Source organism: Agelaius phoeniceus, chromosome 26, assembly GCF_051311805.1.
Source record: "Agelaius phoeniceus isolate bAgePho1 chromosome 26, bAgePho1.hap1, whole genome shotgun sequence".
Classification (NCBI taxonomy): domain Eukaryota; kingdom Metazoa; phylum Chordata; class Aves; order Passeriformes; family Icteridae; genus Agelaius; species Agelaius phoeniceus.
This window is the reverse complement of record NC_135290.1, coordinates 4,852,871-4,989,066: the sequence shown is the minus strand read 5'-3', so window position 1 is coordinate 4,989,066 and position 136,196 is coordinate 4,852,871. Positions and strand designations below refer to the sequence as shown.

The 136,196-nt window shown below is 56.1% G+C and overlaps 7 protein-coding genes across 21 annotated transcripts; 4 read left to right on the top strand and 3 right to left on the bottom strand.

Moving 5' to 3' along the window:
- The first annotated feature begins 10,166 nt into the window (after positions 1-10,166).
- PLEKHM1 (pleckstrin homology and RUN domain containing M1) lies at positions 10,167-32,232 on the top strand. Of its 3 annotated transcripts, XM_077190833.1 has the most exons (15): positions 10,167-10,239; positions 11,029-11,282; positions 11,378-11,448; positions 11,941-12,098; positions 15,272-15,353; positions 16,847-17,094; positions 18,437-19,066; positions 20,247-20,571; positions 23,427-23,661; positions 24,061-24,963; positions 26,509-26,654; positions 26,789-26,982; positions 27,415-27,478; positions 27,883-28,040; positions 31,465-32,232. In XM_077190833.1, exons 5-15 carry the CDS (start codon positions 15,312-15,314, stop codon positions 31,658-31,660), a joined length of 3,141 nt encoding a protein of 1,046 aa, XP_077046948.1. In that variant the 5' UTR covers positions 10,167-10,239; positions 11,029-11,282; positions 11,378-11,448; positions 11,941-12,098; positions 15,272-15,311; the 3' UTR covers positions 31,661-32,232. The 3 variants fall into 3 exon arrangements, 2 of the variants coding, with proteins under 2 accessions (XP_077046948.1, XP_077046949.1); XM_077190834.1 differs by having other exon boundaries at positions 11,029-11,448; positions 23,430-23,661; XR_013185279.1 differs by lacking the exon at positions 31,465-32,232 and having other exon boundaries at positions 11,029-11,448; positions 27,114-27,478; positions 27,883-27,967.
- Positions 32,233-32,685: 453 nt separating this feature from the next.
- ARHGAP27 (Rho GTPase activating protein 27) lies at positions 32,686-44,312 on the top strand. Of its 2 annotated transcripts, XM_054649709.2 has the most exons (16): positions 32,686-32,941; positions 33,185-33,923; positions 37,020-37,445; positions 38,515-38,730; positions 39,061-39,171; positions 39,264-39,331; positions 39,427-39,514; positions 40,934-41,038; positions 41,426-41,524; positions 41,597-41,687; positions 41,801-41,920; positions 42,383-42,481; positions 42,762-42,839; positions 42,981-43,115; positions 43,476-43,581; positions 43,690-44,312. In XM_054649709.2, exons 2-16 carry the CDS (start codon positions 33,204-33,206, stop codon positions 43,865-43,867), a joined length of 2,640 nt encoding a protein of 879 aa, XP_054505684.2. In that variant the 5' UTR covers positions 32,686-32,941; positions 33,185-33,203; the 3' UTR covers positions 43,868-44,312. The 2 variants fall into 2 exon arrangements, with proteins under 2 accessions (XP_054505684.2, XP_077046997.1); XM_077190882.1 differs by lacking the exons at positions 32,686-32,941; positions 33,185-33,923 and adding an exon at positions 35,381-35,554.
- A 1,060-nt stretch (positions 44,313-45,372) lies between these two features.
- On the top strand, positions 45,373-50,254 carry TMEM98 (transmembrane protein 98). 2 transcript variants are annotated; one of them, XM_054649452.2, is made up of 7 exons: positions 45,373-45,491; positions 47,382-47,568; positions 48,137-48,268; positions 48,517-48,550; positions 48,827-48,942; positions 49,395-49,454; positions 49,958-50,254. In XM_054649452.2, the coding sequence occupies exons 2-7, from the start codon at positions 47,438-47,440 to the stop codon at positions 50,163-50,165; spliced, it is 681 nt and encodes a 226-aa protein (XP_054505427.1). In that variant the 5' UTR covers positions 45,373-45,491; positions 47,382-47,437; the 3' UTR covers positions 50,166-50,254. The 2 variants fall into 2 exon arrangements, with proteins under 2 accessions (XP_054505427.1, XP_054505428.1); XM_054649453.2 differs by lacking the exon at positions 45,373-45,491 and adding an exon at positions 46,366-46,390.
- Positions 50,255-52,574: 2,320 nt separating this feature from the next.
- Positions 52,575-58,548, top strand: GRN (granulin precursor). Of its 4 annotated transcripts, none has more exons than XM_054649463.2 (13): positions 52,575-52,643; positions 53,841-53,944; positions 54,080-54,151; positions 54,250-54,334; positions 54,419-54,522; positions 54,605-54,752; positions 54,881-54,987; positions 55,582-55,696; positions 55,788-55,885; positions 56,444-56,686; positions 57,437-57,679; positions 58,016-58,300; positions 58,371-58,548. In XM_054649463.2, exons 2-13 carry the CDS (start codon positions 53,855-53,857, stop codon positions 58,467-58,469), a joined length of 1,689 nt encoding a protein of 562 aa, XP_054505438.2. In that variant the 5' UTR covers positions 52,575-52,643; positions 53,841-53,854; the 3' UTR covers positions 58,470-58,548. The 4 variants fall into 4 exon arrangements, with proteins under 4 accessions (XP_054505438.2, XP_054505439.2, XP_077046853.1 ...); XM_054649464.2 differs by having other exon boundaries at positions 52,603-52,689; XM_077190738.1 differs by lacking the exon at positions 52,575-52,643 and adding an exon at positions 52,663-52,686 and having other exon boundaries at positions 53,842-53,944.
- A 44-nt stretch (positions 58,549-58,592) lies between these two features.
- On the bottom strand, positions 58,593-67,677 carry FAM171A2 (family with sequence similarity 171 member A2). Its single transcript, XM_077190735.1, has 9 exons — positions 67,452-67,677; positions 64,046-64,273; positions 62,909-63,001; positions 62,644-62,802; positions 62,376-62,552; positions 61,719-61,835; positions 61,356-61,482; positions 59,568-60,839; positions 58,593-58,885 (listed from the first exon to the last, which is right to left on the bottom strand). Exons 1-9 carry the CDS (start codon positions 67,558-67,560, stop codon positions 58,831-58,833), a joined length of 2,337 nt encoding a protein of 778 aa, XP_077046850.1. The 5' UTR covers positions 67,561-67,677; the 3' UTR covers positions 58,593-58,830.
- An 823-nt stretch (positions 67,678-68,500) lies between these two features.
- On the bottom strand, positions 68,501-76,850 carry ITGA2B (integrin subunit alpha 2b). The gene is made up of 30 exons (XM_054649461.2): positions 76,648-76,850; positions 76,443-76,573; positions 76,268-76,365; positions 76,029-76,188; positions 75,898-75,947; positions 75,487-75,532; positions 75,207-75,332; positions 75,077-75,124; positions 74,787-74,830; positions 74,631-74,690; positions 74,464-74,516; positions 74,128-74,330; positions 73,833-74,015; positions 73,700-73,745; positions 73,518-73,622; positions 73,304-73,359; positions 73,055-73,206; positions 72,712-72,825; positions 71,956-72,026; positions 71,723-71,870; positions 70,847-70,939; positions 70,684-70,763; positions 70,485-70,565; positions 70,314-70,416; positions 70,082-70,234; positions 69,877-70,002; positions 69,587-69,700; positions 69,281-69,385; positions 69,083-69,205; positions 68,501-68,787 (listed from the first exon to the last, which is right to left on the bottom strand). The coding sequence occupies exons 1-30, from the start codon at positions 76,791-76,793 to the stop codon at positions 68,680-68,682; spliced, it is 3,126 nt and encodes a 1,041-aa protein (XP_054505436.2). The 5' UTR covers positions 76,794-76,850; the 3' UTR covers positions 68,501-68,679.
- Positions 76,851-78,227: 1,377 nt separating this feature from the next.
- On the bottom strand, positions 78,228-133,871 carry GPATCH8 (G-patch domain containing 8). 8 transcript variants are annotated; one of them, XM_077190907.1, is made up of 10 exons: positions 133,537-133,602; positions 118,275-118,349; positions 117,264-117,298; positions 110,353-110,425; positions 100,617-100,661; positions 98,563-98,630; positions 98,038-98,124; positions 93,792-93,935; positions 84,477-84,607; positions 78,228-84,130 (listed from the first exon to the last, which is right to left on the bottom strand). In XM_077190907.1, exons 6-10 carry the CDS (start codon positions 98,587-98,589, stop codon positions 80,311-80,313), a joined length of 4,209 nt encoding a protein of 1,402 aa, XP_077047022.1. In that variant the 5' UTR covers positions 98,590-98,630; positions 100,617-100,661; positions 110,353-110,425; positions 117,264-117,298; positions 118,275-118,349; positions 133,537-133,602; the 3' UTR covers positions 78,228-80,310. The 8 variants fall into 8 exon arrangements, with proteins under 8 accessions (XP_077047022.1, XP_077047020.1, XP_077047019.1 ...); XM_077190905.1 differs by lacking the exon at positions 117,264-117,298 and adding an exon at positions 112,564-112,581 and having other exon boundaries at positions 133,537-133,591; XM_077190904.1 differs by lacking the exon at positions 100,617-100,661.
- Positions 133,872-136,196: the final 2,325 nt, after the last annotated feature.

Here is a 136,196-nt window from a genome sequence, read left to right as displayed (position 1 = left end):
CAACGGCCGGAACTTGGGGATATTAATTGCATTTATTGTCAAGAAAATCAGAGCAGGATAATGAGAAGCAAAAGAAATTTCAACAGCACCTGTAGCCCCAAAGCCATGCCAAAACCTGGCCACGCAAACCTAATACAGCTGGGAATGGCTTCACAGTGACACAGGGCAGGCTTAGATCTTGTGTTCAGGAGAAATCCTTCCCTGGGAGGGTGGCAGGCCCTGGCACAGGGTGCCCAGAGCAGCTGGGGCTGCCCCTGGATCCCTGGCAGTGTCCAAGGCCAGGTGGGACGGGGCTTGGAGCAGCCTGGGCTAGTGGAAGGTGTCCCTGCCATGGCAGGGGTGAAACCGGATGGGCTTTAAGGCCCCTTCCAAGCCATGATTGTGCAGATTGATGGCTCTGAGGCAGAGTCATTTGGTGACAGCATGGCCTGAACTGCGGTTTGCTGCGAGCTGTGATGCCAAGCACCATGACGGTGACAAGAGCATTGCTACAGTGTCATAAGAAGGACCACTGTGACATTGGCAGCAGCACTGTGACACAGGAGCTGCCACAGGTGCAGCTCAGGTCTGCGTCCCAGGCGACTGCAGCCAGTCCTGCCTCGCCATGGACCTGGTGATGCGTCTGGTGCACGCTCTGCTCCTGCTGGCCCTGCTGCTGGCAGTGGCCCCCTCCCCAGCAGTGGGCAAGGAGCTCTGCCCAGAGCCCTGCCACTGCCCAGGCCGCGGGCGGCTGAACTGCGGCCACGCCGGCCTGGCCACCGTGCCCCCGGCCAGCCACCGCCAAGCCCTGGCCTTCCTGTGAGTCCCAGGGCCCCTCAGAGCCCTGCAGCTGCCCCTCCTCGGCTCCCTGGCTCTGCAAACCCCACCTGGGACACCCGGGGGACTCCCTGGCCAGAGACAGGGGGGGTTTGGGGGCCTGAGCACAGCATGAGGGTGAAGCCAGCTGGGCACTCTGCGCCTTCTCCAGGCAAAGCCCAATTCCAGCTCTGCAGCCGAAAGGCAGCGAAATGGGCTTTCCTGAGGGGGGACCGGCTCTTTGTCGCTTTGCAGAGATTTCACTGGCAACTCCATTGCTGCTGTTGGAAAACAAACCTGGAAGGACTACCCATGGACTGAGACCTTGTAAGTGCCCTGCAGCATTTCAAATGTCAGCAGTCTGGGGAGATGCCATCCTTTGGTCTGGGGTTGGAGCAGCAGCCCTCACACCACACGCTTCCATTGGAATTCAAAGCTCGGCTGCTCTGCCAGGAGGGGTGTGAATCACCACAGCTTCCCAGCATGGCAAGAATTGCCTCGAGTCTCTTGCAGCCAGGGCACCATCCCTGTGTCTTTCTGCCCAGGGATCAAGCTGTGGTCAGCTTCAGCCGGCCAGGAGCAAGGGCCTGCTCTGGCCAGGAGTGGGGACGATCCCTGCAGCGGTGGCCCAGAGAGATGCGTCAGTCAAGCTGCTGCAGGAGATTTTCCCATGACAATCCCAGTTGCTGCTGGGCTGTGGCCGCTGTCACAATGTCCCTGTGTCCCCTTGCAGAGTGCTCAGGGACAATGAGCTGCGGGCAGTGAAGAGGCATTCCCTGGAGGGGCTGTTCCTGCTGAAGCACCTGTAAGCACCGTGCCCTGCCCAGGGCAGGGGAGGCTCCTGCCTGCCCCTCCCTGGGGCCCTGCTGCTCAGCCCAGCCATGGGCACGTGGCCTTTGGCCCTGCTGGCATCCAGGCTGCAGAGGCAGGTAAAGCAACAGGGCAAAAGGAAGTGACATTTGTTGTTCTGCCTGGAACAGGGATTTGTCCTGCAATGAGATCCTGTCCATTGAGGAACGGGCATTTGAGTCACTGCCTTTCCTGAAGTTTCTGTGAGTGATCAAGTTTCTTTCTGGTGGTTTTAGCTCAGTCTTTGCATGGGCACCCTTCCTGTGTAGGAAAATGCTCCTGCTGTTTTCCCCACAGTCCCTAAATCTGCCCTGCCCAGAGCCCAGCTGAGCTGCAGAGGTCAATGCCCATGGCTGGGCGGCCACGCCAGGGGACAGAGCCCAGCGGGGTTGTCCACACACAGCCATCAGAGCAGCCAGTTCTGGCAGCCTTGGCTGCATCCTGGAACAGAAACAGAGTCAGCACGTGTGCCCTTCACTTGCCCTCCTGGGCAGGCTACAAACGCTGAGAAAGCAGCAGTTTCCTCCCTCTTCCACCTTGGATTGGCACCTTTCCTGCAAAGGGCTCCTTCTTTGCCCCCTCTCTCTGTAGGGCAGGCATGATTCCTTTGTGTGACCTCCTCTTTCCCCAGGAATCTCTCCTGGAATGGCCTCACACAGATCCGCAGCGACACTTTCCAGGCCTGGCATGGGATGCAGTTCCTCCAGGAGCTGTAAGTGGCCCCAGGGCTAAAGGCACGGCAGGGTCTCTGCAGGGTCAGTGGGCAAGAGCAGATTTGCCCTTGGGAAAGTCCTGATTGCAACTGTGGATGTCAGGCAGGGAGCACCAGGAGCGTGCAGCTGCAAAGGCCCTTTCCCCTGCCCTGCTCCTCTCCTGCAAGGCTTCCTTGAATGCGGCCGGGCCGTGCCCACGTGCCCGGCACAGCCAGCTCACATCCTTGCCATCAGCCCTGAGAGAGCTCTGTTGTTTCTCAGGATCCTCAGCCACAACCCGCTGGCTGTCATTGATGATGCTGCCTTCTTCAAGCTGCCCTCAGTGAGCTTTCTGTAAGTATTGGCTCATTTGGAGCAGATCCCCAGAGAGCTGTGTCTCTCTGGAGTGCCCTGTTGTCAGGAAAGCTGCACAAATGGTGCAGGAGCAAATCTCCCTCTTGGCCTGCCTGAGTCTGCCGGAGTCACAACTCCCCTGGCTTCTCTGGGAGCTGGCAGAAGTGGATGCCTCTGCATACAGCACCACCATCATCAGGGCCCTGGGCTTGCTCTGAGAGCAGAGTTGTGGCAATGTCACCAGAGAGTTTCATGAGCTCTTTCCAATGTTTGCAGAGACCTGAGTGCCACCCAAGTGAACTCGCAGGCGCTGCTGCAGCTGCTGCAGAGCACAGTGAGCTTGGAAACCCTGTGAGTGTGTGGGACTGAGCCCCAGCCGCCAGCAGGCCCCGAGTGCTGGGACAGGGGCCCTGCTTGGGAAACAAATCCGTGTGCCACAACACCAGAACAAGCCCAGTAGTAAGGTCAAGAGTTGCGGTTTCCTTCTGGGAACGTGCCAAAACTCACCAGCTCCCAGGCAGAATCTCACCTTTGGGGTGACTTGCTGCAGGCTTCTCAAAGGGGAGTTTGAACTGCAGGCGGGTGCATTTCTGTGTCACGTGGTGTTTTGGGAGCAGTGCTACTTTCCAGGTTAAAATCGCCATTTAATGTTTTCCCTTGGGAGTCAGGGCCCTTTCCCAGAGCTGTGGCACACAGTGAGGCACAAGCCCCCTGCGTGGTATTGGTGTGTTCCCTGAGCTGGGCTCTGAGCCATGCACTGGGTGGCCAGGTGTTCCTCCAAGAATGCCCTCTTGTCTGCAGCCAAGTGCCCAAGGAGGCGGCCTGCTGCCTGTGCCAGGAGCGTCCCCGGCCCGAGAGCCCCTGCAGGACCATCCAGTTCCTGTGCCAGAAGCTGTGCAGCACCAGCGCCCCGCAGTGCGGTGGGTGTCCGGAGGGGCTGGGGGAGCTCAAATCTGCCCCTTCTCCTGAGCCTGGGGAGATGCTGCAGCACTGCGCCGTGCTGGGGGGTGCTGATCGGGCCTTGGACTACAGGCCTTGGACACAACACCTTGGGATGGAAAGTTCCTGGAGACTGTACATATCTTGTGTGTCACATAGTGTCTGGACAAGCAACAGCTCACTGGGCCCAGCAAACCTACCAATTTCCTACCCACACCATGGCCCCCAGGCAAGGAAGGCAGGAATGCCCCGTGCCCTTCCCTGGTGCTGGAAGGCAAGGTCTGCCCATAAAGGCCCCAGATTCCCCTAACAGCCTGGTTTCTGTGCCACCCCACTGCCCACTGCAGGGCAAAGGGCAGGGCCCCTGATGTGCTCTGCAGGGTGAACACCAAGCACCCTCATGCCCTGGTTGGCCCGTGCAGGGGGAGCAAAGCCCCGTCCTGCTCTAGCTGGGCACAGGGCACAGCACATCCTGTGCACAGCAGGGCCAGGCTGCCCTTCTGCAAACAGGTACAGCCAGGTTTCCAAGGGCCCCAGGGAGCTCGCTTCTCTCACTGCCTCAGCCCCAGGTTTCCCACAGCACAGTCCCAGAGCTCTGGTGCCCTTGAGGGAGTTGTTCATGCTCTAACAGCTTCAGCTGCTGTTCCTGGCAATGGCCCCGGAGCAAAGGAGTCCCTGGGCATTCCTCCCGTGCCAGTCTGTGCCCCCCTTGCAGTGCTGATCTTTCCTCTGGGGTCTCTGCCTCTTCACTGGCTCCTGCAGAGCAAGCCAGGCCTGCTCATCTGGAGCTGTGGGAACCCCTCAGACAGCAATCCCATTCCCCTGGGCTGTTTCCCTCCCATCCAAACAGAGCCCCAGGAGACACCAGGAAAGAACCAGCTCTCTGCTCTGCCCCAAGGGGATAACGGCATGGATTGAAGGGCTCTTCTCCTCACCACAACACATCCCCCACTCTGCTCTTGTGCTTGCTGGCCTTGAGATGAGCTGCTGCTGCCTGGGGTAACCTCTGAGCCTGTGTTTGTGTCCAGCTGCTGATCTGCTCTCTTGCTGTTCTCCAGCTCAGACAAGTCTTCTACGGAGTCGGGGAGAAATAATGGACTTGGAACAAGGCAGAGAGCTGAACACCATCCCAGTGTTGAGCCTCAAGCCCAAGGAGCCTTCACTGGGAGATGGTGAAACTGTCACGCTTGTGGTTGCCCTAACCCTGAGCACTGAGGGTGATGTCAGCAGCCCGGACACTTCCAGGATGAATTCACATCCCCCTCAGCATCTCTTGGGGCATGAAGGCAAAACAAGCGCTCATGACCTGAGGGCCAAGGTGCAGAAGAAGCTGCACAAGGTTAAAAGCATAAAGACTGAAAAAAGCATTGCCCCACACCATTCCCAGCCTGCTAGGCTGAAGGGTGTGGTGAAAAAGACACCCTCAAGCTGGAATCACAAGCAGATGGAGCCGCATTTGAATTGGCAAGCACTGAACCCCTGGGATGTAGCTGGTGGGTTAAACCCCATTCATGACAAGTTGGTTGGCAGATACCTCATAGATGACTTGGAAGATCCAGCTCCAAGGCAGAACTATGTCGATTCTGACAAACGGCCAAAGAAGGAGTTCAGCCATTACTGGGCTAGACATAATCAGCTTTTCTACCAGGCTTTGAGCCCTTTGATAGCAGCGGGAGAGCCCAGAGCCACCGTCACCAAAGATGAGCTACGTCTAAACAGGAACCTGGATTTTCTCTCTGACCCCTTGGTTCAGAGAGGCCCTGCTGTGAGCAGCAGAGGAGGAGCCAGAGCTGAGGAGGAACAATCCTCTCTAGGTGGGCACCTCCTGATCATGCCTGACACCACAGGCACACACTGGAAGCAACAGGAAGAAGACTCCAGGTTCCTCAATGAACCTTGGAGCCCCCAAGGTCCAGACCTTGCACCAGTTCCAGAAGAGCTCTTGGAAGCCATGGTTGATCGTCACCTGCGCTTGCTGGTGCCAGACAAAAACCTGCAGATGTTCATGGCCCACATGGAGCGAGCCCTGAGGATGGACTGCAGCCTACCCCAGCTCAAGCTGGTGTGTGCCAAGATGGTCTCAAAGACGGGGCTGCTTTTAAAGGTGCTCAGTGAGAGGCAAGAGAACAAGGGAGCCTATGATGGCATGGGCCGGTGTCCTCTGCAAGAGAACATCTCCAGGCGCACAGCTTTGGAGGAGGATCAGGAGCCCACAAAGAAGGTAGGAGAGCTGCAGGCACTGATGCGTCTGCCTCTCTGGGCAAGGGAGAATGGAAGGAGTAATCCTCTTGCCCCCCGTGATCTTCTTTCCTCTTCTCTCAACAGAAATCACATCACACTCAGGAAATGGTCATGTTTGTGACGTTTTTATCTGTCTTCGTTATCATTGGTGTGTTCCTGAAAGTCTTCTTCCACGTAAGCCAATTTCTTGTTTGACACAGAGCTGTCTGTCTTGTAGCTGGAGTGCCCAGGTGACAAGCCCCATGTGCCACTGCAGATGGCCCTGCATGTGCTGGGTACCACAGGAGATGTTGTTCCAAGCCTGGAGCCTGTGGCAGCATCCACAGCACCCAGCTCAGCAGGGTCCAGCCTGCCGGAGGGAAGCTTGTCCTGCCTTCTCTCCCAGCTCCCCCCAGCTTTGCTTTGCTCGCCTGCCTTCAGCCACACAGCAATGAGAGCTCTTGGCCTCTCCTGTTTGGCAGAATATTACAAGAAAACTCATGTTGCAAATCTCCCATTTTCCATCCCTAGGTGCGCTTCCTCTGCCGTGAAGATGATTCCCACCCCTGCAACTCCAGGAATTTGTGTCTGACAAGGTAACTGCTCCCCGCCCGTGCCACTGCTGTGCCACCAAGAGTCTTTGCTGAGCAGAGCAGCTCCTCCTGGAGCCCCGCAGCCGCGCAGGTGCCGCTGCCCAGGACTCTCCCGGCTGTGTTTGCAACACGTCGCGTTTGGGGCAGCCCCGGGCAAGCGGCTCCTGAGCGGCAGCGCTGGGCACGGCCGGGGGCTCCCAGCCCAAGCAGCCCTTCCCACGCCGGCGCTGGGATGGATGTCCTGGGCCCCGGTGTGCTCCCGAATTTCTGTGAGCATGAGCAATACCTCTGTGTTCCCACAACAGTCTCCTCTGCTGATGGCTCTGCCCCATTTTTGCCCGCTCCCTCCCCGCAGAGGCTGGTGAAGAACTCACTGCCATCCTCTCCGGTTGCCTTTTGCATGCAGGGCTCATTCTCTGGATTGCCGGCCATTGCCATCCCTGCTGGGGCTCCCCATCTTCCTTGGGCTCTGCTGGCACACCCCTGAGCAGGGAGAGGTGCTGGCACCTGCTGCAGCCCTCCCTGGCCAGATCTCCCTGCTGACGGAGCGGGAGCAGGGAGCTCTGGGGATGGGATGTCCAGAAGCCTTTTTGTCCCCATTCACCTCGCTCACTCCATTGCTTTGCAGCGTTGGAAATGCCCCTTCCCAACTCCTGCAGCGGCTGCTGCCCAGACAGGCCAGAGCACAGGCAGCCCAGCACCAGCTGCCCTCTCTCTTTAACCCTATTTTCCCTTGCTGTTTTTTTCAGGTTCTGTGTTATACTGCGACAGAGAAGGAGGAAGGGTCACGAGGCACAGAATGTGGAGCAGAATAGAGCAGGATGCCCCTGCCAGCGCCGCCCATTCTTCCTGACTGCCTGGGCATCCTTCCTTTTAAAAGGCCTTCCCTTGCTCGGCACTTTCTGGAGATTTTCTCTGTTCTGGAAATCTGAAAAGCCATTGGTTCAATGCATCACGGATTCATACGAAAGTGACAGAAAAACATTTCAGGAAGAGACATAGTGTGAAGAATTTGTTTGACTGGAAGATTTTCAAGAGGCTGAAGAAGTTAATGGGATGCCAACAACTCCTCGCCTCCTTTTCTACCATAGGAACTACTGAGGCTCTCCTTGGATGCTGCTTCATTGGTTATTGTTATTTCCTTGGATGCTTTTTCCTTGACTGTTATTTTCTTTCTGCCCCTGCTGAGGGAAGGCCAGAGGGTGCTGCAGGCAAGCACAAGCTCTGGACACCCAGAGGAAGCATCTCAGGCTTTTCCTCTTCCCTTGTGGCAACGTTTCCCCCAGCATAAATATATATACAGTATAAATAAAGTTTGTTCTTGTTCCTCCTGGTGTTGCTGATGTCTTTGTAAAAGCAGTTTCTGTTCTCCCTTATGGAATTGGCCAAATTCAGTTCCAGCTGGGCTTTGCTTTGCTACCTTTCTCCCTGCATGCCCCAGTGACATCCACGCCAGCCTCCTGTGCTGCTGCCCTCATTCCAAAGCTGTAAATTCTGTGTTTTCCCTGAGTCCCAGGCAGAGCTTCCTGCTCAGCCGCTCTGCTTCCCCACCAGCTCGTCTTTGGGCACATGGGCTGCTCGTGCCTGTGCCTTCAAGGATTTCTCCCTGCACAATGTGCAGCCTCCCTGGACTCCTCTGCCCCTCAGGACAGCATCCCCAGGGAGCCTCTCAAACAGCGTGGCTGGACTGACTCGCCCTGGGCAGCCCCTCCAGCCTGGATGGAGCTTGTCCACACCGTGATTGTCCCGGCCCCAGAGGCCCAGAGCCTCCACCTGTTGTGTAGAGGGAGCTGGGAAGGTGAGATGGGCCAGGAGGGGATTCCTCTGCTGCCCCCAGCAGGGACCTCTTTCCATTCCCCCTGTTTTTTGGGTCCCCTCCTTCTGCCTGCTGGTCACACCCTTGGCGATCCTCAACTTCTTGGCACGTGTCTGTCTGGGACATTTGTCCAATGGCTGCTTCAGTGTGGCTCCAGTCCCTCTCCCTCTCCCACTCCCTGACACTCCTTATCTTTCCACTTCCCCCTTCAGCTCTGCCACTGGGCTGAGCAGAGCATGCACCTGGTCCTACCTCGCCCAGGTGTTATTTCTGCCAGCCCCAGTGCCAATGCCTGGCTCCAGCACTCCCTGTAGAGTTTTCCCATTGCAATGAGGCCTTCCTGGATAGCTCTATGGATATCACAGTAAGAGGCTTTGCAGTACTGCTTCTAAAACATCCCAAGGCCCCTGAAGCTTTCCAGGGTCAACACTTTTGTGTTCCAAATGTCTCCTGTGAGCACAAGAGCTCTGGGTGGTGGGGGGGAAGGGGAATGGCATTGTCCTCCTGCAGAGGCCATGGCACTGGTGTCCCCGTGGTGCTGGCTTGGAGCTGCACAAGCAGCGTTGTCCCCTCTGCACCCCTGAGGTTTTTGCCTCCTCCTCCTTTCCTTTGCCCTCCCTCACACCCGCCTGGCTCCCAGGCTGATGGTTGCATGGTTTCCAGTCCTGATGTCCCTGTGCACCCTTGGGAGCTGAACTGAGTGGTGGCAGAGAGCTTCCCTTTGGTTCCCTGGGAACACAAGCATCATCTTCTGGGGTTCTTTGAACATCTGTCATGGAGAGGAAGAAGTACAAGGCCGAGGATGTAGAGCAGGTGAGGTCAGGTACCATGTGCTTCCCACTCTTTCTCACCTCTCCAAATCCTTTTCTTGCACTGTACTTTCCAGGCTCTGCCTGTTTACAGCCACTTAATTCACACCCAGCATTTTCCCAGACAGTTGAAGGGAGTAGGAAAATCTCTCTCTCCACATTGCAGTACCCTGCAGTGCACAGATCAGCCTCGGATTCATTTCCTGGGAATCAAGAGCCTGGCAGATACTTTTAGTACAGGAAATGCCTGCACTTCTTCTTCAGCTCTTGTTCTGATGTAGGAACTGCTGAGGCTTTCCTTGGATGCTGCTGCTTTGGTGGCTATATCCCAGGACACTTCCTTGGACCCCAGTTCTTTAGCTGTTGTTTCCTTGTCATTTACTTGCCCTTATTTCCTTGGATAACACTTCCTTGGAGGTAATATTCTTGGCTTTTTCCTTACTACTGCTTCCTTGACTATTTTCTTGAATTTCCTTCACAGTTATTTCCTTGCCATTATTTCCTCAGATGTTGTTTCCTTGTCATTCCAGATGGAAGAAGCCTAAGGAAATGCTGTTACCCAGAGACAAGATGCTCCAACCTGGGCCCTGCTCTGCATCCAGCACCCCAAGATCTGGGCCGCTGACTCCATGACCACTCTCTGCAGAGGAGGATGCTGCTGGTGGCTGCCATGCTTAGGACACCCCAAAAGTCCCCTGGGGACTGGGACAGGGGGAATCCAGGAAGCCCCAGGTGTCCCAGGCAGTCACCGCAGCTCAGCCTCTGGAGCCACAGCCTTCCCAGGGCCATGATATCATGGGGGCACCCTGCACATATGACAGGGTCCAGGTGTGTCCAAATGTCTGTCCATGTGTGTCTCGCTGTGTTCACGTGTGTGTCCAGCCGTGTGTCCAGCTGTGTGTCCCGGTGTGTCCATGTGTCCAGCTGTGTGTCCAGCCGTGTGTCCAGCTGTGTGTCCAGCTGTGTCCATGTGTCCAGCTGTGTGTCCAGCTGTATGTCCCAGTGTGTCCATGCGTCCAGCCGTGTCCGGCTTCCCGCGCGCGGCCCCGCACGGTGCCCGCGGGGCGGAGCGTGGCGCTATAGATCCCGCCCCTCCGCGCGATGACGTCACGATGGGCGGGGTGTGCGCGCTCCCGGCACTTCCGGGTTTCCCGGCCGGAGCCGCGGAGCCGGTGAGCGGGCGGGGGGGGGGGGGGGGGCCGCGGCTACCGGGGATTCCGGGGCGGTGGGGCCTGACAGGATGTGCGGGGTGAGCGCGGCTCGTGCGCTGCGGGGCTGCCAGGGGTGTGCGGGATGAGGGCCGTGAGGTGCGGGGCTGCCAGGGCTGTGCAGGATGAGGGCCCTGCCAGCGGGACTGCCAAGGGGTGTGCGGGGTGAAGGCCGTGAGGTGCGGGGCGCTGGGGGTGCAGAGTGACGGGGTCTATGGAGGGGTGCGGGGCGCTGGGCGGTCAGCCGCGGTGATCTGACCCTGCGGTGATCGGGGTCTGGCAGGGGGTGCAGGGCTGCAGGCGAGCGCTGCTCCCCCAGCTCCCCATGGCTGGTCAGGCTCCGATCCCTCCCCAGCCCCCCTCGCAGCCCCCGGCCCGCCCGTGGCAGGCCCCGCACGCCTGGGCTGCACTGCCCAGCCAGCAGCCTCGGCCTCTCATTCCTCCTCTCTGTGTCCCCCATGGGGGCACAGCGGGTCAGATGTGCCTTTCCAAGGGGCCCTACTGAGGGTTGGTGTCTGGTCCTCACTTCACCCCGAGGAGTGCTGACACCCCAGATCTCTCAGCCTGTTCCTCCCACCAGCCAGAGATCCCAGCACCTATGGGATCCTTACAGCTTTCCCTGATTTATCAGGTGTTACATTCTCAATAAGTCGCGTTTTCTCACATCAAATGAGCAGTTGCAAACAGGGTCTGGGTAATTCTTGTGTATAACACAGAGATTAAAAAGCCCCTTCCTCCCTTCCTTCCTTGCAGTGACTGCCGTCCCCTGCCGAGGAATGCGAGCCGCCCACCCAGCCGGATGGCACCAGGAACATCCACGGGGAAACTCCAGTGCTGGCAATCCAAAGCAACACAAAAACTGGGAATAGAAACCTGGGAACATCTTGCCTCAACACGCTGGGGCTTTCACAACCTGCTTGGCCTGTGCATGGTGGCTCCAGTGCTGTGGAAAACCAGCCCCAGCTCTACCTGCAGCTCCAGCAAATTGTAGCCTGGTGCAGGAGAAGGTATTAGGCTGAAGGAAATTCCCAGTTTGGAGTGTTTGGGAAGCACAGTGTCACCACCCAGCCTGGGAGCTCAGTGGCTGCTCTTCCTCCCCCAGCTGCTCCTGGGCCCTGCAGGGCAGAAGCTGGACGGGTGCATCAGAGGTGACACTTCTCCAGCCACCACCAGGTTTGTTAGCTGTGACAAATAGGGACGAGGGTGGTGTGGTGGTCCCGTTCCTCACTCCATGCCTATGTTCCTGCTGTGGGAATCACAGCACTGCTACATCAGGCTGGGCACAGGGAAGGAGCCAAAGTCGGACCATGAGGGTCCTGCTGGGGCTCTGTCCTGTCCTAGCCCTTGCCAAGATGTTCCCAGGGGTTTTGTCCTCCAACTAGCCAATCCCCATTCCATGCCACTGGCTTTCCTGCTTCTGGGCTTTCTCTGGGCCCAGCAGGAGCTGTGTCAGAGGAGAGGGCTGTCCCCACAGCAGCCCTTGGACCCACTGTGGCATCAGAGCCCCCATGTCCCCAGGGCAGAGGGTGACTGGCACAGCACTCGTGCTTGGAAAATGACTGGCTCTGTGTCCAGGCCTTGAGTCACCCTCACGCTGCCGTCGTGGGCTGTTGTTTTCCATCCCAGAGCACAGGCAGTGACCTGCTGTTTATTTATAACTCACAGAGCGTCGCTTCTTGGGAGACGGAGGAGCCAAGCTCTGGGACAGAGGCCCTGCTCTGCTGGTATGAACCTTGATTCCAGGTGTTCCCAAAGAATCTGGCTGGTTTGCAGCAGTTTGGGAAATCAGCAGCTCTGCCCTTGCACCGTGACTCTTCTCCTGGGTAGGTCAGGCTCCGTGCCTGGGGTTGTTCCTCACCTCTTTGCCTTTCCCTGCTTCACTCAGGGTGGTGACTGCCGGGAAACCTGGTGGGTTTTCTCTGCTATAGCTGTGCTTGTCTCTGTCTTTGCACATCCATCCCATCTCTTATCTCCCAAGATCACAAGGAACAGCCGTGGCTTTCCAGGATCTGCCTGGAAGTGCTCCAGAGCCCTCTAGGTCTTTCTAGACCCAGTGCCCTGTTCTAATCTCTCTGTGTTTCACCTAAGATTTTATTTGGTGAAATCCTCCTCAAAGCTGCTTCCTTGTGCTCGTTATTCAGGAAAATTCTGTCCCACAGAAGTGGTGCCATGTGGATTCGTGGTGCTGGAATAAACTGGTTGGACTGGTCGGTGTGGGAGTGGAAAAGTCCCATGGTGAAGGTGGTGGGTTGTCCTCCTCAGCTCTCTCCTCCTGCAGGCTCTCGTCTCCTTCTGGAGAAGTGATGCTGGCAAAGGAGAGTGTTTTGGGGAAAGAATTCTCACTTTGTAAAACTTAGATGAAGTCTTTGAAAACCCTCTGCTGTCACCCTTTTCCCTGTGACCAGCTCAGGACTCCAGGGTGGTCCTGGGACTAGAACACCTGTGCTCCCTCCCTGGGCATGAGAAATGCCACCCTGTGCCCCTCCTCAAGTCTCCCACCCTCAGGTCTCACCCTCAGATCTCCCTCAGGTCTCTCACCATTGAGTCTTCTCCCACACCTAGGTCTCCTCTCACCTTAAATTCTCCCACCTTCATTTCTCTCCGGGGGCAGATGTGCCTCTTGTCCTCAGGGTTTAGCAGGAGGTGGTGGGGAAAGGGGCAGAGGCTGCCCAGCCCTGAGGAGCTGGAGCCTCCCAGGTGAGAGGCAGAGATGGGGGTGGCTCCCTGCAGTCCTTGGAGCCCCTCAGTTCCCCAACCCCCCAGCAGCCCCTGAGCCAGTGGTTAACTTTACTGTGCTCCCCCATTTCTGTGTTGCAACACGAGGAGAGGAAATCTTATGACAAGCCACAGTAAAAAACAGTTTCATTTTCTCTGAAATCATCTGTGAACCCTGGAAACATTGAGGATCTGTCCTGGGTTTGGCCCCAAGGAGTTCTTGTCCTACTGCTCTCAGCAGGGCCAGCTGCTGTGGTACCTGCATGGAATGCTCTGAGTCTGGGATGTTCCAGGTTTGGGATGTCTGGATTTGGGCTGCTCCAGACTTGAGCTACTCTGGGTTTGGGCCACTGCAGATTTGGGCCACTCTGGGTTTAAACTGCTCCTGATTTGGACAGTGCTGCCTTCAGGACTGGCTGTGGCCATGGAGGAGCTGCTCAGCAAACCATGGTTCTGCCCAGGCCTGGCAGGAGAGGGGCAGGTTGATGCTGTCAGCTCTGCTCAAAGAAAGCTCTGGGGATTTTGTGTTGGTTTGGAAATAAAATCTGACACATCAATGCCATTGCAAGCCTGTTGTCTGCCAGAGGCAGATCCAGCCCTGTGGCCAACAGCTGGGCTCTCCTTCTCCATTTGGATGGCAAGTGATTCCAGCTTAAGGGAATAGTTTGATAGGACAAGGGGAAGGGTTTCACACTGACAGAGGAGAGGATTAGATGGGATATCAGGAAGAAATTCTTCCCTGTGAGGATGGTGAGGCCCTGGCGCAGGGAAGCTGAGGCTGCCTCTGGATCCCTGGAAGTGTCCAGAGCCAGGCTGGATGGGGCTTGGAGCAGCCTAGGATAGTGGAAGGTGTCCCTGCCATGGCACGGGGTGGCACTTGCTGGTCCTTAAGGTCCCTTCCAGCCCAAACCACTCTGGGATTCTATAAATAAATTCCTTCTCCAGCCTCTCATTTCCTTAGGAAGCTGTGAGCAGTCACAGGGGCTGGAGCAGCCCTCAGACCCCTCTTCATGCCAGGCCCTGCTGTGCCTGGAGAGGGATCCAGCTGTGTCTGGTGAGGGATCCAGCTGTGTTTGCAGAGGGATCCAGCTGTGCCATGGGTATCCTTCTGACACCATATGTTCTGCTCAGAGGCTCCAGGCACAGCTGGGTTTCTCAGACAGCCCCGAAGGAGGAGCAGGGCAGGAAGCCAAGAGTCAGAAGTCAAAGGTCCCTTGTTGTCCCTGCAGTGGCAGCTGACCTGGCCAGGCTGCCCAGACTGTTCAGGTCTTTGCAGGGTTTTCCGTATCAGGAGGACACTGGCTTTTTCTCTGTCTCCCACCAAAGCAGCAGAGCAGCCCTGGCACCCCCCAGCATGGGGAGATGCTGAGGTTCATCTGCCTCATGGAGAACCTGAAGCCTTCCAGTACTTAGAGGGGCTTTTAAAAAATGTGGAGAGGGACTTTACATGGGCAGACAGTGACAGGACATGGAAGAATGGGTTTAAACTAGGAATGGAGATTCAGACTGGATATTGGCAAGAAATTCTTCCTGTGAGGGTGGAGAGGCCCTGTCACAGGATGCCCAGAGCAGCTGTGGCTGCCCCTGTATCCCTGGCAGTGTCCAAGGCCAGGTGGGACGGGGCTTGGGGCAACTTGGGATAGTGGAATGTGTCCCTGCCATGGCAGGGGTGAAACTGGGTGGTCTTTAAGGTCTCTTCCCAACCAAACCATCCTGGCGTTCCATGATTCTTTCCCATCTCCCCAGACAGCTCTGTGCTGATAGGGTCTGTCCCAGCTGGAGCAGTATCACTCCTCTGGCATGTGACAGAGAGCTGAACTGCTGTCACCTCTCTCCAGGCTCTGCTGGGGGATGACACCCCTTGTCCAGGCCACCTAATGCCACTCCCACTTGGATTTTGGGTGCCTTTTCCAGGCTTAGGCATTCCAGGGGACACAGGGACAAGGGGAACAGTCTGTGGCACTGCTGGCCAGACCTGCCTGGGGGCTGCCTGAGGCCCTCACTGGGGTTCATTCCTCCCTCCTGGTCTCCTGGCCATGCTCTGTTTTGCCCGAAACTCTCCTGGTCCCTGGGAAGTGTCCCCAGGCATTGTCCCTGGAATCACAGTACCTTTCCATGTCAGTCACTCCCAGCTCAGATCCCACAGTGTCCTGGCCATGAGCACCTGCAGAATGCCTCAGGGCAGGATCCATCCCTTGTGGGTAGCACTAGGAGCCCTTCCCCTGGCAGGTGAGTGGGGTGGAACCCCTGGGTGCTCAGCCATGCCCTCCTTGTCCCACAGGTGACATGTGAAGGCAGCGTGGGGAGCAGCAGCAGCAGAGATGCATTCCAGCCACTCCGAGGACCCCAAGGAAGCCATCCAGGTGAGCCAGAGCCCTCAGTGCTCCCCAGGCAGCTCCCAGTGCAGCTCCAGGCACTGCTAGGAACAGGCAGGATTTGTAGGTGCTGCCAGCTGGGATTAGGATGGTTTATAGTGGGATTGGAAAGGGATCCTTGATGGTTTGTCTGGGTTGGGGGATTAAAGGAAATAAGGGCTTAAATCACACCTTGGCCTTTGTAAGACCTCATGTGGGGCAGGGAAGGTGCTCAGCTCTGGGACATGGATGAAGAAGCATTGTCCTCCCCAGTTTGGAGTCTCTTCACCCAACTTTGGGAGTCTAAACACATTCAACAAGCAAAATCCAACATCAACAGTTAAACCCAAGTGTTTTATTCTTCCCATGGATGAATCCATGCATGACTGATAAAATCATCTGCACTCTTTATTCTTCTCAGCCCTCAGTGATCCTTCCATGGAGCAACAGACCTGGGGGGCAGCTGAAAAAGCTAGAAAACAGCACCCCAAATAAGGGACACACTGCCCTGGCTGTTGTCCTTGAGCTACACCTGCTGGGAATCTTATTTAGATGCTGAAAAAAATATCCCAGGCTGGAAATTTAATATGGGTTTGTGCAAGCCAACCCAGGCTGGAGTTAAAATGTGCAGAGCCCTGCTCAGGGAACATTCAGCATTTGCTGGGAATGCTGCGTGGTGCTGAAACATGGATTGTTTGGTTGGAATTTGAGGAGGAATTTGTGGTGTTTTCCAAGTGCCTGCTGGGAAACACAACCTTGATTTAAAATAAAGGTAAAATAACGATTGGTTGACATATCCAGGCTCAGTTGCTTTAGGAAAAATCTTTTCCACTGGCATGAAATTGCTAAATTCACCAAACTGGCTGCTTTTGACTGGTGGAAGAGGAAGTAAAGGTGCTGGAAGGCAAAATGCCCACATCCCTGAACCCACTGAGTCTCTCTGAGGACAGCAGCTGAACCCCGATGTCCTTCCAAGCCCTGATGTTTTGGGGCCCGTCCCCTGAGTGTTTAGCCAGCACAGCCAGTGAGGTCGATGGCTTTGATTTCTGCTGGCAGCCCTGTGTCACATGTCACATGCTGCTTGGGCTGACCTGCACGAGCTCAGGGGATCCATTCCCTCCTCTGAGTTTCTCCTTTCTCACCCACACTTAATCCTCGTGTTTCCCCTGAGAGAGTGCCTGGAAAGAACCAATTCCTTCTTCCCCATCCCCTTAATCCAGTTCCTGTCTGCAGACAAAGCACCACACGCTCTAAAGGCAGCCCCAGTTCTGAAACACCAGCTAAAATTGCATAAATTATTATTTTTATAACAAAATAAGCCAGATGACAGGAGTGTGAGTCCCCAGCTTGACCGGTTCAGCCGCTCCAAAGAGTGAGGACGAGGCAGGAGTCGTGTGGTGCTTCACTGTGGATAAGCCTTACTGTTTTTTGAGCTCTTATACATTAAATCCTTCCTAATATTTTCACTTTTATAATCCAAACCCACACCTCCTGTCTTGCAGTTGATCAAGAAGCAGCTGGTGAATGCCATCAAGGCTCTGCAGAAGCAGTACGTCAGCTCGGACGCCGTGGTCACCAGCGATGATGGCAACGCCAACACGCTCTGCAGTGCCCTGGAAGCTGTGTTTGTGCACGGCCTGAAGGCAAAGCACATCAAGGCAGAGAGTGGGGGGAAAGGGAAGAAATCAGGGGGTCGAGGCCCCCTTCCCCAGCCAGTCTTTTGGGGCCTGCTGAAGAGCATCACACATCGGTGAGCGGCTCTTGCTGCTGGCAGGGATTCACGGGCTCAGGTTTATCCCTTCTTTTGGTGCTGTCAGGTTCAGGGAATGAGGAGGATGGCTCTATGAACAGATATGTCTTTCCCCATCTGTGTGCTCAGTCCCCTCAGCTGCAGGGAAACATGCTCTCACAGGGCTTTGGGGTCCCTGCCCAGGACCCTGGGAGATGGAAGTAGCAGTGAAGCCCCTGCAGTGCCAAGAGGGGCTCAGCCCCAACATCCCTGCTCAGTGTGTGCTGGGGGTGAGCTGATGTCCCCAAAAACTTGAGAATTGAAACTGAAGGCACATCCCTTTCTTATTTATTTCTGGGTGCCAGGCTGGATTTCTGAGCCCAGTGGAGCCCCAGTGGCCACAGTGGTCTCCAGCAGTGGCTGCTCATGCACAACACACGGATCAGGGCTCTCTCCTGGCCTGGATCTGCTGGGACTGGTTGGCCCCGTTTCCTCATGTCCCAGCCAGCCTTTAAGGAGGTCTCTCCTGAGTGATCACTGTTTACTGGGTTTTTCTAGACACTCCCTAAGTCAAGTTCACACACAGTAAATAACAGCCCACACACAAATTGTTCTGAAAGCCTCATCCAGTTCCATCACCAACTCCTGAATTATGAAAGAGTGGATGAAAATAACTCTTTCACATGCTAGGGGGGATATTTTTGTGCCCTTTGAAGGTTTTTTTCTTCTGTCTTGAGAGACAGATTAGGAAAGAAGTCTTACAAAACCTTTGCTCTGGTTTTTGAGGTGTGTGAGTGAGCTGGGAGCAGGGAGGATCAGGGAGCATGGTGTCACTGTTGAATTTTAGGGAAGAGCAGCTGAATTCAGGATTTTGGGATTACTTGAGCTCAACCCCAGCCAGGTTGGTTTTTTGGGGCTGCCACAACACTTTTCACTGTGTTTTGACTGCTTTCAAATTTGAAGTGAGAATTTAGACACATGGTTGTCACCAAGGAGGATCCAGCCAGCACAAACCCCACAAATAGACAAGGACAGCAGGAATTCTCTGCATCATTTAGTGCAAGCAATGGATGGGAGATGCCTCCAGTCAGAGTGAATGGTCAGCCAGAGGCGCTGCAGGGCTGCCTGGGGTCCTTACCAGCATATTTAGTTTGGGCCATTCAGGAGCCATCTCCCTCCATGGAAAACCACACTTTCCATGAAGGAGAGAGATTTTCCACAGCTTGTTTTATCCCAGCTCCTGAACTCCCTGTAGCAGAGCAGGTTGGACAGTGTCTGATGAAGGCTCTGGCCCTCCTGCACCCCACAATAGACCAAAACAGAGCCACTCACTCCTGTTCTGTTCTTTTTCCTCTTTTCCCAGGAATATTGTCTCGGAGCTGGAGCAGCTGATGTTTATCAACACGGACGTGGGGCGCTGCCGGGCCTGGCTGCGGCTGGCACTGAATGATGGCCTCATGGAGTGTTACCTGAAGCTGCTGCTGCGGGACCGGGCCCGCCTGCACGAGTACTACCAAGCCCCAGCCGTGCTCCTGGATGCTGAGGAGTGCGAGTTTCTCCTCTGCTACTTGCAGGGTTTATCCTCCTTAACCTTCGAGCTCTCCTATAAGTCAGCAGTTCTGAACGAGTGGACCATCACCCCGCTGTCCCTGTCGGGTCTGTGTCCTGTGTCCGAGCTGCTGGAGCCCCTCACATCCTCTGAACCCCGCAGGAAGGCATCACTGGGCTCCATCTCCCAGTCCTCGGGGTCGGATGAGATTGAGATCCAAGCCCCTGTCCTGCCCATCAGCAAAGCCAGCAGCAAGATCAAGCTCACATCGTCCTCGCTGAGCCTGAACACCACGAGCTCATCGCAGCTCTCGTCCAGCCTGGGCTCCGACAGCCTCCCCCCGGCGCCGTGCGCCCGCAGCCCCGAGCGCGCCGAGGAGCCGCTGTCCTGCGACTCCGACCTGGGCACAGCCACCGCCGAGGACCTGGACAGGTCCCTGCAGGAGTGAGTCTCTCCCCACATCTCCTCTCCAAAGGGGTTTTTGACCCTCTCTGGGCTCTTGTTATTTTCTCTCTCTAGGCAGGAAGCCTTTCTCCCTGTATGTCTTTAACAAGCTCTTTTTCCCTTCTGGAAGGAGCTTTTGTTCTTTGCACAAACTGCTCGGCACGGCTTGTTGAGACGCTACTGCCAGTGCAGATGAACTCATAGCCACTGAAGTGTGTATGTCCTCTTTACGAGGGCAGAAACGTCAGAAAAATGCTGCTCCCTGGTTTCAGGAATGTAACATCTTCCTGGAGTACACTGGGGGATGCTCCAGGGCTTTCCACAGGGGGAAAGAAATGAGTTTGGTCACAGGGATGGGTTGTAATTTGCAGCTTCAGCAAATCATTCAGAGAGGGAGGTTGTTGGTTTGTCATCCTTGTGATTTATCCCTGCCAAGCATCCAGAACAAAGATTTCCAGGGTTATATAAGCTCTGAGTAATCTGTAAATATTTTGCCTGTCACCTTTAGAGTGTGACTCTGAGGGAGCCGAGCCTCGGGGTGATGCCTCTTCCCAGTCTTCAGGAAGAGTTGGAGCTGCAGACTCTGCTTCTCCACCTATAACAGCATCATTCCCTACTTCCAGGATTTTGCATCTTCCAATGATCCTGGAAGAGCTGCCTTGATTGGATTAAACTCGTGATGGAGATGCTCCTTTGAGTTTTAATCTTGGGCTGGTTTAATTCTGGGGCTGGCAGCAGAGTGGGACCACGGGAACAGCCAATCCTCTGGCCAGGCTCCACTGTTAATTGCTCATTAATGAAAACAGTTGGAATTTGGCATATGATCCAAGGCTGGATTTGTGTCCAGGAGCTATACGTGGGGCTGGGGCTGTGGGGAGCACCCAGTGCTGTCCCTCCATTCACCAAATTTAACCCCATTCATGGATGTAATTGGGAAGTGCTCCCTTCACAGGCAGAGTCCTGCTCCATGCCATGGGGCTGGCACTGCTCTGTGGGGCACAAATCTCACATTTTTCTGTTGTCATCACTGGGATTCTCCAGCCATGCTGTGCTGCCATCCCACAGAGGCCAGCAGTGACACTGAACCCTTTTTACATGGTTACAACTTGCAGTAATGGGCCGGGGGCTTATAGGTTTTGTTATTGGGCTGCCTTCAAACCGATCACTTTTCCATTTCAAGGGTGCTGTCCGAGTTCAGCAAGGCCAGGCCCAGCCCCGACGCCCCGGAGGGACGGCTGCTCCCCAGCGTGCTGGGCTGCTCCCCCCAGCCACCCCCAGGCCCCCCAGCACCGCCCAACAGGGCACAGCAGGAGCCTCCCCCCGGCAGGGACATCTCTGCTGGGACAGCAGCCCCCAGGCACGGGGACAGAGATGGCAGCAGCACCTCCGCAGCTCCAGCCCCCCGGGAGGGTCTGGGCAGAGCCAACAGCAGCGGCAGTGAGGGGAGCCAGGCTGTGCGCAGCCCCACGGCCCAGCAGCTGCTCTCTCCCCTGCCGGGGTGTCCGGTACGTGCTACAGCTCCCTCCCTTCCCATCTCCTTGGGTTTGTATCCTGTGGTAAAGGGAAAAAAAACTGGGTACAGCTCCAATAGGCACTGCTTTTCTAGGATCAGGGAATCCCAAAATGGTTTGGGTTGGAAAGGACTTAAAGTTCATCAGTTTCCCCCCCTGCCATGGACAGGAACACCTTCTGCTAGACCAGGTTGCTCCAAGCCCCATCCAACCTGGCCTTGGACACTTCCATGAATAGATTTCTCCAAACTCCTATCTTCCATGCTGCTCCCACTTGGTTATCAGCGATGATTCCCACCCCGTGGAGCTGTGGCCATGCAGCTGCCTCAGGAGAAACTGGATCAAAGTCTGTGTTCCCTAATGAAAGAGGCACCAAAGCTTTTGAAGCCCTGCCTGGCCTGTCAGTCATCCCTCTCCAGGAGCAGCTGCTGCAGGAAGTTTTGGTTTTGTTAGGGATATCTGGAGAGGGGTGAGCACTTGCACAAATCTGGCTGTGGGCTGTGTGCAAGTGATAAAACAGCCCCAGAGTCGAGGTTCTCATGGGGACTTTTCTTCATTTCTGGGCCACGTAAGCGGAGGGAAGAGGGTTGACTGGACAGGAAATAAACTGGTTTCCCAGTGGGAAAATCCTGCTGCAGCACATCTGTTCCCAGAGTGGGATGGCATTCCCGGGTGTTGGTCTTGAGCAGCGGCGGATTTCCCCTGCTGCCACCGGGAGCTGATCTACATCCACTGGCCTCTGCTTGTAGGAAACCCTTTGAACAGCCCTGTCCTAATTCCTTACTGACTGTTCCGTCCTGGTTCCCATTGTTTCCATGCTGGTTCCCATCCTTTCCATGCTGCTGAGGGTAGGATGTACCTCACACCCCCCAGACCATTTCTCCTTTTGCTCTCTGCTCTTCTCGGTTCCCTCCCGCTTATCCCGTTTCCGCTGCTTCCTCGTGGCCCAGAGCCAGTTTGACCTAATCTATGTATAACATACTGTGTCAACAGGAAATTCCCCCTGCTCTCCATGACTCATGGAGCAACCTCCATTCCTGCCCCAGGAGTAATCCAGGAGCTGCCACCCGTGATCCTCCCCAAAGGGTGGTGACAGCTCTTCTGCTGTCACTTCGGTTGTTATTCAAAATAAAAGGCTCTTGGGAGGCTGCAGAGGGGAGTTGAAAGGATGTTCCTGTTGGGATGCAGCCCAGGAAGGGTCTAGGAATGCTGCTCCCTTGTGCCAAGACACTGAGCTGGATTGTTTTTTCCTCCTGGTGTTTGCTCAGGGACCTTGTCCCAGAGTCTTGCTCCTTTCAGGAGGAATTTCTTCACTTCAGGCATTGGAAGGGGCTGCCCAGGGAAGTGGTGGAGTCCCCATCTGTTGTAGTGCGTTCTTATATTTTGTAATACTTTGAAGTAGTTGGTTTTGTATCCCCATGTTTTTCCCAAATGGCTTATCCCAGACTGTACCCCCTCCCCTCCTTTTCCCTCTACTTGTGTTATCCCTTTCCTGGGATAAGATCTCCAAAACCCCCACCCTGGCTCTCTGCCAGTCACCTCGACATCCCAGCCCCCTACCTAGAAGTTTCGGTCCAAGTTGTCGAGTGATTAGCCAGGGGCCAAGGGTCAGCCCCCCAAGTCCTGCCCCATACGCTGTTTTGTATGTCTATCCCCCCAGCACCCATCCCCCAGAGATACCTATTGGTCAGTAGGATTTTATCTATGTTAGTTTCCTCCCCCCTTTAAATGTAAGCTCCAAACGTCCCCCAGCGCTCTCGGCAGGAACCCCCTGAGGTACAGGAGCTCCCTCGGGACTCCTTAATAAAACCTTGGAATACCCCCTGCTGGGAGACGGCCCCTTTCCTCTTCCACCAACGTCTCGGTCGTCTCTGCTGCAGCGAAGGCAACCAGCCTGAGTGCCCTCAGCACCCTCGGGGCACAGAGAGTGTCTCCCCGCAGTCGGTCGTGGTGGGGCTACCCCCCCCACTCTCTGCCGACCCGGGTAAGGCCCAGGGACTTGAGAGGCTTGCAGAGAGACTGGGACACCCATCCCTAGAGGTGTCCAAGGAATGCCTGGACATGGCACCCAGTGCCCTGGTCTGGTGGTCATTGGGCATAGCTGGGACTCAAAGGGCTTTTCTCTCTTAATGATTCTGGGATTCTTGTAACCAGAAAAGCTCCTGGAGAAGCTACAGCCATATTTTTTTCAGCTCATGGATCTCATCCTCTCCTGGCACATGCAGACAGAGGCTTCTTCTGCTTTCCCTGCCTTATTTTTCCCCTGCACAGCTCAGGCCCCTGTAGCATCCTCTTGTGAGCAATAGGTCTGTGTTTCACCCTGGACATCTCTGTGCCTCTCCCCATCTCTGTTCTTCCTGGTGCTGCTACTCCAGCTCATGCCCTTCCATGGCAGGGCTGGAATTTCACCCCCATCAGTAAAACCCCACGGACCTGTGGTCACTGCAGGGAATGTGCTCTCCTTCCACAGTGATTTTAGGGAGAGAGAACTGATTAATTTTGGACTTCATTATCCCACCAGAATACAGTCTCAGTATTTTCCAGTTGTTGACACAGTTCCATGGATCACTCTCTGACTGGAGGGAGCAGGGGAGCCGTCCACCTGGGAATGTCTAGCAGAAAATCAGACAGTCATGGAATGGTCTGGGGAGGAAGGGACCTTAAAACTCATCTCATTCCCAACCTCCTGCCGTGAGCAGGGACACCTTCTATTAAATCCACACATCAGTGCCTGGGATTTGGGCTGTGCAGGAGCAGCCCCTGAGAAGGGGTTGCTGTGGATGTGTGTGTTTGAGGGGCACAGGGTATTGGATGAGCTTAATAATTCATAATATTTCCATTTTTAACAGAAGAGCTGGATCTCAGAAGATGATTTCTACAGACCTCCCCCGGGAGAGAGCAGCAGGAGCAGGGCTGACACCAACGGCTTTGGGCCAGAGGGGGACAGCGAGGGGCCAGCCCCGGGGCTCATCAGTGCTCTGGACTTGGAGAGGCTCTCAGTGCCATCCTCAGACACTGGGAAGCCCAAAATGTCCCCAGAGCGGGAGCAGAAGGGCTTCAGCGTGGTGCACCGCAGGCAGATGGGTACGTGCCACCTCCTGCTGCCCTCGGGGGCTGCTCCAGGTGGGGATGGGCTGGCTGGGGAGAGCCGTTAGCTGGTGGGAGCTGATGGCAGCACTGGGAGCTACAGGAGGCAGTGGAGCAGCTTCCTAAGCCATTACTGAGCCCAGGGAAGCTCTGATGGATGGGAGAAAGTCAGTCCACCCTGTGGGACACCTGTCCTTTATCTCACTTGTTCCTGGCCTCAAAACCCAAATGCAGGTGGACACCAAGGTCCCGTCAGCTCCTGCCCCAGCCCACCATGTACCAGCGCTGGCTCTCACCCCTGCTGCGCCTCTGGGTGCTTGCTTTGAGCCCCTCTTGGCTTTCCTCTCCCCACTAGCTTCCCCTCTCTCACTCAAACTGAGCCTTCTCTTGCCCCAGGTCTTTCCAACCCTTTCCGCGGGCTGCTGAAGCTGGGCAGCCTGGAGCGGCGCGGAGCCATGGGCATTTGGAAGGAGTTTTCCTGCGAGCTGTCCCCGCTGGAGCTGCGGCTCTTCCTGGACCATGAGGAGAGGATCTGTGTGGAGACCTTCTCCCTGCTGCGCTGTGAGTCCCTGGCACTGAGCCAGGACGGCCGTTTTGAGCTGGTGTTCCTGGGCAAAAAGCTCTTCCTCAGAGCCCCTTCCCAGGACGAGGCCGAGGACTGGCTGGACAGGATCCGCGAGGCGCTGCGCAAGTGCCGGCCGCAGCTGGAGGAGGAGGACTGGGAGACTCTGGAGTGTTCCGAGGATGGAGGCGAAGCCCAGCCCGTCCAGGGCGATTCCAGTGCTCTCCATCACAGTGATGTGCCTGGGAACAGCTTGGACTGGAGTGCAGCTCCAGAAGCAGAGCTGGATGCCATCAAAGAGACTGTTCTGTACATGGACGTGGACAAAACCTGGGTCCCGTTTATTTTTTCCCTGTCTCTAGAAACTCTGAAGTGCTTTAAAATCAGAAACAATGACAAAATTTTAAGCAACAGTTATGGCATAGAGACCATCCAGGACATCCTTCCAGACACCAGCCTGGGGGGACCCTCCTTCTTCAAGGTGATCACCTCCAAGGCTGTGCTGAAGCTGCAGGCTGAGAGCGCGGAGGAGGCGGCCTCGTGGCGGGAGCTGGTCCGAGAGGTGCTCATGTCCTACCTGGAGGGTGCTGAGGAGGCACTCACCCTAGGGGGCAGCTTGGATGGGCACTCCCAGGTGGTCCTGAAGAACATTGTGAAGGAAAATGGCTTCTTGCTGCAGTACCTGGTGGCCATCCCCATGGAGAAGGGCCTGGACGCGCAGAGCTTCATCTGTGCAGGTACAAACCATGGAATGGTTTGGGTTGGAAGGACCCTAAAGCCCCCCCAGTCCCACCCCCTGCCATGGACAGGGACCTTCCACTATCACAGGGTGCTCCAAGCTCTGTCCAAGCTGGTCTTGGGCACCCCCATGGACGGGGCAGCTGCAGCTTCTCTGTTTTCCCAGGAATCCCAGAAGCACAAGATTTCCTTGGTGGGGCTTCGTGTCCCAGGCAGGGGCACCTTTGGTGTCCTGTGGGCACAGGGTGAGCCCCCCCTGGTGAACCCCCATCCCACCCCAGCCCAGTCCATCTGGGATGTTACTGGGCTGCCATTTAAGATGCTTTTGGCACAGACAGTGGGAAACTGGGGTTGAAGCAACCTTAGGTAGATCAGGAAGCTCAGGACTCTCTTCCTGGGCATTTTGAGGCCCCAGCCTGTGGGGAAAGCGCAATCTGGAGCAGTTTTTCCAGTAAGGCAGCACGGGAGCGGGGATTGCCATGGGTGTGACGGGCTGATTTTGCAAAACAATCATTTACCTTTCCCCTGACGCCTCTCAGCACACAGGGAGATTCTGGTGGCACCTTCACTGACCTCCACAGGAGCTGTAATTTGCTCTTTACCTTGCTAAGTTAATTAAATTTCAGATTTCTCTCCTGCTTCAATTATATTTCTTGTACCCTCCAGCAGGTTGGGATTTTTCTTTTAATCTGTCTCCTTTTTTAATATAATTTTTTTTCTGGTCTATTTGGTCTCTGCCTTCCCTTCCAAGCTCTGTCCTTCATCTTCCACCTCCCCACAGCTGGAAGCCACAAACCAAAAAGACAAATTCCCAGTTTTTCTGTGTAGGTTTTCTTTAGGGATCTGCCTGCCCTGGTTTCACCCCCCCCTCCCAGCCTGACACCTGATGTGTTTCCTTCCATCTCAGAGTAATCAGCAATAAGGCTGGTTTTTCTTATTAATTCAGAAAACAACACGTGATCTCCATGAATATTTTGGGGGGATGAGCTCCAGCTATTCCAGAGTGCAATGGATGAGGGTAGGGAAGCCAAGATGGGTTCCACACTGCTATAGTAAAGGTTTTTTTGGGTTAATCCATCCTGATCTCATCCCTTGCAGATGAGGTTTTGGTACCCTGTGACATCAGCAGAAAAGAAAAAGGCTGAGTGAAGGCAAAATAGTGCAAAGGCTACTGGTGGAGGTGATGGGACAGCAAGTGGGATTTAGGTTCTTCCCTAAACCACTGTGATGTTGCCAGATTTCACTTTTCCTAAAAAAAAACCCAAACAATTGAACCACTTGATGGATAAAAGTGGGTTTACAGATAGTTCAGCCTCCTTTTTATAGAGAAAAAGTGAAGCAGGAACTGTTGAATCATTACAGGCTTAAATCCATGAGGAGGGGACTGGAGGCCTTGCACTGAACATCCTAGAGGTGCTTTAGTTGGTCTCTGCCCTTTTCCAAAACTTCATTGCTCAATTCCACGCTGCCAGAAGTCCCTCCCCATCTGGCAGTGGTGGCAGAGGCTGTGGGCAGCAGTCCCCTGTCACCCCCTGCTCCCGCAGGCTGCTCCCGCCAGATCGGCTTCTCCTTCGCCAGGCCCAAGCTCTGCGCCTTCTCGGGGCTCTACTACTGTGACAGCTGCCACAGGGACGAGGAGAGCATCATCCCCTCCCGCCTCATCCACAACTGGGACCTGACAAAACGGGGGGTGAGTCCAGCATCTGCTTCCTGAGGGTCCATCTGGGCATTCCCTGCACAGGCAGTGCCCAACCCAAACCTCCCTCCGAGCTCTGGGGCTGCTCCATGCTCTGTGTCCACCTGTGCCCTCTCTCTGTGCTCCAGGTGTGCAAGCAGGCCCTGAAGTTCCTGACACAGATCCGAAACCAGCCTCTGATCGACCTGAGGCTGGTCAACGAGAGCCTCTACGAGCACGTGGAGAGGATGGGGCGGATCCTGCGCAGCCGGGAGCAGCTGAAGCTCCTGGGGGATTATCTCATCATGTGCCGCAGCGGCGCCCTGAAGGAGCTCAGCAAGCGGTGAGCTCCCTCCTGGGGTGACATTCCTCTCTCCTATGGGCTCCTGGTCCCCCTCCTCACTCACCATGGGAGCAGGGAGTGGTGCTGCCAAGGCTCAGGCTGGTTTTTCCCTCCATGTCATCTGCTCTAAGGAGTTATCCGTCTGTTGGCTGGGTCAGCACAATGAGCTGGGACTCAGGAAACACCTTCCTGGCTGAGGAGCTTCTGGCTGGACAGGAAACACCTGGCAGAATAGATGAGATATTTATTTTCTTTTTTCCCCCCCTTTGAAATGCTCTCACATGATTTCCAGTGGCGGGATTTGGGATGTGAAAATGAGCTCTGCAGTGATTCACTTTAAAAGGCTGCTTCATCCAGGTTGCTCCTTGCTCCAAAGCTCTGGGAGGTGTGGTGGAGACCATCTACCCCCTTCTTCTCTGTGCTTCTTTGCAGGCTTGATCACAGGCACTACCTCCTGGAGTGTCCCCACAAATACAGCGTGGCTGATCTGAGGCAGGTGAGAGCCATGTATGGTAATAGAATCACAGAATGGTTTGGGTTGGAAGGCACCTTAAAGACCACCCAGACCCACCCCTGCCATCCAGTTCCACCTCCCACTAGACCAGATTGCTCCTAGCCCCCTGGCCCAGTTGTTGGGGTTTTCCAGGTGAAAACGCCCCAGTGTCTGTAGGGATGCCACATGCTGCTCCTTCAGCAGGAGGTTCCCAGCAGTTGGGTTTTCAGTGATCCCCAAGCCAAGAGCCCCATCCTGGCAGGCTGTGGGTGCTGCTCTCAGCAGTCCGGGGTCCCACTGCACCCCAGGCTTGTGGGCTGGGGGTTGTTTTGGAGGACATCCCTGCCTTCAGGTGGAGCCCAGAGGATGGGTGTGCCACAGCAAACACTGACCCCTGTGTCCTCCAGATCGCTGAGGGTGCCTTCGAGAGCTTCCTGCAGTCGCTGCTGCAGTTTGCATCTCACCACGTGTACAGCTGTGACCTGTGCACCCAGCGAGGCTTCATCTGCCAGATCTGCAACAGCAGCGACATCATCTTCCCCTTCGAATTTGACACTACCACCAGGTGAGTGAGCTTCTCAGCACCCCTGCCCATCCTGCTGCAGCCAGGGCACCCAGGGTCACAGCCTGCATCAGGCCAGGAGCCCCAGCCAACCCCTGAGTTCTGGTCACAGACCCCACTTGCAAGGCATGGGGGGAACTGGAAATGGCTCTGAGGTGGTTCTGCATCCTCGTGATGCCTGAAACCTTGTGGTTCCCATGTGGTGCCCATGTCCTCATGGAAGCTCTGTCTTGATCTCCTACATTCTTGTGGGAGCCACATCCTCCTAGTGCCCATGTCCTCATGGGAGCCCTGTCTTCATGTCCCACACTCTTTTGAGAACCACATCCTCGTGGTGCCCATGTCCTCGTGGTGCCCACGTCCTTGTGGTTCCCCCATCCTTGTGGGACTCATCCTCACATGCCCACATCTTCATGCCTATGTCCTCATGGAACCCATCAGCTCCAGGGTGCTCCAAACTAAATCTGGGCTGTTTGGGGTGGGAGCAAACTGTCCTCACAGAGCCAAGATGTCACCAAGAGAGGTGGCAGAGCCACCAGCACCTTGCTGTCAGCCTGCAAAGGCCTTGCTGGGTGCCAGGGCAGCCAAGGGGCTGGAGGGAGTAAGAGGAGGAGGAAGGTTCTGCATGACCCTGTCTTGCTCACCTGGCCATTGCCTCTCGCACTCAGGGTCAGTCTGACCCCTTGCAGGGGCTGCAGGAGGGAAGGGGAAGCAGCAGTGGGATTCTCCTACATCCCTCTACAGCCATGGAAGGAAGGAAGGACACATGGACACAGATTTCATAGAATGCCAAAATGGTTTGGGTTGGAGGGACCTTAAAGCCCATCCAGTGCCACCCCCTGCCATGGGCAGGGACACCTTCCAAGTCCTGTCCAAGCTGGCCTTGGACCCTTCCAGGGGTGGGGCAGCCACAGCTGCTCTGGGAGCAGAGGTGGATGGGAGCAGCACTGTGGGATGTGCTGGGACAGGCTGAGGATGTTCCCAGCAGGAGAGGGGTGATACTGGCTCTCACTGGGGTTTTCCCCTGCCCACAGAGCTCCCATTCCTCACAGGCAGAGGGACCTGTCCTGCAGAGGGGTCAGCTGTGGGTCAGGGTGCAGCAGCTGGACAGGAGTTGGAATCAGGATGGGGATGGTGCTAGAGGGTAGCTCTTACCCCCATCAACCTCAGAGTTTGCTAAAGTCAAACCCTTCCAGCCCAGGAGCCTGCTCCACTGTAGCTGGAGAGATCCCCATCTCCATGGTTATGCCGTAGAATTGTGGAATCATTCAGGCTGGAAAACCTCTGTAAGATCATCGAGTACAGTTCCCCCAGCACTGCCAGGGTCACCACTGACCCATGTCCTCAGGTGTCACATCCACAGGGCTTTGAAATCCCCGCAGGGATAGTGACTCCACTATTTGCCTGGGCAGCCTCTGCCAGAGTTGGACAACTATTTCAGTGAAGAAATTTTCCATAATATCCAACCTAAACCTCCCCTGAGGCAACTTGAGGCCATTTCCTCTTGTGCTGTCTTGGCCTATTTGGCATTGAGCACAATCCTGGCAGAGAGATTTCACAGGCTCATGGGCTGCGTGGTCTCACTTTGCCTGGCAATCCCTAAAAGTGAGCAGCAACACCCAGAACCTGCAGAAACCACCACGGATACCGGGATCCGTGGGTGCTCCGTGTGTTCAGGGCTGCGAGTATTTCCGTGGAGGAGGAGCAGCGCTGCTCGCTCCCCTCCCCGCCACAGGGACAGCACTGAGCTCATTATCGAGGACAACAACATCCCCAGGGGACAGATTTTCACTGGAAAAAGAGCAGCCGGGCTCTGGAAAGTGCTGGCATGCAGGGCTGAGCTGGCTGCCGGCCGGCCGGAGGTCTCGTGTCCCGTGGAGCCGAGCTCTGAAGTTTGTTGACGTCTTTCTTTCTCACCCCGACGGAGGAGGTTGTACAGCAGGAAAGCGGCTCAGCCGACATGAACGCGGCTTCCTGCCCCTGTGCCCGCCCCGGCCCGCCGGGTCACACCGGCACTGCTGCAGGATGTGCCTGCAGCGCCTCAAACAATGACCCTGCCAGCGCAGGACCCTCTCCTGCTCCGGCAGCTCGGGGGGAGCTGGAGGCAGGAGATGCCGATTCTAGCTCAGAATCACACCGAGTAAAAGGTGGCTTCCCAAATCGCCCAGTGCCTGGGGAGCAGCTGCCACTGCTGCTGATCCAGAGAGGCCACGTGGAAGTGTGTTCCACCAGGGCAATGGGTATTTTCCATCCCAAATCTTGCCCGCCCATGCACCAGCCTTTTCCTGCTCAGGGTTTGCAGCTCCTCTCCAGAGCAGGATTTCACCCCAGCTGTGATGTTGTCACCCAGCTGTGATACTCAGGATTTGCAGCTCCTCTCCAGAGCAGGATTTCACCCCAGCTGAGATGCTGTGGTCCCTTTCCTGGCACTGCTGGGTGTTTCTCTGCCTCTGTCCCACGCATCTTTTGGGGAATTAAGGTGTTTCATGCTGTTCACACATGGATTGTACACCAGGTATTTGCACAGTGAAAGTAAATGTGGCTGCCCCGCTGGCATGTGGCTGAGCCACATTTTACAGCCACTGATGAGCTGGGGATCACAACCCAAAAATTGACCTCAGTTCTCATAGCAGGGACGTTTCTGCTGGTGAATGAGCAGTGAAACCCCTGCCCAAGCTGGAGTCCTTCACAGGGTGTCACATTCCTGCTGCTGCTGAGCCAGATCAGGGAGCTCTGACACCTCCACGGAGTCACCTGCTCAAGGGCAGCTCCCTCCTGGCTGCCTGTCCTGTCCCTGCAGCTCTGCTGTCCCCACATGCAGGTCTTGCTGTCAGGGCGGGCTCTCCCACCCCAGCCATGGCAAGCAGAGGGTCCCCAACAGCGATGCTGTCACAGGAGTTGGTGATGAGGGATCTGTGTCAGGGGTTGGTGTCACGAGATTGGTGTCAAGGGATCAGTGAAACAAGGGTGGATGTCTGGGGTTTGGTGTCACAGGGTTTGTTGTGCAGGGGGTGTTGTCACACCCTCGAGCTGCACTCAGTGAGAGCAGGGCACAAACCTCAGCTCAAACCTCACTCCCGTCTCTCTGACACATTGGCAGCGCCCACCATGCTCCTTCCGGCCCAGCTCGCAGCTGCTGGGGAGGATGGGGAGCTGCTGGGGTGGATGGGGAGCTGCTGGGGAGGATGGGGAGCTGCTGGGGAGGATGAGGGGCTGCTGGGGTGGAGAGGAGCTGCTGGGGTGGATGTTCCACTCGAGCAGCTGCTCCTGCACTCAAGGCTCCTCCTGAGCCGCAGCTGGGGCTCTGCTCAGCGAGTGCTCAGAACACACCAGGACAGGGAAGTGTCCCCTGGTTCAGTGGGGGAAGTTTACTCTTTGTTCTGACGTTCCCAACACAGTGGGTTTCGTTTTTTCCTTCTTTTCCCAGGTGCAGTGAATGCAAAACCGTCTTCCACCGGGACTGCCACGCCCGGGCCCCGGCGTGCCCGCGCTGCGAGCGGCGGCAGCGCTACCAGCGGCAGCTGGAGGCCAGCACAGAGCCCAGCCTGGAGCCCGGCACTTACCTCGACACTGCCCTGGGAGCGGGGATGGCGGGAGGGACAGAGCAGAGCCCCCCTGCCTGAGAGCCCGTCCTGCGCCTGGCCCTGCCCTGGGGACAGGGACAGTGTGGGGTGGGTGCTCCTGCCCTGCGGAGGGACCTTCTGCCCACCCAGGGCTAAAGAAGGGCTGGAAGAATCCATCCCCCTTCAGACTAACCGGGTGCTGTTCCCTGCCACCCTCCTGGTGCCAGTGTCCCCTTCCAGTGGAACCCAGCTGCTCTTCAGGGTGTCAACCCAGAATTTCAGTCAAGGGTGTGGAGAACTGACATTGATCAAAGCTCTAGTTTTTTAGGATACTGAAAACCGGTATTTTTTTACATGGGGGTTTTGCACATCTGGGCTGCTCTGGGTGGTGGATCCACGCAGGGAGGGGACAAAGTGACACTTGTGCCTTTAGGGACCTGCATGCCCCAGGGGGACCGTGGGTGCCCCGAGCATCTCCCGCTCAGACAGCCCAGCCAGGGCCGTGGCCTCCAGGAAGAGCTGGGGAGAGCAGGGCTGCTCCTCCCGGCCTGCTGCTGCTCATCCTTGGGAGAAATTTTATTTTCCTTTAACCCCTCCCCACGCAAAGATAATTAAAGTCTATTTAACAACAAGTGAAACGATTTCTGAGTTTACTTCTCCGCAGCGGGACGTCATCACAGTTTGAACCTGACAGGGTGTCTGTGGGAAGAGGATCGGGAATGGGGATGCTGCCAGTCCTCCATCCTCCCTGCCCATCCCCCGTCCTTCTTGCCCATCCTCCTGGGTTTTGCTTGGACAAGTGGTTGGGGGTCCCTTCCCCATTTCCCTGCCCCATTTTCCTTCCCAGCTGCTCCCCACTGGTTTCAGCTTCTCCCATTGTTGTTTTCCCCACCACTCATGTGCTTGGAGGACTTGGGATGTGCCCACCAACACAGCAGAACTCCCAGGGGTGCACGGGGACAAAAACCAGGGCAGGGCAGCTCCCATGGGGCCCCCCTAATGGGGTCCCCATCCCACTGCCCAGGGAGGCCGTGCCAGATCCGGCAGCAGCGCAGATCCCGGCAGCAGCGGGGCTGGGCCCTTCCTGCAGCAGGAACCTCCCGAGGAGCCGTTTCCTCGTCGGGCGGCAGCGGGTCCCCTCCGCCACCGTCCCGTCCCGCCCGCCGAGGGGACAGGACGCGCCCAGCACCCCGAGCAGCAGCGGGGGCCGGGCACCCACCCGCCGCGGAGCCCGGCCCCGTCTCTCGTCGAGGCGGCGGCGGAAACCGGGCGAGTCGGGACCGGCCCGGCGCGGGCACGAGCGGCACCGAGGGCGCGCCCCCGCCCCAGCGCCGGCCGCAGGTGAGAGCGGGGCTCGGGGACCGGGAGCTCGGTGGCTTTGGGGCACGGTGGCTTTGGGGTCTCGGGCATGGTGGCAGGGATGGTGGCGGTGACCCCAGGGTGTTCCAGCAGGTTCGGGCAGGTTGCGAACCCGCTGAGTAGGGCGGCAGCTCAGCGGGGACCCCGAGGGAGCTGAGTTGGGGGGTGCTCGGCCCAGGAGGGGTTGGGCGCTGCCGTCACCTTCCCCTGCCCCGTGTCCCGCAGGCGGAGGCGCGGGGAGGCCATGGAGGCGGCGGAGCCGGCGGAGGAGGCGCTGGTGCTGGTGGAGTACGGCTTCGAGTACCGCGCCAAGGACGGCACCTTGGTCTCCATCAAACCCAACGAGCGCTATGTGCTGCTCAAACGCACCAACCCGCACTGGTGGCACGTCCGCAGGAGCGGGGACGCCCGGCCCTTCTACATCCCGGCCCAGTACGTGAAGGAGCTGCCACCCATCGCTGCCCCGGCCCCGCTTGACCCCCCGCCATCGGGACATGCTGCGACAGAGCCGGCCGTGCTCGTCCCTCAGCCCCCGCCAGCCTACGAGTATCGGTTCATCGGCGCCGCCGAGCCGGGGGAGCCGGCAGGAGGGTGCCCGGTGCCCAGGAGGGACTCGATGCTCCAGAGGGATTCGGTGCCCAGGAATGTCTCGGTGCCCAGGAGGGACTCGGTGCCCAGGAGGGACTCGGTGCCCAGGAGGGAGTCACCACCATCACTCAGCTCTTTTCGGGTCCTCCCGGGGCTGACCCCGCACCCGGGCGAGCCTGTGAGACCTTCGCACTCCCTGGATGACCTGGCGCGGGTGACACCGGCACCTCGCAGTGCCACTGCTGCCATGGGGGCACGCGGGGACCCCCCAGGACACGCTCGGCCGCTCGGGAAGAGCCGCTCCGAGACCCTCTGCGCCTCCGGCAAGGACAGGGACATGGCCAGGAGGTGGCCGGGGGCCGGCCCCACGGCTCAGGTACGGTGACACCCCCGCTGCTGTCCCCAGAAGCTGCGCTGGGAGGGGGGTTAGCGGGTAGGGGTGTTGAGAGTCGCCCCCTCGGCTGATTCAGTGGCCGTGTCCCCCCACCATGACCCTGTGACTCCCAGCACAGAGTGGGGTGACACCCCGGCCCCACAGCCACTGCTGGGACTCCCCATGTCTGCCCACCGAGCTGACCCCATGGGACGAACCTGCAGGTGACCCCACCATAAGGGCTTGCCAGAATTAACCATTCCGGAGGTGTGAGGGACTCCCCACACAGGGTCACCCCCGCACACCCTCCACCCTCAGCCCCTGGCCCGTGCCTCAGTTCCCCCACCTTCATGGGCACCCCCGGGCTCTCTCAGCCCCCTACTCTGCAGAACCCCGTGGTCTCTGGGGGGTTTTGCAGTGATCCCTCAGGTTCCCGGAGCGTTCCGGGGTGAGAGGAGGCAGAAAGGGTTAACAGGGAAGCGCGGCAGCTCCTCCCTGCCGGGGCGGGAGCCTCACCTGGGCGCAGCACCCATTGACCGAGGTGTGTGCTGGGTGCTCCCCGGCACAGGCCAGCGCCCGACATCCCAAACCCCCGCTCACCCCACACCAGTAAGTAGCAAAGGGCTCTGCCCAGCACCCCCTGGGCTGCACCTCCCCGAAGGGAGCACCCAAGGGTGGGGGTCCCCGCCGGCCACCAAGGTGGGCCGGGGTACACAGGGTGAGGCAGTGCCGGCAGAGCGGTGGGGCCCACGACCTTGTCCACTCCTCACTTGTCCCCAGCACCTCACTTCGGAGTGACCCTGGGCACCTGGAGCACCCCGAGCCTGGGTGTCCCCCACTTCCAGGGGGGCTGGAGGGATTGTGCACCTGGGGGAGTTGCTGGAGGAAATGGGGTATTGGTGGTGGGGGGCTGTGGCTTACACCCCATTGTCCACCCCATTTCACCTCATTTTCACCCCATTTTATAGCTTGTGCCCCTAACTGTGCCCTTTGCACACCCAAAGCCACTGAGCCCCCTCTGGGGGTGACCCAGCATAGTCCCCAACCCCAGTGCCAGCATGGGAACATTCCCCTTCCCTGCCCAAATCCAACCAGTGCCAAAACTGTCTGGCATCAGGCATGGCAGGACCACAGTGGCCTCGGTCCTGCCACCATCTGCACCCGATGGGATGGGATGGGACAGGATGGGATGATCCCAGTGTTGTGGGAATGCAGCAGCTCCAGATCAGCTTCCATTTGAGCAGTGTGGCACCAGATGGGCCACCCAAAATCATCCCAGTGCAATTCCTGCTCAGCATCACCCTGGAGCAGCTCCTGCTCCGGTGGCCTTGGCTTTGCCAGAGTGGGTGATGAGTGGCAGGTTGTGGGTGACGGGTGACAACAACCCCAAGGGGAGCCAGTTCCGCCCTGGGCGTCTCTTCCGCTCCTCGAGCCCCGGCAGGAAGCGCGGTGGGTGCAGGGCCCGGCTCAGGGCGCCAGCAGCAGCACCGGAGCCTTGTGCTGTCCCACAGCTGTCCCCACCCTGGTGTCCCCACGGCTGTCCCCACCCTGGTGTCACCGCCATGGGTGACCAGGCGCCAGGGGGGTCGCGGCAGGCCTGGAGCAGGGCACGGCAGCTGCTGCACATGGGGAAGGTAGGCAGCACCCAAGGGTGCTCCCAGCGGGGGACAGGGGGGTGTTTTGGGGTCACCCCTTGCCAGGCGCCCCCTCGGCTTTCCCTGGGGGTTTATGGGTGCTGGAGGGTGCCACAATGCCCATCCCAAAGTGGGGAGGGGGCACCCAGTCCCCCCCAGGGGTGAGAAACCCCCAGGGATGCATCCATAGGGGACAGAGAGGTGCTGGGGGGGCTCGGTGCCAGGGATGCCCCATTGCCACCCCCATGTCCCTTGTCCCCAGGAGGAGGGCAGACCCCCTGGTAGTTTCTGGCCCTGCTCACCAAGGTGGGGGGGTCGTGGGGTGATAGCGGGGGACAAGGGGTGTCATCAAGCTGCTGTCCCACTTTGATCCAGGGTGTCCCCAAGGACAGTGCACTGACTGTCACCTCCCTCGGGGTGATGGGCAGGGCTGGCTGCAGTTGGGACCTTTGTCCCCGCAGCCATTAGTGAGAGACTTAGACTGTAAAGCTGGGGAGATCAAAGGGTGACAGGAGGGGGTTCCCTGCTGGCAGCACCCTCCTGGTCCCAGGGGACACATCCCCCTGCCCTGGCGTCCCCATGGGTGGGGTCAGACAGGCTGGTGCTGGGGGTGCTATTTTGGGATGTGGTGATGGGACTGTCTGGTTCAGCATCCGGCTCTGGGCAAGAGGCTGGGGCTGTGGGTGCTGGAAATGTCCCAGGGTGCAGGTGATGAGTGCTGGGGTGCAAGCGTGGGTGAGAGGGGTGTGAGTGTTGGGGTGCTGGGGAGGTGGGCACAGAGGCTGGGGGTGCAGGGGATGAGCAGGTTGGAGGTGTTGGGACCACAGATGTCAGTGCAGAGATTGTGGGTGTTCATGGTTTGGGTGTCAGTGCTGTGGCTGCTGTGGAGAGCAGGTGATGCAGGTACCAGTGATGTGGGTGCTGCATGAGTGGGTACCAGGAACACAGGTGTTGATGATGTGGGTGACATGGGTGCTAGTGATGGAGGTGCTGATGATGTGGATGCTGATGATACAGGTACTGATGAGGCAGTGACACGGGTACCAGTGCTGCAGTGCTGCTGCAGTGCTGCTGCAGTGCTGCTGCAGTGCTGCATGCAGTGGGTCATGCAGGTGCCAGTGGCATGGTGCTGGTTGTGAGGGTGCTGCCAGCAGCAGGTGACAGAGGTGCTGGCACTGGGGACCTTGATGTCCCTCCATGTGCTCATCCCTGTGCCAGTGGGTGCTCCCTGCCCCACTCTGGGTGCGCGGGTGCCACTTTCCACTTCCTGGCTTCCCATCACTGGCACCTCCTGCTCCACACTTTTGGGGGCCCAGGTCACTTTTGGTGACCCAGCAGCCAGGGCAGGATCCAGCCCCTCGGTGCCTCACCCATTGCCACCCGGACACCACAGTGGGGACACCCCAGGAATGCCATCCCAGGAATGCCATCCCAGCTCAGTAGTGGCACATCCGTGTTCCCCCAGGCACGCAAGGAGTCAGAGGAGACACCTGATCCCATCTACCTCAACATCCAGGAGCTGCGGGCAGAGGCCGCCGCCAGCTCTGGCCCAGAGGAGCCCAGCGGCTCCGTGTCGGACTGGGAAACCCACACGGACACGGACAGTGGACATTTGTTTTATTACAACCCCGTGACGGGCGAGACCACGTGGGATTGTCCCTTCGGGCAGGCGGCCGATGGAGTGAGTCCCGCCGCCTCTCCCGCCTCCTCGCTCGCACACAGCCCGGAGCTTCCCGAGTGGGAACAGCACGTGGACCAAGGAAGCGGACAGACTTTTTTCTATAATTCGGTGACAGGTGAGACGTCGTGGGACCCCCCCAGTGCAGGAGACACGGGCAGCCCCTGGGAGAGGCTCCCTGGGGGGACGCGGTACAGTCCCATGGAGCAGAGGGTGAGCACCCGGCGAGGCGCGGGGAAAGCTTGGGGTGGGGGCGGAGACAGGGATGGGAGTGGGGAAGGGGATGGGGATGGGATTGGAGATGGAAAAGGGATGGGATTGGAGATGGAAATGGGATGGGATTGGAGACAGGGACGGGAATGGAGACATGGAAAAGGGATGGGATAGGAGATGGAAATGGGATGGGATGGGATTGGAGATGGAAAACGGATGGGAATGGAGACGGAAAAGGGATAGGATTGGAGACAGGGATGGGATTGGAGATGGAAAAGAGATGGGAGTGGAGACAGGGATGGGAATGGAGATGGAAAGGGGATGGGTTTGGAGACAGGGATGTGTTTGGAGACAGGAATGGGATTGGAGACAGGGATGGGATCGGAGACATGGATAGGAATGGAGATGGAAATGGGACGGGAATGGAGACAGGGATGGGAATGGAGATGGAAATCCTGGCAGGCATGGGATGAAAAAGGAGACAGAGACTGGGACTGAGAAAGGTGTGGGAGATGCAATGGAGATGGAGATGGAAACAGATGGAGACAAATGGGAATGGAGACAGGTGAAGGTGGACATGGGTATGGATACAGGGGTGTAGGAAAGGATGAGAATGCAGATGGAAACAGCGATGGGATGAAAATGGAGGCAGAGCTGAAGATTGAGAAAGGATGGGAGATGAAATGGAGATGAATTGGGAAATAAAGATGGAGATGGGGAATGAAGATGGAGATGGGAACAGATACAGGGATGTAGAAAGGGAGGGGAATGGAGATGGAAACAGGGATGGGATGGAGATGAAGACGGATGAAGTTGGAGATGGGAGACAGAGATGGGAATGAAGATGAAGGTGCAGATGAAGATGGAGAACAGAATGGATACTGGGATTGAGTTGGAGATAGAAACAGAAATGGGAATGGAGATGGAGACAGGGATTGAGATGGAGATGGGAATGGAGACAGAGATGGGAATGGAGATGATGGAGATGGGGCAGCACCCACCTGGGTGACACGCAGAGATGGACATCTCTTGGTTGGGCACAAGTTTTTGAACTTTCTCTTCTTTCCAGCCACCCACTCCAGAAACGGATTATCCCGACCTGTCTCCAGATGAGCTGGAATGTTATCCTGAGGAAGACTATTCACCCGTGGGCTCCTATGACCAGGGGGCCTCTCTGTGCCTGTCCCCGAGGCGCTCTGAGGAGCTGGGGTCATCCCCAGGCTGGTATGGGCACGGCCACCCCGAGGGACTTGTGTTCTACCCTGAGCACTTCGCCCCTGACACGGTACGGGATAGGGATGGGAATAGGGACTGGGGCAGGGTTGGGGATGGGGATGGGGACAGGGAAAGGGACAGGAAATGGAAGAGGGATGAACACAGGGATAGGAACTGTGATGGAGACAGGGATGGGTTATGGACAATGGCAGGGACAGCAATGGGGATGGGGACAGGATGAGGGACAGATGCAGACAGGGGTGACTGCCAGGGATAACCATCTTCACAAGCCCACAGAGCTGGGGCTGCAGGGGCTCTGGGGATGCCATGGGTGCACAGCCCAGCCTCCTCGTGGCAGGGGCACCTCAGGCTTCACCTGACCCCTCCCTGCCCTGCCCAGGTGCCCTCGGGCGGCTGCCACAAGCGGGCCAGCAGCGGCTCCAGCCAGGACAGCGGGCTCTCCGCCTGGCACGGCGCCGTGTCACCAGCACCAGGCAGCAGGGAGGAGAAGGTGAGCACCCAGGGAGGGACACCCAGCCTGCCCTCACCCCAGCACCAGGGATGGCAAGGGCCAAATTTGACACCCCCACCTTCACTTTCCAGTTTAAAAGCCTCGAAAAAGCCGGGGTGCTCAACCGGACCAAGACAGTGGACAGAGGGAAGCGGCTCCGGTAAGAACATCCCGGTGTCCCCTGCCACTGGAGACACGAGTCCAGCAGGGAAAGGGGCTGTGCTACCCCTGTGTGACCCCTGCTCCCCTCCCCAGGAAGAACTGGAGCTGCTCCTGGACAGTGCTGGAAGGGGGAATCCTCACCTTCTTCAAGGACTCCAAGCACTCAGCTGCCAGTGCCTTGGTAAGAGCCCCAGTGGCCTTGGGGCAGGGCAGCTCCTGTGGGGTGGGACCAGTGTCCATAGGAGAGGGCCAGTACCCATGGGACAGGCCAGCACCCATGGGACAGGACCAGCACTCATGGGACAGGCCAGCACTCATGGGACAGGACCAGCACCCATGGAACAAAGACAGCACCCATGGGACAGGCCAGCACTCATGGGACTGGCCAGCACCCGTGGAACAAAGCCAGCACCCATGGGACAGGGCCAGCACCCATGGGACAGGTCCAGCACCCATGGGACAGGCCAGCACTCATGGGACTGGACAAGGACTCACAGGACTTGGCCAATGTGTGTAGGATAGGGGCAGCACCCACAGGGAACATGGCACTGGCCTCACCTCTGGGGTGGGAGTTCAGGGCTCTGTCTAGGGGGTGCAGAGGCTCTTGGGGCAGGGGGACCATGGCCAGCACCCACAGAATGGAGCCAGCAGGATAGGACCAGCATCCTTAGGACAGGGCAAGGATCCACAGGATGGAGTCGAAGCTGCAGGATGGGACCAGCACCCATAGGCTGAGGCCAACATCCAGGGGACAGGGCCAGCATCTAAAAAATAAGACCCCCAGCACTGTGGGGGGGAATCAGCACTTGAAGGATGGGACCAGGACCCACAGGCCAGGGCAGGTGCCCTGCACAGGGACCCCAGCACAGGGACCCCAGCTCACCCCCCAGCACACCCACACTCCCTGCAGGGGTGACAGTGTCGGAGCACCCGGAGCTGGTGGGAGCCAGCAGGAGGAAGCAGAGCCGGCCCCTGCCCCCCTCCCTGGGTCCAGCTCCCCCCCCCCCCCCCCCCCCCCCCCGGCAGTGCCCAGCAGCTGCCACCGGATGCAGAAGTTGCCGTGGGTCTTGCAACAACACCCTGTGGTGACAGCAACGGCGGGGAGGAAGACAGGAAGACAGCTGGGGAGACGGTGCTGGCCTCACCTTGGGGGTTCAGGGCTCTGTCTGGGGGTGCAGAGGCTCCTGGGGCAGGGGGACCGTGGCCAAAGCACCCCAAAACCCAGGGCATGGGGAGAAGCAGTGGGTGTGATGCTCTCCCCATGCAAAATCCTCCTCCTTGGGAGCAGCCACCCTCTCCATTCCTGCAATGAATCCCTCCCTCACTGAGAGGGACCCCAAGGCTGGAGCCCCCCCGGGGTCCCTGAGGAGGGCTAGGAATGTCCCTCGAGGTGATGGCAGCTCTAGGACCTGCCTGTCCCCAAGCTGGTGGCCATGACCCTCGCCCCACCCATGTTCTAGTCCTGCAGAGACCATAGGAGGGGACAGAGGGGTCCCACAAAGGACATCTGAGGAGGGCAGCCCACATCCCCCAGCAGCATGTGTTCCGGTGTCCCTGTCCCCTCTGGGCAGGTGCCACCCTCATCCCCTTGTCCCCACAGAGGCACCCCAGCACCCTGACCACCCCCGAGCACACGGTGAAGCTGCGTGGGGCCACCCTCACCTGGGCTGGCAGGGACAAGTCCAGCAAGAAGAATGTCCTGGAGGTGAGCAGGTGACAGCAGGAGGGACACTGGTCACACCCCAGGGTCCACACGCGGCCCACAGGGCAATGCCACACCTGCCCAGTTCATCCTAGCAGGGGATGGAAGTGGGGACACTGGGGACGCGCCAGGGTGGGCGTACAGGGACTGGCACTGCCGGTCACTGTCCCCGGTCACTGTCCCCGTTCTGATGGGCACAGAGACGCCACCAAGGGACATCCTGGCTCCCAGAGGGGCTTTGCACGAGGAGCAGCCGCTCCAGCTCCCCGCAGACGGCACCGTTTGGTGTCATCGCAGCTGGCGCCGGGCTCAGCCACATCCTGGTTCCCAAATCCGGCTGGTGGCGGCAGCCCCGTGCCCTTTCCCTGACCTCTGCCTGTTGGTCGGCAGCTGAGGACGCGGGAGGGCTCGGAATTCCTCATCCAGCATGACTCGGAGCAGATCATCACCGCCTGGCACAAGGCCATCGCCGACAGCATCGGCCGGAGGGTGAGCGGGGCCCCCGATCCCCCGCGGCCGCCCTGGGGCCGGGCCCGGCGTCTCACGGTGCCGCTTCCGTAGGGCTCCGACATCTCCGGAGAGGAAGAGGCCGAAATTCGGGCTGAATTCGGCTCCCGGGAGAAGCTGGGGGGCGGCGAGGAGCGGAGGGCAGGTGAGCACCGGCACCGGGATGGGCACGGGGGGCCCGGCAATGCCACCCACCCTGCGGGTCCCGGGGTGGGGGGACCCTGGGGACGGGGCTGACGTGTCCCATGTCCCCGGCAGCGGCCGGACAGGCGACGGGCATTGCCGAGAGTGACACCAACCGAGTCCGGAACAAACTCCGCAAGTTCCTGCAGAGGCGGCCGACGCTGCAGTCCCTGCGGGAGAGGGGCTACATCAAGGGTGGGTGTGGCAGGCGGGATCTGGGGGTGCTGGCACGGGGCTGGATCGAGGATACGTGCTGGGATGAAGGCAAATCCAGAGTGCGATGGGGTGTCGGGATAGGGCCTGTCAAGGACGGGTGCTGGAATGGGACTGAGTCCCTCGGGGTGTCTGCAGGCTGGAGGGTGGGAGGGGACAGGGATGGAGCTGGGACAGCCAGGGATGGAGTTGGGACAGCCAAGGGGGGAGCTGGGACAGCCAGGGATGGAGTTGGGACAGCCAAGGGGGGAGCTGGGACACCGGGTTGAGTGACCAAGCCCAAGCCTGACCCAGTATCTTGGTGATGGGCTTGGGCATGTCCCATCACCTCCAGCCACCCTGGTGGGACACTGCTATGGGAACAAGACCCTCTGTCCCCAGCCCTATCCCCCACTAGCCTCCTGGTGTCCCCTGGCCGTGCTCATGTCCCCGCTGTGTTCCTAGACCAGGTTTTTGGCTGCTCACTGCTGGCGCTGTGCGAGCGGGAGCGAGGGACGGTGCCACGCTTCGTCCTGCAGTGCATCTGGACCGTGGAAAGGAGAGGTACAGGGGACAGGGACAGCCTGGGACAATGGTATGGGGACATGGGGACAGATCCAGGGACAGCCTATATGGGATGTTTGGGTTTTTCTTGGAAGCCTTGGCTGCTGTGAGCACCAACGCAGCTGTACTGGTCACTGTCACCATGTGCCACCTGGCTGTGGGCATCCTCCAGGGGACAGCAGGGACACATGGGGACCCAGAGTTCCCTCAAGAGTACCTAATGTCCCATCCCAGCGTGGATTGTTTAACTGGGAGCTTTCCCCCATCTCCATCTGCCCAGGTCTGGACATTGATGGGCTGTACCGGGTCAGTGGCAACCTGGCCACCATCCAGAAACTGCGCTACAAGGTGGAGCACGGTACGGTCACCTGCAGTGACAGTGGGGGACAATGGGGTATCATCCCCCTTCAGGAGCAGAGGGACAGGGGAGGGGGCAGCCAGGGACCACCCACCCATCTCTGGGGCTCTGGACACAGCTGAGATGCTGCCTCACCCCCAGACGAGCAGCTGGACCTGGATGACGGGCGCTGGGAGGACATCCACGTTGTCACCGGGGCACTGAAGCTCTTCCTGCGGGAGCTGCCAGAGCCACTCGTCCCCTTCAGCCACTTCGACAAGTTCATCGCTGCCATCAGTGAGGGGACAGGGACAGGGGATGGGATGGGATGGGATGGGATGATGGGATGATGAGATGGGGAGGGGGTTGGGATAGGTATGGGATGGGGACAAGGACGAGGTTGAAACGGGATGGGATGGGATGGGATGGGAACTGGGATCGAATGGAGATGGGATGGGGAAGGGTATAAGGATGGGGTTGGGGACAGGAATGAGATAGAAAAGGGATGGGAATGGAGACAGGAACTGGGGCGGGGGGGATGATGGAGATGGGGATTAGGATGGGGACAAGGATGGGATGAGGATGGGAATGGAGGTGGGGACAGGGATGCTGTGACTGCTGGAGCCAGCACCCCACCGTGCCCTCCCTCCCTGGCAGAGATCCAGGACCTGTCCCTGCGGGGCCACTGCATCCAGGAGCTGGTGCTGTCCCTGCCACCCGCCCACCATGACACCATGAAGGTCCTTTTCCGCCACCTCTGCAGGTGACACCCCCTTGTTCCCCCAAACCCAACCCAGTGCAGGAAGGCAGAACACGACTGGGGACAGCCTCGGGGTCAGGGCCATGCTGGTGACACTCCCCTGTCCCACAGGGTGGTGGAGCACAAGGAGGAGAACCGCATGTCGGTGCAGAGCGTCGCCATCGTCTTCGGCCCCACGCTGCTGCGGCCAGCCAGCGAGGAGGGCAACATGGCCATGCACATGGTCTTCCAGAACCAGGTGGTGGAGCACATCCTCAACCACTATGGATACATCTTCCCTGATGGATAAACCCTGGGGACATGTGTGGGGATGAGCCTGGCAGTGGGGACTTGATGGAGCAGCGTCTCCAGGAAGGACTTGGCGAGCCTGGCAGTGGGGACTTGATGGAGCAGCATCTCCAGGAAGGACTTGGCCATGTGTCACCTCGGTGGTGGCTCCATGGAGGGCAGCATGGTGACCCGGCTCAAGGGTGGGGCACCTGGGGGGTCCTCCTTGGCCACCCCGTCCCACTGGGGCCGGATGGGGGGGGCTGAGCCCCAGGGGGTGTGTGGGAGGGTCCCCGTGGTCAGTGGAGCCCTGCAGTGCCCCCCTGGAGCCAGCGTTCCCGGGTGGAGCAGGGAGGGTCCGGCGGGCAGGGCCTGCTGGGCGGTGGCACCGGCGGGTGGGCAGGGAGGGGCCAGGCAGTGCCATGGCTGCAGCCCCTGCCCCATCCCAAATAAAGAGCCCATGCAGACACAGGGGTCAGGTGTTGCTGGCAGGACAAGGGGACATCCCAGGGATGTGGGTGGCACAACAGGGGCTCAGTGCTCCTTGGTTCCTGGTGACTCTTGGGGACACTACATGGCCTTCATACCCCATGAGGATGAGGGGACCTGGGACACCACTCCTGGCTGGTGTCACCAAGCAATGTGTCACCACCAATGTCACCACAGACAGTGAGACGCGATGAGAGCCACATGGTCATGGGACATGAGTTCCCATCACCCAGAGTCACCTCCTGGGGTGGGGGCACTTTGGGTCATGATGGTGACGAGCTGGGACACAACCAGGACTGGATGGGACACAAAAAGGATGGCAAGGGACATGACTGAAAGTGCTATGGGACATCATGGGGACAATATAGGGCATGGCACGGACACAAGGAGGAGGTGTGGAGACATGGGACACATGTCCCATGCTTTGACACACAGCAAGGACAGCACATGGCAGCACTTGGGGACACAGGGATGGCTGGGGTACAGAGGGGACACTTGGGAACACAACAAGGGCACTTTGGGGTGTGGTGGGGAGGTAAAGGGGCCAAGGCTGAACTGCAATGGAGACACTTTGGGACAGAGACACTTTGGGGTGCAGTGGGGTCATTTTGGGGCACAAGGATTTTCAGGACACAAAGGAAAACCTGCTCAGGAATGCAGGGATGGTGATTTGGGACACAATGGGGACAATTTGGGATGCAACTGGGACATAAGGGGACACAACTGGGAACAGGAAAGGGACTGTGTGGAATGCAGGGGGGGAATTTGGGGGCGCAAGGGGATACTTTGGGGGACAAGACAATGCTTTAGGGTGCAGCAGAGGCACTTTGGGACAGAACGGAGCCACACTGGAGCACAAGGAGGTACTTTGTGACAAGAGGGGATTCTTCAGGGGCGCTGTGGGAGTGCTTTGGGACATTTTGGGACACTTGAATGCATGGGACGCACTCGAGAACTTTAGGAGGCGCAGGGGACCCTCGGGCCTCCTCGGGGCGGGAGGGGGGGCGGTGCTGGGGGCAGAGCCCGGCCGATCCCCGCTCCCTCTCTGCTCCCAGGCTCCAATCCCGATCCCACCCCGCTCCCTCCCCGCTCCCGGCCCCGCTCCGCGCCCCCCGCCCGGCTCCATCTTGTTCGCGGCCGCCGCGGAGCCGCTCCAGGTGCGGGGGTCCGGGAGGGACTGGGGGGACCCGGGAGGGTCGCAGGGACCCGCCGAGAGAGCTGGGAGGGGATCTCCCGCTCAGGACCCCCCCAGCCATCCCCCAACCACCCGCGGGACCCCAGGCGCTGTAGGGGACCCCTGGGAGCGATCCCTTCCATAGAGTCGTGTCGGGACCCTCCAGAGACCCCCACCCCCACCTCTGGGCCCCCGGAGGGACCCCCAGGGCCAGGAGGAACCCCATCAGCCCCGTGACCCCCCGGTAACCGGGACTGTGCGGGACCGGGAACCGCCAGCAGCGACCCCCCCCCCTCCCAGATCCCCCCCCAGACAAACACCCCGGGTCCCCCTCCAGCAGCGACCCCCACACACCCCCAGACACTCACAGGGACTCTCCGGACACCCCCCAGCAGCAGCCCCCCCCACTCCCAGGACCCCCCCAGCAGAGTCCCCCCATCCCAGAACCCCCCAAACCCCCCAGCAGAGTCCCCCCATTCCAGAACCCCCCAGACCCCCCAGCAGAGTCCCCCCAGTCCCAGAACCCCCCAGAACCCTTTCCCAGTGCCCCCCCCGACTCCCCCTTTCCCGGTCCCACCTTCCCTGGTGCTGCACGGGCAGGGTCCGACCCCAGCCCAGCCGGGACAGGGGCTGGGGCTGCGGGCGGCGCTGGGGACACTTTGGGGGGTCCTGGGGACACCCCCGGGGCTGTGCGCCCCCCCCCCCCCCCCGGACCAGGCACCAGGGGGTTACAGCAAAAGCAGCTTTGGCAGCCAAAATCCCTCTTAAGGCTTTAATCGCAGTGAGAAAGTGGCGGAGGGGGGGCGGGGGGAGCAACCTGTCCCCCCCTCACTGTCCCCGACCCTGTGGGGTTGCAGCGACAACTGCAGCCGGGTTGGAAATGTAAGCCAAATCCCTAAACCTGGCTTAAAATTCAATGGGATTTAGGGGTGAAAGAAAAAAAGGGTGAGGGGGGGAAGCAGTGGGGCCGGAGGGTTTTGGGGGCCCATCCCGCACCCCCCCCTCCGTGGGAGGCCCAGGTGTGAGTCAGGGGGCGAAGGTCGGTGTGGCCGTGTTTGCACACCCGGCACGGAAGTGGCACCGTCCCCGCGTGTCCCCGTGTCCCGCCCGGCGGTGCCTCCCGGCTGGAGCAGGTAGGGAGGGCAGGGATGGAGCCCCCGGCCTGCGGGATGGGCACGGGGCAGGGGTCCCTGCACAGTGGGAACCCCACAGTGGGAACCCCACAGGGACTCCAGTTCTGTCCGGGTGGGAACACAAGGTCCCCTGGGCCTGGGATGGCTGGTGTCCTGCTGAACATGGGGACAGGGACACACAGGCCCTGCTACTGCAGCAGGGCTGGCTCTGGGGTCCCTGTGGCCCAGCTGGGGTCAGATTTGGGAGATCCCAATGGAAAGGGGGCTCTGGGGGTCCCTGTGGCCCCATAGGGACAGGAGCTCTGGGCTCCCTATAGGGATCAGCCTCTGGGGTCCCTGTGGCCCCATAGGGAAGGGCTCTGGGGGTCCCCATCAGGGTCAGGCTCTGGGGGGGTCTCCATGTCCCCACAGGGACAGGGCTGTGGGTGGGGGTCTCCAGAAGGACACACTATGGGGGTCCCCACACCCCCCTATGGCCCAGGCCTTGCTCTCCTCACCCCAGACCCAGTCCCCCTGTCCCCATGGCCATGGTGACAGGATGAGGGCAGCCCCCCAAATCATGCTGCATCCCACACCCAGAGTCACCACATCCCCCAGGTGACACTGCTTCTAGAAAGACCTTGGGGACAGAGGGGTGGCAATCTGGGGGTGACGCCAGGCCCTGGCTGGGCATTTTGGGGTGCAGGGTGGAGAGGAGAACATCTGTGGGGTTCCAGTCCCTGGTGTCCCTGTCACTGCAGCCCCCAGCGTGCTGTGATGGCCCCAGACGCCTGAGCCCCTGTGGCAGGGACAAGCCATGGAGACCGTTGTCATCGTGGCCATCGGGGTGCTGGCCACCATCTTCCTGGCGTCCTTCGTGGCGCTGGTGGTGGTGTGCAGGCAGCGCTACTGTCACCCCAAGGACCTGCGCCACCACTATGACACCAAGTGAGTGACCCACGGGGGTGGCAGCGTCCGTGTCCCCACCAGGGAGGGACCCCAACCCCCATGGGCTGGGGACAGTGCTGGGGACATGTTCGGCATTATCAAGGAGACAATGTGGGGGACATGTCCCTGGTCATCAGGGGCACAAAGATGGGGACACATCCACCATCATCAGGGGGACAGAGATGGGGACACATTGGCCATCATCAAAGGGATGAAGCTGGGGACGTGCCCAACATCATCTAGGGAACAAAGATGGGGACACATCCACCATCATCAGGGGGACAGAGATGGGGACACATTGGCCATCATCAAAGGGATGAAGCTGGGGACATGCCCAACATCATCCAGGGAACAAAGATGGGGACACATCCAGTGTGATCAGGGGGATGATGTAGGCAATGTCCAGCATCATCAGAGGGAAGATGCCCCCATCTTGTCCCAGTTGGGGACACATCCACAGCACCAGGGGACAAAGATGGAGACACGTCCACCAGCACTAGGGCTATTGGGGCTGTGGGGCCACCCGAGGAGATGGCCCTTGGTGGGATGTCCCCCATGTCTCTGACAGACCCATCGTGGACCTGATGGGGACCACAGAGACGCCGTCAGAGCCCTCGGAGCTGGAGCTGGACGACGTGGTCATCACCAACCCCCACATAGAGGCCATCCTGGAGAACGAGGACTGGGTCGAGGATGCCTCGTGAGTGTCCCCTGTGTCCTCCCAATGCTGGGGACCCCTGTGCAGTGCCAGCCCCCCATCATGGGATGCAGGGGACAGATTTGGAGGTCACCAGGCCATGGGGATGGTCATCAAGAAAGATGGTCTTGGGGTGGGAATATTCTCACAGGTCTGGGGGACATGGGCTGGCAGGAGAGGGGGGACACACAGGGGACAAGGACAGAGCCAGGGGGACACAGGTGGATTCATACCCTCCTCCCTCTCCACAGGGGTCTGGTGTCCCACTGCATCGCCATCTTGAAGGTGAGTGAGGGCATGGCACTGGTGGCAATGGTGACACTGGTGGCAATGGCAGCTCTGGTGGTACTGGTAGAGCTGTGGTACTGGTAGGCAGTGGTGGTACCAGAGGCACTAGTGACATTGATGTCAATGGTGGGCAGCACTTGTGGTAAGGGTGGCAATGGTGACATTGTTGGAACTGGTGGCATTGGTGCTGATGGTAGGTGGCACTTGTGGCACTGGTGTTGATGGTGGCACTGGTGTTGATGGTGGCACTGAGTGCCTGCTGCTGTCCCCCAGATCTGTCACACGCTGACAGAGAAGTTGGTGGCCATGACCATGGGCTCAGGTGCACGTGTGAAGTCCCCAGCCAGCCTGGGTGACATCATCGTGGTGGCCAAGCGCATCAGCCCCAGGTGACAGGGGATGCCTGGGGGGTCCCAGGGCTCTTGGGTGGGGCCCTGTGGCTCTGGGGTGTCCCCAGGACTGGGGGGGGGGGGGGAATTCCAGGGCTTTGGAGGGTCCCCAGAGATTTGGGACAGGGTGGGTCTGGAGGGGTCATGGGGGCTCTGGGGATGTCCTGAGGCTCTGGTGGGGGGTCCTGAGCGACTGAGGGGGACCCTGGGGACTCTGGAGGGAAAGGTGGGGATTTTAGGGGTTTGGGGGCTCTGGGAGGTGTTCCAGGGCCCTGGGATAATTTTGGGACTCTGGGAGGAGTCCTGGGGCTCAGGGGGTACCTGGGGTTCTGGGGGGTTCCTGGGGCTCTAGGGGGGTCCGAGAACTCTTAAGAGAGCACTTGAGGCCTGGGGTGGGTGTGCTGGAGGTGTCACCACAGTGTCCCCTGGGGTTAACACTGTCCCCACCGCAGGGTGGACGACGTGGTGAGATCCATGTACCCCCCGCTGGACCCCAAACTGCTGGACGCAAGGTGACAGCGGCGGGAAGGACAGGGACACTCCGGGGTGGGGGATACCTGTGGGTGGGGACACCTCCCATCCCATACCACACCTCTGGGGACAGCTCCGCTCTGGGGACAAGCCCAGGTGACCCAGCAGGACGGGGAGTGAGCAGATCCCAGAATATCCCAGTTTGGGAGGGACCCCAAGGCTCATCCAGTCCCACCCCCAGCCCTGCCCAGACCCCCCAACAATCCCACCCTGGGCATCCCCTGGCAGCACTGTCCAAACCCTCCTGGAGCTCTGGCACCATTCCCTGGGGAGCCTGGGCAGTGCCAGCACCCTCTGGGGGAGAGAACCTTTCCCTGATCTCCATCCCAACTCCCCTGTGACACAACCTCAGGCCATTCCCTTGGTCCTGTCCCTGGTCACCACAGGCAAACTGGGGGCCACGCTGCTGCTGCTGAGGAAGCCACCATGGGGCAGGGCGGTGACAGGGAGGTGACAGGGCGGTGACAGCCCCGTGTCCCCGCAGGGCCGCGGCGCTGCTGCTGTCAGTCAGTCACCTGGTGCTGGTGACCCGCAGCGCCTGTCGCCAGCCGGCCGCTCGCCACTGGGTCGAGCGCTCGCTGGCGGCCGCCGAGGAGCACATGGCCGTGCTGCGCCAGGCCGCCATGGCCACCGAGCCCGAGCGGCCACCGGCCCCCGGCGAGCCCCCCCGCCAGGAGCAGTCGGCCATCTGAGCCCAATAAAGGCCATCTGTCCCCAGTACAGGCCATCGGACCCCAATAAAGGCCCCATGTGCCCCCAAGCCCACACGGCGGCTCTGGGATGGGCTGGTGATGTGGTGTCTGCATGGAGAGGGGTCTGGGGGCAAAACGGGGGTGTTGAAGGGGAGGTTGGGGGTTTAGGGAGGGGTTGGGGCGTTTGGGAGGGAGTTTGGAGGGGGTTTGAGGGGATTTTGGGGTGTTGGAGGAGGATTTGGAAGGGTTGGGGGGCTTGGGAGGGAGTGTGGAGGGGGTTTGACGGGTTTAGAGGGGATTTTGTGGGGTTGGAGGTGGGTTTGGAAGAGGTTGAGGGGCTTGGGAGGTTGAGGTGTTTAGAGGGGATTTCGGGGTGTTGGAGGAGGATTTGGAAGGGTTGGGGGGCTTGGGAGGGAGTGTGGAGGAGGTTTGAGGGGTTTAGAGGGGATTTTGTGGGCTTGGAGGTGGATTTGGAAGGGTTGAGGGGCTTGGGAGTGAGTGTGGAGGGGGTTTGAGGGGTTTAGAGGGGATTTCAGGGTGTTGGAGGGGGATTTGGAGGAGCTGGGGGGTCTAGGTAGGGGTTGAGGGACTTGGGAGTGTGGAGAAAGGTTGGAAGGAGGCTTTCAATTATTTTGAAAGGTTTGGAAGGTTGGAGGTGGTTGGGGGAAGTTAGAGTGGATTTTGGGGGGTTGGAGGGGGATTTGGAGTGGTTGGGGTCAGGAGGGTTTGGGGGACTTGGAAGGGAGTGTGGCTGGGGTTTGGAAGGGTTGGGAAGGATAGAGGTGGTTTGGAGGGTTGAAGGCATATTTGTTGGGGTTGGGGGTCTAGGGAGGGTTTTGGGGGCTTGGGAGGGAGTTTGGAGGGGGTGAGGGTTATGTAGAGGATTTCAGGGTGTTGGAGCAGGATTTGGAGGAGTTGAGGGTCTAGGGAGAGGCTGGGAAAGGAGTGTGGAAGGAGGTCGGCATGGGCTGAAAGGGATTTGGAAGGGTTGGGAAGGTCAGAGGTGGTTTGAGGGTTTGCAGGGGATTTGGGGTGTTGGAAGGGGAGGTTTTGGGGTTTAGGGAGGGTTTGAAGGGAGTTGAAGAAGTTGAAGGGGTTTAAAGGGAGTTTAGGGGGTGTTGGAGTGATTGGAAGTGGTTTAGTGTGAATTTCCTGGGACTGGGGAGGTCAGGGAGTGATTTTGGGGAGTTGGGGGAGAATGAGGGAGTTGGTGTAGGAGGGGAAATGGGAGTTTGGGAATGTTTGGGGTGGGTTGGAAGAGGGGTTTGGGGAGTAGGAGGGGGTTTGGAGGGGCGTTGACATTGGAAGGGATTTAGGGGAGCTTGGAGGGGGTGGGACAGGCTTGGAGAGGGAGGTTGGAAGTTTTGGGAAGGGTTGGAGAGGTTGAAGTGGTCTTTGGGGCACCGGGGGTTGGAGGGGATTTGGAGAGGATTTAGGGGCACTTGTGGGCATTGGCAGGGAGGACGGGGGAGCTGGGGGGCAAAGACTGAAGTTTTGGGAGGGTCAGGGACGTTGGGAAGGACTGGAGGAGGCTATGGGGACTGGGGCACTGGGGATACTGGGAGAATTTGGGGGACTGGGGGGGACCTGCCCTGGGAGCGAGGCCTGGAGGACTCCAAGGGGTGAAACCCTGAGACCTGGGCAGGGGGATCTGTGCCCCTGTTGGGGTCTGTGCCCCTGATATGGGGGTTTGTGCCCTGATGGGGGGGTCTGTGTCCCAGGTAAGGTGTCTGTGTCCCAGGTAAGGTGTCTGTGCCCCTGATGTGGGGTCTGTGCGTGGGGGAAGGGGGCCGGGGCTGCACAGGGAGGCTCAAGGCTACAGACAGAGAAGTCCCTGCCCCGGGCAAGGGGGTCTGTGGGGTCTGTGCCCCGGGCAGGGCGGTCTGAGGACTCGCTGTGCCCTGAGCAGGACGGTCTGAGGGCTCCCTGTGCCCCGGGCAGGGCGGTCTGAGGACTCGCTGTGCCCTGAGCAGGACGGTCTGAGGGCTCCCTGTGCCCCGGGCAGAGCGGTCTGAGGGCTCGCTGTGTCCCGGGCAGTGCGGTCTGTACCCCGGGCAGTGCGGTCTGTACCTCGAGCAGTGTGGTCTGTGCCCCAGGCAGGGCGGTCTGAGGGCTCCCCGTGCCCCGGGCAGGGCTCGCTGTACCCTGGGCAGGGCGGTCTGTGCCCCGGGCAGGGCGGTCTATTGTGTGTCCCCCCTCAGGCAGGGCGGTCTGAGGACTCCCTGTACCCCCCCCGATCCCGCCCCCCCCCGCTCTCGTCGCCCTCAGCCCCGGGGGGAGTGGGGGGGTGCGGCCACGTGACCGCCCGTCACGTGACAGGGGTGAGGCGGCCACTGTGCCCGCCCCCTCACCCCTGGCTGGCCAATGGCAGCGCGGCGGGTGCGGGGGACGGCCAATGGGCGGCGGGGGTGTGGCTTGCGGCCAGCGGTGGCGGGGGGGGCTTGCGGCCGGGACCGGGAGAGGGAACTGGGAGCGCTGGTGGGTACTGGGAGCGCTGGGAGACACGGGCACGGCGGACAGGGAGGTACTGGGAGCGCTGGGAGCTGCCAGGAGGAACTGGGCATCACGGGGGCCACTGGGAGACACCGGAGGAACTGGGAGTCACGGGGGCTACTGGGAGTCATATGGAGACTGGGAGGTGCTGGGAGCTCTGGGAGAGGAACTGGGAGTTACGGCAGGAACTGGGAGATACTGAGAGTCATGGGGCAGCACTGGGATTGCCTGGGAGGTCATGGGAGAACACTGCGAGTACTGGGAGTCCCCAATGGGAGGCGTGCTGGGAGCACTGGGGGTACTGGGAACACTATGAGCACTGGGGGTACTTGGAGTCCGTAATGGGAGGCGTACTGGGAGCGCTGGGAGTACTGGGTGCACTGGAAGCACTGGGAATGCTGGGAGTACTGTGTGCACTGGGAGCAATAGAGGTACTGGGAACACTGGGGCAGTGGGAGCACTGGGAACACTGAGGGGAATGGGAGAACACTGACAGCACTGGGGGCACTGGGAGTACTGGGAACACTTGGGAGTACTTGAGAGCAGTGGGAGCACTGGGGGTACTGGGAGAGCACTGGGAACACTGCGGGCACTGGGAGCTCTGGGAACACTTGGAGTACTGGGAGCACTGGTAGTACTGGGAGAACACTGGGAACAGAGGGGGCACTGGGAGCACTGGTGGTACTGGGAGAACACTGGGAGCACTGGGGATACTGGGTGCACTGGGGGTACTGGGTCTGGGGGATGTCGGGGGTCAGCCCAGCCCTGCCCGGGGGGGTCGCAGGGGTCGGGGTGCAGTGCCACCAGTGTCCCCCCGAGCCCCCCCATGGGACACAAGCCCCGTGGCCGCCCTGGGAAGGGCAGGAGGTGTCCCCAGCGGGGAAAGGGAAGTGACAGTGACAGTGATTGTGGGATGGGGGGGTGGGGTTGCCCGTCTGGCACCGCAGGGAGATGTTATCGGGGCGCGGTTGGGGTACCACACACCACAGGGCCCCTCCACTGTCTGTGGGTACCCCCAGCACCCTGAGGTGCCCCCCAGCACCCCGGGGTGGGGGATGGCTGAAGGGGGATGGGGTTTTCCCAACACATGGCTGAAAGTAGAAGTGAGATTTGGGGGGCAGAACCACCCACCCACTCAGTGAAAGGGGAAACTGATGCCGGGGGTTCGGGGGGGTCCTGCAGGTGCCCCCAGAGCCATGAGGACCCTCCTGCTGCTGTGGGTGGCCCTGGCCAGCGCGGGGGCCCAGCTGCCCTGTCCCCATGGGGGACCCTGCCCCGTCACCCCGGTGAGTGTGAGGGGTTTGGGGGGGTCAGGGGGGCCTCAGCAGGGGATGTAACCCCCCCCCGTGCCCCCCCAAGCCCTGCCTGCCCGGTCGGGAGGGGCCTCAGCAGGGGATGTAACCCCCCCTGTGCCCCCCCAGGCCCTGCCTGCCCACAGTGCTGTGGAATGCCAGGACGGCTCATCGTGCCCCACCAGCTGCCAGCTGCCAGAGGTGAGCCCCCTCCCCCGTGCCTCAGTTTCCCCCCCGTCCCTGCCGTTTGGGGAACACTCCCTGACCCCCCTGCCCTTCCTCCCCTTCTCTCTTCCCAGAGTGTCCCCTGCGCCGGGGGCCACCGCTGCTGTCCCCGAGGGTCCCACTGCAGCACTGACGGGGAGTCCTGTGTCACAGACCTGGGTACGGGGACACGGGGGGTGGCTGGGGGGCAGTGTGGGCCTGGAGGGGGCAGGATGGACAGGGGGGTGTCACCTGTCTCCGCAGCCCCCCGTGCTGTGCCCTGTCCTGACGGCCAGTCCGAGTGTCCCGACGATGCCACGTGCTGTGTGACGAGCAGCGGCGCCTGGGGGTGCTGCCCCATGCCCCAGGTACAGGGTGTGGGGACACGGAGACACTGGGGGGGGGAACTGGCACAGCCATCGCTGTGACGAGCACGGCTGGCACCCACAGGCCTCGTGCTGTGCTGACAAGGTGCACTGCTGTCCCCACGCCACCGTCTGCGACCTGGCCCGCGGGCGCTGCGTGTCCCCTGACGGTGACACCGATGTCCCCCTGGGCACAGCCTTCCCTGCCTGGAAGCGCCACCCTCCCGCCCCAGGTAAGGGGTGTGCCCTGGGGGTGCCCTCGCTGTGCCGTGCGCTCGGAGGGGACACGGTGACACCGTGTGTCCGTGGTGACACGGTGTGTCCGTGTGTCCGTGGTGACACCGTGTGTCCGTCCCCTCAGTGGCGCTGCGCCAGGTGCTGTGTCCCGATGGCCGCTCAGCGTGTCCCGACGGGGCCACCTGCTGCCAGCTGTCCCCAACGCAGTACGGCTGCTGTCCCCTGCAGAACGTGAGTGCTGGCACAGCCCTGGGCACCCCGGCATGGGCAGCTGTGCCAAACCTGTGCCCAGCACCCCAAACCTGCCACCCCCCACTGAACACCCCAAACCAAGCACCCCATGCCAGACACCCAAATCCTGGGTAGCCTCCCCCAGGCACCCCAAACCAAGCACCCCAAGCCAGCCACCCCTCACTGCGCACTCCAATCCAGCACCCCACACCCCAGCTCACACCACTCACCCCATACCAGTCCATGCAGGTACCCCATTCTGGACACCCCTATTCCAAGCACCCCACAGTGATGCCAGGCACCCTATTTTGGGCACCAATCATCCCACATGAGACACACCTTGCTGGGCATCCTGTGGTGGACACTGGGCCCTGGGCACCCCAGCCTGTGCCATGTCCCCATACCTGCCCCCCATGCTGAGCACACCCTGTACTTGTCCCCAGGGTCCCTGTCCCCCCATATCTCTCCCCCCAGGCCATGTCCTGCAGTGCTGGGCAGCACTGCTGTCCCAAGGGCACCTCCATGCCATGTCCCCTCTGTTGTGCCCCCCCGTCCCCATCCCCAGGGCCCTTGTCACACCGTGTCTCCCCCCAGGCCGTGTGCTGCAGTGATGGGCAGCACTGCTGTCCCCAGGGCACCACCTGTGACCTGATCCACTCCACCTGCACCTCCCTGGGGGGCTCTGCCCCCCTGGCAGCACTGCCCACAGGTAAGAAAAGAACCCCCCAGGGAGCAGCCACTCCCTGTCCTGTCCCATCCCAAGGGAGGGGACACCAGCCCTGACTGTCCCCTGTCCCCAGCTGGTGACATCAAGTGTGACGAGAGGACGAGCTGTCCTGATGGGAACACGTGCTGCAGGCTCATCTCAGGGGCCTGGGGGTGCTGCCCCCTCGAGCAGGTACAGGGGTCCCCTGTGCTCCCAGGACATGCAGATGTCCTCTGTCCCCCTGGATGGGATGAGGGCAGCTATGTCCTGTTCCACTGACAAGGGTGGGGGTTCCTTGAACTTGCCCAGGACAAGGTTTGATGTCCCCTGTCCACCTTGGGAGGGACAAGGATGGGTTCCCCTGTGTCCTTCCAGGACTGGGAGATGTCCCCTGTCCCCCAGGAGGGCTCCCATTTCATGATGTCCCGTGGGGAAGGGTGACACTTTGACATCCCCCAGTCAACCCCCCTGTACTGACTGGGACCAGTTTGGGGCTCCAGTGGCACGAGGTGGTGAAGGGACATCCTGGAAGCCACCAGGATACTCAGGGACCTTCCTGAGTCCCACTGAGGGGGGAGGGGGGCAGGAGTGATGAGGGGGTCCCCATATCCCTCCCCCCTCCTCACTGCTGGGGTGGGGAATGGGAATGGCAGGAATGGGCAGGAGGGGACACATTTGTCCCCCTTCCTGTGGAGCTGGCAGTCCCTGGGGGGGTCCCCTGTGCTCAGCCCTCCCTCTTTGCCCCCCCAGGCCGTCTGCTGCCCCGACCTTGTGCACTGCTGCCCCCAGGGCTACACCTGCGACCCCGAGGGGGGCAGCTGCCTGCAGGGGGGGGGCACCCGCCGGCCCTGGGTGCAGAAGACCCCAGCACTGCCCCACGGGGGACAGGTGACATCGGGGAACGTCATTTGTGATGAAACCACGAGCTGTCCTGATGGGAGCACGTGCTGCCAGATGAGCCTGGGCACCTGGGGGTGCTGCCCCTTCAGCCAGGTGTGGGGGGCTGTGTCCAACGGGGTCCATGGCTGTGTGGGGTGGGGGTCCCGGGGGTGCACCCAGAGGAGTGGGGGGTCCTGGACTGAGCAGAGGTTCCAGGGGGTCCTGGGGTGTCCTTGGAGGGGGGGATATGGCTCAAGGGACCCTGAGTGGAGCACCTGCCTGGGGACATGGGAACATTCACAGGGCACAGCGACCACCTGTCCCCTCAGCAGCCCCATGGGCTGGGGGTCTCCTGTGCTCCGAGAGGACAAAGGCCAATGTTCCCTTTTCCCCAGGGGGGTCAAGGTCAGATGTCCCCCTGTGTTGCCTGAAGGTTGAGGGCAGATGTCCCCTGTCCCCTGGGCAGGGGAGGGCAGATGTCCCTTGTCCTCCAAGAAGGACAGGGTGGGCTCCAAACCCCTCATGACCCCATGGGACACAGAGCCCCTTTGCTGGCCCTCAAACCCAGTCAGACCTACTCTGCTAACTGGGACTGATCTGGGACTCTGGGGGCAGGAGGTGACAGAGGCACACAAGGCCAGTGGGTGCTCAGGGACATGAGGATGCTCGGGGACATTTGTGTGTCCCACAGAGGGGCAGAAGCATCACGAGGGGTTCCCCATATCTGCCCCCCCCAGAGCAGGGATGGAGCCAGGCTGGGTCCAGGGGGACACAGAACAGGCAGGAGGGCACTTGTCCCCTGGAGGTCCCCAGCTGTGTTGCTGGGGGTCCCCTGTGCTCAGCCCCCTCTCTTTGCCCCCCCAGGCCGTCTGCTGCCCCGACCTTGTGCACTGCTGCCCCCAGGGCTACACCTGCGACCCCGAGGGGGGCAGCTGCGTGCAGGGGGGGGGCACCCGCCGGCCCTGGGTGCAGAAGACCCCGGCACTGCCCCACGGGGGACAGGTGACATCGGGGAATGTCAAATGTGATGAAACCACGAGCTGTCCTGATGGGAGCACGTGCTGCCGGCTGAGCCTGGGCACCTGGGGGTGCTGCCCCCTCGAGCAGGTGTGGGGGAGTCCCGGGGGGTGGGGGCAGCCCAGGGGTGGGGTGTTGTCCCAGGGAATGGGGATTTGGGAATGCAATGGAGGGAGGTTGGGACAGAGCGTGACTGTGGGGGTGACCCTTTGGGGACAAGCAGCGCTGGGAGGGGCAGGGACATGGGACACTCCCACATTTGTCACTGGTACCCTCCATGCAGGCTCTGTGGGCACCTTGGGGACAGGGTTTGGAACAGTCCCTGGGTCTCTGCGTACCTCTGTCCCTGGTACCCGGACCCTGTGTCCCCCAGACACTTGTGTCCCCCACTGTGACCCCACTGACCCCATCCTGTGTCCCCCCCAGGCCGTTTGCTGCGGGGACCACAAGCACTGCTGTCCCCGGGGCTACACCTGCAACGTGGCCACCGAGAGCTGTGAGAAGCTGCTGGCACCCACCCGGCTGCTGCCAACCCCCTCTGCCCCCCGCCCGGCCCCCTCTGCCCCCCGCCGGGCACCCCGCATGCCGCTGCGAGCCGCTGGCACCCGCCCGGGTGGCCTCGTGCCCTGCGGTGCCACTGGCTCCTGCCACGGGGGCCAGCGGTGCTGCCAGGCCCGGGGAGGCTCCTGGGGGTGCTGCCCCTTTGCCCAGGTGAGTGGGGGGACACCAGGGTGGGGGTGAGGGTGGCATCACCCCCTCCTCACTCCGTGTCTCTCTGCAGGGCTCCTGCTGCTCCGACGGCCGCCACTGCTGCCCCGCGGGGTCCCACTGCACTGGGGGGGGCTGGGGGTGCAGCCCCCAGCGCTGGGACCTGCTCTGATGGCACTGGGGACACCACCACCACCACCACCCACCCTGGGTGCCACCACCCCAATAAACGGTTTCTAGGAGAAACTCCACCCGTGGCTCCTGGCGAGGGGGAAACTGAGGCAGGAGGCAGAGGCAGGGGGGATTTTGTGTGTTTAATATATTAATGCCTCTAAGGAGCAGGCAGGACGTGCAGGCAGGTGCAGGCAGCAGCTCCCTGCCCAGCCTGGCACCCGGGGGGGTCCCCATGGCCCCCCTTTCTGCCAGCCTGGCCCCAATGACCCCTCTTCATCCTCACCACGTAGAAAACGTTTAGAAACACAAGTTAAAATCCAAAGGGGGATGAGGGTGGGGGGACAGGGGCCCCCTGGCTCCTATGGCAGCTTGGAGGCACCACTGGCTCGGGGGGCAGTGCCAGCCCCCCCTGTCCTGCAGGGACACAAAAGGGGACATGGCTCAGGACTGGGGGAACATGGAGCATGCAGTTCCCACCCCCAAAAGAACAGGGATGGTGGTGTTGGGTGGGACAAGGAGGGAACAGGGGCAGCAGGATCCCGTGTGGCAGAGCCTGCTGGCACAGGGTGGGGGTCCCAAGCAGATGGGGGACACGGGTGGCCTGGGTGTAGCCTCTGGTCCCTCCCCTGGCAGAAAGGGACCGTGGTGGTGGGATGGGATTGTTGTGGGCTGGGACAGTGATGGGACACGATGATGGTAGGAGAGGATGGTGGTGGGCTGAGACAGTGGTGGGAGAGGACAGTCACAAGGCAGGATGGTAGGGAAGGTGGTGGGACGGCATGGCAGGATAGGATGGGACAGAGACAGGACGGGAGGGTGGGATGGGGATGATAGCAGTGGGAGGAGATGATGGCTGTGTGGGATTGTGGTGGGATGGGACTGATGGGGCAGGATGACAGATGGGATAGTGCTAGGATGAGATGGCAGTGGGACGGCAGCGATGGGACAGCGGTGACAGAGGACAATGGTGGGAGGAGACGGTGGCCGGGCAGGACGGTGGGCTGAGACGGGTGACAGCAGCGGTGTCCCCATCCCAGCACCCCCTGGGACTTGCCCCCCACCCCGGACCAGGGTGGTCCTCCATCCCCATACTCACTTGACATTGAAGACCATCAGAGGCCGCTCCTCCCGCTTCTGCCAGGGGCTCTTGCGGTCGCCCCCCTCGTCGCCCCCGTCGCCCGCCTCGGTCAGCGCCTCCTCCTCGGGGCTGGTCAGGGAGTCTCGGGGGGCTTCGCTGGCGCTGCTGCGCCCGCTGCCCCCCCCTCGCCGCCCCCCGCTGCCCGCTTCCAGCAAGGGGGCGAGCGAGCTGTCCTCGGGGGAGGCTGCGGGCAGCGGGGGCCGGGGTCCCCCGTCCTCCTCCCCGCCTCCGGCGGCCCGGGGGAGGCGGGGAGGGGGCGCGGGACCTGGGCCCCTCTCGCTGCCCTGCAGGTCGATGTAGGAGTGCCGAACCTGCGAGGAGCGCCCGTCCAGGGACACGAACCAGGCTCTGGGTGGTGGCGGCCCCGCCAGTTCCAGGAGCTGCTGCCCGGCCAGCGCCTGCAGCTCGCCGTTGAGCTGGGCCACCGCCGACCCGTCCAGCAGCACCGGGATGGCCACCGAGCCGCTCACCGGTTGGGGGGCACGAGCCCCGGCCCAGTTTTCCCCTTCCTCGAAGGGCTGCCCGGAAGAGGGGGGGGGCGGGGGCGCGGCCGTCGCCGCCGTCGAACCGGGGCCCCCGTCGGCTTCGGGGGGACCCTCGGGCTCGCCGGGCGCCAGGCGCATGTAGCGGGCGGGGATGAGCAGGGTGGGCATCACCCCCCGGTAAACATCCTCGGGGCCCCCGCCGCGCTCCAGGGGCCCGCAGAGCAGCAGCGGCCCGGGGGGAGCCAGCGAGGGCGGCCGCGGGGGGGGCTCGGGCAGCGGGTGCTCGGCGGGCTGCGGCCCGTAACGGGAGAACGAGGGCGAGGGCGGCCGCGGGCCGAAGGCGGCCGTGCCCCGGGGGTGCTCGTCGGGCGGCTGCAGCCCGTCCACCGAGCGGGCGGCCCGCAGGCCGAAGGCTTCGCCAGAGCGCCCGTAGTCCTCATGGGCGGCGGGCGGGCGGCGGCGCGGGCCCAGCGTGGCCGCCGGGGGCCGGAGGCCTGCGCGGAGCGGGGCCGGGGCCGGCGGCTGGAAGAAGTCCGGCCGGGCCGGGGTCAGCTCGCGGGTGGAGGGGGGCAGGCTGGGCGTGGGCAGGTCGGTGTCGCCCCCCGAGGAGGCGGTCTCCAGGTGGCTGCCCCCGCACAGGAGGTCCAGCTGGGACACCGAGGTGGCCTGGTCCCGGCGCGCCGCGTCCAGCGGGCCCGGCAGCGGCAGCTTGCGGTGCTGAGCCCGCGGCTTCAGGCAGCGCCGCCTGCGGGGACACGGGGGGTCGTGGGTCCCCCTGCTCCCCCTCTCCCTCACCCGCTGGAAGGAGCTAGAGGAGGGGGCTATAGGGCACCCAGGGGTGCTGGGGAGTGGTGTGTCACCCCCCAAATCCAGTTATAGGGCACCCAGGGGTGCTGGGGAGTGTTGTTTACCCCCTCCCAAGCCAGCCATAGCACACCCAGCCATTCTGGAGATCAGTGTCTGGCTCCCAAATTCAGCTAAAGAGCACCCAGAGGTGCCGCAAGCTGGTGCCTCCTCCCCATAGCCAACTATAGGGCATTTGGGGGTTCCAAGGGGTGGTGCCCTGTAGCCCCAGAATGGCTACAGGGCACCCAGGGGTACCAGGAGGATGCTGCCCCCTCCTATAACCATTTTTAGGGTGCCAGGAAATGGTCCCCCCCAGCTATGGGGCACCCAGGGGTTACAGGTGGGTGCTGACCCCCATTCCCACATGGAATGTCAGGCTCTGTTCCCATCCCCCTGCCACGAGCAGGACACTCACCTGCAGTAGTAGATGAGGAGGCAGAGGAGGATGAGGACGAGCAGGGCCAGGGCACCCAGGATGGTGAGGAGGAAGATGGTGTGGTAGGTAGTGATGTCTGTCACACCCGCTGCCATCGCCACCAGCCCTGGGGACAGCAGGGTCAGAGGGGCAGCCCCCCCTGAGAGTACCCTGGGGGGCTGCAGTGTCCCCCCAGCCCAGACAGCCCTGGGGACAAGGGACTGGGGGGAGCCCCCACCCCACCAGGAGCAGCCCTGGGACTGGGGGGGCAGAGGGGAAGCACCCCAAGGTGCTGCCATCCCCTCTCCATCCAGCCTGTCCCCAGAGCCAAGGGACACAGGGCACTCACAGGTGTCACCTTACCCGTGCTGGGGGAGGGCAGAGCTGCGGCCCAGTATCCCAGCTGGGAGGAGACAAAGGTCCAGTACAGCTGCCGGCCCTCCTTGCGGATCAGCCCCGTCCCGTTCCGCACCCACAGCCCTGCGGGGACACACCGGGCTCAGACCTCATCACCCCCCAACCCCATAACAGGAGCTGTGTCCCCCTGTGTCCCCTCTGCCACCTCCAACAGGAACTGCGTCCCCTCTGCCACCCCAAACAGGAGCTCTGTCCCCTTCTGCCACCCCAGCCACAGCTGTGTCCCCTCTGCCACCCCATAGCAGGAGTTGTGTCCCCTCTGCCACCTTCAACAGGAGCTGTGTCCCCTCTGACACCTCCAGCAGGAGCTGTGTCCCCTCTGCCACTCCCAACATGAGCTGCGTTCCCTCTGCCATCCCAAAAAGGAGCTGTGTCCCCCTGTGCCACCCCTAACAGGAGCTATGTCCCCTCTGTCACCCCCAACATGACCTGTGTCCCCTCTGTCACCCCAACAGGAGCTGTGTCCCCTCTGCCACCTCCAGCAGGATCTGTGTTCCCCTGTGCCCCCTCTGTCACCCCATAGCAGGAGCTGTGTCCCCTCTGCCCCCCCATCCGGAGCTGTGTCTCCCTGTGTCCCCTCTGCCACCTCCTGCCACCACTCACCGCTCTTGGGGTCAAACCTCCAGGCTGGCACACTGGTGGCCACCACGGCCGCGGCATCGGGGCCCAGAGGGACGGACAGATGGACGGGGCCGGCCAGCGGCACCTCGGTCCCGTTGCCGGTGAACAGGTGGACGCTGACAGCCGCCACCGGCGCCAGCTCCAGCCACGTGCCATTGCCTGCGGGGACAAGGACGGCGACATCCCTAAGGGGGGGGGGGGGGGCACATCGGGTGCGCCCCCCACCCCTAATCCCCGGTGTCCCCCGTACCGCTGCCGTCCTGCTCAGCCCCGAGGAAGGCGGGGAAGGCGCGGGCCGGGCCGGGGCCGGAGGCGGCGGTCAGGGACGCGGCCAGCTGGCTGTAGGTGGAGCTGCGGGGCAGGCGGGCTGCCCGCCGGGGGAACTGCGCCCACGGCTGCCCGCGGCCACCTGCGGGGACACGGAGGGTGGCAGCACCCCGGGGGATGGAGGTGTCACCACCGCCGTCCCCGTGGTACAGTCGGTGGTGTCACCCAGGGCCACCCCCGTGTCTCACCTGGGGATCCCAGGAGGATCTGGACCAGGTCCTCGTAGAGGATGAGCGTGGCCGGGCGCTCCGGGAGCAGGTAGAGGCTGATGGAGGCGTAGACTGCAAGGGGAAGGGGGCGTGGGGGGGACCCCAAAAATACCCACACCTGGAGCCCAAAAAACCCCACACCCGGGCCCCAAAATACCCACACCTGAACCCCAAAAATACCCACATCTGGACCCCAAAAATACCCCCACTTGGACCCCCAAAATACCCACATCTGCACCCCCAAAATACCCACATCTGAACCCCAAAAATACCCACACCTGAACCCCAAAAATACCCACATCTGGACCCCAAAAATACACACACATTCCTCCCAGGGTTGGGGGGACTGATGGGGAGAGGGGGGAGATGGGGTCTAAGGAGGGGGTGGGGAAGGGGGACCCAGCAAGGGGTGAGGTGCATTTGGGGACAGGGACAGGAGGAATGGGGTGGCAGGGTGGCAGCACCCCCTCCACAACCTCATCCATGCACCCTCCATCCCTGTCCCTGTATTGCTTCATCCCAGTACCCTCAATTCCCCCATCCCAAATCCCTGTACCCCATTCCCACATCCCCAGCTGGGTGCTCCCATGTGTGCCACCCCCCAGTCCCCCCTGCCCTGGGGAAAAGGGCTGGAGTGCATCCCAGGGGACACCCCAACTTCCCCTGGGATGGAAGGGGATGGGATGAGATGAGATGAGATGAGATGAGATGAGATTGGATGGGATGAGGGGACTTGGGGGCCACCAGGACATGGCTGTCCCCTCCCAAAGGGACCTGATCCCTCCCAAACACTTTTCTATAAGGGATCCCTACACTGAAACCTATTAGGGGTCCCCTGTAAGGAAGGGACTGAGGTCCCAGTAAGGAACTAAGCACCCCACACCAGGGCTCAGAGCCCCCCAGTTGGAAATTTAGGACCCCAAATCAGACCCAGAACCCTCAGGAAGGGATTGGGGATCCCCCATCATGGCTCAAATCCCCTTAGGAAGGGACTGGGGATCCCCCATCATGGCTTAGGAAGGGATTGTGCCCTCCAGACAGACTCAGACACCCCAGTAAGGGACTGGGGACCCCCAGGCAGAGCTGCCCAGGAGGGCTCTGGGGTCGGTGACTCACGTGGCAGTTTGGTGACGCGCCAGGGGACAGAGGCGGTGACATATCCGCGGCGGGCGGCGGTGACGAGCAGCCAGGAGCCCAGGCGGTAGGGCACGGGCAGCACCGCCGAGCCCGCCTGGTCCGTGCTGCCCGCGGCCAGCGCGATGCGGCCGCCGAACACATCCAGGGCCGCCTGCGGCAGCGGGGCCAGCGAGCCGCTCTCCAACACCTGCACCCGCAGCAGCACCTCTGGGGACACGGCACAGGGGACACGGCGTGGGCACAGGGGACAGGGCGGGGGGGAGCACAGCCACCATCCCAGAGGGCACGGCCACCATCCCAGCAGGGTGGGACACAAACTGGGGGTCACAGACACCATCCCATGGGGCACGGCCACTGTCCCAGGGGGCTATGGGTACCATCCCAGGGAGTCACAGCCACCATCCCAGGGGGTCACAGCCACCATCTCAATGGTTCATAGCCACCATCCCAGGGAGTCATGGCCACCATCCCAACGGTTCACAGCCACTAAACCAGGGGTCACAGCCACCATCCCAGGGGGTTATGGCCACCATCCCAATGGTTCATAGCCACCATCCCAGGGACTCATGGTCACCATCCCAGGAGGTCATGGGCACCATCCCAGGGAGTCATGGCCACCATCCCAATGGTTCATAGCCACCATCCCAGGGACTCATGGTCACCATCCCAGGAGGTCATGGGCACCATCCCAGGGAGTCATGGCCACCATCCCAGAGGGTCACAGCCACCAAACCAGGGGGTCACAGCCACCATCCCAGGAGGTCATGGGCACCACCATCCCAGGGGGTCACAGCCACCAAACCAGGGGGTCATGGGCAACATCCCAGGGAGTCATGGCCACCATCCTTATGGATGATGGGCACTACACCAACAGGTGGTGGGACCTGTCCTGCTGGGTCATGGCCACCGTTCCCATTGCAGGGGGTCATGGCCAACAGCACAGGGGGTCTGGCCACCATTTCAGGAGGTGGTGGAACACACCCTGCCAGGTCATGGCCACCATCCCAGGGGGCTCATGGCCACCATCCCAGGGGTGTCACGGCCACCATCCCAGCGATGTCATGGTCACCATCACAGCCACCATCCCGGTGGGTGATGGTCGCCACCCCAGCAGGTGGTGGGACCTGTCCCAGTGGATTACAGTCACCATCCAGGCAGGATGGTGGGACCCACCCTGGCAGGTCACAGGTGCCATCCCAGAAAGCCATGGCCACCATCCTGGTGGGTCATGGCCACCATGCTAGCAGGTGGTGGGACCCATCCCAGTGCCCAGCATGCCCAGCAGGTCACAGCCACCGCCCAGGTGGGTCACAGGCACCACCCTGGCAGGTCACAGGTGCTCCCCAGTAGGCAGCAGGCACCATCCCGAGGGGGTGTGAGCATCACTGCTGTGCCCACCCTGTGCCCCCCCGAGGTGGCTCCTGGCCCCAGGGTGCCGTGCCACCCAGCTGGGTGCACCCAGTCACATCACTCTCACCCCCCCCCACCAAAGGCCACCCCCAGGTGCCTCTCACTCCTGTCCCAAGGCCAGGGGGTCTCGAACCCAGCAGACCCCAGAGCAACAGGGGGAGGGATCCCCCAGGCCAGTCCCCACTGCAGGGCCCGGCTGAAGGGAGGGGGGGGACCCTAAACCCCCGTGTGCCCCCGGCCCCCCCGAGCCGGCGCCATCCCGCGCATGATCCGCAGCCCTTGGCAGCGGTCCCGGCTCCGGCGCCGTCACCCAGGCAACGACCTCCTTCATCCCTTCATCCCGCGCCCCGGGGCTGCCGCCGGGCCCCCCGCAGCCCCGGAACCCTCCGCTCCACCGGGCACCCCCCCGACCCGCCCCGGCCCAGATGCGGCCCAGATGTGGCAATGGGCGAGGGGGGGAGATTCGCAGCAGCTGCTCCGGCGATGCACAGGGGCGGGGGGGGGGCGGGCTCAGGAATGGAGGGGCTGGGGGTGTCCCCCTGCATGGCGGGGACAGCCGGCACCCGCGGGCAGGAATGTCCCCGCGGCCGCACGCCGGCCACCCGCAGCTGCCGGGGGACAGCTGGCATCAGAGGGGGCCATGGTGCCACCCCCAGCGCGGGGACTCAGGCACAGGCACGGCCCCGTCCCCACTCTCTGTCCCCGCGCCGCCACCAAAGGGTCCCCAGAGGGTGGTGCGGCCACCCCGAGGCGCACCGGCCCCTCGCTGGCTCCCCAGTGCCCCCCAGTCTGAGCCCAGTGTCCCATGAGCAGGGCGGGGAGTGCCAGGCCCTGGGGTGGCACTGAGGAGCTCTGTCATGTCTGTCACCCCGCGGGGACGGGGATGGGCAGGGGTGACGCCAGCGGGGAGCTGAGCCAGCACAGACAGGACGGGTCAGGGACCCCTCCTCAGCCCACAGCCCCCCTGCCACCGCCGGGCACGCCTCACCCTGGCACAGGGGCTCTGCCAGGAGGGTTTGGGGTGCAGGAGGGGTCACAGGGAGCCGCGGGGACCCCGAGGCCCACCCTCCCTGCCGGATGCACCCCCCACCATCCCGCACCCCCGGCTGCTGCTCAGGACCCCCTGCCCTCCCACCCTCCTGCACCCCCTGACCTGGGACCTCCACCCACCATCAGACACCCTCCCGCTCTGCTCAGCACCCCCACCCACCCTCCTGCACCCCCCAGCTCTGGCCGCGATTCCCACCCAACTTCCTTCACCCCCTGGTTTGTGACGCCCACCCCCCATCGCGACCCCCTGGCGCTGCCCGGGACCACCCCCCCCCAATCCTGCACCGCAAGGTCTGGCACCAACCCCCCCTTCTCGTGCCCCCAAGCTCTGTCCGTGACCCCCACCCAAGCAGCTGCACCCCACCCATCACCCCCTTCCCGCCGGTGGCCAGAACCGCCCGGGGACGGGGAGACAGACGGACAGACGGACAGACGGGGGTGCGGCCGGACAGACAGAGCCGGGGGATGGACGGGGGGCGCAGGCGCGGTGGGGGGGTGGGTGGGCAGGGATGGGGGTGTCGGAGCCGGGGGGGCGGGAGGGGATGGGGGTGTCGGGATGGGGATTGGGGCGGGGGGCGGGTGGGGCTGGGCTTTGGGGTGCCGGGAGGGGGCCGGGGCTGCCGAGGGGGTGAGGAAGCCAAGGGACGCCGGGGGGATGTCGGGGCGGGGGTGATGCGGGAATGGGGGGGCCGGTGCCGGGATCGATCGGGGGGCGATGCGCGGGGGGGCGACAGGATTCAAAGGATGCCGGGGGGATGTGGGCGCGGGGCTCGGGCGGGCGTGGGGGAGCGGAGGCGTCGGTAGGGCTGGGGTGGAGCGGGGCAGGGGGTGGAGGCCGAGGGATGCCGGGGGGATGTGGGCGCGGGGAGAACGCGGGGGTGTTGCCGGCGGCGCCCCCCGCCCCGCACACAAAGGCCGCTCTCACCGTGCGCTCCCGGCTCCGCCGCGCCCCGCGCCCGCCGCCCGCCCGCGGCCGCCAGCAGCAGCAGCACCGGCAGCGGCGGCAGCGGCGGCAGGAGGCGGCGGGGCCGCATGGTGGCTCCGCGCCGTTACCCCGCCATGCCCGGCCCGCCCGGCCCGTCCGCCCGCCCGCCGCGGGGACCGGGCTCCACCTGCCGGAGCCGCCGGGCACGGCCGCCCAGCGCCCACCCCCGGAGCGGCACCGCCCCGGCACCGGGACCACCCCCGGCACCGCCCCGAGACCCCCGGACCAACCCCTGGCACCGCCCCAGACCTCCGGCACCGCCCCCTGCAGTGCCCCGAGAGCCCGGACCCGCCGCCGGTACCGCAACCGACACCGGCACCCCTGCCCGGGACAGCTGCGGGACCTGGACCCGGACCCGGTACCGTCACCGGCGTCCCGGGACTGACCCTGGTGTCGGCAGCGGCATCTCAGGACCCACCCCCGACATCGGCACCGACCCCCGGATCCACCTCTGACACTGCTCGAGCTCCGGCACTAACCCCGGTACCGATCCCGACCCGCTGTACCCATCCCCGGCACGGCCCCGAGACCAGGACCGGGACTCGGCACTGCAGGGCTCTCTCCGGTACTGGCACCGGCCGCCTTGCACTGCCCCCGGTACCGCACAGGCCTCCCGGGACCCATTCCCGGCTCCACTCCGAGCCCCGGGACGGGGACAGGGTACCGGCACCGTCATCCCGGGACTGGCTCTGTACCGGCACCAGCATCTCGGGACTGCCCTGTACCGGCACCAACCTCCCAGGACCCACTCACGGTACTTCCTCGAGCCTCAGCGTCGAGCCCCGGTACTGCAGCGGCATCTCGGGACTGGCCCTTGGCACTGCCCCGATCCCCCGGTCCCGCCCTGGTACCGTGACCCACCCGCGGTACCAGCACCGGCCCCGGTACTGATCCCCCAGCAGTGCAGCAGCCCCCGGGACTGAGCCCGGCACCAACCTCCCCACTGCCCTCCCGGGGCACCCCACAAGGACACACGGGGGTCCCCAAAATCCTCCGTCCCCCCCCAGACCCCTGGTGCAGCCCCGGGGGACACAACCACACCCCGCGGGCAGCACCGAGGGCAGGGCAGGGATTTATTGTCCGGGGGGAGCAGAGCGGGGCTGGGGTCCCACGGGCACGGGGGGGCTGGGGAAGGTGAGCGGGTGGGGGTGGGCACGGGGGGACCCCGCTAGTCCTGGGCCTGGCCCGGCTCCTGGGCACTGCCCGGCTCCTCGGCCTGGCCCGGCTCCTGCGTGTCCCCCTCGGCAGGTGGCCGCGTCCTCTTGAAGAAACCCATCTGCAAGGGGACACAGTGACAGTGGGCCCTGGGGGACCCCACGGCAGCAGCCCCAGGGATCCCACAGGATCAGCCCCCCGGAGATCCCTGTGACACCACCGCGGGGACCCCATGGCATCGCTCCTGAGGGACCCCCGCTTCTGGGGACCCCACAGTGTCACCCGTGCTGCTGTCCCCCGTCCTGTCCCACAGCCCCCACCCCCAGCACTGTGTCCCGTGTTTCGTGGTCCCTCTGGTGCCAGTGAGGCTCCACCACCATAGTGGATGTCCCCAGTGTCCCCCTGCACCCACTCACCTTCCACATGAGGAGGATGAGGAGGGTGAGGAGCAGGAGCCCGGCCAGGACCCCCAGCACCACCCACCCCACGGGCACAGCCCCCTCGCCCCCAGGGCTGGTGCGCACCACGCAGGTCTCAGTCTGCAGAGGGACAGGGGGGTGACACCGCTGCCACAGCGGCCTGTCCCCGTGTCCCCAGAGCCACGGCAGCCCTACCTCAGCCTTGCCGCTGGGCAGGAGCCGGGGCTGGACGCGATAGGGCATGGCCGAGGTGCTGAACCACGCTTGTGACTGGATGCGGAACTCCAGGAGGTGCTCCCGCTAGGGACAGCAGGGGGACACATGGGGACACATGGGAACCTGGCAATCAGGGGTGCTGGCAGCTCACAGGGCACCCATGACCTCACACATGGTTATCCCCAGGGTGCTCTCTGGAGACCACGGTGCAGAAGGGGACATTGCAGGGGTGCCCTGAGGCCACAATGCCACCCCGTCCCCTCTGTCCCCAGGAGGGGACAGTACCTGCTGCAGGGTGTCCATCCAGAGCAGGGCGTGCACGCTGACCAGTGCCCGCTGGTCCTTGCCCAGGCTGGGCACATGGCAGGTGATGTCCACGCACGTAGCATTGTCACAGTCCTGGGGGTGGCGTCCAACACGGTGGGTGTTGGGGAGCCCCCACCCCAGGGGACACTCCCAGCCCTGTGCCCACCATGGGCCGCAGGTCCCCAGGGTCACCCAAGGGATGTGGCCCCCCCGGCAGCCCCAGCCCTGCCTCCATCACTGCGGGCAGGTCCCCAGGGTCCCCCGCTCACCACACGGACGAGGTCCCCCAGCCCCTGGTCCCCCAGCCCCGCTCCCGGGGCCGGCTCCGCCTGCCGGCGCTCCCGGTGCTGGCTGCCGTTCCCGGGCGCTGCTGCCGTCGGAGCGGAGATCTCCAGCTGGAAGGGGACACAGAGGTGACACCACCTCCCTGACATGTCCCAGCGCCCCCGGCGGGCAGGGTCCCGCAGCCCCTACCTGGGCGGGGTTGAGGGCGGGGTGCTGGGAGCAGTTCATGCCCCCCTCGGTGCCCAGCTCCAGCAGGTAGAGCAGGACGTGCTCGCCCAGCAGGTGAGGCACGGCGAGGCTCAGGGTGACCCCGCTGACGGTGCCGGGACCTTTGTTGTGGAGCTGCGAGAGGACGGTGGGTGATGCCCAGCACAGGAGATGGCGCCGGGGAGGGGACAGAGGGGACATCCCCTGAAATCACCTCATAGACGTGCTCCACCCTGATGCCGTGGTCCTCGAGCCGCCGGCTGCCCTGCACCCCGTGCCAGCTCGCGGGCAGCACCATGGTGGCAGGCAGGGAGTTGCTGGTGGGAGAGGGGGGTCAGTGTCCCCCTTCGTCCCCCCGTTGTCCCCGTGTCCCCCAGACCCTCACCCTCGCAGCTCCATCTCTGCCTCTGCCTCCACGGGCACTGTCACCGTCACCGAGGCGTGGCTGGGGCTGGGGCTGTTCTTGCTGTGGGGACACAGCGGGATGAGAATGGACACTGAGTCTGGGGACATGCTGAGGACACCAAGTGTGAGGTGACAGTGTCCCTGCAGTGGGTGGGGGACGGGGGGCAGCAGGGTGTCACCTCCGCAGCTGGAGGTGGAAGGTGATGGCATCCCCCATGTCCTCCAGCCCGGACACGCTCAGCTCCATGTCCACGGTGATCTGGGGACAGCAGAGGAGAGGGGCAGGTGTGTGACCAGCCCCAGTGGGTGACAGGCACAGCAGGGACCCCCCTCTCCCCTTACCCTGGCTCCTGCTTTCATGGGATTGCCCAACTCGCAGAGCACCACGTGGGTCCCATTCTCCTTCTTGGGGTTGCAGCTCAGCTTCTCCTGTCCCTGTGGGGTGGGGACATGGAGTGGGGACACATCATGGACCCCACCAGGAACCAGCCACACGGGGGACCTGCATGAGCTGAGGGCAGGGCTTGAGCCCCACACCCCAGACACCTCTGAACACCCATCACCAGTGGGGACCCTGTGAAGGGTGACAGCCACCAAGGGCAGGACAGCAACCCCCAGCTCAGGATCCCTGGGCAGCCACCCCCACCAGGCAACCCCATGGAGGATGAAGGACACAGTGTGAGCCCCCGGATTTGGGTCACCCCTCTGTACCCAGCACTGTCCCCATTCCCAACCCTGAGAATGTCCCCTCTGTCCCTCTGCCATCTCCAATCCCTCCGCAGGATGTCCCCCTGCTGTCCCTGCTCCCTCCTTGGTGTGTCTCAGGGCATGTCCTCAATCATCCCCCTGGATGTCCCCTCTGCTGTCCCCATTCTTCCCTCTCAGAGATGTCACCTCCCTCCCCTCCATGCCAGGTCTCTCCCTGGAATGTCCCCTCTCTACTCTGCGCTGTCCCAGATCTCCCCTCTGGGATGTCCCCTCTGGCCCCTCCACCCTGGGCACCCCCTGACACCCATCCCCACCAGGCACCCCCACGGAAGGTGACAGCACCAAGGACAGTTTAATTCCCCCACCCTGGGCATCTCCCAGCACCCATCCCCACCGGGCACCCCCAAAGAGGCAGGTGATGGCCAGCAAGGGCAGGACGTGCCCCCCCAGCCCTGGTGACCCCTGTGACACCCCTGGTCACCCCCCAGCCCTGTCCCCGGTCACACCCACCGGGATGGTGCTGCGGGCAGCCTGGTAGTGCGTGCCCGGGGGCAGCTGCACCCTCAGCTCCGCCTCGAAGGCGCCTTCGCCCGCGTTGGTGGCGTTGGCCCGCAGGGACAGCACGGCCTCGGCCCCGATCAGCAGGCGCTGGCTGGGGCTGGGGGACACGGGCACACGGGGACAGGGCTCAGCACCCCGCGGGGACACCGGGCACCCCTCAGCCCCCCCTCCCCTGCGCTCACGTGTCGGCGGCCAGGTGCAGGTCGGGCACGCAGAGGTTGTCATCGCCACAGTCCTCCAGGATGATGTGGGTCTGGGAGGGGACAGGGAGGGGACAGGGGGACCCCCCCATCCAGGGTGAGGTGAGAGAGGGGGAGTCATTGGGGACATCCCGGGGTGGGACTGGGCTGGTGGAGGGGCCAGAGGGGAGATTTGGGACAGTGCAGAGAGGGGACATTCCAGGGATGGAGGGGAGGGAGGTGACATCTGTGAGAGGGAAGAATGGGGACACAGAGGGGACATCCACGGGGACGACTGGGGACATACCCTGAGACACGCCAAGGAGGGAGCAGGGACAGCAGAGGGGACATCCTGAGGAGGGACTGGAGATGGCAGAGGGAACAGAGGGGACATCTCGGGGTTGGGAATGGGGACAGTGCTGGGTACAGAGGGGACATCCAGAGGAGGGATTGGGGACTGCAGGGTGAGCACAGAGGGCAGAACAGGACGGGCATGCCAGGGAGTGGCAGGAACAGTGTGGGAGCACATTCCAGAGGGAAGAAGGGACAGTGGGGAGGGTAGGGGCCACATCCCAGTGGAAACTGGGGAGAGTGGGAGGGGAGCAGGGGCAATCCCAGGGGGTGCTGGGGACACTGTCACAAGCTGGGGATCCCAGAGCTGAGCTCAGCCAGGCTGGGGGTACCCACACGTGCCCTGGTGGGGATGAGCCCACCCTGTGTCACCACGGTGACGTCCCCCCACAGCCATGTCCCCCCTACCTGTGCCTGCACCAGGGTGTCCCCGTAGAGCACCAACCTCGGGGCCTCTCTGGGCAGCGTCAGAGCCACGCTCAGGGCCACCGGGCTCAGCTTGTCCTTGAACTCAGCCTTGTCCTGGGGACACCCATGGGCACAGCACTCCAGAGGGCATCCCGTGCCCACCCCACGGCCCCACCCATCACTGTCCCCATGCCTGTTAGCCGCCCTCCTGGGACAGGGAGACACTGCTATCCCCAACCCTGTCCCCAGCCCTGTCCCCGTCCTGGCTGGCGATGCCACAGCCCCATTCCCGTCCCCTCCCTGGATGTCCCCTCCCTCTGCCGCGCTGTCCCCGTGCCCGTACCCGCAGGTAGGCGGTGAGGTTCCTGCACACGGGGGGTGCTCCCGGTGTCACCAGCAGCGCCTCCTGCCAGGACGATTGGTGTCCCCGCAGCAGCAGGACCCTGCGCGATGCCCGGGGCTTCAGCCGGTCCAGCTGCAGCTCAGCCTCCAGCTCTGGTGGGGAACGGGAGGTGGCACTGGTGACACCCGCGGTAACAGCCCAGCGGTGGCCCTGTGCCAGCGGTGCCTGCCGGGTGACACTGGCACTCACGGATGCTCCGAGGGATGTCCTGGCCCGTCACGCTGACACAAAACTCCACGTGGAAGCTGCGGGGGGACACCACCAGCAGTGCTCAGAGATCTGTCCTGTGCCCAAGGTGGTGTCCCCATGGTCCCCACAGCAGTGTTCCAGCGGTAATGTCCCCATGGCAGTGTCCCCGTGGCAGTGTCCCTGTGGCAGTGTCCCCATGGCAGTGTCTCCTCACCAGCTGACAGGGACGCTGGAGCTGGGCAGGGAGCAGTCCAGGATCTCAGGGTTCAGCCCGTCGGGGACACTCAGCTGGGTCCGGGCCACCACCACGGGTAGTCCCCTGGGGCAGGGGGACATTGCTGAGGTGCCAGGGGACCCAAGAGGGAGCCCCGGGCCACGGCAGGGACGGGCACTCACAGGTACACGGCCACCTTGGCCGCCCCGTAAGCCCCCACGAGCAGATCTGCAGGGACAAGCAGAGGGTCGGTGCCGGGGTGGTGACACCGGGGTGCCAGGGCGGTGCCAGGGCGGTGTCGTGCCAGGGCTGTACCCGCGTAGCCGTTGCCGTCCAGGTCGGTGGCGCCGCGCAGCGCGAAGCCGAAGGCGGCGGGGCCGGGGAAGGGGCTGTCGAGGCGCTGGGTGGGCACGGGCGCCAGCCCCTCGCTCTGCCCGCGGAAGATGAAGACCTGCCCGCTGCCACTGTCACCCCCCTGCGGGGCGCCCACGGCCACGTCTGGGGACAGAAGGGACGTGAACACCCCCCCCCCGCGCTCTCCTGCCTCAGTTTCCCCCAGGCGAGGCCCCGGGGGTGGCACAGCCCCATGCCCGCCCCGCTGCGCTGTTACCGCCGAATCCGTCCCTGTCCAGGTCCCCGAGGCTGGCGATGGCGGCGGCGAAGCGGCCGTAGGGGTGGGTGCCCGTCAGGGTCTGGGGGGGCCCGGCGAGGCGCTGCTGCCCCAGGTAGAGGTAGAGGCGGCCCAGCTCGCTGCGCTGCCCGTCCGAGCGCCGGGCCATGAACAGCGGCGCTCCCACCAGCAGATCGTCCCTCCTGTGCCCGGCGCGGGGTCAGGGTCAGGCTCCGCGGGTTTGGGGGCTGGGGGCACCCAGCGCTGTGCCAGGCACGGGGCAGCACCCCTGGGTGTCGCCGTGGAGGAGGGGGGGACGATTGTCCCTGCTCTCACCCGTCCCCATCGACATCGGCCACTGCTACCGTGTGCCCGAAGTACGAAGCCACCTGGAAAGGGTGAGGGTGGCACCGGGGGGTGCCAGGGGCACAGTGGGCGGAGGGGGCTGGGGCTGGGGTGCTGTGGAGCACCGGGGGTGTGGGGGTGTCACAGGGCAGGGGTACCTGCTCGCTGGCGATGCCCCGCAGCCGGCGCAGGGTGTTCCCCGCAGTGAAGATCTCCACCTGCCCAGGGCAGTGTCAGACGCCAGGTCCAGCCCGGGGTGACACATGGGGGTGTCCCCTGGTGTCCCTCGGCACCGGGCACTCCGCAGCACTCACCTCACCCCTCGTGTTGCTCTTGTTGGGGACCCCCACCACGTACTCTGTGAGGGATGACAGCCCTGAGTGCTCCCCCGGGACATTGAGGGGGGCACGGGGATACCCCCGGCATTGGGGTGGGCACAGGGATACCCCTGGTGCGACATGGGGTCATGAGGGCACAGAGATGGGCGGGACCCCTGTCCTGGCACGCCCTGTCCAGCCCCCTCGAGAAGGGGAACAAGGTCACTCTGGAGCCCCGGGGTGCCCCAGGCCCATCAACCCCCATTCCCTGCACCCCTCAGCCCTACCTTTGGTTTTGGGGTTGCCATCAAACTCGCCCACAGCCACCGAGTATCCTGCAGGGAGGTGGGCATTGGTGACCCAGGGTATCCCAGCAGGAGCTGGCAGTGGGGCAGGGTGCCCGTGCCCGCTGCTCACCCCGGTACCCGTCCTCGTACTCCCCGAACACTGGCTCCGTGGGGCGTCCGGGGCTCCCCAGCCACAGCAGGGACGTGCCGAGGAAGCGCCTGAGGATCTTGTCCAGCTCCACCGAGTACACGAGCCCTGGGGCACACCGGGGCAGGGAGCACCAGCCCTGACGGGGCACCCGCCCCAGGCTGGCAGTGCCACTGCGGGTGGCACTTACGGGGTACCCCATGTCCGGGGTGACCTCCCCGCCGTGCCCATCCCGGGAGCAGCGCCAGCAGGAAGGACTCACCTGTGAAGTAATACCCGCCAGGGGCACCCAGCACCAGCGTCCCATCCTGCCGGAGGAGCTGGCTCAGCATCCCCCGGGGTACCCCGGCATCCTCCCCAAAGCATCCTCACCCAAATATCCCCCACCCCGGTATTTCCCATCCTGGCACATTCCAGCCCAGCATCTCCCAGCCCGGCACCCCGACCCCGATGTCCCCCCCACTCCTAGGACCTCTCCTCCCGGAATTCCCACTGCACATCCCCCAGCTCAGCATCCCCACCCCAACATCCCCCGCCATTACACCCGGGTACCATCCTGGCCGCACCCTCTGCATTTCTCTCAGCCCCCTCTGAGCATCCCGGGGGGCACCCCCCGATCCCTCTAAGGTGCCCGAGTCCCTCGAGTCCCCCGAGCCCCTCCATCCCCTCTCACCGGGGTGACAGCGGTGCTGAAGCCGATCTCGCAGTAGCGCTTGTCGTGCGCTGCGGGCACAGGGCAGGGTCAGAGGGACGCGGGGCTGGGATCCCGGGCTGGGATCCCCCCGCTCCCCGTTCCCCCCTCACCGTAGCCCGTCTGGCGGTAGGTGCTGGCCATGGTCCGGTCGCGGCAGGGCGAGTACCACACGTCGCGCTCCGGGCTCCGCACGAAGCAGGTGCCAGTCGGGGTGCGGAACGCTTCGTGCTGCCCCTCCAAAGCGTTCCAGTGCTGCAGCGGGGCACAGACCTGGGCACGGCGATGGGACGGGCTGGGTGCCCACCCCGTGACCACCCAAGGCTGCCCACATCCCCCGCGATGCACCCACCACCAGGTTGCCTTTCCAGCTGGTGACGGACGCTCCCAGCCACTGGTGCGATTTGTAGGTGCGCAGCTCCAGGGTGCCCTGGCTCTCGCTCTCGTCCCCTGAGGGAGCGGGAGAGGGGCAATGTGCGGAGCTGGCACCCCCCGCGCCCGCTCCCCGCCCCACGGAGCCCACGCACCCGCAGTGTCGATGGGCAGGGGGTGGCAGGGGGTCCTGTCGGGGGGCCAGGAGCAGAGGAAGACGGCGCCGGGCTGAGCCACGCCGGGCTGGGACGTGTTGGCACGGGGGGCTCCCACCGCCACGCTGGGCCTGGGGGGCAGAGCGGGTGTCAGGGTCGGCGGGCGTGAGCCGTGCCCGACCCCGAGCCCCCGGTGCCTCCCTACCTTCCCTCGCTCCGGTGGAAATCCAGGGCGAAACCGAAGTAGCTGCCGGGGGGTCCCTCGTAGATGGTGGGGGGCTCCTGGAGAAGCCCCAGCGTGGGGGGCAGGCGCAGCCCCCCGAGGAGCAGCAGCACCCGCAGCAGCCCCATCGTCACCCCAAAATGTGGCCACAGCCGCCGTGCCAGGGTATCCCTGGCTTATCTCGGGGGACGCAGCTGGGGCCGGGCCCAGCAGGAGCGGGGAACAGGAAGGGCCCCCCCGGACGCGTATCCGCTCCTGCAGGGAGCCGGGGAGGTGCGGGGGAGACGGATGTGGCCGGAGCAGGGCGGGGAACAGGAGGTGGCAGTGCCACCGGGACACACGGTGACAGGGTGGGGGACACGGCCACAGCAGCCTGAGCCTATCGCCCGCGGGGTGCCAGTCTCGGGGTGGCTGTTCCGAGATGGGCATCTCGGGGTGGCTATTTCGGGGTTCCAGTCTCGGGGTGGCTATTTCGGGGTGCGCATCTCGGGGTGGCTATTTCGGGGTGCAGGCAGTCCCTACCAGCGGAAATGTGGCGAGGGGGGAGGGCAGCAGGGCACAGGGCCCCTGCATCGCCCCCGATCTCCCCTCGGCAGCCGGATGGAGCTGACAGCACCGAGCCCGCCCACACCGGGCATCACCCCCAGTGTCCCCTTCCCAGGGCAGGGACACCCAAACCCTGCCAGGGCAGGGGCAGCAGCAGCGCCGTGCAGGGCAATGGGTCTGGCAAGGGAGCGGGGGCACGGCGGGCACAGTGAACAAGGGGTGTCCTTGTCTCTGTCCCCTGTGCCCTCAGCCAGGCCTGGGGCAGCCGCGGGGCTCAGCCCAGCCCGGACAGCGGCATCAGCCCTGAACCCACCTATAGAATTAATTTAAACTCTATTAATTAAGGACAGTCAGAGTGCCCGAGGTCTCCGGGGGCTCCTGGTGCCAACCCAGCACCCGCGGCCGGGAGAGGCCCCGGAGCAGCTCCCTGGGAGCCAGCCCGTGTGAAACGGGGCTTTCCTCCTCCGTCTCTGAAGCTGCAGTGGGAAGCAGGACAGGACAGGGACTCGGGGGGTTTGGGGGGCACAGGGGGTCCCTGCAGGGCACCCTGGCTCCTGGAGCGGGGTCGGCTCCAGCCCTGCGGAGCAGCTGCGGCTGAGGAGAGCGGGGTTTGCCCAAAGCCGTGGAACAGCTCCGAGGGGTGGGAAGGGTTCAGCTGATCCCGGAGCAGCTCCGGGAGAGGACACCGGACTCAGGGGCAGCTGCTCCTCCTCGGGAGGTCTCGTCCCCAGCTTGCTGCAGCATCTGAACCCAGCTGGAGCCCACACCAGAGCCCCTGAGGGCAATTATAATCCTTTCTTCTGTCCAATTACTTCATTTCCTGTTTCTTTCAGCACTGCTGCACCATCCCTCATCAGCCACCGCCAGGGAAGGGCAGGTGGCACCCTGGACCCCTGGGTCCTGCTGGCATGCAGGGGGGTGGATTTTTTCCTTTAATCAAACCAGGGCTTTGGTTAGGAAAAGAGGCTCATGCTCTGCACAGCAGCTCCCCACTACCACACAGCATCACATTTCTTTTTCCACAAATCATTGGTTTATTAGAAAGGTTTTTTTCCCTCATTTTACAGCATATATATATATTTATATATATATCTTATGTGACAAAGTTAAATACAGTCTGTTTATGCTTGTAAGTAATGACAGGTTAATTATTTTAGCGCTATCCTGAAGTCCAAAAACAAATCCCTGCCCACAGTGCAGTGGGACCAGGGCACAGATGGGCCCTATGAAGCTCAGCTCTGACAGTAACACTGAATTGTCTGGTATTTACAGGAAATTGAGTCCCTTTTTTGTGACTGCTGTCACTCTGACCTGCTCCAATTTCTCATTTACACGGTGAGGGAGCTCAGGGGGTTTTGATCCTTTGACTCTGCCTGGCCTCGTGCTGCACTCCAGGAGGGGACAGGGAAGAGGATGAGGATGGGGAATGGGACAGGGATGTCACTGCTCTGAAATCCCTCCCTCCAGTGGTGGTGGCCCAAGGGCTGTGACACCTGCAGTGCCCTGTGAGTGGGGACAGCAGCAGTGGGGACACTCCCCGCACTGGGGCGAGGAAGCTCCCACGGGCACTGTCACCTGAGCTGGGTGATACTGGGAGAACTGGGAAATCCCTCATGGACTAAGCTGGGGTAACCCTCTGCGTGGGATAGGAGCAGTCCCAAGGCTCCTCCTGCACCAGCAGAGTCTGCACATTACTGCTTCCAAAGGGGGGGAAAAGGAAAGGAAAAAAAGGGCTCCTGTTCTCTGGGAGCACCCTGAATTCCTGCTGCTCCCCAGGCTGCTCCAGTGCCCATTCCTATGGTGGGGAGGAATGCAGAACCTGCCAGAGTCACTGCTATCCCCACACCCCTCACCTTGCCCAAGTCTCACCTGTTGATTTTTTTTTTCTTCTGCAAAATTCTAAATGAAGATCTTTTTTTGTTTGTTTTTACATTTTATACTACATAAAAACTTCAAAAATACATGAGCTTGATAAAATATACATGCTTAGCTGTTCTGCATCTAGCTGAAACTATAAATTGAACCTTTACAAGTGTCTTGGGTCACCTACAGCAAACATATTTACACAGAAGCCACCAGAACAAGTACCACTAAGAACTGGCTGTAAAAAATATTATTGCGATATACTACAAATGTAACCTTTGATAGGAGCTACAAAAAGCAGCATCTTTGTTTACAGAGTTCAGTGCAATTCTTTACATAAAAAAAAAAAATCCTATAAATTAATAAAGAAACCATCAGTGTTACAGAGGAAAGAACACGTTTTACATCCAGGCCGCGCTCCCCTGTCCTCTGTATTGCTTCAATTCCTAACAGGATTTGCCTTCTCTCTCCCATCCCAGTGCCTCTTTCCCAACCCCACAGAAGATGGAATTCAAAGTGATTTTTCCCCCCCTTTCAGGAGAAGAGTGGTCAAAGCCCAGACTGGAATCCCAGCCCCAGAACCTCTCTCCAGTCTGGGATATCCAGGCATGGTCCTGGCACAGGAGAACGTGGATGCAGGATGGGGAAGGAAGGGAGCTCTGGGCACACACACGGAGCTCCTCCTCTTTACACTAAGCTCTTACTTCCACCTTTGCTGCTCACACCAAGAAAAACCCACATCTGCAGAGACAGGGGCCAAGGAACCTCCTGCAATGCCTGAAAGCTGAGGCCTCCAGCCCTCCACAGCCGGCAGCGCCTGATGTTCCATAACCGATTACAAGCCGGATTCAATCATGCTATTTTAATTAGATGACCTCATTAAAAGGATTTTTAGAGATCCTATTAGTGTGTATGAAACCTCATTTATCATATACAAGGTGGCAGAAGGAAGATGACCAAGTGTAAGAATCCAGGGGGGGAAAAAAGCCTTTCCAAGTGTCTGGCTGTTCTAAAGGTGAAATGGTTCTTCTGGAGCGGTGCTGCTGCGTGCGCGGAGGAGTCGGAGCGAGACTTCCCTGGGATGCAGCCAACTGCCCAGCCCTCGAGCCCCCGGCTTCTTTGGCTGCTCAAGAGTGAAAGGAAATGCTCAGGCCTCACCTGCCCGCTGGCTCGACTCCAACCCCTTCCCAAAATGCCAAATATTCTCCTTCCTCCGAGGTTCCTTCATTTTGTCCTTCATGTGCCGTGGCTGGGTGGATGCTGCAAGTCCTGTCCTGAGAAAATGGGGTGCAGCAGGGGGTGGAGGTGCAGGGCTGTGGCAGCAGCAGCAGCTGCTGGCCTCGGAGCCAGGAGGGTCGGGTAGAGAGCGTGAGGGACAGGGTGGAAGGTGAAGGGGCCAGGGTGGATGGCGGATGCCGGAATGATGTGGATGGGGTGGCTGGCCAGGAACGTGGCGGGGTGCCCCGGAATAATGGAGTGGGTCAGGTGGGACAGGGAAATGGGTGTCAGGTGTGGCTGGGGGATGTGGTGGACCTGAGCGAGGGGCTGTGGGTGCGGGTGGGGGTGGATGCCGATGGCAGCGGCGGCGGCAGCGGCGTGGTGCTGCAGGATGGCGTGCTGCACCGTCGTGATGGACGTGGCCGAGGCTGCCGCCGGCTGCTGGATGTGGATGGGCTGGAGCGCGGGGGCAGCCGGTGCCAGGGCGGCCGAGGTGGGGAAAGCCTTCACTTGCTTGGCCAGCAGCTGCTGCTGGATGTGCTGCTGGGCAGCCTGCTGCAGCTTGCTGTATTTCTCCATCTCCTCGGGCGTGAAGGTGATGGGCTGGCTTTCCAGCGGGGCTAGAGAGGAATCTTCTCCCCCCTCCCGATCTCCTTCCATGCTCGGCTCCCCGCTCTGAGGCACGTAGCCAGGAAAGTGCTCAACATCTGGAACTAAGGGCATCATACTGGTTTCCACTGGGACTGGCTGGTTGCCCCCGTCCATAGGCTCCAGCCCATCACCATCGCTTGGATCCGAGAGGAAGTTGTGTGGCATGACCAGATCTCCGGAGCCAAAGCACTCAGGGAGCGCCGGCGTGTCCAGGGGAAGGGATGGCATCTCCACAGAGGCTTCATCACGTTTCTGCTCATCCAGAGGCTTGTCCTGAATTACCATCACCACATCTTCCAGGAGAGACTGGCCGGCCAGCTGACCCTCCTCCATGCCTTGGGAACCATCTTCAGCATCTGACAGCTCCTGCTCCTCGCCCCTCTCCAAGCCAGACTCCTCGTATCTTTTGGAGTTTGGTTTCCGAATAGTTGGCAACTTCCCAATTAAGGGCAGAACCGGTTTGTTGCCTAAGGAAGGAGGCAGTTTGGGGCCAAAGTAGCCCTGGGGAGGATCTTTGAGCTTTATGCCCACTTTGTTTGCCCCTGACAGCATCTCATCGGTGACGCAGGGCTTCTTCTCAACCTTCCTGGACTGTACCTTTTCCAAGAGCAGCTTTGCAGTGACGGAGTTCCTCTCCTCAGGACTGCAGTCCCCTTCTGAGGCCCGCCCCGTGCCTGAGCCGCTGCTGTTCTGGGACAGGGAGCCAGATCCTTTCAGATCCTCTCCTTTGCCATCCTCCTTCTTGGGCAGCGCCCCTTCACCTCGGCCTGTCCGGAAATAGTGAGGAGACTGGGAGCGATAGATCTTGGACCTAATGAAGTCCCTTCTGCCAGACCTTCTCTCCTCGGGGCTCTCGTGGCCCCGCGAGCCCTTCCGTGACAGGGACCTCTGCGAGTGGCTGCGGGTGCTGCGGCTGCGGTCCCGGCTGTAGCTGCGGCTGCGCTTCCAGCTGCGCCCAGTCCCGCTGCGGCTCCTCCTCTTGCTCCGACTGCGGCTGCAGCTGCTGCTGCGGCTCCTGCCCCGGCTCCTCGATCTCGACCTGCCTCGGGGGTGGCTTCGGCTCCTGCTCCGACTCCTGGACCTGCTCCTGCTCGAGCTGTAGTCATCTTCTGACGAGGAGTATTTGCGCCGCTTGGAGCGGTGGTTGGAACCGTTGTAGTCAGAGTCATCCTCCGAGTCCTGGGAGCGCTTGGAGTGGCAGCGGGAGCGGTCGCTGTAGTCGCTGTAGCTGTCATCTGAGTAGCTCCTGTGGCGGCTGTAGCGGCTGTGCCCCGAGGACGCCTCCGAGCTGCTGGAGTAGGACCTGTGCGAGGAGCGCCTGCGGCCCGAGCGGGAGCGGCTGCGGGAGTGCTCGCTGCCCGACTCGTAGTCATCGTCGCTGTACTGCGACGGGGACTTCTGGTGGCAGTGCTTGCCCGGGGAGCCCTCGTCACTGTCGTCGTCACCGCTGCTCTGCCGGCTCCGGCAGCCGCTCCGGGGCTGGGACAGAGCCGGGCAGCGCCGCCTCGCACCAGGCACCTGCTGCAGCTCAGCCTTGTGTCTTTTGCTGCCGTGCTCTTGGCAGGAGTTACCCCCATCCTCTTTTTTAGTGCTGCTTCCCTCTTCAGCAGACAGGGATTTCCTCTGGGACTCCTGGGAGCATCGCTTTTTCTTCTGGAAATGGCTGCAGTCTTCAGACAGTTCAGGTTTCAGCGCCCGGTCTGACTCGGTCGAAAGGGAGGATTTACCTTTTTTGTGCCTGTGCCTTTTCCGTTTCTTGGGTTTCTCTTCACCCAGCTCAGCTTTCCGGGCCTTCTCCTCCACTTCCTCCTTGTGTTTGCGTTTGTGTCTGCTGGACTTTTTGTGCTTCTTTTTCTTTTTGTGTTTATGGGACCTTCCAGATTTACTCTTACCCGTTATACTCTTACTGCTGTCTTCCCCCTCTCCCTTACCAGTGCTCCCCAGACCGGACTCCTGCTTGCTCTGGGATTTGTTTTCCATTTTTTGAGCAGAACTGTTCTCTGCACTTTCAGCCTCTTTGGCTTTGCTCACCTCACCAGGTTCTGTGCTCTGAGTGTTGTCTTTACAAACACCCCCTGGATCCTTGGATTTCTCTGCCCCTTTCCCTTTTGCATCCTTGTTACGGGAGAGCTTGAAGTCGAAGTACAGGGGGTTGCAGCTGTAGGACACAGAGGGCTCAGCTTTGGTGAAGATGAGCAGCTCTGAAGGCCACTGCAGTGTCGTGCTCTCGTCCTTACTCAGAACAGGGAAAAAAGGTCCCGTGGGGTGCTTTGGTCCCTCAGAGCCATCTCTGCAGGCCGAGGCAGGAGGAGGAGCTTCTTTAGCAGTGTCTGGCTCGGGGGGATTGCTCTCTGGAAGGTGCTTGCTCTCCTGTGTATTTTCATTCTCTGGGATGTCTTTTCGTTCTGTTTTGCCCTGCTGGGCTGCAGTTTCAGTAGTACTCTGCTCCTTTTTCTGCCCTGTGCTCTCGGCAGCCTTTTCTGTGTGCTTGCTGGGTTTGGGTTTGGGGGAATTCCCCTTTTTCACTTCGTGCGCGTTTTTTTTGTTCACATTTTCCGCTTCCGTTTGCTCAGTAGCCTTCATGAAAAGCAGGAATTGAAAGTTGGGCTTTACTTTACAGTGGGCTGGGGGGATGTAGTGGTAATATTCTGGTTCCACAGCTGTTGGTCCATCTTCTCGCCTCATCTTCTTCAGTTTGGATAAGGTGCTGGCCAGAGCCCCGCTGTCCTTGTCGTGATGGTCATCGTCCTCCCCCTTGCCATCAGAATTATTGGTGCCTTCACCCTCCCCCAGACTTCTGCCAGCCTCTGAGGACCCCCTCTCATCACCTTTTCCCCCATCTGCAGAACTGGACTCATCCACGTGGTCCTTGAAAACAGAAGCAATGGTCTCCAGCTTCACTGGGGTCTTCTTGGCAAAGGAAAAGGACACCCCGATCTTCTGCAGCGGAGTTCCCAGAGCGCCCTTAATGCCAAAGCTGATGGCCTGTGCCCCCTGTGATGTCTGGCCTGGCATCACAGTGCCTTGCCCAGTGCTCAGGAAGCCTCTGTCCGTGGTCATCTCTGTGGCCTGGCCAGAGCTGGTCTGGACAAAGGAGCCGCTGTTGGCTGCGGAGTCATCGTCGTCTCCACCTTCCTCATCCACAGCCACCGTGGTGGTCCTGAACATGGGCCCACTTCCAGGAGCACTGGAACAGGGGAGAGAGAAAACACAGCTTACTGGTGTCCCTGTCCTGCTGCAGGACGATCCATCCCTCATTGGAGACAGTCTTATGCAGCTCAAGTGCTCTTGCACCCAGACACACACATTAAAATATCAATATACAGCCACTCAAAGTTTTTCATAATATTAAATTACTGAAAAAGATGTATTGCTGGATAAAGCAACTTGGGAATGCTCTTTATGATCAAGTTTAGTGAATTCACTCCTACCAAAAGCACAGCAGTGTGAGGCTTTGCCCTCAAAGCCTGTGCAGTATCCCAGAGCAGGAATGCCAGCCCAGGCCAGGGGTGCTGGGGACCCCCCAGACTCACCACTCAGGCTGCCTCCTCTGCTCTGCCAGCTCGTGCAGGCGCCGCAGGGCCTTCTCCTGCTTCCGCTCATCCTTCCGGGATCTCGACGAGACATTGCGAGCAAATTCCCTTTGCTTGAGATCCTTCAACCTCTGAGGCAAAAGAAAGCAGGGATGGATCAGATCAAAGCTGTTTGTGGTTTGTCCAAGAGCAGCTCTTTGCTGTAGCACTGGAAATTGCGGTGTCAAGCCCCTCCCCAGGGACATTTCTTGAGCCAGGATGGAGCAACAGCATCTTAGCTCAACAAAGCCCACGGAGCACACTGCCATCCTCCCAGCAGCTGAAGGAAAAGACAACTGGTGGTCACTTTTGGCTATGACTTCAAGTTCTGTGTATACCCCTTTCCAATCAACACTACTGGTTTTCTTTAGCATGGACAATAAAGCTGATTTCGAAGCAACAAGCAAATTCTGGAAGGAAAAGGGGAAAAGAAGAAGGATTGTTTACTTTGCTGCTCTTGCAGCGTGCAGATGTACTTGACAAACAGTGCATGACACGAGTCAAAAGCATGGGCCAAAGGACAGGAGGGATTAGCTGGTGCCAGAGCTACCCAGGAATGACATCTGACAAAAGCAATGTACCATTACATTGGAGAAGGAGCCAAAAATCCCATGCAAATGATTTCATAAGCAAACCCAGAGTACAACATACACCACAACCAGTTACTTGTTTTCCTGACAGTAGTTCTGAGAGGGTCAAGAAACAAACTGCTCTAAAGGCAGAAGGGTTTCTCAGGGTTGAATACTTTGTGGGGGGGAGAAGCACCAAGTTCCCCAGAAATCTTATCATGAGGGAGCAAGCCCAATCCCAAGGAATTTCAAACATCCTAATAGCACTGAGGAAGTCTAGGTAGCCATTTCTAACAGAAAATAAACATCCAGGACTTCAGAACATTTTGGAAAGTCCTTGTCTCACAGCACTAGGAGAAGAGGCTGCTGTTTTTCTTGGAATATATGTGGATATTCACAACACTTTTTTAGAGTGCTCTACAGAAGTTTAAGTAACAGAAAGCAACAAAGACAGACCTCTACCATCCTAAAGAGACTAAATGTTTTTCTTTTTAAGTGCACAATTCAAAACCCTTTCAAAGGGCCCAGTTCCAGAACGCATCCTGTACTCAGCTTTTGGAAAAAGTTTCATGTTCTTCAGGCATTTCATGCAGGGCCTGGGAGACTAACGAGACTCAGAGCAGGAGTCACTTTGGAACAATTCTTGTACAGGAAGTACAAATCATTGGTGAATTCTAAATACTTCTGGCTGGCTGACTCTGCCTCTTTCCTGGAGCAGAGTCAGACTGCCACACACAGAAACAGTGGAGCTGGAAACCAACCCAAAGCTCAAATTAGAGGAATTAAGTTGGCCCAATGTAAAGAGAACATTGCTTTGTGAAAAAGGGAGAGATTGGACAAGACAGAGGATTCTCTTACCTAATTGTATTTACTAAATGTGGTTGATTGTTACCAAAATCAGAGGGGAGGACACACAGAAAAGATACAATTACAGACACCAGTAGAAAGAAACTCACTCTTGTGATCTGGACTCCCAAATTAGAAGGGTTTGCTTTCAATACATCAGCTGAAAACGTCACATCACAAAGAAAAAAAGAAAGTAAAAATATAACAAGAGTGGAAGAGAGGAAAAGAAAACCAAAAAACCAACAAGCAAGCATGACTAGAGAGCTGTGGGGGAGTGTGCCAGCTACTCTACAGAGCAGGGGCACGGGAGGAGCCGGGGTCTGCAGCAGGGACACACGGACACGCACGGACACAGCCATGATCCCACCTGGAACAGCAGAGCTACTTTCACCAGGACAACTAAAGGGCTCAAGGGTTTTGTGGTGTGTGTTAAATGTTGAGGAGGAAATTTTTTTCCAAGAGGAAGGAAAAAAAAAAATAAAATAGATGGACTGAGCAATGCTATCAGCTTTTTCATGCTGATTTTGAAAGTGTGTCTGAAATGCTCTGGGAAGTTACAGCCACCAACAGCTGACAAAACTATTTAATGGGGGCTGATGCCAAGTCTCGAGATCACTCACCCATTTGGAAAAAAGTATGACCCAGCTATTTACACCAGACATGAACTGTGACCTTTTCCTCCCCAGAGGAAGGTGCAATGGTGCACTCAGAGCCCCCTGTGCCCCAGGCATGGTTCTGATCACCCCCCAGGACACAAACTGGGCTCAGAGCTGTTGGGAACATGCAGCTGCCCCCAGGCTCTCCTGCCTCCATTACATGGCAATTTGAATGCAGACAGAATTAAATGCCCATTATTAAATGCTGACCTTTGTGTGTCTCTGCTCCCCCAAACCTCCCACTCTCAACACTTCAAATTTAGAGGTGTGAAGCAAATGAACTACCCCAAAGCACTGTAATCCAGAATATGCACCACAGCAACTCCCAGCTGCACCCAAACCTGGGCCCTTGAGGCTGACAAACCACTGGCCCTGGTGTCAAGATTGCTGAGAATTTGGTACTTCTAAAACAGGGGAAGAGTTGGTCTGGTTTTCAAAGGACCAAGAGATCTCAAGGCTGAGTTTCTTTTTGTCACACAGGAATCAGGAGGAAAAAGAGTCTTGCTGGGGAATACAGGATAGAAAAGTTCACAAATGCACTGTGCCAGCTCCTTGGAAATGCAAAATACTGAACAGAACATAGCTCAGCTTCTTAGACTGACCTAAACCAACAGATCTATAGCCAGAAATGACTCCAGGTGTGCAAGAGACCTGCCTGGACTGCATTTCCTTCCCTAAATGCATCCTGGGGGAGGGAAAGGGGGGAAAACAGGAGCCCACACTGCTCATCTGTAAAAACAACCTGCTGCAGGAACAAAAAATACCCAGAACTTTTCAAAATAACCTGTAACTCTCCCCTCAGTGTTTCAAATATGTCACTGAATCCAGGGATTCATCCCCTCAGAGTGGATAACCAGGTCACTACAGCCATGCCCACCCTGCGCCCCAGTCCTGACTGGGAAGGAGCAATCCAAAGATAATTTCACCAGTGAAGGGAGCACAAGGAGCACTGAAATGCTGCTCACACACTTCCAGGTCTCAGCCTGCCCAGGAAATCATCTGAACTAAACAGATATTTAGTAATTTGAACCAAACAGATATTTAAGCTGAACTTACACTAAAGAAATTTCCATCTAATCCTGAGGAGAGTGTTATTCTAATCCTCCAAAAACCTCTAAATGACTTTTTGGACCACAGCATATGTGTGGGTGTGAGTGAGGCTGGAGGTGCATGGAACTGCCCCTTCCCCAGCACCATGGAGAAATTCCAACAAGGATTTAACTCAACCACCCTCAGGGAGCTTCTCCCCTCCACAAGGAGCCCTGGGAACTCAGACTTTTGGGGTGAATCCTCCCTTTTAAAGTCTTCCCATTGTGCTTAGCAGGACAATGATTTTTTTTCAACAGGATTAGAGCCAAACCTGTATTAAATCAAACACATGCTTCATGTTATTACAAGATTTCAAAATTAAGGGGCATTTTTTTCTCCCTGGGCAGTGTGTTTTCTGAGGAAATAGCAGTTTATCCAAGCAGCAACACCCTTTCCAACTGCAGGAGCATGGGGACCATAAAGCCAAGGAATATTTTGCTGGTTTATTACTTCAGCTGTCAGAATGGCTACACTGCAGTGACCAGCAGTGACACAAATCACCAGCACTTACATAAAATTTCTCCACATTTCCACATGCTGTAGGCAGTAGTTCACTACCTCCAGCCTTCCTGGCCTCTATTAATAGCTGCCACCTCCCTCAGCTTTGGAACAAAGAATTGTATTTTAAGTTTTCCTAACAAAATTCCAAAATGGTCTCTGCATTTCCACAGGAGTGCAAATTGAGTTCCTAAAGAGCAGGTTTGGTATCAAATCTGCAGCTACCTCTGCTCTGCTCTGCAGCACAGAGAGCCACAGTGCTGGATTATCTCCCAATCCCTGCAAGCCTCAGGAGAGGCCAAACTGGCAAACACCACCAGCACCTTCCAATTCTCACAAATCAGCTTCAACCAGCTGCACCACAGCACTGCTGGAAAGCTCCTGAGAGCCCAAGCCAGGCTCAGCAAAGGGGGGAAGTCCAGGGGGGTGAGCAGGAGTCAGGAACTGCTGCAACAGGAAAATCACTGGATCATCACAGGATGTCCTAAGGATCATCCAGTCCCACCCCTGGCCCTGCACAGACACCCAGCAACCCCACCCTGGGAGGGCTGTCCAAGCACTCCTGGAGCTCTGGCAGCCTCAGGGCCATGAGGAAACTCAGCACACCCCAGATTTTGCTGATGAGATGGTACCAGGTAAGACCTCCCCAGAACCCAGCTGGGGTGCAGAGCTTTACAGGCTCAGGACCAGCAGCAAATGGATTTTGGATTTTCTCCATTTAACCTGACAAAGCCACACAGCATCACTGAACTGAGGCCCACTGAGAGACATTCTTTGCCTGAAAGTGCAGAGCAGAAAGAGCCCCTGTTATTCTCACAAGACAAAAGCACTGTCACCAGACCTGAAGATGTGAGACTTTCATGCCAAACCTCACACTGAGATTGGTCAAAGCAGATCCACCTCTGGGGCTCGAGGCAGGAGGCAGCACCCATGACATCAGAGCCCCCTCCTCCCTTGCCATTGTTCTCATGTCTCTCTGCCAACCCACATTAAATAAAATAATAATAATAATAATGTACTTTTCATTCTGTGCCAGCAGATTTCTTGCTTTCTAAACTTTTTGATGTCTGCTTGATTCTTTGCCCCAAAAGCTTTTGGGACTGAACAACACCATGAAACAGAAGCTCAAAGGATGGGAACCTTGATCATTTTCCTGAAGTGGGAACACAAGCCTGGCTTATCTTTGGTCATCAACATTCTTTGCACGCTTATAAATGAAGTGAAAAGAACAGAGGGGAAATGGCCTGCAAATGCTGCTTTATTTCATCTTAATTTCCTGCCTAGAAGGAATCAATATTTTTCTTAGGTGGGTTAGGAAAAATATAGAATGGGTTGGGTTGGAAGGGGCCTTAAAGCCCGTCCAGTTTCACCCCTGCCATGGCAGGGACACCTTCCACTGCCCCAGGCTGCTCCAAGCCCCAGTGTCCAGCCTGGCCTTGGGCACTGCCAGGGATCCAGGGGCAGCCCCAGCTGCTCTGGGCACCCTGTGCCAGGGCCTGCCCACCCTCACTGGGGAGAACTTCCTCATCATCTCTAACCCAAACCTACTCCCTCTTCAGTTAAATCCATTCCCTTCTGGTTTATCACTCCATGCCCTTGTCCAAAGTCCCTCTCCAGTTCTCCTGCAGCCCCTTTTTTGGTAACTGGTGGGTTTTCTGAGGGCAAAGCATTTCTGGAGCAGAAGAACCTTCCCTGTAACACCAAGCACCTCAGGGATTCCCTCCTCAGTCTTCTCCATTCAAGTTGTGCTTGGAGGCCCAAGGTTTGGGAATCTCAAGTCTCCCCAAAACACAAAGTTCAGGGTTTGCATTCAGAGTATTCCTCAACCCCAGCAGTGACTGTCTTGGTAATTTTATTGTGCTTGAACAGATCCCTCCCCCTCAGCATGAGAAGCAAAGATGCAGCTAATTAGGGCACAAAGAGAACTGCACATCTCTACTTTCAGTTCTGAGTTCCACCCTCTTTCCCAAAGAACTTCTTTATGAAATACACTCCCTTTGCCCTTTTACAAAGAGAATCTAGGCAGAATTAATCACCTACACCTCCAAAACACCACGTACTTAGGAGAAAAAACAGCTACATAAAATCTGCATTTCAGTGCTGGTTTGTGTTCTCCCAGGGAACCTGGCACAGGTTCACTCAGAACACGTTTGTTTTTCACAGGCAATGCAGAAGGGGAATGTTTTGATTCTGTTGGGTCAGTGACTCAGTAAACAGCTCAGCCCTCAGCAGGCACACGAGCAGAACGAGGTGATGGTGGGAGATTCTCCAAGTTCTTGGATTGTTAAAAACCCCCCACAGTAAAAGCTGACTGTAAATGCTACATAACTTACACACAAGGTAATTCCAACCATAACTCTGCAGGCTGCTTCAGGTGCTGGGCCCTGCACATCCAGGTTTATTTGACAGGAACACACAGACTGGGCATAACCCAGACAAAGGGCTCACACTCCTCTTTACACAAATCTAACATGAGGTCTTTATCTTAATGTCAAAATCCCAAAGCAAATAAAGAGCCCTCACAGGTGTAATGCCTTAAGGACACATTCCCACTGAATCCAGAATGTTCTAGGACTGTGGGAGCTGCCAAGGGTCAGGACATTGTGGATCTGCAGGAGAGCAGCACAAAAATCACAGACTGGTTTGGCTTAGAAAAGATCTAAAGATTACCTTGTTCCACCCCCTGCCATGGGCAGGGACACCCTGCACCATCCCACGTTACTCCAAGTCCTGTCCAACCTGGCCCTGAACACTTCCAGGGATATACACTGGCTCCAGCTTCACCACCCAAGTTCCTTCGCAGCTGCAGGAGTTTTCTTTCTACATTTGCCACCTTCTCTCTGTCAATTATTATTAATTATTACTCTGCTTACTGTCAGGACTGGGCATCATCAGGAGTGGGGCCCTTCATAACCTACCAGGCCTCCTAAATTAAAATCCTAGAGGTAAAAAAACCATCATTAAAGACATCAGTAGCAGTACAAGAAGTTGTGAGATCAGCCTTTTCCAGCTGCTCACTGCAGGGTGTGTGAGAGAACTGAGCTTATTGTCCCTCCTGCAGGGCCACCTGCACCCACTCCAGCTGCCTGCAGTCCCCTGAGAGGGACAGGCCATGTGCTGACCAGAGGGTGACTGCTCCTTAGAACAGCTGCGCTTCTCATCAAATATCAACCTAATTAAAACCAGCTCCAGAACAACACTGCACACTTCCAACACAACAGCTACAACATGCCAGTGGTTTGGGAGAATAAATGCAAGGATCTTTTCCCAGGTAAGGAAATGCTGCCTTTTGGAGAAACTTGGTGTTGAGGTTGATTCAGATGTAGCCAAATAGTCTATGAAACCAGGACAGGCAGGAAGTAAAGAGAATAAACCTCCCCTTTAATTGTTTGGTGTTGACACAATTTTGGTGGGTCCAAAATTCATCCGGTTGGGATCAATACACTTACCTATCATCCCTGTTGGGCAATAATCCCGAGTTCCTTCCTGGAATACAAGACAGTGTCTTTATAACTCGGGAGTGGAAAGGGATCTGAGGATGGAACATCTATTTACAGGGACAGCCTAATGCTTGCAGAGCCACAGAGGGATAACCAAACACTTCAACGTCAGCGGGATGTGGAACTAAAAATACTTAAAAGCAAAAATGCTGTGGAAACTGAGCCAAGAAAAAGGCAAAAACGAGCTCTGTTGCCTCAAAAATTACCACTGAGACAACAAAATCTTGCAGATGATGTATACCAAGCTGGGTTGTTGTAACTAAGATACTGTAATGGCCTTTCTTTCCAAGAAAGCCAACTGATGGCCTACTTTTAGGGAAAAGTTCATGTTTTCCCTCAAAAACTTTAAGGTCACCTTTCTATAACCTCACCTTCTTCTCCAAAGAGAAAAACTATAAAACATCAATGTGCAAATTATCAAAAGCACAGCTTATTTTATTTTTTAACTATTTTAAAATTCAGGCTGGACTGCTGGGTGTGAGCTTCCCTGGAGCAGGAGGGAGCACAGCAGAGATAAAGTTCCTTATGCAAATTCACTTCATTCTGTCTCAGGGGTTTCAAGTTCACTCCCTGAACGCTGACCCAGCGGGGTCACACACATTTCAGCCCGACAAAGCTGGACAAGCAATTTTTTTCCCTAAGCAAAGCATGATTGCTTCTTTGTTTAAATCCCTCTGTAACTAGAAATTAATGCTGGGTGATGCAGCCAGAGTTTGGAGGCTCATTTTCTCCAAAGCCTGCCTGAAGTGACTGCAATAGATGGAATTATCCAAGAACATAATTCCTCTCAAAATAATCAGCAGTACTGAGCAACCCCCAAGTTCTTTCTCCTGATGAGATGACCCCACCCTGTGTGCACACAAGATATTTTTCTCTCAGGCCACTCCTGCTGATGACTCCTTTTACTGCTTTCCACAGGTTGGTTTCCTCCTCCACAGCATCTGCAGCTGCTGGAAGAGCTCAGAGCCTGGCCAGGCTCGTGTCAGTGCCCCAGCAGCTCACGGAATCCCATGGTGTCAGCACACCAAGAATGTGACACAAACAGGTCCTGCCACCTCCCACATAAATGCAGGTCACTGCACTTGGGTTTCAGCCAAACTGATGGAGACCTTCCAAGGAAGTTCTCTGCTCTCAGGTGTCACGACTGAGCTTGGCCAAAACCACCCCTTTGCCCAATAACCAAGGGAAAAAATGAATTTCTGCTCTTGATTCTACCAAACCACTCCTCTTCACAGAGCCCAACTGCCCTGACATGAGAATTCCTGACCAGACTCCCTTAGCTCAAAGCAGATTCTCTGTCATATTCTACACTTAATACAACAAAAATCATACTCTACAGCCACATTCTTGTTTTTAAGCTGTTTTCACTGCTATTTTGCAAGCTCTACAGCACATCCTCCACGAGTTACCAGCATTTTGATGATTGTGTTGTTAGAATTTATGACTAGGAACATCAAACCCCTCCTCTGAGCCCTTCCAGCCCTGGAGGAGCCCAACACTGCTATCTGCTGTGCAGTTACATCTCATTTAGCAGCTTAAATGGTCAAACAGATCAGGCTAATACAAGAACTTCCATTACTTACTGTGCAGCATGAAACACCCTGCAGACACTACAGTACATCCCTAGCTTGGGAAAAAAGCCAGCTCCACTCTGAACCCACCTTCTCTTGAGAATTACAGAATTGGGGAAGTGCTCCTTTCTTAGGATTCCTTTGATACAGCCCATTATTTTCTAGTCTGTTTTCAGTAACTCCACAGAACACAGACTCAGGTAATAAAATCTGGGGAACCATCACTCCCCAAAGCTCTACCAAAGTAAGGTGTACTCTCCTCAGTTTTACACCAGCACAGTTTCATCCCTCAGTTTTATCCCTGCCTCTGGGTCTTTGAGAAATGGGGCTCCTTGATGCCACCCATGGAGTGGGGCTTGGGGTTCTTCTGTTGTTTTGTGGTCTTAAATGAATGGTGGGCATAAAAATCTTACCCAGAGACATAAAACACCTATTCCAGGACCAGTAAGGAAAACAGATACACCAGGGAAACTCCAGGTATTAACCACAAACAAGGCCACCACAATGAACAAAAAATGGATGAACTGTGCTGTCTACAACTGGTTACCTGCTTGTGAGCATGGTCATAGGAGTTTATGTGGTTGTCAAACTCCTGGTGCTTCTGATACTGCTTGTCACAGAGTTCACAGTAGAAGTTTGCTCTGAGGTCCTCCAAAGCCTTGGCAATGGCCTTTTCTTTATCAACATAATCCTGAAAAATTAACAAAAAATTGCTTCTGTTAAGCATCCTGTAGAACAGCCTGGAAGATGATGGGTTAGTCCTTAAAGGAAAAATAGTGCTTAATAAAAACTTTGTGTACATTGATTATATTTATTACAGGATCACTGAGGTTGGAAAACACCTCCAAGATCACTGGGTCCAACCTGTGCCCAATGCCCAATTTGTCCCCAGCCCAGTTTCTGAGTGCCACATCCAGGCCTTCCTGGGACACCTGCAGGGCTGGGCACTCCAACCCTCCCTGTGCATTCCAAGGCCTGACCCCCCTTTCCATGGGGAAATTCCTGCAGTGCCCACCCTGAGCTGCCCTGGCCCAGCCTGAGGCCGTTCCCTCTGCTCCTGTCCCCGTTCCCTGGAGCACAGCCCGACCCCCCCGGCTGTGCCCTCCTGGCAGGAGCTGTGCAGAGCCACAAGGGCCCCCTGAGCCTCCTTTGCTCCAGGCTCAGCCCCTGCCCAGCTCCCTCAGCCCCTCCTGGGGCTCCAGACCCTTCCCAGCTCTGTTCTGGGCACTCTCCAGCCCCTCAGTGTCCTTCTTATCATGAGATGCCCAGAACTGGACACAGCACTGGATATCCCTCAGCAGTGCCAGCTCAGGGGACAGTCACTGCCCTGGTCCTGCTGCCACCCCAGTCCTGGGACAGGTGCCAATGGCCTCTTGCCCACCTGGGCACACCTGGGCTCGTGTCCAGCCTCTGCTGACCAGCACCTCCAGGTTCTGTGCAGCTTTTCAGTCACTTTGCCCCCACCTGGAACCTGCCATGGGGTTGCTGTGACTCAAATGCAGGTCCCAGCACTTGGCCTTATTGAACCCAGCTTACCAAGCTGAGCAGCCTTTGCAAATTCACAGGTAGGATTCCAGAACTTTGCAAAGCCGCCAACCTCAGTGCTATTTGTTAGCCAGAATCACAGAATATTCTGTGCTGGAAGGGCCCCACAAAGACTGAACACCCCCTGGTCATAGCAGAAGGAGCACTAAAAGAAGACTGCTCCAAACAAGTGCTGATGGGCTGAGGCAGCTCTGCCTCAGGGGAGCCTCCTGGATTGTCTGTGCTCCAAGGAGAGGTTCAAAGCCTTGAGCTAACCCAGAGAGCATCACTGGCATCAAACCTGGGAGGATCCCTGCCTTGGGAACAGAACCTTACACCTCTGAAGCTGACACTGCTCCATTTGGAGTGCTAAGAGATGTCTGCTTGATCTTGGCTTGGCTGCCTGAATTGAGGAGGGAGGAACATGGCTCTGGCTGGGAATTACCCTTCAGAGCCTGCTGAGCCCAATCCACTCCAGTGAAATATTCCCAGGAGCAGAACTCCCAGTCCCTCAGGCTGGGCTCAGCACACTGCAGTGGGCACAGGGAGCTGCATTAAATGGGAGTGAGGGAGGGGTAACAGCCCTGGGGTGCTGAGAGGGTCTTTCCCCTTCTACAACTGAACACCTGCACAGGTGGAAAACCAAACCTCAGGCAGAGATGAGGTGTCTCACCTGGCAACAGCCACATCCTTCCCTCTTTTGTTCCAGCTTTTGAATATGTACTGAGCTGTGGGACTGGGGAAATGCCAGTCCCTCAGGTGGCTTCACTGGCTGGAAAGGTGTGGAAGGAGCCTGTGCTGTCCCCAGGGCTGCTGCACACCTGGGGGCTCCGAGACATGGAGCCTGATGCTGGGACACAGCAACCTCAGGGTTAGGCAGCTGTTCCCTTTTGCCAGGCTATATCAATTACAACCCCCCAGCAGAATTAATAAAACATCACCACTCTTCACGAGCTCTCTGGGGAAGGTTTACCCTGAGGAGGTGGAAGGTTTTACTCAAAATCAGCTACAAATGCTTCATCACAAAGCCCACTGTACTCACTGCAGCACTCCCCATATAACCATTGACCATAGGCATTTCAACTGGAATAAAGAGAAATTATATAAAAAAACAGCCTAACATTAGAGAAAAAGCACTTAAGGATCTTTTTTTCCATCTTCAATACAATCTCCTATGGGAAGCTTCCTTCCTCAGCAAGAGGAGGCTGCAAACATTTAAGACAGACAACTTTGAAAGGTTTTTCCTTTGAATTTCAGATCTTGTTCAAGGCAATATGGTTTATCTCCTAGTTACCACATCAAAATGGCATTAAAATAACATTACTGAGCGTGTTTTGTATTATATAAAATTTATATTAAAAAAATTCAACACCCAAGGAGAGGAAAAAAAAAATCTAAAAGATGTTAGTGCTCATGTTTGGGATTGTTTTCAATTTCAAGCACTGTTCACTTCTACATAAAAAAGGAAGCAACTTCCTGCTTCCATCAATTACCAGATGCCCTTGACAAGGAAAAAAAAAAAAAGAAAAACATCCACAAATCTGGAGTTTTGAGCCTGAGGCAGGTCCCCAGGAAGACAAGAAAGGAAAACAGAGCAGCATGAGCTCCACAGAACACGGACGTTGAAAGTTCCTCTGAATCCCAGACAAGCTTCCTGTGCCATGTGTAGGTTTTTTTGAGCAAGTATCCTGTGGCTAAACAATGAAACCCAGCCATTTGAGTGATCAGAATTTATACAAAAGAAGGGAATTAAAGCACACTTCTTGGCTGCAGAGTTATCTGAAATTCTCTGAGGCTCCCTGAATGGCTGATCAGGATGCACTGCCATTGGCACTTACATAATGGACTCCTGTGGAGCAGCAAAAAGTAATGGCTGTAGAGATTTTGCACAGATTAATACCAAAATGCAAGGGGATAAGGATGAACTGAGCTTATAAAAACCCACTGGAGCTGGGAGAGACTGCTACTGCTCCAGAGCTCCTGAAAAAACCTGTGCTGGATGAGGGAAGGAAAAGAGTCTCAGCAAGAGAGCTTGGGCTGTGTTGGGAAAGATGATTGTAAACTCAAGAACTCCAGGATCACAAAATGATTTTGGTTGGGAGGGACCTTAAAGCTCAGCCAGTCCCACTGCCTGGGCAGGGACACCTCCCACTAGACCAGGCTGCTCCAAGCCCCATCCAACCTTCCCAGGGATGGGGAATCCACAGCCCCCTGGGTACCCCAACACCTGCAGTTCACTTCCCAAGCAAGTCAAGGGCTCAAGAAAAAAAAAAAATAAAGAGGAGAGGAGGTTATAAATTTTCATAGCTGAACAAACTGCCTGAAGAATTAACTGTTCAGCTGGGGAAATGGAATTTTAGATTTGGTGAGGTTTTGTTTAATTTTAATGGCATTGAAACTACTTTCCCATTATTTCTCAAATAATTAAAATTTATGCAAGACTGACACTTCATTTGGATGTCTTGGGCTCTTCCTCAACCCTGGTACTCCCCAAATCTCTGGACAATTGAACAAGCAGGCTTTCCTCAGAGCTGATGGACTGCAGGGCTGGGAAGCAGAAGAGTGGATTAAAGGATGAGCAGAGACCATGTCTCCATAGAGAACCCGGTGACAGCTAATCCAAAAATGCTCCTGCATGTCACACTCAACAGCTCATTTTTATCAGCCCCTGGCTTACAAAATAACCCCACAGGTTTTGTAAATCACATAGAAATACAGAATTTATCTTTTTTTTAATGCTGCCTGAACAATTCTTCCAAAGAGCTCCAGTCCATCGATTTCTCCAAGCTGGAGTCATGTCCTACCCTTCCAAAGCAAGCAGGATTTATGCAATAACATCCCAATGAACTGCTCACTCCTCACTCAGTACAACAAAAGAGCTCCTCCCCCAGCTGGTAACTGCCCCTCTACACCTGCAGGTTTTGTCCTGACCTGGCAGGCTCACTCGAAAAATCTGGCAGCCCTGGGTGTAGGGAAGGACATGTCCTGCTCACCCCAGGCCTGCTCCTTCCAGAGCAGGAGCAAAGCACATGGAGAAAGCCCTGCTGCTGTCCTGGGGCTCCTCAGCAGCCAAACAAGCAGGAAGGTTGATGCCAGGAAGTGAATAACCAGTGTGTTAAAATATAAATCACCTCCACAATGACCAAACCCAAGAGCAGTGAATTCCTACCACCATCACTGCAGCAGAACCAGGAGAACTCAGCCCCATCAGAAGAGCTCTTTTCCCAACCAGCCCACGGGCTCTGATGTTGATTCCCCTCTCTCTGTACCTTGTACTTCTGCCTCAGCTCCTCAGTGTCCTCCTTCTCCACCTCCAGCACTCGCCTCCGCTCTGTGGCATCCTCGGCGTAGTCCAGCTGTTGGAAAAAAAATAAAGAGATGCAATTTGGTCCATAAATACACTGCACAATCAAACCTACCAGAAAGCACAACTTAACAACTTCAGCTCAAACAGAATCCATGCAAGTTGTACTTTGCTTTCCCTGCTTTGTCACCCCAAGTGTAAAACAGGTCATTAATCCCCCTGATGTGGAGGGCTCTGGCAGGCCCATGACACTTTGGGGAGGGGAAACCTCAGAGCCCAGGGATTCTGGGGGGCATCCAGAGCCCAGAACTCAGGCTCACAGGGATAAACAGAGGATGCATTTTGCAGACAAGGATGCATTTGGCAGACAAGTGTTTTCTTATTGCACTGATTCAAGAGCAAGTTGTTCTTTGCCTTGGATGCACAAACTCTCACTGTAAATGTCTTTCCCTCCCACTCCCCAGAGGCCTGCAGGGTGAGGGGAGCTCACCTCCATCTCCATCCGGCCCATGCCCATGACATCATACTTGACAACGATGGGGATGGGATCTGTCCTCCCTGGAAGAGGAACACACAGAGAGGGGTCAGCAGCAGCCCAGCACCACAGCTCACTGTACACATTGGGTTTGGGTGGTTAGAGATCTTGCCTTGGAGTGCAGAGACCAGAAAGCTACAGTGAACCAAACACGAGCCATTCTCACAGCTTACAGCCAACCCTGAGCCCAGCTCCCAGTGGCACCCAGGATGATAAATGCATTTTTGTGAACATTAACTGATCATGTAAAAGCTTCTCATGGTTAATGTTCCCCCATGACCAGCCCTAGGTCAGGGCTGATAACAGGACTTGAGCCTTCTCCTCAAGGCTTCCACATCAGGCTCCTCATCTTCCCATAAGAGTGAAGAAGCTGCTAATAACATTTCACTGCTGCAGCTCATGAATAATCGATTAGAACTTCCCTGTAAGAGATGTGGAAGCCTCCTTCCCACCAGCTTTTGCCCTCCCCACGAGCAAGGAATGCCGAGGAGGAGGATGGCACAGAAGCCAAACTTCCCCCATCCCAACCACCTAGGCTGGCCAGGGTGGGTCCCTGCTCCCCCAACCCTGGAGCGATGCTCTGGCCCCACCGTGTCACCTGTAAGCTGTGAAAAGGACTGGTTGCGAAGAAAATTGACTTTCAACTAATCAAACTATGCTGGAGATTTTTTTTTTTTTAAAAACATATCTTTAATCCACTCATAACCAGCCAAACAAAGCAAAATGGGGCAGACAAGCACTTTACTACCACAGCTTTTTTTTTTTTTTTAATTATTATTTTGATTTTTTACATCACAACTGGCACTGGTGGTTGTGATGTAACCCACTGACAAAGTACTTACCTTCTCCAGTGCAAACCTTGAGTGAAAAAACAGAATGTTTACTTCCCTTATTATTGCTCTTGTTTGGTGTAAACAACTCTTTTGTTATACACACATACACAGGTATTATACCTTTGGGCTAAAAGATCGACACGTTGGAGTCATGCCGAAATATTCCACTGCCATCCACATGTGCAAGAGGTTAAAGTCTTTAAAACTGCCTCAGAAAACCTGGACAGGTGTGAACTCTTTGCCAGCATCAGTCATAATTCCTGCCAAAAACACAGCCCTAGAAGGGCTTTTGAACTTTAAAGTACAGACATGTGGTTTTATTCAGAAATAAATCCATTTAATTCATTGCTTTATGGTTTTGTTGATATGCCCAGGAATTTGATAGGCAGGTATCCGTCAGGTCCAAAAGTAGTGATCACATTGATCGGAAATGGTTTGGAAATGAGCTTTCCTTTGGATATTTAAGGTTCATCTTTGACAAGGTTTCTCTTATGCCCAATGGTATAATACAGTAAGCAGTGACTGCAATTTTTAGCAAAAGGACCAAATTAAAGACAGGTTATAAAAATGACTTCCTAGGTGCAATATCACTTTCATAACGTCTCAGCCAGGGATTTACTGGTAAGTGGTGAACCCAAATGGAATGGCTGGCACCAAGTGCCAACAATTTATTGTACAAATTTTTTTTCAAGCTTTTTTTCTTTTTTGTTTTGTTTTGGGTATTTTTGGTTCATTTTTGTTTTGTTTCTCCAGCAATTGAGATCTTTCAATGCAGCCTCATTGGCCTGGTAAACCCCTGTACACAAACAATGCATCAGTACTTTTGCCTTCTAAGGCAGTCAAAGTTTTTTGGGTTGTTTTTTTTAAAATTCAAAATCTATTTGGAAATTGCAGTAGCAAGTGCTAGTGCCCATCGTGTTGGGGGAAAAAAAATCAAGTTTGGACAGTATTAAAAATTTATGTTTAAACTGATTTTGGCAGTTCTAACACAAACAGAAACATCCCTTCTTAGCAATACCCTTTAATGAACAAGGATCAGACAAGTGTGCATAAAGAAAGGAAAGGAAAGGAAAATGAAAGACCAAGCAGAAGGATGATGGCTACAACAGAGAAAGTAAGCCTAACATTGGTGCACTGATGACAAAGGAGTAATTCAGTCTGAAAATAAAAAATTACCACTGCTAAGTTTACCATCACCACAACAAGTCCAGGATCATAACGCTGTAAAAAAGAAACACCATTTGTTAGGCAGAAACCATTAGGGGCAGAAAATAGGCCGTTTGGCAGGGAGGATGGGTAAAAAAAAAATAACAGGAGGCTTCTTGCTCACCCCTCCACCCCATGACCATGCTCTGCCCTGCAGAACCAGGAGCCATTGGAGCAGCTCTGACTCCTGCTGGGTGCTGGGAGAGCTCCTGGTGACGGCCCCGCTCCGAGGAGGCTCTGAGGCACATGGAAGCAGGCAATTTAAAAAGGAAACAAATCAGGATCTTAAGGAATAATAAATATTCTGGGCCAAAAGGAACTCTGCTTGCAGGTAAGAGGAGAATATTCCATGCAAAAAGCGATGCCTCTGTTTTAAACTGAACCATCATTTCATTATGAAGGGAACCTCATGTGTGACATCCAGGTGACAAGTGGCATATCCAGGCATGTAGCACAGCTATGGCAGCAGTGCCAACCCCACATGGATCCCCTGGAGCCAGCTGGGGCAGCAGCACCTGCTGCTGGGCACTGGGGTGGCCTCGCTCCTTGTCCAAGGAAAGCCACGATGGTGAAGGGACAGGGACAGGCTCAGGGCCACCCCTTGCCCCTGGCTGCCAGGTGGGACATGGGGAGCAGCAAAGGGGGAAATGGGACTCTCCAAGCTCAGCTCATGACTTCTCCTTTGAAGGAATTTCCTTGAGCAAAGTTTGTCCTACTGCTGGCCATGATCTTTCCCAGCAGGTAAACGTGGCTTGGATCTTGGCAGCCTCCCAGGTTTGGGGTCCCTGCTGAGCCTTTCCTGTACCAGCAGGCTTTGAAAGGAAGGTGAGCTTCCAAGGCCCAGAATTCCCACAGTTCCTGCCACATGCAGGGCTGATTCCCAGGGCAAATCCTGCTGTGTCCCTGTCCCAGCCCCCTGCACCTGGTGACATTTTTGTTTTGAGGCAGGTCACAAACTCCTTCACAGACTGGTCACTGCAGACCCCAAAGCAGAGAGGGTTATTGCATAAAACACTTCCACACACAGAGAAAACCTCATGGAGAGGACAGAGCAGGAACCTCCATCAGGATGGAAAAAATAAACAGCTCACACAAGAGTCACACCTTAGAAAACCCAATCTCAAAGGAAATTAGGTTAGTAATGATTCCCTGCACTCAGAAATGAAATGAGATTACCAAACTGACCTGCTGTACCTGTTTTGCTTTCCTCTCCCCAAGAAATGGGAAAACCTTTCTCCTAGCTTGTGAAAAATTGCTCAGACCCAAACAAACCCTGACAGGCATCCCTTCCCAGAGCCCTGCAATGGCAGGGAGCACGTGGCCAGGCAGGCTTCTCCAGATCCCCTTCTTTTTCACTGCATAAAGCTATTGGGTAGGAGCAAATACTTCCCCCTGGTGCTTTAAATGAATAAATCTTGGGAAAATTCATCCTAAGGCTTTGGTATCAGACACAGGTCATGCTGCATGTGGAGGACTGTGGGTTCAGGGCCATGCTCTGGCTCTGGATGTGGCAAGGATGATGCTCTGCCCTCTGGAATGGGAATATCCCAGTTGGAGCTGCCATCTGAGCCTGCCTGGAAATGCCAGCATTGTCAACACCAGCCCATGTTTTATCCTGTTTTTAACAAGTCAAAGCAGAAATCAGATGTGTAGATTCAGAGGAACTCCTCCCTCCAAAAACAGCATCATGGCAACAGAATCTCAGAATGGTCTGGGTTGGGAGGGAACTTAAAAACCAGTTTCTCCATGGAACAGGGACACCTTCCACTAACCCAGGCTGCTCCAAGCCCTGTCCAACCTGGCCTTGGGCACTGCCAGGGATCCAGGGGCAGCCCCAGCTGCTCTGGGCACCCTGTGCCAGGGCCTGCCCACCCTCACAGGGAAGAGTTTCCTCCTAATATCCAATGTAAATTGATCCTTTATTTAATCTATAACATCTACTTCTTGTCCTATCCCAACAGATAAATTTCTCCATTAAAGGGGCATTCAGATACAACAGGATGAAAAAAAGTACCCCAAGAATTCTATGTGAACATAATTCAATCAAATCTCTTCCACTGTGTCCCTACTGCACAGTGTGCAAGCAGCACAGATGTAACACAAGAACTGTAATCCTGTTTGTTTTGTTGACATCCTCATAGAAATTCCCCCCAGGTACAAGCTTTGTAGGATCCAATCCTAGAGGAGTGATTGATATCACACTTGTCACTGAAGGAGAATTTCATAAACTCAGCATCTCCAGAGGACACAGACAAGAGCATCTGATCTTGTTGGACATGGAAGATTTCTCCTTATTTGTTATCTTTATGCTGCAACTGAAACCCACAGTGAGACACAACCTTCCAGGGGCTTTCAGCTGCTCCTGGCAAGGGATTCTCACTCAGCTGTGTGCAGGGCAGGTTCATGACCACAGCACAGGTGGATAAGGGCTGGTTTGTTCAGTCAGCTCAAACCCCACTGCAGGCTCTGAAGGGAAACAGGTGCCTGGAGTCAGCAACCAACACCTGCAGGAATGGATCCACAGGGACAGGGCTCACCTTCAGCTGCACTGTCTGGGAAGAGGGAGACAGGGAAGAGTCCCTGTGCTCATGAATGAGTTGCATTTTTCAAGATGAGAATTTTGCAACACTCAACACTCCCAGGACTGTTTCAATACAGCAAGGGGGGCTGGCTCTGCTTCCAGGGAACAAGTGACAGGACAAGAGGGAACAGCCTCAAATTGTGCCAGGGAAGGTTTAGGTTGGATATTGGGGAAATTTCTTCATGGGAGGGGTTGTCAAGCCTAGGCAGAACCTGCCCAGGGCAGTGGGGGAGTCCCCATCCCTGGAGGGATTTAAAAGCTGAGTAGATGTGGCACCTGGGGACAGGGGTTAGCGGTGGCCTTGGCAGCACTGGGCTCCCTAAGGGTCTATGAGAAACCAAGAGCTGTCCTGTTGAAAATTCAGACTCCTCATTCAGTACATCAAAAGGGGAGAGAGGAGAAAATCCACTTGTTTTCACTGATACATGAGCCTGGGGTGCTCCTCACTGGGTAAAAGTGACACCATGTTATCAAACTCATTCCAACTGCTGCAAGAAGCAAATGAACAAACAAGGGCAAGCTTTAATCCCAGTCCCCTTTGGGAATTAGATTTGTGAGCTCATCCTGTTTATGTCAGATTTCTGGAAGGGGTCAAAACAATCAAGAGATTCAAACAAAGGTCCATCATCCTTGGTAGCAAACAAAGTTCCAGAGAGGAGAGAGTGTTTTCCAAGAACACAGAAACTGTCCTGTGAATGTAATCCTTACTAAGCAGGGGGAAAATGACGAGAGAAAGTCAAGTTGTAAACATCCCAATCACATGGAAAACTTCCAGTGGGAGCTCAAAACTTTACAGAACACAAACCAATGGTGCCACAAGAAAGCCAAGCTGAGGTTTGACACGGAGGCACCAAGCAGAGCTCATTTTGCAGGGAAAGGAACATAGTGGAGTCTGGGTCAAAAAGCATCCCTACCCCAAATGCTGGGCAATGGATTAAAGAGCAACAAAGAAGATGTTGGAAGAAAACCACAGTTTCTGCTTGATTAAGGATAGGAATTCAAGGTAAGAGTTGCTGTCTGTGTTCATCTTGGTAAGTGGACAGGGCTGAAGGGCCTGCTCTGATTTGGGGCTGCACTGAGGAGCGAGGCAGGCTGTGCACGGCCACTGCCTCTCCCTTCCCCACACTCCTCTCTCCCAGTTTAATAAAAGTGCTCTTCCATTGCACCAGCACAAAGGGCCAGAAGGCCTCGTGCCAAGCCAGGCAAAGGCAGTCTGTCACAGCAAACACGTGGCACTGAAAGCACAATGACTGCAGATTTCACTGGCTACACCCACTCAAGCAACACAAACTCACCACCTGTAATCAAGGGAAGGATCTTACAGCTCCAAAAGCAAACAAGGGGGCAACTGCTTCCCCCAAAGGACACTGAGGCACTGAGCAAACTTCCTTTTTGGTCTGTGGTCTGCTGGGTTTAACACAGCAGTGAAGATGGGTATGATGACAGCAACCACAGCAGGCCAGGTTTCTCAAGCTAAATTCACATGAAAACATCACTCTTAAAACCACTGGTGTGATTTGTGTTGCAAACACAAGCATGGAGATGCTCCTCCATGCCAGGATTGAGGTTCCTGTGAGGACATGTGAAGATACAAGAAGATAAGAGAGCGATCACAGCTATTTCTTGGGTAAGACTGCCAAACCAACCCATACCTAATGAATAAAGGCACTGTTAAGCATTTTTATCCGCCTCTCCTGTGTTTTCCTGTATTTATTACAAAGCTCCAAAACCCAGAAAGAAATCTGACACCCCTCAGTCCCTCAGATGCTCATTGTTCCATGTTCACAGGCCTGACACCCATCCACTGTCTGCCTCCACGAGATCAGAGGAGCCAACAAATGGAAAACACATGAATATCTGAGCTGAAGCCATTTGGCGAGCAGGTGACAGCACCAGGATTCAAGACCTTGGAATTCAAACCCTGAGCTCATTTCTCCAAGCTGCAGCTGCCAAGTGATCACATTTGTGACTGATCTCAGTTGCTTGAGTGGTCAAAGCTCTGTTTATTGCTCCCCACAGCCTGAGAACATCCAGCAAAGGCAGTGCCTGCAGCCACCTGGCAATGCCCTGAAATGGAGACTCAGATCTGGCTCCATCTCACAGCTGGGAGCACCCCAGGGGCTGCCAGGAGAGGACATTTCCTGCCTGAGCCACGGGATCACAGCTTCACCTGCAGCTCTGAGCAGCTTCCAGCACTTGTCAGACACTTCTGCTCTTCCACCCTGCTCAGCCCTTGGACCAAGAGGGAATGTTTTCCCTTTGCTGAACAGATTTGGGGAGGAATGTGCCAAAGAACTGCACCATAGTGATGCTGAGGGGGGAAGTGCTGACTATATTTATCCTCACAGAAATTGCAAGTCAGAGCACAAATCCACTTGTGCTTTTTCTTTTAATTGAAAACCATGCAACAAAAATACAGCTTGATGGAGGAACTGGATTTTAGCATTTGCTAACAAATTTGTTATACCTGACTTTGCTACCTAGCTGGATGTACTCATGAAAGGACAAAATAAACCCAAAGCACTTTCTATTAACTGCTGCTCCCTGTATCACCAGGATGATTTATACAATCAGTGTGGGGCACACCTTGGTCAACAGGAACAGCACTGCCCTGACAGTCTGTGCAGGTTTATTGTTCCAGCCTGAGTGGAAGGGAACCAGGATGCAGGAAGGGTCCCCAGCCCTGCATGGCACTGCCAAGAGAGACACAGGCAGGGCCCTGCCCTCTCCTCTCAGTGTTACATCAGCAGAGCTGCTCCCCAGGGAGATGGAAGCAGCTCTTCCAGAACAGTTACACTGAAATGATGCCAAAACTTGGCTAAAAACATAAGCAAACATGAAGGAAGTTATTACTGAATAGGCAGAGGAAGCAGGGCACAGAAGGTATTTCTTCAGGACCAAAGGCTACAGGGAAAGTTCCTGCCACTGTAAGGACCTGTCCCAAAAGAGACATCCCTACCCCAAACAGAACCACTTGCTGCTTCTGTTTCCTGAGTACTGGAGATAATCCAAATCCCAGCACAGACCAGCAGCCACCCACCTTGAAACTCCTTTTGGTTTCACTCTGAGCATTTTCATGACAATAACCAAGCACTGAATGAGCTGCCTGAGCCCTTGAGAGGAGCAAGCACAGGAATTCCAGAGCTACACTGAGCCCCCCACATTACCTGAGCTGTTTGATTCACAGCTGAGACACTGGGGAGCAGCTCTGCCATGACAAACCCTGTGATTCCTGTTGCCATAGCAAAGTACTGCATTGGGATTCACCTCTCAGAGATACCACAAAAGATCAGGAGAATCTTGGTCTTGGGAATACTGTGGGAATATGCAGGAAATCAATGCCTTAAAACATTTCAAATTAATCATACTGGACACAGTTTGTGGTGTAGGGGAACTTTTAACTGCTTCTATACTGGTGGTGGGGCTGTTTGTAAAGGGTCAAGGCTGCAATCAGGCAAGCATGTTTACAACAGAGAACTTCAGAGAAGCAAATCTGTGTTGAATGCAGTTGTTACCCAGACTGGCTAAGGATGAGCTGGACCTGTCCCCCAGAGCTGGTCAATCCTTCCTCAGAGCCCCCTCCATATGGCCAGCAAACATCAAACCTTCCTCCTTCCCTCTCCAAACCCTCCCTGCAGAGCTGCCCACCCTCCCCAGGCCCAGCTATGACCCAGGAAGCAGCAGGACAACCTACTCAGTGTCCCCTGATCTAATTAAATGAGATCAAACTCCTGGTTCCAGTCTTGCAGATATACCTCTAGAGTACTATTACTTCATATTAAACACACAAGTCCAAAAGGAAAAGAAAAAATCCAGAAGTTTTCAGCACAATTATTTTTTTCGTCAAAAAAATTATCAGGGAAAAGGCAAAGAGCTTATAAAAATATTTTCAAATGTACCATTCAAATTATCCCATTTCTGCACGTCAGTCTCCTGGCTTTTCATAATACTACTTTAACTTAATGGGAAATACTCATTCCAAGAGAAATCATTAGAGTGTGGTTGAATTCAGATTTCCCTCAGCCCTCTCATTCCCCTCCTGACTTATGTAACTCCTAATTTATTCACAATCCTTGGGCTCATTTAGCCCAGGACTTCACACGAAGGTCAGGCAATGCTTTTAACTGATCTTTTGCTAGTTTCATTTCTCCAGGAGACACAAAATCCCGGATTATCAACTACAGGCATTCCCCCAAAGATAAAACAGGCTGCAATCACCATTTTCTCACTTGTCACAGCACAGCCATCCCATATCTCTATGGAAAAGTGGCTCCCTAAGCCATATTTTCCAAATTAATAAAGATCCCTGTCAACTGGCAACCTCCTCTCCTGCTTTTTCATATTCACTGGCTGTTAGCAAGCTGAAGCACCATTTCCAAATACAACACAAGTTATTTGTGGGGAAATATGATGAAAAACATCAGGGAAAGAGATGAGCTGAAGGATGACTCTGCTGAATTCCTTGGGAGTATCTCTGAAGCAGGACTGGCATGGTCAGAGCTGACAGCACTGTCCCTGCCTGGTGCTGCACTCAGCACACAGCCCAAATGCAGTGAAATGTGCAGATGTTTCACACAGCTGGTGACAGCCACATCACTCAGGGCATGGGCTCTGTGTTCCCTACCCAAGGGCTCAGCTTTTCTCAGTATTACACCACAAGGCAGCTGCCCCAGGGGGTACAGAACTCCTCCCCCTCTGGAATTTTCCTGAGAATGAGCCACGGTGTACAACACCAGCAGATTTTTACCAGCAGCAATTGGCAAGTGTAGATTTTAGGCTGCTGCAGGTACCACCCAGAGACAGCTGAGCACTCTCACCACAGGATTCCATCCCCCAGTGGGTGCTCAGGATGAAGGAACCATCACAGGGTAAAGTCCTGCAGCGTGAGCTTCTTGCTGAACAACACCACAAGGCTACAAGAAAGAAACATTTCTGCCTGCCAGATGAATCCCTTAGGGATTCAAGAGAACTAAAGAGGGAGCCCCAACTCAGACGAAGATCTAGAATTAAAAGCAACATCACAAAACTCAGCACACTGAACTCATCCACTTCCTTTTAAGTTGAAGTGCAGAGAAAGTAGCTGAATGCAGTATCAATTCCATACATGCAACCTCAAATTTTTGAAAGTTTGATGGAAGGACCTTCTGCAGAGGGTCAGAACCACACCCACAGCTCAAGGCTGCTTGAAGGGGCTCTGTTTCTGCTGCACCTCCTCACCACAGGCTGTGTAAGATTTTAGCTCAAGCAGTGTCAAGCAGGAAGAGTTTAACAGGAACACACCTACATCTCTTTAGAAACCTCTCCTGGTCTTTCCTGAACAGGGGAGTGTGGAAGATGGGAAGAACTTCTGTTCTGTTCCTCCCTTCTCACTGCACATCAAATGTCTCTTCAAACTTTTAGAATAAGATTAAAATTGGATGCAAATGTTTCCTTCCTGACATTTTGCATTTGGATTTTTGGGCCAATCTAAGATTCATGAAGAAAGGTCACTGGATAATGAATTAAACACTCTCAACACAATCATCACCAAAGCCACAGGCTCTGGCTGCTGAGAACTCATGAGGAGAAAAGCTGGAGCAGCAGCAGCCTCTCCCTTCCACACCCTCTGCCTGCCCAGAGCTCTGGAGAAGTTGGCTGGCAGGTGGACAGGGCACTTCTACCTCCCAAAAGGGCTGAAATTCCTGCACATGCTCCAAAGCCTGCATTAGGAAGGCTTCAGCACTGAACTGGGTTAAACTGGGGGTTATTGTCACTCCTGTGACCATGCAGGAGGCACAGGAAAGCCCTCAGAGCCCACATCCACGATTTGCTCCCAACCAGCAGAGCTCCAATGATGTGTGAGAGATCTGGAACAACTCCAGCACAGAGAGAGGCACAGGGGGAACATCTAAATCTGGACAAGGCTCAAAGTGCAAATTCCTGCTGGGCCCATGGGACATGGTGACAGCACCACCCCCTGCCCTGACTCCAGACCTAGCCCCATAATCCAGCTCACTGCAGCACATCTGAGCCTGCAGCACCCTTGGGCTGGGATCTGGGATCCACCTGGGGCTGGGACAAGGCTTTTCCTTCTTTCAAGTCTGTGTTTCCACTCTGGTGACACACAGAGCAATACAGAGCACCGAGTTCCACCCTGTGATGCACATCCCACGTGCCAAAGGAAAGGCCCAGAGGTGACAGCTACAACCCCACCTGAGGTCTGGCCCCAGCAGGGACATGAGAGGACAGGAGAGTGCCATGCATAAACCAGAGAACTCCAATAAACCACGTTAGAGGAAGCCAGAAGCATTAACCTGCAAGGCAGCCCTGCCTGAGAGGTTAGAGAGCCTTAGTCCAGGGATTAACAAGCATTGCCAGAGTTTGGGGAATTCATTACCTCTCTGCACAGTCCTCCACAGCACAGACACCCCCATCTCTAAGGGGCTCACTCATGGAACATGGATTATAAACTCCCAGGTCTTCAGACTACAGGCACAGGAACATGAGTGAGTTACTGAGGGGTCAGGGCACAGCTGAGCTTCAAACACTGCCACGGGTTCCTACAGAAATGGGGTTCAGTGTCACAGGAAGGATTCAGGCTCAAGACAGCAAGGTCTGGTGTGTGCTGGGCCAACCCACTGAGATTTGCTAATCCCTGACAAACTGCTGGGAACAGGAATAAATCCAACCTGTGACAGTCCTGTGGAGAAACCAGGAGTGAGCCTCTCCCATCCAGAGAACCTCTGCCACCACTTGCCATCTTCAGTGGGCCCTTTCCTGGCCTTCTAATGGCTTCTGACTCCAGTGAGCACTGACAGATCATGGGAACTACCTGAAATCTTTCATTTTTAACACCAAAACATCAGCACAGTTGGAAGCAGCACCACTCCCTGTCAGTGTGGAAAGTGAATTCTCCTTCCTCCACACCAACTCTCACACATCCAGCACACACACAACTCTAACCTGTACCAACAAGGGAGGCAGCAGCTCCCACTTGCAAACTGCTGAATACGAAACTCAACAGTGCAATTGTTTGGATATATTAATAATGGAAAGAAAATCTAATCTAGGAACAAAAAGCAGAAATAATTTTGTTAAAGACCGAGGCTGGAGTTGAAGGTTTCAGACACAAGGGACTGGACTTACCCTGCAGTGACTTTCCCAATCCCTGGCCCAGCTTCCAGCCATGTTTCTGGAGTAAGCGATGTCCAATATTATCCTGACAGACAGAACAGAGAAAACAAACCAAAAATATTCCAATAATATATTCTTCCCTTCCCACTGACATTTAAACATGTGATGAGCAAGAGATTTTTCTACATATATATGCATGCAAAAAAATGCTACTGAAAAGGCAATATATGCCCAATAAAGGGAAAGACAAATGTCAAAAATTGCTGGCTAGAATTTTTCCAGGGGGATGGGTATTGGGGACGGTCACTTTCTGATGGTGTGCTGGGCAACTTTTGTGCATCACGTTTAAAAGAAATAAAAAAATAATAAAACTAAAAAGCAATGTGGAAGAAAATAAAGTGTACCAATAAAAATTGACAGTAAAAAGCATAAAATCAAGCTATTTATACAATCATATCCATCACCTAGACAGCACCACTTAAGATTTTTTTTGTAAAGAAAATCTACAATGTGTTTAGTCATTTTGTTTGTGTGTCAGGCTTTTATAATACTGAGTAAGTTGTAAGTGCAAGACTGCCCCACCACTAGAAACCAAAACACAATCAGAGCAAAATCCAGGCTAGACTTGATTGGGTTTTTTTTATATATGTATATATATATATAAACTAGCATGCAGCCAATATTAAACTGAAAAAACAGTGAGGTTAGTAAAACAAAAAAAAATAAAATCAATTAAATAAAATGAGCTCAAGCACAGACTGGGTGATGCATTTCACATGTAAACTAACAAAAATACTAAGATGTTAGAATGAAACAGGCCTAGCAATAAGTTAACAGCAAGGAACCATTAGTGCATGTAGGGGAAACAATAAGCATAATGTCTCATCTTCCTAAAAAAAAAAAAGCTATTTTGGAATAACTGGAAAAGTACTGACGCAGCAATTAAGTGTCAGCTTTTGGCAATGGGGCTGAGCAGGGCTCAGTGTGGAAATTGTTGTGTTTTCTGCAGGGTTTCTGCCCCCAGACAAAGGGCAGAGCACTCACAGCACCCTCGAACCACCTCAATCTGCCAGCTCGCCCTCAGTGACCAGTTCACCCAGTTACAGGCAGTGACCAGCTCCTCAGAGAAGGACTCTTGGCTGGGACCTTGTTCACCTTCCAATCACAGAAAATAAAAATAAAAATCAGGTAGGAACTTGTTGATTATTAATTATCATCAGGCAAACCACAACCTAAGGTATCGCAGAAATATCCTGAATTATAACAGGATGTGACTCCAGAACACTGAGTGGTACATGGAATCCAAAAAATAATTATATCTATATGCTGCAGGTTTCTTTAATTAAATAACAGTAATCAACAGAAACCAGAGTAGGTTTTGTCACTCCACAGTGAAGAAAATGACCACAGGGTTTGCACAACTTTGGTGAATCAGCTTGAAAGGCACAACTTCCCAAAGATATTGGCTGCATGGATACATTTTTCCTCAAAATGATGTTATCAAGTACAAATTTTGGAATTTTTTTTTCTGATATCCTAGTAAAGTCAGACATTTTTGTATTCCTGTATTTCCCAAGGAATAATGTACATTTTTCCCACACTTCTGGCTCTGCCCCAGGACATAATTAGGGCTACATGGAAAAAAAAATTAAACTAGGGGACATAAGGAAACTTCTGGGGATAAAAGGTCAAATGCAAAAAAAAAAAAAAAAAAAAAAAGGGAAAAAAAAGGGAAAAAAAAGAAAAAAAAAAAAAAAGGAAAATAAACCACAAAAGAAAAATAAACAAGGATGGATCCCCACCAGGATCCCCACCACAGGCACCATGGAGAAGGCTCTCTGTTGGGAACACAGGAACACTTACCTGCAGGCCAATGCCAAGGACCACAGAGTGCCCCATCCTGGCACAGAGGGGCAGCAGCTTGGGAAATGTTTGGGATAAAGCACTGATTGCCCTACCCTGAACAAAGGACCATTAAATCTAAAAGTTGGTGCTGACAAAAATGGCTGCGTTTTCCAAAAGGGGAAAAAAAAAAAAGAAAAAAAAAACAAAGAAAAAAAACAAAAGAATTCAAAGGACAAGGAGTACTTTGCAGTCTTGGCCAAGGGGAGATGAGACATTGTGCTGACTGTGTGTGTTATGAATGCACTAAAATAAAGACAGATGAAGCAGAACGCTATTCCAAAAGCAGTGCAAGTGGAGTGAAAGCATTTCCATACGAACCTGGCTTTAAAAACTGGGCTGTCAAAAGAACAGTTAAATGTAACACAAAGTAAGAAACTGTCCAATCACTAATGGTAGTTTTTTTCTTTTGCTTTGTTTTCAATTCACTGCTTGCAAGTAATGTATTTATTAAAGAAGAGTGAAAGCATAAAATAAATTCAACAAGTCAAGACCAGCTGGGAGATTCAAGAGCGGTGTGTTGTGACTGACAGTGGAGGGGGAAACAAATGTTAAAGGGAAAAAGAAAAATTTAGAAAGGTTATACACATTAGCACCACTTTTACAGACCCACTCAAGAGGATGGTCCCGAGTTGTTTGACATAAATTGGGATTATGAACATTGCCCTGTCTCAGTTCCCAGGAAGGGGCTGTTTCCCTCCCCGCTCCAAACTTTTCCATTTGTTTGTTTATGCAGTGGAACTACTCCCTAATTTTAGCTCCTCCTCAACTGAAATGGAGCATCTTCTGTTGCACTGAATAAGGAGAACAACTGTAATAATTTAAAGTTAATATTTGAGTAGAGACCTGGCCATCACTTTGCTCCTTTCTGGCCATGTTCAGCTCCTCCCTCCTTTTCCAATGGCTAACCCAGACCTCTGATGGAGGCAGACTGACAGAACTGCTCTTCAGTGCAAAAATTAAAATCCTGCCCTAAAAATTAAATAATGGAAGGCCAGGCTTGCTTAGTCCCACGTGAGAGCCTGTCTGCTCTCTAGGGAGCATCCAGGGATATTGGGACCAAAATGTGATATGGGACAACAAATGTTGTAACAGCTGACAGCTTTTTTTTAAAGTGCAGTTTTAAGTGAAAGTTCTGTAAAGTACAGCTACTTTACAGCTACATAGAAGAGATGGGGCTTTTCACAGCAAGCTTCCTGCCCATGTCAGGAGCTGTCACTCCTTTTGAACAGACTGTCCTCACATGCAGCAGTTTTCCTACAAAAGAGCTGCAGTGATGCACAGAAACACCACAGCCCTGGGAGGACAGTGCTCATTTCTCAGCAGAGGGCTGCCATGAGTCTCATCACTTTCTTCTGCTGCCATTTGGGAGCTCCTTGTATTACAGCACAATCAAAATTGAGGCAGCCAAAATAAGTCTCCCAAAAGGTGTTTGGGTGAGCAAGGGAGCTCTCCTGGCCACGTGGGCACAGGCTGTGGGATGCTCCATGCAGGGAGAGGGGCTCAGCAGCTCTGGGTGGGACAATGCCAGCTCTGGAGCTGGGCAGCACTGATGGAGAGCTTTGCTCTAATGACAAAGCAGAACTTCTCCAAAGGTGTAGGAAATGCAAGGCCTTGGGTCTACCAGACTTCACAGAGCTGGGTAAGCTGCTTTGGAAAAACCTCACCCAAAGTGACTGGGCTCCAGCAGCCCTAACTGGCCTGCCAGATCCCCTCCTGTGCCCTGACCAGATGCCCTTGTTTGCTTTCCATGCAGATCAGTCATTCCTGAGCCAGACATCCCCAGCACAAATTTCTGATAACAGTTTGGCCAATAGGAAAAAAAAATTGCTTACAATTAAAAGATGGGTAGAAGCCCAAGGTTTTGATGGTGCCTGTGGGATGTAACCCACAGCAGCAGTTTTGCCTAGCACAGGTTTTCCATGAGATCCCCACGATCCCATCACTCATCCCGGCCCGGGCAGGAACCATTCCTCTCTTGAGTGGATTGTAAGCTGTGCTGACTGTGTATGGAGGAATCTATAAGCAAGGATCAGATGCTACTGGGTGAACCCATGCAAACAAGAGGTTGAAAAGATTCCCAAAACAAAACCTAGAGCTCACTACAGATGACACAATGAAGACCAGAGAGAAAAGCCAAATAGTAATGCTACACCATTCAGCTTCCAGAAGCACATTATTTATAGCGCTGTCCACATATGGCTGCTGCTAAATGTCAAATCAGCAGCCTCATCAAATGACACTTTGGAACTAGTGGAGTCCACAGATCTGTACAGATTTCCAGTGCCACAACCCGGCTCCGGCTCGGCCAGGCTGTGCCAGCCCCTGGTGCCCAAGCACCACCGACTGCAGCCTGGCACGGGGGCTCAAGGCACCCTCATGGCACCGAGCAGCATTAGAGAGAGGGGAAAGGACATTTGTTAGTTAGGACAAGGACAAACTAACAAGCTCCAGCATAAGTGGGTGATTCCCAGTCTGGCCTCCAACCTGCAGCGGTGACGGCGTGGGTCCACCCCTGACACTGCCTGCATGGGGCCAGGGCTGCTTCTTGGGGGCTCTAAGGGCTGTCTCCTACTCCATCTGCACTGCTGGGATGAGGAAAACCAGGAATTCACAGCAAAGAGACTCAATAAACAAGTAGAGATAAGGAATTAATGTGGAGAAAATCTGGATTCTATTAAAGCTGCAATAATTTGTGACTTCCCATTCGAGTACCTCAACTCAGTGAACTCAAAATGCCCCAAAACAAATGCATGCAGCTTCTTGAGTTTAGAAAAAAGGGTGAAGTGCTCTGATTTTTCAAGGACATCAGTGACTGCACTGACATGAACAGCCAGTGTAAGTGCAGCATCTTTCAAAGCACAACAAGAAAAAAATGTTACTTGTGGGAGGGGAAAAAAATATCAGTATTTGTAGCTCTGAAGAGTCCATTGATATGAAATACTTTCTCCAATTTAGTAATGGAAAACAGCTGGCACTCGTTCAGGCCACGTCCATCCCTAGCTCCTGGCAGCTCTGTTTTCCATAAATGTACTCTGGTTAGAGTTGCATGTTTCAGAGCAGACATCTTTGGCCTAAATGAGCTGCACACAGCAGGATTTCCACAGGAACAACACCACCAGTAGGCTAATTGAGGACATGTTTCAACATTGTAATGATCTGTAGACTCCCAAACCTATTTTTCCAGCCACCTTTGAGTTGCATGCTGTAGCAGTACAGTCAGCACCTCTCAACAGATAATGCTGCAGAGATGGATGTCACATCATGGGGACTGTCACAGGGACATGGCACAGGAAACACTCCCCCCATCTCCAAACACCTGCAGGCTTTGGAGCACCTTCCTGTCACTAAGATGTGGGAAGCTGCAAGGAACATATTTATGAGAATATACTAAATCCATTCTTTGTTCTGAAGAATGACATTTTAACTGGGAAGCACTTTGATCTGCCATGGTCATAAACAAAGGGTGTTCATCACCCAAACTGTTTCCATACCATGAAGCATAGGCTCACTCATGACTCTGAGCAGATTCCTTGGAAAAGGCCAGTTGGATTGCTAACAGAACTGGTTAAGGATTAAAATCCAATTTGTTAATGCTGAAAATACCTAGATGTGTGGTAGTTCTAAAACATCAATTTACCTTTCCTCCTTCCCACTCAATTTTGGTTCTGGGTGAGCAAACAGCATAAAATAGAAGGGAAATAAAAAGCCAAAAGAGCAGAATGAACCCTCCTTTCCTGGTAAAATATCTTGCAGGAGAGGTACCCCCCTGAATTCTGCCAAGGAAACTCTCCCTTCTGGAAATGTGTGTAATTTGCCAATTCAAAGTGCACACTGATCGTTAATAGTGCGGAGGCAGAATCACCTCCACAGGTGTCAGGAAACACAACAAAGTAATTCCTGCTTCCCAGATGGGGAATTAAGGAATCAATGATGTATTTTTACAAAGACCACGTGAAACCTCAGAAGTGACCAGTTTGTTTCTAACACCACCCTTGCTCAGGCCAAACCCCTCCCTGTGCAGCAGCCACAGCTCTGAAATCCTGGGATGGACACTGGCACAGCTGCCCTGGGAAGTGCTGGAGTCACCATCCTTGGAAAGGCTCACAGGCCATGGAGATGTGGCATTTGGGGACATGGGTTAGGGGTGGCCTTGGCAGTGCTGCAGGACTGGCTGGACTCAATGAGCTTAGAGGGACTTTCCAACCTTAATGATTCTGTGATTCTCTTAGGTCAGACAAAAGAAGAGTGGAACAAACTTGATTTTAAAGAACAATTTAAGGTTTTAACTCTTTCTCCTCACAAACCAAGCCATTCTCTTGTCCTCTTTATCCAACTGTTTTCAATTAGGTTGAACTGTATCTACCCAAGGAGTTGTAAAGATTAAAAATGTCCTGACATTTGGATAGTGAGAGACAAGAATAAAATATTAAAGCCATAATTTAACTTTTTTTTTTCTCCTGCAGTTCAGCATTAATCAAACTGCACAAAGCATTACTTCTATGGAGGATGAGATCTGCACAGTGAGCCCATGTGGGCCCAGGGTACCTGCTCATGCTCTACACACTTCCATAGGCATCCTTCCCTCTGGATCACCAGAGATGTAATCTGTGACCTCTTCTATTCCTCTCTTTGGGAAAGCACTTTTGGAAATCAGGTAACCAGTCTAGTCTATAAGCAGCATTTGAATTATTTTGAAATGCTAATTTCCAGAGTGGCCCAGAGTAGGCTACCAACACATATTTCCCATTATATTTCCATCCAGCTTGGCATTTTAATTCAAATCCCCGTGTCCCAAGGTAAGACTGAAGTATTCAGGAGAAGAGTGAATACCAATTCCCATCTCTGCAGCATTATCTCATGCGTCATCAATTACTGCCATGCCTAAATCTAGCATCATGCCAGCACATTAAGACAGTAGGTACTATATGCAGTGTTCACTGGACCAGAAGAACAGAAATAAGAAGGGGAAAGGAAACCCTAGAGAAGAAATTAAAAAAGGCAGACCGTGCAATACAAACCAGATCATGGCTGCTTAGCTAATATGGGCCAACTGCTGCGGAAGAAAAACGTCGAACACCCCAAGTTGTGTAAATTTCTGGTAAACATCTAACACGCACACAAACACACACAACACCAACCTACACACCAACAAAAATATACAGTGGGCTTTGGCTAACCCTGGTTCTTCTAGGGGCTGACTAATGTGGAGAAACTTGAACTGAACTTCAATTCATAGGCAAAAGAAACACTTGACAAATACTTTCTTAACAAAATCTAGACTTAATCAGAACACCACTAAGTGTCCCTTGATTATTCACCACAAGTTTTCCTTTTTCTGAAGGAAACTGCAAATGAACCTTAGCTAAGGCTAAATGTCAAATGTGGGTCCAGTTTAAGCTGAACAAGCTGCTGTGCCTAAAACCAGCAGAAGGCACTTTGCAAAGAGAAAAATTAAGAAGCTCCAAGAAGATTAAAAAATCAAAACTAAACAAAACCTACTTTTTCCTCATCTTACAGCAGGAGTCTTCACACCTAACTCAAGGTAAAGCAATTTTAGAGAAAGGCTCAGGGCAGCTTCAGCTGCATGGGAAGGACTGCTGGACTAACACTGATCCCTGTCTCCATACCGCCAGGTGTCATTCTAACACTTTAAACACACCGGTACTTTTCCAAAAATATAAACTAAAAAGGATTAAAATGTATTTCACTATACTACTCCATCAGGTTCACATTTAAATTAAACTGATTCCTCAAAGAAAAGTATAAAACCTTAAAATAAATATCTCTGAAAGAATGTATTATTTTAAATAATTCCTGAAATATCATGTTGAACTCAAATTTCAGGTTTTAGTTCTAGGACTACTTCAAGATCAAATCCCAGGCCCACTTAAGGTCAGCATGCATTTTACCACCAAGGACCCCTCACTGCCACCAAGGTGCCCACTGCTCTCAGATTTGCCTGCATTCACATCAAGGACCATCCGACACGGCCGAGCTCCGGGAACGCTGCTGGTCGGGGGGGGCCTTACCGATTCGATGGGCTTGTCTAGAGACGCCTGCTCTATCTCCAGGTGCCCCTCTTCATACTGATCAAAGTGATTGCCCTGCAAGAGAAAACCAGGCTCAGCTCCACAGCACACATTTCCAACAGTTTAGTGTCCAGATATGTTTGGTTAAAGTGTTATATTTCATATAATTTTGCTAACAAATGAACTTATTAAATACAGGCTCAATTCAGTGTATCAGCTATAAGTTTTCAGGGTTTTTTTGTCCTAAGTCAATTTGATGACAATAATAAACTATTAAAGCTGGCAAAATATTGAACATTTACAATGACAATGCTTCTGGATTTTTTTCCTTAGAAAGTCTATAAAAACACTGAGCACAGGCACCAGTGCCAGCATGGAAAGCAGACGTGACAAGGAGCAGCAGGAATGGATGTCCCCACCACTGGAAGGCTTTCCCTGAACCAGGAATTTGCTTGAGGGATACACGTGATTTCATACACCTTAAGCCAACAAAACCCCACAGTGGTACCAAAGGAAACCTGTCCCTGTGCCCACAGTTGTTGGTCCATGGTGAGGAGCAGCCCTTGCTACAAATCTGAACAGTGATCTGTCTGTGGAAGTGATCCCCAACACACCACACAGCCTTATTCCTGAAGCAGCCCCCCTGCCAGCTGACCACCATCCTGCTTGGAAAAATTGCATCTTCCCACGTTTTGGGGTGAATATTGAGCATGTAGGTTCCTGAGCTAGAATGGCAATGGCAATCTTTGATCTCCAGAACAAGTGTTGGTGCTGGAACACAACAGTGAAGGGCCATTTCAGGAAAAGCAAACACCTCCACTGCAGCTCTACCATAATTTGAGGTTTCCGAAACCTCAAATTTCTGAGATTTCAAACATGGTGAACCATTTTGGGCTGTTCAATAGGTCCATGATGCAATATATCCACCGTCACTGGCACAGACCTGGAAAGGAAACACTCAGACTTTCCAGCTGCACACTTGGAAGCAAAAGAAGTGAGATTCCTGCAGCTGGGATGAGACCAAAAGCCACTGAAGGGGGTGGTTTCAGAGGGCTCTCCTACATTCCCAGGCCCCACGCAGTGTCACAGGAGCTCCAGGAGTTGCCAAGCCTTGGCTGCCACCCCCAGTCCCCCCTCAGTACCACTGGAACCTCTGGCTGCTCTGTGCACACCAAACCCCTGGCAGGCTCTGTTTGCATCCCAGCTCCACAATCCCTTGGAGCAGGAACACACAACACTGCTGCCAAGAGAAACATGTTGTCACCCTCCTCCTTCCACCAATACCAACTTTTCCTTCTGCAAGAATTTTAATGGAAGCCAGCACCCGAAAGAGCAAACTGCAGTTGGAACAGACTGACAGCTGGAACACTACAAGCCAGGCAGCAGCCTCCAAAAATCCTCTGGAAGGAGTGTTCCTATGCAGCAATGTAAATCTGCAAGGGAACATCCTGAGTAAAACCTGGTGCCAAGAGAAGGTGCTTTGATGCTGGTGCCCCAACTTCCAGCCCATCCATCACCTGCAGGCCCTGGTGGTGAGTTCACCCTGGCCACGCTCTGCTCCTGGGCATTGCCTTTCCCAGGGCCTCTCCAGAGCAAATCTGGGGTTTAATCTGCAGGCAGCAATCCACTCCCACTCTTTTTTTTTGGACAGCCTTCAAGGAGCAAGCTGAAGGCAAACTTACTATGCACAAGCAGTCGTTGAGCTGCTTTGGAAGGGTAACAAAGCTCAGAGACAGCGTGGTGTGGATGCACAGACTTTGTGTGTGAGAAGTCCAGCAGCCCACACCAAAATACACCAAAAACTTGCCTCAGTGGCTGGGGGACACCCCAGCCTCCCAAAATAGAGTGCACAAAGAACCAGAACAGTCAGGAGCGCACATGCTGCCAACACTGGCAAAAACACATTGCTAAACTTCACCTATTAAAACATTAAACTCACATAATGTTCAGTTAACCAACAGCTGAAACCCTCTCAGCACAAACCCAGACACATCCCTGCACCTCCTTTCACCTGCTGCCTGCAGGTACTCAGCACACACCTCGAAATGATCTGGAATAGTGAAATCCTGCTGCCCACTCCCCAGCTCCCCTGGTGGCTCCCTGCCAAGGCACTGAAAGCTGTTTGTACCGAGGCAAGGGTCAATCCCAGCTCGAGGGCAGCATGCCTTGCTGCTCCAGGCTTCCCAAGTCACTTCTTCAGTGCTTAAAACAACATCTCCTCCCTGAAACTATGCAAAAGGCTGGGCACTCCCTGTGCCATGGCCAGAAAATCAGAGAGCAAACAAAGCCTTTATCTCTGAGTTCTGGTGATCCCACCACTACCCACTCCATGGATTTTTTTGGGGGTTATTTTATATTTTCTTATTCTTTGGGGTTTATTATATACTTGATCTCTACTTGTTCCTGGTCCAAACAGCTGCAATACTAAAACTGGAGATTTCCAGAGAGGCAGGTGCTGCCTGTCTCTGTAAGTCCTGGGCATAAAAAGGCCATGGAGCACAGGGAACAGGCCCTGTGGGAATGCTGCCAGCCTGCTCCTGGCTCAGGAGGGTGTTTTAGGCTTGGAAATTCAAGGCTTCAAAATAACAAAGTGTCCAAACGGAGCCAAAATCAATACCCATCACAGAGACAGCTCTTTATTTATCAATACTTAGAAAAAATGATAAAGGGAAAATTCCCTTCCACCATAAAGCAGCTTATCCTGGAAAAAGGCAAGCAGACAATCCAATGGTTATTGTGAGGTTGGATTTATGGGGGTTCAGGCCAGTGATGTTTAATCAGCTAAAAGAAAAATAAAAATGGCTCTATGGCTATGGCCACAACAATGCTGTTTGCCTTCATGAGATCCCAGGCCTTTTGGAGCTGGAAGCAGCACAGTCTGTCCCTTTGCTTCTTCATCCCTGGAGCTGGCTAAGGAACAAGTTGGGGGGAATTCCATTTGTTTCCCTCTTTTCCAATCCTACAAACTGGTGCATTGAATGTATCCATAAAACATTTCTGGTTTGCTGTACCTTAAGACAATGAATCAGAAGAACACAAAATACTTTAACACTTAAATCCAACAATTAAATAAACCCTAAATGCTGGATCTGTTGAGAACACATTTCTGGCAAACACAAACCCCAAGCACTGACCGTGTTTCAGTATAATTCTGAAGTGTGTCTTCTGCAGACAAGAGATGCTTCCTACTTCAGAGGAAACCTTTATGTGAAAGGAAGAATTCAACCCCATGGGTACTAGGACATGAAATAACAGCTGCACTAAACCCAGCACTACTCAAAACCTATTCCCAAACCTTCTTCCTGTATGACTTACAGAGATGCAGTAAATTCCCAGCCCTGGGAGCTTCCAGTGCTCCTGTGGACAAGGATTTTGGGGCTGACTGCAGCCCCCTCCTCCCACTCATCCCCTGCCCCTCCATTTCACAGCTGCTTGTATCAGGTTCTCCCACTTCTGCTTTGTGAAACAAGATGTGTTGCACTGTCCCTTTCTCACAGACACTTCTCCATCCACCCTGGAACAGCAGAGCAAGTAAGATGAGAGGCTTCCACTTAAGCACCATTTATTGCTCTTTGTGCTACACTGGGTGCTCCGACACTGGTGTTTCCCTATAACCACACTGAAATTCAAGATATTTTCCTACTTCATGAGAAGCAAGGACAAGCCTCCAGCATGCAAACACTCCTCATTACACACCAGACACACCACTTGGCTTCCTTGTGCATTCTTCTCCAGGAGCCAACATGTTTGTGCCCTGTAATTTTTGTGTAATATCGTCTGAACTTTGGCTCTCTATGCACTCTGGTTACTCACAGTCACATGTTCTCTGCTCTCTCCTCCACTTTCCCATTGTTTGAACTTTGCTTGAAGCTCTTGGCCAAACCTTCTTAGAGCCCTCACACACTGAATATGACATTTGAAAGATCAACCAACAAAAGTTGCCTCCATGTCAGATTTCAACTCTTGTTCTCCCTTTTTTGGACTGTAAATACTTTGGAGCCCTGGCTCAACAAATGCCATTTTGTCCCAGATCATACCCAGTGGAGTTATTTCATTTCCTGGGACAATTCAAGTTAATAGTTCTGGGGAAGAGCATTGCTGCTTCCTTCCTACTTACAACATCCCAAACATTGTGGCAGTGAAACCACACCCAGTCAGCATCATAAAAAAAAAATTAAGAAACTTAATTACACTTTCATCCCAAAATCCTCAGTGGCAAGAACTGTTGCCAATAAATCACTCAATGCAAGTGAAATGAATTGTTGATTAAAGCCCATTTATCACAGTTTAGCACCACAGAATTCACTCTGTCCCTCTCATATAGAGGTGCTCTATATGAAGCAAAGGTGGGTTACCACAAAGCCACACAGAAATCACTGAGAGGGGGAACCCTTTAAAATCTTGACAATGACAAGAAGAAAATAGACTCTCTCCTTTCCTCTCACACCCCAAAGGGTGGATCCAAAACCAGAGCTGGGTCATGAGCACTGCCTGCATTTCTAAGTCACCTAAAGCACCATCAACACAATGACAAAATAAGGATGAGTCACTTCAACTGCTTTAGGCCCATCAGACCTCCCTGGATATTAATTACTCCACTGCCCTGTGCAATCCTCCCAAGCACGAAGGATATTGAGATGTCAGCATCCATACAGTGCCCATTCCTGATGGGATGAGTGGTTTCTTTGATGAACAGCCCTAAGTTATCCATGTATTATTCCCAAAGAAAATGTGGCAGTCTCCCGCCCAGCAGCTGGGGACACAGAGCTCCTGGGACACAGAGGAGCAGGACAATGGGAGTGTGGGGGACACATTCAGGACCCCTCCCCTGAGCTGTGCCTGGGCTCCAGCAGAGAGAGCCCTGTCACACCAGCCTGGTGTTATTAACAGCAGAGAGGATAAGGTGAGTTATAAGCCCAACACAAGTCAGACAGCAAGAGCCCAGGACTGGAAAACGCTCCAATCACAAGGGACAACGCCTTCAGTGCTGTGAATGGAGCAAAATAGGAAAAGATTCTGGCACAAAACCCTGCAGCTCTGCCTGGGAGCATGAAAGCAGGGCTGGCTGGGGAGGGAATGGGCAGAATGCAGCTGCTGAGACGTCACAGCAGAAACAACCTATTTACATCCCTCCTGGATTGCAGCACTGGCTCAGGAAGGCACTCAGCAACGCTGCTTCGTGAGACCGCGCCAATAACAATCCAAAGAAAGCAATTTTGCAGAAAAGCCTTACTATACTCCCTGTTATTATTTCTTAAATGCACTGGAAAAGAGCACAGCATGATCATGACTGCTTAACTGCACTTGAAAAGAGTGAAATGTGCTCCTTAAGATATTCAAAATTTAGTTTTACGTTAGGAGAGTACCAGAAAAAGACTCCAAAAAATCACATTTATATTGCATTTACCTTAGAAAATGGAATTTTAAAACATTAAAGCAAAACAGCACCACTTTTTCATATTCTATTTATCTATCAATTCAATCAATAAATCTTAAACTCCAAAAACATTACATCAAGCCATAAAATTCAGGGTTGTTACCCACAAGTATCACTTGAAAGCATTTAACCAAGCCCACTCCCAAAAGCCCTGCAGGCATTAGGCTGAGAACAGCAGCTGAGACACAGGAATATCCAAAAAGATAAATTGAGTCGTCCCCCCCCCCCAAAAAGGCCATTTTCTAGCGTGGATAAAGCCAGGGCAGGCCACATGAGCTGCAGATCCCAGAAGGTTTTGCTCCCGCGGCTGGGAAGCACAGCTGACATTTCCTGCTGCCCTCCCGGGACGGGTCAGCACAGATGCAAGGTCTGAGCACAGGGAACTGGAGCAGCATCTGAGCACAAGGGAGCAAATGCCATCTTGCCAAATTCTCCCTCTCTGCAGGCACACAGCACGCCCATGGAGCAGGGGAAAAACCCTCTGATTCCAGAATGAATATCCTGTTAAAATTGAAATCTTCTTTTTTAAAGGAGATGGAGCAGGTACAAAATCTTGAGATGGATAAGGCACCCTCACATCCATCCCCTTTTCCCAAAGCTGGCTCCCAGCACTCCTGCCAACATCCCACATCCAGGACTCCTGGGTGAATGCTGCCTGTCCAGCACAGGCACAGTGGCCAAGAGGCCAGGAATGGCTCTGCTGAGCCCTGATGGAGCACCAGCCTCTTGCCTGACCCAAAGACCAGGAATTTCAGCAATCCACCATCAACACTCATCTCATGCTGTATTTAGTTCTCTCTTGACAAACCTCTCCAGATGTGCTGGTTTCACTTCTCTGCGCAAGGCCTGAGGGTGAGACACCCACCACCTGCAGCTGCAGTGGCACATGTGGGACAGGCAGGATCAAAACTCATTCCAGGCATGGATGAGATACAAGAGGTACAAGTGCCAAGGTCTGCTCTGATTTATCTGTGGGGCTCTATCACCAACATCACCGCTGACCTCACAGCGAGTTTCAGCCAAGAGCAGTGGGGGAAGGAAGGCGTTTAAACCCAAATGCAGCTCCCCATGACTGATTGTTGTGTTTATTACACACAATCAAAATATAATGGGTTTCTAATACCTCTGCAAGATCCACACCTCCCTACGCAGGCTGACTGCAGATCTCAGTAGTAATTCAAGCTGCCCTTTGCAGCTCAGCAGGGCCTGATGACTCTATACCATGGAAGGGCTCCAAAATGTAATTGATGCAGACAACCATGTTGGTGTTTAGAAATGCATCCAAAGAACTCAAAAACAACTCCAGGAAAGTGTGGCTTACAGCGTTTTTTGAATATTCATTATACACCCAGCAAAAAATACATTTTTAAGACCAACATGCACCTAGGAGATGGCTCCATCCAATCCTGGAAACTTTCTTGGATAATTATAAAGGCCACATGGGTTCTCAAAGCTATAAAAAGCAATACAAAAGCAACTTTGTATTGGCACCTGAAAAGCCTTTGTTAATGCTTCCCAGAACAAAATCATCCTTTTTCCTGTTGTTCCCTGCAGTGTCTGTAAAGACGCACACAGAAAAAAATATCACAGATTCTTTCCTAGCAACGCAGAGGTGAAGCATTCCCAAACAACACGTTCTCACTGCCCTCCACACACCGGGAATTGCTTCCCCAGACCTTTCCCTGCAATACAAGTGGGAAGTATGGACACAGCACATCTGCACACCCCCAGAAACAGCTGAATATTTACAGTCAACATCTTGTGAAAGCTGCAGCAAAACCTCATTTTCAGCAGACACACACATCAATTATTCCGAGAGTACTTAACAGGAAAATCCTCTCAAGTCAATACAACAAAAGCAATCACTCGAGACTTGGAGATGAATTTAAATTGGCACAGTTTGAGAGAAGCACCTTGGAATTGCACATTGAGAAGCTGATGGCACCTTTTGTTTACCAAACTAAGAATTAATTTTGACAAAACTCTTCCTGCTAAGTCCAAAAACACTGAAAACCCACTCAGCAGAACACATTTAAGACTAGTCACAGGTCAAGCGGTTTAAACCAGGAAAACGTGCACATAAATACCCACTTAGAGCTGTCCAAACAAAAACATGCTCTACAGTTCAGAGATAAACAGCTTGTACCACACAAGGAGTGGGAGCCAGAGGCAGGTCTCTGCTTTGCATACTTTGGCAGCAAACAAGAACAATTTCGTGTCTTTCAGATTCCTTCTGCTGCACCAGCAGCAGCTGTGGATCTGTTCCAGCACACGAGGGATGCTCTGCAGCCCTTCAGCCAAGCTCTACCCAAGAGCCAGCACCAGCCTCACTCACCCAATTCTCTCTTTGTCATTTTTAATGTGCCCTGATGCAGAAGCTGCTGCAGCTTTTAGCACCTACATCTTCATGGCTAACCAGGACCTTCAAACAACCAAAGAACCATGGAAGAGGTTGGGTGGGGAAGGACCTTCAAGATGACCTTGTTCCATCCCCTGCAGGGGACAGTCTTCCACTATCCCAGGGTGCTCCACCTGGCCTTGGACACTTCCAGGGATGGGGCAGCCTCAGCTTCTCTGGGTAAGCTGGGCCAGGGCCTCACAGGGAGGAATTCCTTCCCAACTTCCCATCTAACCCTGCTCTTTGTCAGTGGGAAGACATTTCCCTTATCCCATCCCTCTGTCCCAAGTCGCCCTCCAGATCTCCTGGAGCCCCTTTAGCCCTGAAGGGGCTCTGAGCTCTCCCTGGAGCCTCCTCTTCTCCAGATGAGCACCCCCAGCTGTTCCAGCCTGGCTCCAGAGGAGCTCCAGCCCTCAGAACAGCTCCATGGCCTCCTCTGGACTCACTCCAGCAGCTCCACATCCTTCCTGTGTTGGGGACAGCTCTGCAGGTGGGATCTCACCTGAGCAGGGCAGAATTTCCCCCTCACCTGCTGCCTCTGGTTGGTTCCTGGGCTGCCAGCAAAGCTGAGTCACTGAACTTCTCATCAAACAATCCCCCCTGTCCTGCTCCTCAGAGCTGCTTTCAATCCATTCTCCCCCAGCCTGGATTTGTGCTTGGAAGTGACCCAGGTGCAGGATTGTGCACTTGTCCTTGCTGAACTCCATGAGGTTCACACAGACCAACCTCTCCAGCCTATCCAGGTCCCTCTGATGTCCCTTCCTTCCCGTGGGTGACCACAGCAGACAGTACAAGGCAAAGAGAAACCACCCTGGTGGAACAGGGTGCCAATCATGCAATATCCAAGGTCTAATCTATTTACCACTATGAACTTCCAAGCTTCCATAATATTATCTGCCTTTTCTTTCTTCCTACGGTGTCTGACTTGATAAAGAATTGTTTCTAAACCAAAATCTCACAGACAATCTCCCTCAGGAGCACATTAACAGGATTCAAACTCCATTCAATACTGTTATCAATGACCAGAGGAAACAGAGCACCTGCAGCTCAGTTTGCAGATCAGATCCCAACAAAGAGGGAGCAACAGTGAGGATGTGTTGGAACAGAGCAACCTGACCCATGTAAGAGTGGCTTCAACTCCCTAACACCACGTCTGCTTTCACAGAGCCCTGTACAAACACAGCCACAGCACAGGGATGCACCCAGCAGGCTGAGAAATCCCAGCTAAAACCTCCTCACACAACATGGCAGCAGAAAGGATAAAAATACAGTCCAAGGGTGTGCAACAAAGGAAGGGCAAACACAAAAAAAGCAGTAAATAGATGTTTATCTCTCAGTAAAAAAAAAAGATGTTTATCTCAGTATGTTATACCAGGTAAGAGTCTGTTTTAGACTCCTCTGAGCAAGTTTTCCAATTACAAGTGTTAACAATTTAGGATGCAGAGAGCTGTAATTACACAGAGAACAATAACAGAATTCAGAGCCATTAAGGCCCTCAGAAGCTAAAATTGAGCAGAAATGCTGTATATGACTTCACATAAGAGGACAAAGAGTAGTAATGTGTGCTTTGGCGCAGCAGAGAAAGACATAAAGCTCAGCAAAGAGCTAAAAATAAAGAAAATGTAGAAGAAAAAATAAGGAAAATGCAGCTTTCAATAGCTAAACTACCAGAACAATCTACAAAGCAAAATGTTCCCCATCACCAGTTGTCTTCAAGGGAGAGATTCTGCAGCCAAACACAAACTCCTGGACTCAGAACTGGGATAAAATGGGAATTGAAACTTAAGTGATACCTGGATAATTAAAGCCACCATCCTAATATTAACTTCTGGCTTTAAATGGCCAAAATCTCAAATTAACTGCCCATAGAGTTGCCTGAAGGGAGAAAGCAGCAAGAATTACATAAACTTTAAAACCATATGGTAGGAGAAAAGCTTCTGTCAATTGAGGAAGTGCTGCCCTAGGACTGCAGCAATGCTTTTTATCAGATGAGCTCCACATTCCCACCCCAAGAGTGGCAGGAGCCTGGGTACAGGGGTGGGTTTTGTCTTGGAGAAGGTGACTCAGAAGAAGCTGAGGCAGCTCAACCATGGCTTGTGGGACTGTAGGATAAAGTGTTTCCTTTCCCTTTCACTGGGCCTCAGCAATGGAGACCATCACTGTAGGAAAGAAGTGACAACACAGACTGGGGGAAGGCACAACCAAGACAGGAAAGGTCTATATAAAATCACCTCACCACATGAATCCCAGAAATCCACACTGAAGTTCAGACCCTACTGTGATGTTCTAAAACTGGACCAATACCACTTGATCTACTTTAGAACACATTTTCCCCCAGTCCTCTCCCCCCCTCCTCGTTCACACAGGGAGGTTAAAAACATCAGTCACAGTTCTGCTGTTCCTGCTTTGCTCAACTGAAAGGTCAGAACGTCCTGCCAAGGAGGTAAGAGCTCTATTCTTCCTGTGCTGGGCCCACACCCGAAATATAACCTGAATCAAATGATAAATTAAGATCTCAAAACAATTCTAATCGATCTTCTAAAATCTCAGATTAATTCTTCAGTTAGAAAACAGCCCATGGAAAGGCAGAGGCTGCCTCCTGACTGCTTGCAGCTACTCCTGCCAAAGGCAAACTCACACCCCAGGATCCTGATCAGCTGAAAGCTCAGCGTAACAGATTTTGCAGATTCCTCGTTCCCCCACATTAAGTTTTTCTTTTCCCAATTAGTAAAGACAGGCAGAGAAAATGCCCCTCTTTATCTCTCTGCAGGGCATGGGCTCCCAGTGCCACCTCACCCCGAGCAGCTGGTCCTGCTGAAGGACATGAAAACCAAATGCACTTCCCTTAGGCAGCACCTGGGAAGCGAAGGGAGGCTGCAGCCATGGCACACTGGTTAAGGATGGATTCTAAACCCCCTCGCTGCTGGCCCAGCTGTCCAGCAAAGCGCTGCCTAAGCTGCTTGGGAGCAGAACTTATCCCTGACATTCTGCCAATTAAAAAGCACAAAATCCCCCTGCCAGCAGTGCTCAGCTCAACCTGCTGGAAGCAGGCAGGGCCAGAAGCACAGCGATGTGCTGGCTTAGCTCTTCAAATCCTTTGTGGAGGGACAGAAAAAAAACCACCTATCTTCTTGGAATTAGCAGGCATACCCAAGCTGAGATTCAGACTGGTCACACTTCCACCCAGCAGGGAAAAGCAGGCATGGCTCTTCCTGCTGGGTGGAAGTGTTATTCCATTGCACAGACTACACAACAGCACAAAAACAAGAGACAGAACAGCCTGTGTTCCGTCTGGCTAATGATGCCAGCAAGTGCAATGTACGTAGGAAGAGGAAATTATTGTACACATAGACACATATGGCTGGTAATATTTCTGCTTCAACAATGAAAAGGAGAAAAATGCAGCAAGAAAACATTTTCTCAACATCTGGGAGTAAGTGGGAGCTCCACTGGATTTCAGGGAGACATCCATGATATTTATTCTTTGAGCTTGCATATCTATCTGAAGAATAAAATCATTGCAAATGCTTTTTAAATAGCACTAAAAATATATATATTTACTTATTGCAGCAGTTTCATATGTCCATACAGCTTTCATTAATGCTCCTACAATATTCTGTTAGCATCATCTACAGCTATTGTTCAGAATTCCTCAAAGTTATGGTGGTTCCCATTTGTCTCTGCCAGGGAAGCCCATCAGTCATGGGGACAGTGGCACAGACAAGTGACAGAGCCCATAACAGATTCCCCAGCCCTTCAAGAAATAAGCTTGTCAGAAACTCAAAAATAACCTCTCTTGGATGGAAAATGGTAAAAGGTTGGGATTTATTTGGATAAACCACCCAAGACTTCACTTGCCATTGCAGAGTCTAGAAGAGAGGAAAGAGAAGGAAGGTCAGGGATATCCCAGGAAGGTCAGGGATATCCCTTCTCCTCCATTAATCCATTTCCCTGTCCAAGGCTCCCAAACAAAGTCCTGTGCTGGCCTGGGAAGGGAAAATCCCCAGGACAGGCAGAGCACAGCTCAAGGCCTTACTATGGAGCTGCCCTCAGATTCAGCACCTGCAAAAGACACTCAAAACCAGGGGCTTTCCAAGTTTCTCTAAGGTTTCAGAGCTTAAAGCAAAAAGGGAAGAGGACCTAAGCCTTTATGTGCTTCTAAAGCTACAGAGCACAGCAACAGCACAACAATCCTGTGAGGAAAAGCCCAAGGGCTGCCTAATCAGCTCACTGCAGTGATATCCTCCAGTGCCATTCCTGCTCCTTTGGCAATTTCAACTTCCAAACTGCCCTCAGCTTCAAGGTTCCTTCCACCTCTCCAGCACAGAGAGGAGTCCCTACAATTTCACCTATACAATCATTCTCCTCTCCCTCCACACCAGGACCTTCATCCTTAGGGATATATGACTTTCCTATCCTTACACAAGCCACTCTTCTCCCTAGAACTCCCTGGGAGGAGCATCACTCCCTCTGCAGCTCTCTTCAGCCACATCACTGTGGGAAGATCCCTCACTCCTCTTATCTCTCCAGTTCTCAGCTGATCCCTCTGCCCAACCCAGCAGAACCCTTCTCCCTGAGCACCTTTCCAAGCACTACAGCCCATGGACACCCTCTCTTTCTCGGCTGATTTAGGTCCTTCCCTCCTGATTTTCCTGCAGTGCTGTATGTTTCCATTCCAGCCTCCCTGGTAGCACTGATCTTTCTTCAGTCAGGCACAGGGGAGGGAGGAACAGCTCCCAGCAGCTCTCACCTTTAATCCACTTTTCTCCAGCATATCAGAAGCTCAGAAACCCAAGGATCACCTCTGCTAACCCTGCACTGCCAGCTCTCCCCTGCCTACAGTGCTCAATCTGCACTCTTGCCAAACTGATCCTCCCAACCCAGACTCTTTCCAGCTCCTCTCCAGAGAGGCAGCTGATAATGATGAGAACTCTGAAATGATTTTTTTTCATCCAGTGACTTTTTCATTAGCCACATCACTAATCCCAAGATTGTGCCTTCCTTCCAAACAGCTAAAAGGTTCTTTTGACCTATACTCTTTACTCCCAACCTTTTGTTCCTCTCCCCAAACTGCTACACATCCTTTCACTTTGAGATCACAAGTAGATCACCCCAGAACAAAACCCAAGAGCTCTCCTCAGCCTCCCTCCCCACACTGCATCCATCCCTGATCAAGCTGTGTAATTTTAGAGCCTGTCTCCCTCTGGCCATGCTCCCTGGGACTCGCCAGCCTGGCAGGGACATGGATCACATCCAGAGTCACACCTGCTCCAAGGACAGAAATTTCACCTGCCAAAGAGCTACAGCTGTGTGAAAAGGGCATCCCTAACACCAAGAGAAACACTTCTGGTTTTGCTATATTTGCACACCAGGATTTTCTCCAGAGGCACACACAGGTGTATTTTCTACCTATGGCCACAGCAGCCCTGCAAATACCCAACACAGCATGCATTTCCTGTATTCCACACCCACGTTACAGCTCAAGCAATCTCTGTCTCAATACAGAGAAGAAAACTCAAAAGTCTTCTCTGAAAGTGATTTTCAACCTTATTTTTCCTTCTTCTTCAGCCAAAAGCTTTCCTCCATCAATATACTGTGGGAAAACTGTTAGATTGCCCAGCTGTCAGGGGTAGGTGCACAGGCCCCTGAGCTCCCAAAATTCAGTGTGACCTTGTCCCAGTCCCCCTCAGATCTTCTCTTCCATAGCTGTTTTCACCTTCAGTCCTCTGCAGCCTCAACCAGCTCCAAACTGCTCCTCCCAGGGGAGCGATTCCACTTTTCCCTCACAGGAAGCTTTAACACAAAATAAAATGTCTCTCTTCTCCCTGGCATATTTTCAGGCAGGGAAGAACAGAGCAGTGACCCTTCCATAAAACCAAACTCTATCATTTTATTTTTCACTCCAGTCTATGGGAAGGACAAGGAAAGCCTGGTATTTAGCACAGATAAATCCCAATTTAGAACACTGCCCTTTTTTAAAGTCAAGGGTTGTGACTTCAGTTATTGTCCCCAGGCACACTCAGCAGCTTCCAAGATCTTGGGATCAGGTAATGGAGCTGAGTTTCCTCCCTGACATCACCACACACTCCCCCTGTGTGTCCAGAGCCACGACACACTAACAGGTTTTGCCACTACAATTATTTTCTTGCCATGGGGTTTCCCCACAAAGGGACAGGAACAAGGACACGACTGCAGAGCTCACCTGTTCCCTGGGCACAGCCACAGTACCCTACTTGGTTTGGGTTTCCCATCTCTCCCTTACCAAAGGATTACAAGAAATCTGTTTCAAGCCCAAGATCTGGCTCGCTCCACTTCCTGAAACACAAACTTCAAAGCCAAATCAGACTATTCCAGTGTTAATTATGGCTCATTTCTTCATTGAAGGAAATGAAGGATGCAAACAAGCCCACGTTTGGGGCTGTGGCAGGAGCCAAACCTCCATCCTCAGAGCAGGTAATGCCAACACTGCACACAACCACGCTGGTATTTATTTTCTTGTGTGTTTCTAGCACAGTTTAGTGACAATTTTTGAAGCGTGCATTCCTTATAACATCCAGAAACAACATAAAGAGTCACTCCTGGATGTCCTGACTGCTTCCAAGACTGCACCTTAATGCCAGATGAAGCAGAATTACGCAAGCTGCACATTATAAAAACTCTCCCAGGTCTCTGGGTGAAAGGCCCGAGTGAGGATGAACAGCACCATTCCAAGGCAGGCTCCCGAAACAAGGACCCACAGAACAGCTCATCCGCGACTCTTCTCGAGCGTTATCCTCGCTCCTTTTGTTTTCCTTTCTAACCCCGAGACTCTCTCAGGCTGAAGTCAGAGAACAACATGTCATTGTTCGAGCTTAATGAGTCAACGTTAATTTCCCCATTGTTTATTTAAACCCCCTTTCAAACAGCATCAGTAGCGTTAATTACGTTGAAATACTGATGTTTTGGCGAGGGGGCCGGGTGTGAGAAGGAAGAAGCGTTTTTACCACAGACAAGGGGGTCGCTGGCAGATGTTCGTACGGCGCGGTGCGGGTCTCGGGGGGAGTGATCCGAACCCTCACCGAGGGTGGGTGATTCCCCTCATCGAGGGGATCGTTCCCTCACCGGGGAGGAGCCCAACCCCTCTCGGGGGTGGTCGGTCCTATCACTGCAGGAGGGTTGATCCCCTCACCCTCTTCCCCTGCGTGGGGTCGGCCCCTCGCCACCACCGGCACAACACGTCGCCCGCTGCCCCCCGTGCCCGGGCAGCCCTCCCGAGCCGCGGGTCACCCTGACAGCCGGCCCCGGCCCCCCACGCTCCCCTCGGTGCCGCTCCCGGCCGCGGCGCAGCGCCGGGCCCGCACACAAAGCCCCGGTGGGGGGGGTGGGGAGAAGGCGGCGGAGCCCAGCCCGAGGAGCCGCGGCCGCACGAGGCGGCACGAGGGAAGTACCTGGAAATCTCTGTCCTCGTTGAAGCGGGAGAACCTGTCCGCCATTTCGCGCCGGCCCAGCCCGGCCCGGCCCCGCTCCGGCCGCCGCCGCCTCCGCCCTCAGCGCCGCCCGCCTGCACCGCCCCCGCCGCACCGCGCATGCGCCGCCCGAGGGTCACGTGCGCGGCAACGTGGGTCACGTGATCGGCAACGACGGGGGTCCCTCACGGCAGCGCCAACGCGCGGAGCGGAGTGGCTGCTGCAGCGGGACCTGGCGGGGCGGCGGCGGCAGGACCGGCCCGGAGACAGCGGCACGCCGGGGGTCGGCACGCCAAGGGGCGGAACGGGCTCGCACGGCCGGCCGCGCCCTCAGGGCTCTGCTGCGGCAGGTCACGTCCCGCCGAGCCTCGCTGCGCGTCTGACTGCAGATGGCAGCGCGCATGCCCGCCCCGGCAGCCAGTGGGGGCGCGAGCGGCGGCACGCGCGCGCCGGACAACCAATGAGGGCGGGAGTAGCGCACGCGCGTGCCTAGCAGCCAATTAGGGCGCGAGCTACTGCGCAGCGCGGGGCACCATTTCCCACCCGCTGCAACGCGCATGTGCAAAGGCGTCACACGGCGAGCGCTCGACATGGAGAGCGCGAGCTCCGCTTCAGCCTTCCCGCCCTCCCGGCTCGAGCCAATGGGAGCTGCCCCAGTCGCTTGAATGATGGACATGTGAGCCAATGGGAGCGCGGGCTCGCCACCGCCCCCCAGTGTGCGCAGCGGGCCGTGCCGCCTGCTGGCGCGGCGCATGCGCAGAGCCGGCTCGGCGGGGCCCGCGCGGGGGTGGCTGAGGGCGGCCCGGGGCCGGTGAGCCCTCACGGGGATCGCAGAAACCGCACCCAGCCCTGAGGTGGTGCCCAGCACTAATCCTGAGCGCATCGCGGTGCTCAGAGCCAGCCCCGCGGTGCAGCCCAGCGCCCGACAGAGCCCCGTGCTCGTATCCCCGGCTCCTGCCGCAGCCCTCAGGCCGGGCTGTGAGGGCCTCTCCTCTCCCCTGAGTGGGAAGTGTGTGCCCCAGCCCTGCCCTCTGCAGGCCACAGCTGCAGAGCCAGTAGTATGGATAGTACCGGGGGGCTGGGGACTGGTGCTTGGTCAGGGTCTGGAGTCTGGGCCTGGTTTAGGATCGGGGTCGGGTCTCGGATCCAGATCTGGGTCTGGATTTGGGGGCCAGGACTGGGGGCTTGGGGCTGTTTGATGGATTTGGGGGCCAGGACTGGGGACTTGGGGCTGTTTGATGGATTTCGGGGCTGTGAAAAACGCCAGTCACTTTTCACAGGGGCCTTGGCTGGTTTTGGTGTCAGGGGATGGGGTCTAGGTCTGGGTCTGGATTTGTGGGCAAGGCTTGCATTTGGGGTCTGGGTTCTGGGTCTAGGATTAGGGTCTGGTCTGCAGAGGTCTCTGTTTTGCCATCCCCCAGCACAGCTGTCACCAGCTGTCTCTGAGCACCGTGCCGTGTGTCGCCGGCCCTCCGCCTGCCCTGACAGCAGGAAAAACGGATCCCATCTGTCTCTCCATTCATTGCTTTCCCTCTCTCCGCAGCAGCCTCTCTGCCCGGGCCCTGCTGCCCTCTGCTGCCTGTCACAGCCGGGTGAGGGAGAGGAGTTTGGGATCAGGGCTGTCTGCAGTGTGTTCTCTGAGCCTCCATGTGCCACCAGAGCTGTCCCTGAGGGGACACCTGTGCCCTGCCCAGCGAGGCAGTGAGTCCTGAAGCACTGCTTGTGCTTTGTGCTCCACGGGGTAGCTCTAGACACGATTTGTTCCTCCGGTGAGCCAGGCTGGTCTGTGCTGCCAGAACTCCTGCATGGAACATGTGTTCCCTCACTTGTTAGGAGGGAATGCTGTGCTCAGCCTGCTGCCCCACCACAGCAGCCCTGTGGGAATTCCCCCGGGATATCCTGGAAATAAAAACCTCCCAGGAAAGAGAGCTGCTGGATGCCCCAACCCTGGCAGTGTTCAAAGCTGGGTTGGATAAGGCCTTGAGCAGCCTGGGTATGGGACTATCCCTACCCCTAATATCTATGATTCTAATCTTGCCTCTCTCCTGGGACCAGCCAGCCCTGTGTGCTGAGAAGGGCTTGGTGGCTGTGAGCTGGGACTTCTGCAGTGCAGAGTGGCCCTGTTTCTGTCTGTTTCTTGCTGGGCAGAAACATGATTGAATTTGCTCCTCATTGCCCTGAGAACATCCTGCTGGATGCTCTGCCTGTCTGTTTCACTCAACTTCCCACAAAAACCCCAGTGTCCATGTCAGGTCTGTGGTTCCCTCCTTATCCTCCCAAAGCACCAGGTGGGTCCACATGGGCAGGACTGGACCTGGTTCCCCTGCCTAGGAGCCTGACCCATGTGGGACACCCCTGTGGGTGACTCAGTCAAATGTCCTGCAGCCCAGCCCACCCATGGGTCCTGGGTGGGCACCCTTGGGCCCATTGCAGGGGCTGTGCCCACAAGGGAGCTCCTGACCCACCCAGGTGGTCATTGGGACCCCTGGACCCCCACCCACCATGGGGTGCTGAGCCAGACAAGGCCCTACAAGGAGATGGGGCTGTGTCAGGCCAGGTGGGATGAACCTGGAACAGGGAATGTGGGGACCCCTGGGGAGGGTGGCAGCTTCCCTGGCAGGACCCAGCTGTGCTGGTGTCCT

Excerpts from the sequence above, each read along its gene's own strand:
- FAM171A2 (XM_077190735.1), bottom strand. The coding sequence starts at position 67,560 with ATGCGGCCCCGCCGCCTCCTGCCGCCGCTGCCGCCGCTGCCGGTGCTG. Across the intron at positions 63,002-64,045 it reads GCGCGTCACCAAACTGCCAC|TCTACGCCTCCATCAGCCTC; the intron begins GTGAGTCACCGA and ends TTCCCCTTGCAG. Across the intron at positions 62,553-62,643 it reads GGCTGAGCAGGACGGCAGCG|GCAATGGCACGTGGCTGGAG; the intron begins GTACGGGGGACA and ends TTGTCCCCGCAG.
- PLEKHM1 (XM_077190833.1), top strand. The coding sequence starts at position 15,312 with ATGCATTCCAGCCACTCCGAGGACCCCAAGGAAGCCATCCAG. Across the intron at positions 15,354-16,846 it reads ACCCCAAGGAAGCCATCCAG|TTGATCAAGAAGCAGCTGGT; the intron begins GTGAGCCAGAGC and ends CCTGTCTTGCAG. Across the intron at positions 17,095-18,436 it reads CTGAAGAGCATCACACATCG|GAATATTGTCTCGGAGCTGG; the intron begins GTGAGCGGCTCT and ends CTCTTTTCCCAG.
- GPATCH8 (XM_054649455.2), bottom strand. The coding sequence starts at position 133,581 with ATGGCGGACAGGTTCTCCCGCTTCAACGAGGACAGAGATTTCCAG. Across the intron at positions 110,426-118,274 it reads TAGACAAGCCCATCGAATCG|GATAATATTGGACATCGCTT; the intron begins GTAAGGCCCCCC and ends TCTGTCTGTCAG. Across the intron at positions 98,631-110,352 it reads ATTGGGAAAGTCACTGCAGG|GGAGGACAGATCCCATCCCC; the intron begins GTAAGTCCAGTC and ends TTCCTCTTCCAG.
- ITGA2B (XM_054649461.2), bottom strand. The coding sequence starts at position 76,793 with ATGGGGCTGCTGCGGGTGCTGCTGCTCCTCGGGGGGCTGCGCCTGCCC. Across the intron at positions 72,826-73,054 it reads ACCTCACCGCCTACCTGCGG|GACAAGGCTGAGTTCAAGGA; the intron begins GTACGGGCACGG and ends GGGTGTCCCCAG. Across the intron at positions 72,027-72,711 it reads ACACCCTGGTGCAGGCACAG|ACCCACATCATCCTGGAGGA; the intron begins GTAGGGGGGACA and ends GTCCCCTCCCAG.
- ARHGAP27 (XM_054649709.2), top strand. The coding sequence starts at position 33,204 with ATGGAGGCGGCGGAGCCGGCGGAGGAGGCGCTGGTGCTGGTGGAGTAC. Across the intron at positions 39,172-39,263 it reads CAGGCAGCAGGGAGGAGAAG|TTTAAAAGCCTCGAAAAAGC; the intron begins GTGAGCACCCAG and ends TTCACTTTCCAG. Across the intron at positions 42,840-42,980 it reads GCGCTACAAGGTGGAGCACG|ACGAGCAGCTGGACCTGGAT; the intron begins GTACGGTCACCT and ends CCTCACCCCCAG.
- GRN (XM_054649463.2), top strand. The coding sequence starts at position 53,855 with ATGAGGACCCTCCTGCTGCTGTGGGTGGCCCTGGCCAGCGCGGGGGCC. Across the intron at positions 54,335-54,418 it reads GTCCTGTGTCACAGACCTGG|CCCCCCGTGCTGTGCCCTGT; the intron begins GTACGGGGACAC and ends CTGTCTCCGCAG. Across the intron at positions 55,697-55,787 it reads CCTGGCAGCACTGCCCACAG|CTGGTGACATCAAGTGTGAC; the intron begins GTAAGAAAAGAA and ends CCCTGTCCCCAG.
- TMEM98 (XM_054649452.2), top strand. The coding sequence starts at position 47,438 with ATGGAGACCGTTGTCATCGTGGCCATCGGGGTGCTGGCCACCATCTTC. Across the intron at positions 47,569-48,136 it reads CGCCACCACTATGACACCAA|ACCCATCGTGGACCTGATGG; the intron begins GTGAGTGACCCA and ends TGTCTCTGACAG. Across the intron at positions 48,269-48,516 it reads GACTGGGTCGAGGATGCCTC|GGGTCTGGTGTCCCACTGCA; the intron begins GTGAGTGTCCCC and ends CCCTCTCCACAG.